Below are 104,462 nucleotides of genomic sequence, written 5' to 3'. Positions count from 1 at the left end.
ATTAGAAAGTGGAATTCAGCCACTGAGCGACCTTCCCCCAACCTGCCCGGAGGCCCTTCCCCCACCTTCCCGGCATCCTGCTTTTTCCGCTTCCCCCTGCAGGGAGAGGGCGGCTGGGGAAGATGGAACCCAGGAAGAGCCCCCCCCCACATGGGACACATCTGGATGTCCCCCCGCCAGACTCTCCCGCACCTCTCCACCTCCTATGGAACACCACGGGTTAAGGAGAACGAGTGCAACCTCCTAGAGAGGCAAGCGTTTGTGATGTCACTTCCTCCACAGCCTTGTGCACAAAGGCAACCGTTCGGCCTCGAGTGGGCCAATGGGGAAGCGCCTTCCCTTTTGTTGGCAGAGGACCGCCCCCTGGTGGATTTGGGGCAAAACGCCAGGATTATAAAAAGGGCGGGAAAGAGGAGCGCATGGGAGGGGGAAGGGAGAGGGCGGGGAGGATGGATTTGGGAGTAGGAGGAAAGGCCCCTCCCGATGGCTCCCTGTCAGACAAAGGCTTTGACGTCTGTGCTTCTTTTCCCCCTTTTATATCAACCCAAATGCATTGAAGGAAGTTTTCACCTTTCTTCTGTTGCGTTTCTAGACCTGTTTGGTTATTTCTTCTATATAGTGCAACTCTATCTACATCTCTTTCATTCGACCTGCTTCTTATTTAGAGAAGAGAAAAGAAGAGAATAAAGAAAATATGGAATGGAATGGAATGGAATGAATAGAATAGAAAAGAAGAATAGAATAGAATAGAATAGAATAGAATAGAATAGAATAGAATAGAATAGAATAGAATAGAATAGAAGAATAGAAAAGAATAGAATAGAATAGGAGGAGAGGAGAGAGAAATATTCTTTCTGGCAGCCCCTGAGATATGGGAAGATGCCATCATGTCTCGTCCTTCTTTTCATCAGACTCGAAAATATCCAGTTCCAGTAACCGTTTTTTAATGTTTTTGCCTCCATCTTTGTTGCTCTTCTCTACACTCTTATTTATTTATTACACAAAACACAAAGAAAAATAGAAATGGGAAATTGAGGGAAGGAGAAAGAGAAAGAGGGGGAAAGAGAGTCTGAGGCGCAAGAGAAAAAAGAAAAAAAGACGTTGATTTCTTTTTAGCGCAGTGCAAGATTTTTTTAAAAAAAAGCCATTCCAGCCTGACAATTCAATCTAATGGACAAAAGCAAAGTCATTTTCTCTCTCTTTCCTTTGAACACTTGAAATGTGAAAGATAATTCAATTTAACAGCTGGAGAAGGAAAGGGCACAATGGTCTCGAAGACCCCCGTTGTGGCTGAGGGGATCTGCGCTCTGATTGGTTGCTGCTGAGGGAAGGGGGCGTTTCCCTGTTTTCCCGCCTTTTCTTTCTGGGCGCCCTTTGAGATTTACCTCAGGATCTTCCTGACTGTCTTCTCTGCTGCAAATATTAAATGTGTTTATAGGGAAATAAAAGTAAAGGTTTGTAGCAATATTTTCAGGATCAGACTCAATAAAGATAATAGAAGTTAGAGATTTAAATATATCTCTCTTTATTCATAATAGGCATTCTATATTCGCTGAATATTCAAGATAGAAGCGAGGAAAATGGGGAGGATGGCTCCTTATATATACAAGGGGTGGAGCCAGGAATGGGAGTGGTAAATTATGAATACATTAAAGTCCAAAGAATAAGTTAACCCCTGATGTTCCATATATACATTATTTACACATTAGAGAATAAGGCATTTACATCTGACAAATCCCCCTCTAAATGCCGGTTCGTTATACAACACCAGTTACATTCAGATTCAGGACAATATAATACATATAATTTAGAAGTTAAATATTTGTGTTGTTTAGAAGGTAAGGGTTTTGTTAATATATCAGCTAATTGTTCAGAAGTATCACAATGTATTGCTTTGATGAATCCGTCTTGAGATAGTTGTCTCACGTGCTTAAATTTTATATCAATATGCCTGGACCTTTGTCCAATTGCATCGGATCTAGATATTTCAATGGCCGCTTTATTGTCTTCATGCATAATAAATGGTAAAGTAGGTTTCTTCCAAACATCTGTGATCAAATCATTGAACCATACAAGGTTATTTGCAGCTTTAGACAAGCAAACATATTCCGCTTCTGTGGTAGAAGTGGCTACCAGTTCTTGTTTACCAGTATACCAGTAAACTGGACAATCGTTCAATAGAAAAACATAACCAGAGGTACTCTTTCTGCATGATGTATCACCAGCCCAATCTGCATCAGCATAACAAGTAATTTTTGGTTCTTTGTCATTATTTGGTTCCAATATTAAACAAAAATCTAATGTACTTTTCAGATATCTTAAAATTCTTTTGACAGCTTCCCAATGATACAAGGTTGGTTTGCTAACATATCTTGACAATAAATTGAGAGGTAATGCAATATCTGGCCTAGTCCAATTAGATATATAAAGGAGTGAACCTATAACTGATCTGTAAAATGTGTTGTCTTTAAACTCAGGGGAAGATTCATCAGTGTTTCTAAGAAAATCAGTTTGCATAGGTGTGTCACATGTTTTGGCATTATTTAAGTTACATTTGTTTAGGAGTTCAATAATTTTATCTTTCTGAGTAAGTTTGAATCCCCTTTTAGTTTTGTTAATTTGTACACCAAGGTATTTATTCACTCTACCTAGTGATTTCAATGAGAAATGTTCGTTTAACTTATTTACAAAGATTTCCCTGCTCTCTTTATGCTTTCCAATATATAAAATATCATCCACATAAATTAATACAAATTCAATATGATCATTACTCTTTTTTACAAAGAAACAGTTATCAGCAGTGGTGGCGTTGAAATCCATGGTCTTAAGTACTTTTACCAAACAATCGTACCATCTTTTGCCAGATTGCTTCAATCCGTACAAACTCTTATTTAATAACCAAATTTCGTTCTTATTAGTGTATTGACTGTGTGGTGCTCTTACATATATTTCCTTATCTAATTTTGCGTGTAAGTATGCAGTCTGTATGTCATATTGAAACACGTCCAGATTGAGTGCAGATGCTACTACAAGAGCTGTTTTGACACTCTCTGTTCTCACTGTTGGTGAATAAGTGTCAGTATAGTCTTCTGGATATTTTTGTGCATAACCTTGTGCAACTAGTCTGGCCTTGTATAAGGTATTACCTCCTTCCAAATTCTTAATTTTATAAATCCACCTGGTACCTATAATTGTTTTATCCTTAGGCGCGATCGCAGGTGTAAATACATTTAATTCTTGTAAACTTTCCATCTCTTTTTCCATAGCTAGTTCCCATTTTTCTCTTTCTTCACGGGGAAGTTTCAATACTTCCTCATATGTATTAGGTGTTATTTGTTCTCCATCCATATGCATTATGTAATCTTTGTATTTATTTGGTATTTGGTTTCTATTGTTTCTAATATTTCTTTCAGGTTTGCTATGGTTGTCATGCAAATATCTGGCTTCCTTTTTTGTTAATGTGTCTGTCTTTATTTTATGCTGACTATTTGTCCAAGTTTTGGTTTTGTTCTTACTTTTGTTAATATTTTGATTTTCTGTTGTTCCTTCCTCGCAAGATATATTATCTTTGCTTTTATTAGGAAATATTTCATTAAGGTGCAATTTAGACCAATTGGCCTGCTCATGGAACACAGCTGTTCTGGATACTATAAATTTGTTATTATTATCAATGAATCTGTACCCTTTGGTTCCAGTTTCGTATCCCATGAATCTTAATCTCCTGGATACGTTTTCTCCCTTTCTTCTCAATTGTTTAGGTATGTGTACGTCTGCAGTAACTCCAAATATGTGCATGTGTGCTAATTTGGGTTTTCTATTGTACATCACCTCATATGGTGTCTTATTCACAATACTGGACCATGTTCTATTTTGAGTGTAATTTGAATAATGTAAGGCTTCTGACCAAAATTGTTTGCCTAAACCAGCATCCTCTAATGTGCATCTAATCATGGTTTGTAGTGTGGAATTCTTTCTCTCTGCAATCCCATTTTGAAATGCAGAAAATGGATTGGACGTGAAATGTAGCATCCCTCTATCCTTTAACCATTGGGAGAATTCTTTAGACATGAATTCACATCCCCTATCTGTCATAATTTGTTTTATTCTGATATTATGCTGTGTTTCTATGCGTTTGTAGAATTCCTTAAATTTCTGAAAGGTTTCATCCTTGTGCTTTAATGTGTAAACAAAACCATAGCGACTGTAATCATCCACTATTGTTAGGAAGTAACGTTTTCTATAGGTAATTGATGGAGTTAATGGACCAACTAAGTCCATATGTACCAAATCAAAAATATTGTTAGTTGATCTGTTAGATTTTTTTGGTCTGGGACTGGTTTTTAGTTTGGTGGATTTACATACTGAGCATTCCAAATAATTTTCACAATTTTTTATTTTGACACCTTCTGCGTGTTCAGTCATTTTTTGTACTACGGGAAAGCTTGCATGTCCTAACTTCCTATGTAAGATGTGAGCACACTCATCATGAATTGGTTTACCTATTTTTGGTTTCTTCTCATTGTGTGTATTTTTGTTATCATGAGTTATTTTACATTCATCATTGTCACTGTTACTGACATTTTCATCATCTGCTTCAATACAATCTTCCATATTTGAATCAATGTTATGTAACCATCTTTCTTTGGTTATCAGATAGGGTAGACCCCCTTTTATCATCACAGTACCTACGTTTGTTTTGTTCTTTTCTATAGTTGCTTTCCCCTTTGAGAAAACTATATTGATGTCAGATTCTCTGCTTAGTTTTATAGCACTCAGTATGTTGTGAGGTATTTCTGGGATTAATAATACCCCCTCTATTTTCCCTAAACCAGGCAAGGTCACATTTCCTCTGCCTAATACTTGAACCTTTTCTTGATTAGCTACCTTTATCACAAACTTATCTTCTGTAAATGAAGTTAATATACTTTTGTTGTTAGTGGTGTGATTTGTTGCACCAGAATCAATAAGCCAATTATTGTTCTCATCTTGTTGTGTTCTGGTGCTGTCTTGTTTATTTAGCCCATTTAGTGACCCAGATTTTCTCTCTTTTGAATTTTCTCTACCCCCTCTACTTTCTCTGTAATTTGGTGGACTTCTATATTTGTGTCTATCTGTGGAAGATTGTCTGTAATTGTATTTGCTCCTATATTCTGGCCTATGTCTCTCCCTTGGGACTTTGGGACAGTCTCTTCTACTGTGTTCCCTGGATCCACAATTGTGGCATCTAAAGGCCTCATTATATTTATCTTGAAAGACTACTTTCCTAAAAGATTTGTGTTCTGTTTGGTTACTGGAACGATTTTTTCTTGAATTGTCTTCTGCTATCAATTTGTTAGATAGACTTTCTATTGATAAATATCCCAAATTAATGGTATCTAAGTGTGACATAAAGCTATCCCATGATGGATCAAGTGAATTGATAATAACACTTTTCATTGTTTGATCTGAAATCACTTCCCCCCTCAATTGCAGCTCAGCTCTTATTTTGTTTAGATTTATCAAATGCTCACTTATAGAAACCCCTGGTTTCACTCTAGAAGAAAAGAAATCCTTAGACATTCTTGTGGTTGTGGCTACGCTATCGCTGTGAAATAGATTAAACATGCATTGAATTATTTCTGATACAGTTAGGTTTGGTTTGATGCTATGATACATTGCAGGAGACACGCTAGAAATTATTATGAAAAATGCTCTATGATGTAAACAATCTATTTTTAAAGTCCAAGGTCTTCTTGGAGGACTAGTTATAAAGAATAGTAAATTTTCTTTCATGAAAATAACCTGAAGCTGTTGGTACCACTCTTGTAAATTAATGCCATCAACTCTAAGTTTTGGGAAGTCACTGGGTAAGTTCCCCACATTATTTTGTCCATTACTTACAACCTGAGGCAGTCCGTGGTCTCTCAAGTGCAGGAAATTACAGAACGGCATTGGGATGCTTGTAACGAGTCTGCGCGGTTCTCTGGCCAGTTCAAGTCTTTCGGGGCCGTCTACGTAGTTTTGCACATGCGCGTTGCTCATTTCTTCTTTGGCGCCGTTGTGGAAGGTTCTCTCCATTTCAGCTCTCTCGATCCGCTCCTCTTCAGATGAGTCGGTCTCTGGCTCGGTTTTTGGGGCTTTGGTGATGGCGACGGTTCTTCTCTTTCTCTTGTGTGCGCTGGCACTCGATTCTGTCTGCGGTGTAGGACGGAATCGGCATGGCTCTCTGGGCTCGGGTGTCGTCGTTTTCGAAGTCAGGATGGGAGCGTGCAGGTCTTGAGTTGTCGGTTTGATTTCTTGCTTCTTCGTTGATGTCTTGGAGATTTTCAATCTTGGCCCAAAAGCAGCAAAAAGCGTTTTCATTGCTGACTTTACTTGAGACTTTGTTAAATCGTCTTCACTTTCTGATTTTGATTCATCTGAAGAGTTTGAGACTTCTTTTTCACTTTCTTCGTCTGATAGCGTTTTTCGCGCCAGAAATTTTGAACTGAGCGTTTTGATTGGCTCTGCTTCACTCTCTTTTGAAGTTCGTTGAAACCAAGATGGCTGCCGTTCAAAATTTCGCGCGAGGTCACATCTTTTCTTTTTTACAACTATTTTCTCAGTAGTCATTTCACTCACAGTTTTTTGATCTTTGGGTTTTTCTTTAATGACGTTTTTCTCTCTCGCTGCTCCGCTGTTCCTCAGCATCTCCTGGAGGTCCGCGATGAGGCTTTCATCATTCTTTTGGCTTTTTAGTATCTTTAATATCTCTGACCTGAGTTCGTTATTTTCTATCTCAATTTTTTCCTGGTCGTTGTTTTCACTCATCAGTTCTTCTTCTTCAGTGGTGTATTCTTCGGATTCTCTCGAAATCGCATTAGTGGATTCGTTGATCATCTCTTGATCAGTTTCTATTTCTTTGCTGTAGGCCCTGGTGTTGGGCCTATCTTTCTTGGACATTTTTAATTACTTATTGAGTCAATTAACCATCCTCTGCTACCAGCTTGTAGCAATATTTTCAGGATCAGACTCAATAAAGATAATAGAAGTTAGAGATTTAAATATATCTCTCTTTATTCATAATAGGCATTCTATATTCGCTGAATATTCAAGATAGAAGCGAGGAAAATGGGGAGGATGGCTCCTTATATATACAAGGGGTGGAGCCAGGAATGGGAGTGGTAAATTATGAATACATTAAAGTCCAAAGAATAAGTTAACCCCTGATGTTCCATATATACATTATTTACACATTAGAGAATAAGGCATTTACATCTGACAAGGTTTTTGTCTCCGTGTCTCCCTCTTCCTTTGGACAGCAGCTGCCTATTTCCTCCACATTAAACCTCTTCAGTTACCGCTTCCAGTCGGGGGTTTCTATTTTATCCCCTAAGAGTGTCGGAAGAAAAATCAGACCCAGTTCCAGGAAGGGAAGAAAATGGAGGCTGCTTAAAAAAGGCTGATTGACGAGCAGAACCAACAACGGCCTGCAGTCAGAAGAGAAGAGAGCTGGAAGGGACCTTGGAGGCCATCTAGTCCAGCCCCTGCTCAGGCAGGAGATCCATCCTATACCATCTCTGACAAGGGGCTGTTCAGTCTCTTCTGAAAACCCTCCAGTGATGAAGCGCCCACGACTTCTGGTGGCAAGGAGTTCCACTGGTTAATTCTCCTCCCTGTCAGGCAGTTTCTCCTTAGTTCCAGGTTGCTTCTCTCGATGAGTTGCCTTCTGGGGCTTTGGGGGATAATTTGGGCCCCTTTCCCTTCTCTGGGCAACCCCCCCAAACGCTGTTCCGGGACAGCCGGGAAAGGAGCCGGATGAGGGGGAGGATTCTGGTGCCGTTTCTGCAGCGCCTGGAGATCCAGAGGCTCCTTTGGTGGGTCTTTTGTCCTCTGAGGCGGTGAGGGCTGAAGCAGCGGCCGCCTTGGACCCCGATCCCGTCAGAGAAGCGCCCTGATTTCCCTCCCCTGATCCCCGGCCCTCCTTTCCCCTCCGGCCAGCCTTCCTCTCGGGGACGCCGCCTCCCGGGTCTCCGCCTCCTGCAACCGCCGCCGCCATCCGGGCTTCCGAGGCACAAATAAGGCAGCCGGGGGGGGGGGGGGAGGGGTTGGTTTCTTTACGTCCAGCGGCTTTTGCGTTTCTCTTCTTGGCTTCTCGGTTTCTTTTGGGGTGCAGAGAAGGGGGGGGGGCTTTTTGTGGGGGACCTGTGTTTTCTTCTTCCAAGTAAAAAGGGATAAAAAGGAGCCTTTTGGTTCATATATATATATATGAACCAAAAGGCTCCTTTTTATCCTTTTTTTTTTTCTAGTCAGGGTTTTTTTCCTATGTAGCTCAAGATGTTTGTGTAGCCATAGTGGGGTGATATCTCAAATCACCACTTTCAGGCTTTATCAGACATTTTGTGTTGTCTGTTCTGAGACTCATGGGAGACTGGGATAGTACTATTTCTGTCTTATGAGACTAGCTGAAGAAGGGGGTAACAGGTGAAGAGACTCCATTCTTTTTTATTATTATTTCAGGTTAAAAAAAACCCACATTTTTTTATCCCAAAGTGCCAAACACAGCATTTCTGGAGCAGTGAAAGAGAGGGAGGGACTTCTGGCTGGGAAGAGGGAGGGAGACGGGAGGTTCCCGAATAGGATAGAAATGAATCGGGGATAGAAAGAAATATATGCATATACAGGTAGTCCTCGACTTAGGACCACAATTGAGCCTAAAATTTCTGTTGCTAAGTGAGATGTTTGTTCAATGAATTTTGCCCCGTGTTATGACCATTCTTGCCACAGTCATTAAGCGAATTATTGCATTTATTAAATGAGTAACCCGGTTGTTAAGTGAATCTGGCTTCACTCCGACTAATGCTGGAAGATGGAATGGGCTGCGAGGGGGAGGAGGAGGAAGTCCGTCAGGTGGGACTCCAGGGCCCATCGCTCCCAGCCGCAGGTAGAGGAGGAGGGATCCACATGGGAAGGGGAAGGGGTGGGAGACCTTCCCGGAGAGACTGATGGAAGACGCCCCCTGGGGTAGAGAGGGGAAACTTTCAAAGTCCCAGCTGGATGCAAACTTGCCGGAGAGGGAGGCGGGGAGGAGTAGAAAGAGGGGGAGGGGATGCGGGACCTCCAACATCCTCCCCACGTATAAAAAGTCAGGCAGAAGTTCAACTGGTCGACCAGATCTCCTCTCTGCAGGGAACGTGGGTTCTAAAGAAACCTCCCGAAACTTTCTGGGCTGGAGGGAAAGTAATTTCCATATCCCTCACTCTCCCTTCCTTTGGGGGGCGAGAAATATGGGGAGGGGGCACAATGAGGACATCTAGACTGACACCCCGGGGTCTCCCAGCCCTTCAACTTTCACCTTCCCTGGGTCCCCCCAGCTTTTCTTCTTCCCCCTAATCTTCAGCCTAACTACCTGCCTGTAGATGACAGAGAGTCACACCTGTTTCCTATCCCCCTCCCAAAAATACCCTTTGCAGCCCCCCCCCCGAAAAGCCTCTCAGAGAGGAGAAAGTTTCAGAGGAGTCCCAATATGGGGGTGGGGGGTTTTTGGTCTCCTCCCCAAATTCAGGGGCTCCCCCAGAAGGGACGGAAGCCCCCCTCTTGCTTGACCTTCAAAGCCCCAAATCTGAGATTCAGAAGAAAAACGGAAGTTTCTGAAGAAGCCAAAAGACTTTCGTTCAAATGCCTCTTTTCCCTTCTGGGGATTCAGGGCTGAAAATAGGGTTTCAGTTTCCCTCTTTCACTTTTCCTCCCCTCCCTCTTTCCATGCAGCCCCCTCCCACCCAGGCACTGGGGAGGGAGATCGAGAGAGGCGCCCGGCTGCGACCCCCACTTCGGCTACAGTCGTGAAACTGGGGGATCCCTCTCCGTCCTCCTGGGGGGGGGGAATATGGGGAGAAAGGGGGAGGAGGAGGCCACGCAGAGATCGAGGTTGTTGAAGGCTCTGGAGACCCAGCAACTTTCTTCCCCCCTCCGGGGGTCCCTCCCTCCCAGTCCCCTCCTCCTCCGCCGAGCCCCCTCCTTACCGGGGGTCTCCTTCCCCCCTTCGCTTCCGGGGATCCGGTCCAGCCCCCCCACCAGCAGCCTCAGGGGGAGCCCAGCAAAAGCCATGGAGGCTCCCCACAAGCGCCCCCAAAGGGGGAGGAGAAAGACGAAGATGCTCCCAGAGTTCCAGCCCCAGAAGCGGAATCGGTGGGTCTGGATTGGGGGAGAGTGGGCGTTTTCCTCGGACTTCGGAATTGGGAGTGCCCAAAAAGAGCAAGAGGACCAATGGGAAGTCTCCCTTCTGCAAGCGTCATCGGTCTCCGGATAGAGTCTCTCTTGACTTCACCTGATGGAAGAGCTAGTTCCGAGCAGACAGAGAAGCGGAGGAAGTGGGAGGGGAATTGAAGGAGTATAAACTATGACATAAGAAAAAAAGGAAATAAAACTGCCCCTCCACCGCTTCCACAGATGAACTGGACTGGCCCCGATCCCTGTGTAACCTCCAAATGTTTCTGCTTCCAGGCTGCCATGGGGGGGGGGGGGAAGAACTGCCAACTCCCCCTTTGGGAAAATGTCCCACAGCCCCAGGGTGGCCCCGAGAGCCATGGGGCGGGTGTGAGTCTGTATAGATCAGGCAGCTGAGGGGGGGGGAGCTTCAATCTGGATCCTTGCTCAGAGTGGGTGGGGGGGACTGGGACCCCTCAGCAGCCAGAGAGAATCCTTGGGATACTCAGCCTAGGAAAAAAAGAGATTTCCCCCAAGGAATCTTGGAGGAAGAGCCTTTCCTGGATTCGGCCTTTCTCAGCCGCAGCCCTTTGGCCTCCCAGCCCCTCCCTGACTGTGGGGCTGCCCCGTTTTCTTTGGGGGATGCCAGGGGATCCTAACAGGCAGTGGAGCTGCGCTTTCTCTCTTATCACCCACGAGCCCCCCCTTCTCCTCCTGACTCAGCTCCCCCGAGTCCACCCATTTCAGAGACCTTCCCCCCCCCACCAAGTGATCTTGAGAGAGCCCAAAGGCCCCTTTCAGGGAAGGACCAGGCGCCCCTTCAAACGCCTGGGGCAGTTTGGGAACCTAAACGGGCATCTAGTCCACCCCTCCATGCACACAGAGGAAAGTCTGGGTCAGAATAGTGAAAAGAGGCAAGTGGAGGGTCCCTTCAGGGCCTGCCGTGAACCGCCACCAATAAGCTACAGACCCCCCAAGACTGAACGGATCCCCCTCCCACTTTCTCCGCTGTCTCTCTGTGGCGAGCTCTCCTCCTTCAGGTGAAGTCACAAAGGACTCTGCCCGGAGACCGATGACGCTCAAGCAGGGAGAATTCCCATTGGTATTTCTTCTCGTTCTGGCCCCGCCCAACTCAAAAGTCCGAGAAAAAGGCTTCTTCCCCCCAATTCAGAGCCCCGATTCCTCCTCTGGGGCTGAAGCATCTGGTTTGATGGTTTGTTTTTGTGGTTTGATATTTTATCTGTAGCCACGCAGGATCTGTGTGCGTGAGAGGGGGGGGTGGGGAGACAGAGAGAGAGTTTCAAACATTTGAGAAATCAATCAATCAATCAATCAATCAATCAATAGGAGCCTTGGTAGTACAGTGGTCTAAAGCACCCTGTTATTAAGACCAGCTGCCTGCAATTACTGCATGTTCGAATCTCACCAGGCTCAAAGTTGACTCAGCCTTCCATCCTTTCTAAGGTAGGTAAATTGAGGACCCAGTTGTGGGGGCAATAAGCTGACTTTGTATAAAATATACAAAAGGATGAAGGCTATTGCTTAACGCATTGTAAGCCGCCCTGAGTCTCCGGAGAAGGGCGGCATATAAATATTTTTTTTTTTAAAAAAAATCATTGAGAAATCCTATTTGGGTGGATTTATGGGAGGAGATCAAAAGGATCCCAGATTCTGGACAGGAAGAGACTTTGGATCTTAGGGGTGGGGGAAAAAAGGAATATTTTCCTCCCTTTTCATGTTTAATTGTCATTATGGTACAATTTTCAAATGTTTACACTGTAATTGAATTTTCAACCTTACTTTTCATTTTTATACATTTGTTTTATTTAGGAGTTGTGTTATATTGAGCCCCCTTCAGAGCCCCTCTTTGAGGGAGGTGGGAGGTGTAGAAGCATCAATAAATATCCGTCAATACAAATGAATAAATTTCGTAGATCTGAGAGGCTAGAATATATATATCACGAGTCAATCTTTATCCGGGAGAATCTTAATACATAAGTAAATGAAAGGGGGTCCCGGCATTTCCCCCGACTCACCTTCCTGCCAATGACAGAATTCCTGTGGAGACCCTCGTGGTTGTATCGGCAGAAGGAGTCCACGGGGTCCTTCGTCTAGTGCAGGAAGACCTGGTCGCTGTTCCACTTGTCCGCATCCGGCTGCCCCAACGGAGTGACGGCCTCGAACTCCCCGCAGTCGCTGTCGAAGCGCACGAACTCCTGCCGGCCGTAGATCTGCCTGTCCAGGAACTGCAGCCGCTGCATCCCATTGAGGAAGCGGCACTCGGTCTTCGTCTGGTGCAGGAAATGGGCTGCGAGGGGGAGGAGGGGAAGGAAGGCCCGTCAGGACGGACTCCAGGGCCCATCGTTCCCAGCCGCTAGTAGAGGAGAAGCAGGGACACAGGCGCAAAGGGGGAGGGGGAGAGCTGCTGCGAGAGACTTTGTACTTTTGTACTTTTTGTACTTTAATTTGATTTGTATACCGCCCTACTCCCGAAGGACTCAGGGCGGTGAACAGCCAACAATAAAATACATAAATATACAAAATTTAAAAACCCGATAAAATCAAATTAAACTTTTTGGCCCAGACAAATTAAAATACCCCAATAATTTAAAAACAGATTAAAATTTACATATTTAAAAAGGGAAGAGATCAGGCCAAGCCCGCTTGATGGAATAAAAAGGTCTTCACAGCACGGCGGCAGTAGCGCAGATCCGGGATCCTCCGTATCTCCGGGGGGAGCTCATTCCAGATGGTAGGTGCCCCCACAGAGAAGGCTCTCCCCCTAGGGGCCGCCAGTCGACACTGTTTGGCTGACGGCACCCGGAGGAGTCCCTCTCTATGAGAGCGTACTGGCCGGTGGTAGGCTATTGGTGGTAGTAGGCGGTCCCGTAAATAACCAGGCCCTAAGCCATGGAGCGCTTTAAAGGTGGTAACCAAAACCTTGAAGCGCACCCGGAAGACCACCGGGAGCCAGTGCAGCTCGCGCAGGAGAGGTGTTACATGGGAGCGCCATGTCGCTCCCATTACCACCCGCGCGGCCGCACTCTGCGCCAGTTGGAGCCTCCGGGTGCTCCTCAAGGGGAGCCCCATGTAGAGAGCATTACAATAGTCCAGGCGGGAGGTAACGAGGGCATGAGTGACCGTGCGTAACGAGTCCCGATCCAGAAAGGGACGCAACTGGCAAATCAGGCGGACCTGATAAAAAATCCTCCCGGTCACGGCCGTCAAGTGCTCTTCTAAAGACAGCCGTGAATCCAGGAGGACGCCCAAGTTGCGAGCCCTCTCCGTGGGGGCCAATGAGTCGCCCCCAATAGTCAGTGATGGCGTCAACTGGCTATATCGGGACGTCGGAAACCACAGCCACTCGGTCTTGGATGGGTTGAGCCTGAGCCTGTTCCTCCCCATCCAGATCCGTACGGCCTCCAGGCACCGGGACATCACTTCAAGGGCATCATTGGGGTGATCCGGGGTGGAGATGTACAGCTGGGTGTCATCAGCGTACTGATGGTACTCCACCCCGAAACCTCGGATGATCTCGCCCAGCAGCTTCACATAAATGTTGAACAGGAGAGGCGAGAGGACCGACCCTTGCGGCACCCCACATATGAGGGGCCTCGGGATCGACCTCTGTCCCCCTGTCTGATGGAAGACGCTCCCTGGAGGGAGGGGGGAATTTTGGGGGTCCCAGGGGGAGGGGAACTTGCTGGGGGTCCGGAGGGGGATGAAAAGAGGGGAAAGTGGGGGGGCTATCCTGCTGTGCCCCCCCCTTCCTCCCAGGGTGGACAAAGGCAGGCAGAAGTTCAACTGGTCCAGCAGAGCTCCTCTCGGCCGAGAACTTTGGATCCTGCTGGGGCGTCTTTGTGCCCCCCCTCAAAGCGGCAGGAAGGATGGGAGAGGGGGTGAAGAGACCACCGCAAACACTCTGGGCTGGAGGTAAAACAAATTTGCACAATTTTGTATTTTATCTACTAAATTTATCTACTAAAATATATGCATTAAAATATTGTAATATATTTTGTTTTCAATTATAATCTGTAAACTGCCCAGAGTCATATCATAGAACAGATTAACGGAAGGGACCTTGGAGGTCTTCTAGTCCGACCCCTTCCTCAAGCAGGAAACCCTTCAGACCATTTCAGACAAGATGGGCACCCTAAAAATATAATATACATAGATAAAAGCAAGTATGCCTCGCTCTCTCTCTTCCTTGGGGGGGGGGATATGGAGAGGGGGAAATGAGGACATCCGGGCTGCTCCTTCTGGGGTCTCCCAGAATCTTCAGCTCTTCTAGGATTTGGGGTAGAATCGGGGCTCTCTCCTCTCCCCCTCCCTAAATAACCCCCCAATACCATCTCAAAGGGAGGGCCTCCACCCCCTTTCACAATAGGGATAAATTTGGGGATCCAATTAAGGGGAGCAACTCAGAACTCCCCCCATTCATCAGTTCCCCCCGTGGCTCCCCCTCCCCCCAGCTGCTGATCGGGCAATGGGGGGTTATGGGGTGGGGGAATCTTGGTCTCCTCCCCAAATTCAGAGGGTCCCCCAGAATGGATCGAGGCTCAAATCTTGTCTGACTTTCACAGCCTCAAGAGAAGAAAAAAACTGATGTTTTTGAAGTTGCAAAAGTTCTTTTTCTTATATTTTGGGGGGCATTTGTGGAGTCAGGTCTGAAAATGCCTCAGTTTCGCTCTTTCGCTCTCCAACGCCTTCCTCTTTAGATGCAACTGACTTTGTGGGCTCTGTATTCGGGCATAATCCGGGGCCGGGAAGCTCCCACCCACTCCTGGGAACGGGAGCGAGGGAGGTTCGACTACATCCCATCTCAGTTTGGCCGCCTTCCCACGACCCCTTCCCCACTATAGTCACAACAGTGACTCCCTCTGGGCGAATTGGAGTGAGGCAGGGAGCAGAGACCACGTGGAGATTGAGGTTTCTGAGGCTCCCGCTGTCAGGTTTCGAGGTTGTCTCAAATAAATTGCATTTAAGCCCCTTCCTTTCCCCTCTTTCCCCAGGAGCATTGACGGTCCCGCCCAGCCCCTCTTCTCCCCACCACGAGCCCCCTCCTTACCGGGGGTCTCCTTCCCCCCTTCGCTTCCAGGCATCCGAGCCAGCGCCCCCAGCAGCAGCAGCAGGGGGTGTCAGGGCATCTATTAATCCCATCTTTGGCTCTGGGAAAAATCACCCTGATTAATTAGAGGATGGATCGTGGCTTTCTCCAAGTTGCAATATTCTGAAAAGAAAACCCGAAGAAATATTTTCTAATAAAACTCATTTATTAGTTATAAAGAAAATAAAACATCTCACTAACTAAGAAAAATAATTGCTACATTTTGAAATAGTTCGGGCCAGCTGCTTTCCAGCAACCGGCACCCGTGGCAAGAGAACAAAGGGAAGTGTGTGAAGGAATGTGGGTGGATGGACATGCGTAGTAGCTTTTGATAACAATTCTTGGCAAGGTACGGAAAGTCTGATAGTCCAGAAATATGAAGCTCAGCTGGTAAATAAAATAACGCAGTGACAGGGGGAGCCCAGGAAAAGCCATGGATGCTGCCCCAGAAGCTCCCCAAAGAGAAAGACGGGAAACCATGGGGCAGATTCAGACTTTGCCACCTCCTTCAGCTGCGGGGGGGGGGGACCCAGCTCTGGCCTGGGGCTGACTGGAGCTCCTCCCCAAAGGCTACGCCCTCCTTCTCCGGCTGCCCATTCTTTAGCCACTGGACCTCAATCTCTACAGGGTAAAAGCCCATCGTGGTGCAAAGGAGGATGGTGTTGGGGGAAGTGGGGTCCACCTTGGTGGGGTAGATGGTGACAGAGGGCTTGGCTGGAGGGACGGGAGAGACACAACAGGACCCAGAAGAGAAGTCCAAGTTGGTTACTTCAGATGCCACATGGAACTGACTTTATCCAGAGCCCTGGCCACTCTCTGATTCCAGGATGTACCAAGGCTTTGGCAGAGCTATGTCAAGATCCTTGCTGAGGGGGAAGATTTGGGGGGTTTCGGAGGGAGCCACCTGCCCAGATCAGGCTACGCTTGCAACTGTCCAGCCTCCTTCCAACCAAAGGAACCGGCGATTTCCAGGGAAAGAGGTGGGAGGGGTCCCAGGCCCAGATACAGCTTGCCCGGGATAGGGGCGGCAGGGAGTGTGGAACGGAAAGTGGGGGTAATTGGAGGCTGACGAGATCAGGCAGATCCCAGGATCACCGCAGAGCCTTGGACGGGATCCCTCTTGATCTCCTCCTTCACCAAATGCTCTAACTGGCACAATTCTTGTAGAGGTAGGTCAAAGGTCACGGTGCCAAGCTTCGAGCAGCACACTGCCTTAGCTCATGCGCTGTAGGTCTTTCCTGCTTCTATGATCTAATTTTTGACTCTGATCTGGATGATCTCATCTTACCTAGAGGGGATGGCATCTTGAGAGGGGGGTGAATATTTTCTAACCAATTAGGATGCTGTTGCTGTCCTGTCTTTTATCTGCTTGTGTAAAACTGTATAAGAATAAAACTCTCAGAGAGACATCAGAGAGACATCTTGGAATAGAGCAAAATCCTGGACCTCTGATTTACAACAAATTCTTAGACGGATTAATGGGGGAGGGGGGGTCTCCTTAAAAGGTCCATTCCAGTTCCAAGTACTTTGCTAACAATGTTTCTCACTGTTGAGGGAAAATGGATGGAGCATTTTTAAATAAGTGGAAATTAAAAGTTTTAATTTGGCATTTTTATTGGAAACCTCTTCAACTCATACAGATTACTTTTAGTAGTTAACAGACTATCAGATGGCATGAATCATTTTTATGGCCCAACCCAAAATTACACCTAATTTTAGACAAAAATGTACTGATAACATTTTTGGCTTCCAATTGGATGAGATGGGAGTTGCTGGAGAGAGATTTTAATTCACTTCTGGATCCACTAGTGAATCGGAAGAATTTTTTTTTCTTTTTAAAGACCCCTCCCCAAAGACACAACTTTCTCCTTCTGTCCATCCACGAAATGACAGAGCCCTGGTGCCTGAAGTCCTAAGCCCAGTACGAGTCGTTGGCGGCTGGTGCCCCTATCTGCACTTTCGGCTCAAGCAGGAGATCCTATACCATTTCAGGATCTACTGATATTCCTATAGGATCTATTTCAGACAAGTGTCTCTTCTTAAAAACGTCCAGAGATGAAGCAACCACAATGTCTCTGAAGGAAAGTTGTTCTACTGGTTAATTGTCTTCGCTGTAAGGAAGATTCTCCTTAATTCGAGGCTGCTTCTCTCCTTGATTAGTTCAAGGCATTGTTTCTTCTCCTGTCCTCTCGTGTTCTGGAAAATAAATTGACCCCCTCCTCTTTGTGGCAGCCTCTCAAGTACTGGAATATTGCTATCATGTCACTTCTAATCCTAGCCATACCCAAATCCTGCAACCGTTCTTCATATGATTTAGTCCTCAGGCCTTTAATCAACTTAGCTGCTCTTCTTTGCACTTTCTCCAAAGCTTAAACATCTTTTTTGTAATGTGATGACCAAAAGTGGATGCAGTATTCTAGGTGTGGTCTTACTAAGGCTTTATAAAACGGTACTAATACTTCATGTGATTGTGATTAAACAGGCATTCTATGCCTCTGTTTATACAGTCAAGGATTATATTAGCTTTTTTGGCTGCTGCCGCGCACACGTGACTTACGTGTAAGTGATCATCGATTCGGACTCCCAAGGCCCCTCTCCCAATTACTGTTTTTGAGCTAGGTTTCAAGTTATGTTTTTCCTGCCCAGGTGTAAAATCTTACTTTTCTCCTAAGTTTCATTTTGTTGAATTCAACCTTGTCTCATTTGGATCAGAAAGGCACAATATGCATACACATATAAATCTATAGAGACAGGGTGGGTCAGTGGTTAGAATGCAGTACTACAGGCTAATTGTCCACAGCCAGAAGTTCGATCCTGACCAGCTCATGATTTCATTCTTCTAAGGTGGGTAAAATGAGGATCCAGATTGCTGGGGACAATATGCTCACTTTGTAAACTGCTCAGAGTGTGGTAAAGCATTGTGGAGTGGTATATAAGTCTAAGTGGAATTGCTACTGCAATATAGTTTCTCCTGAGTGTGGATCCTTTTATGAGAAGATAGATTACCTTTTTGAGCAAAGGTCTTTCCACATTCCATGCATTTATATGGCTTCTTTCCTGTGTGGATTTTCTTATGGGAAGTAAGATTACCTCTTTCAGCAAAGCTCTTTCCACATTCCGGGCATTTATATGGCTTCTCTCCTGTGTGGATTTTCTTATGGGAAGTAAGATTACTTCTTTGAGCAAAAGTCTTTCCACATTCCATGCATTTAAATGGTTTCTCTCCTGTGTGGAGCTTTTTGTGTCTTCTAAGGTCACTACTATAAGCAAAGGTCTTTCCACACTCCATGCATTTATATGGTTTCTCTCCTGTGTGGATCTTTTTGTGTCTTGTAAGTCCAGTCCTCTGAGTAAACGTCTTTCCACACTCCATGCATTTATATGGTTTCTCTCCTGTGTGGATCTTTTTGTGTCTTGTAAGTCCAGTGCTTTGAGTAAACGTCTTTCCACATTCCATGCATTTATACGGCTTCTCCCCTTTGTGGATCATTTTATGGAAAATAAGATTACGATTTTCAGCAAAGGTCTTTCCACACTCCATGCATTTATATGGCTTCTCCCGTGTGTGGATCATCTTATGGGAAGTAAGATTACCTCTTTGAGCAAAGGTCTTCCCACAATCCATGCATTTATATGGCTTCTCTCCTGTGTGGATTTTCTTATGGGAAGTAAGATAACCTCTTTGAGCAAAGGTCTTTCCACATTCCATGCATTTAAATGGTTTCTCTCCTGTGTGGAGCTTTTTGTGTCTTCTAAGGTCACTACTATAAGCAAAGGTCTTTCCACACTCCATGCATTTATATGGTTTCTCTCCTGTGTGGATCCTTTTGTGTCTTGTAAGTCCAGTGCTCTGAGTAAACATCTTTCCACACTCCATGCATTTATATGGCTTCTCTCCTGTGTGGATTTTCTTATGGGAAGTAAGATTACCTCTTTCAGCAAAGCTCTTTCCACATTCCGTGCATTTATATGGCTTCTCTCCTGTGTGGATTTTCTTATGGGAAGTAAGTTTTCCTCTTTGAGCAAAGGTCTTTCCACATTCCATGCATTTAAATGGTTTCTCTCCTATGTGGAGCTTTTTGTGTCTTCTAAGGTCACTACTATAAGCAAAGCTCTTTCCACATTCCGTGCATTTATATGGCTTCTCTCCTGTGTGGATTTTCTTATGGGAAGTAAGATTACCTTGTTCAGCAAAGGTCTTCCCACAGTCCATGCATTTATACGGTTTCTCCCCTGTGTGGAACATCTTATGGGAAACAAGAGTAACTCTTAGAGCAAAGGTCTTTCCACACTCCATGCATTTATATGGTTTCTCTCCTGAGTGGATCCTTTCATGGGAATTAAGTCTACAGCTACTAGCAAAGGTCTTTCCACACTCCATGCATTTATATGGCTTCTCTCCTGTGTGGATCCTTTTATGGATAGTAAGTGTACTGCTATGAGCAAAGTTCTTTCCACATTCCATGCATTTATATGGCTTCTCCCCTGTGTGGATCCTTTTATGGATAGTAAGTTGCCTGCTTGTTCTAAAACATTTTCCACATTCCAAACATAAATGTCTCTCTTTTGTGTCTATCACTTTTTGAGATGTAAGGAATTTATTTCCAAGAGAAAGAATGAATGTCCCATTGTAATTTTGTCCGTTGTGTCTTCTTATAGCATCTTCTCCTTTGTTTTGGGTTAAATCCTGTTCATTTACTTCTACTTTAGCTTTTACTAGCTTCACACTTTTTCCAGTATATTTTTTCCTTATTTTCTCTTTTTGGGCAAGAAAGTCTTGTATCGGAGCATCAGTAGAAGATGAGCTATTCTGATACCAATTCTTTGAGTGGTTTCTCTCATGGCTTTCAAATTCCATTCGAATTCCAAACTTCTCCCTTCCATCTTTAGCATTGATCACTTGCAACAGTTCACAGGAATCTTGGTTCTCCTGCCCATTATTACCTTCAAAGCAAAAGGGAAAAGAAAATGATAACAAGGTTAGAGAAAAAGATCAAAGCGTAGAAAGTAAAGTGAATTTCCTTCTGAATTTCTCCGAAATTCCATTAGGTTTTATATTTCCATGCCTACAGTGGTGTATATAGATATGATGATTTCTATATTCATGAGTCATGAAAGCTTTGAAAATATCTAGAAAACATCTCTTTCTTTACAATTATCTATGGTATATATATGCAAATCTCACTTAGTCAGTTTTGAGTTAAGGAATAGAATAGAATAACAAGAGTTGGAAGGGACCTTGGAGGTCTTCTAGTCCAGGGGTCCCCAGTCTTTTGGACCTCAGGGACCACAAAGTTCATAATTTCAATGTTTTAATAGTTTTAATCAGTAGGAGTGTTTTGGGTTTCACAGCCAGCCAAAGTGGTTAACTGGGGAATGTGATTTATTACATGGCCAGGGAGGAGGGGAGAGACAGGGTCATAGGGGAACGTAAATCTACGTGGGATTAGTTCTAACTGCATCCGAATACTGCCGAAATGGTGCTCATAATAATGACTGTATTTCTTTTGAAGTTTGGCTTGTGGCTCATGAATTAATTAGGGCATCTTTCGGAATCTTCCCATTGAAATCCTGCAGACCACTAATACGAATCCAGCATGCCGCTTGCTGAAGCGCCTGGACTCCCAGTGATGGGATGGGGTCCTTCAGGCACTCTCTCTCCTCTCTCTCTTTCTCATTCTGATTCTCTCTCTCTGATTCTCTCTTTCATTGTGTGTCTCTCTCTCTCATTCTCTCTCTCACTCTGATTCTCTTTCTCCCTCTCCCTCTCATTCTTCCTCTCGTTCTCTCTCTTTCATTCTCTGTCACTTTCTCTCTCTTTCTCTCTCTCTTTCATTCTCTCTCTGATTCTCTCTCTCTCTCTCATCTCATGGGCCAGCCAGTGTCTTGGGGCTGAGAGGAAGTCAAGCATCTCCCTGAGAGACTGAGGTGTGCAGAGCACCAAGGGCCGAAAGAAATGCGGGAGCGAAGCCGAATTTTAACTTGTGCGGCATCAGCATTCCACCTCGGTATATTTGCATCAGCCGGTGGCACAAAACAGCCCCAACCAGATTTTGCTCTCCATTGTGAATGCCAGATTGGCCCCTACAAGCTCTTGTCTCCCGAGGAGCCCAGCCGAAGTTTCCTGCACCACTTCAGTGAGCACTCTTCGAGAGAGGAGAGCTTGCAGGGGCCGATCTGGCATCTGCAATGGAAAGCAAAATCCGGCTTCTTCTCTCTGCTGTAGTGCGGCATCAGGATTTGTGTGGCATCAGCATTCTGCCTCAGCATATTTGCGCCAGCCGGTGGCGCAAAGCAGCCCTCGTCTCCTGCTGCTTGGGACTCATAACAGTAAACAGTATCTGATCCAGGGAGCAGCCGAATTCCTCTGTTTATGCAGCCTAGAACTGTGTTGGCTTTTTTTGGCAGCTGCTGCACATTGCTGGCTCATATTTAAATGGTTGTCCACTAGGACTCCAAGAATCCTCTCATAGTTACTACTATTGAGCAAGGTACCACATATAATATACCTGTGCATTTTGTTTTTCTTGCCTAAATGTAGGACCTTATTTTTTTCAACATTGAATTTCATAATAATCAGGGGAAACATCCAAGGAGGAATTAGGAGAAAACTTAAGATTTATTGGGGTGGGTTAATTTCAGCAGAGACTTGTGAGAAAATGAAACAATTTTGAAACAAGCTCCTTCTTCCCAAATGTACCTTGGAGCAGCTGCTCCACAGTATCCGTCTGGTGGGCAGGAACCCCACTCGGCCTGTTCCTTGATCCCAGCTATGAGACTTCGGAGTGAAATCCCTTGCTGAAGCCTCCCATTGGCTTGTAAATGCTCTTCATGCTGAGACTGGAAAGGTTGGGAGGTTTCAAGAATGGCTATTTCACTGCCTCAAAGTCTCATTGGCTTGCAAGGGCTCTTTGGCCGGATCTGGTACAGGCATCTGTTCGCAGAGAACGGAAGGCCTAAAGTACTTTAGTGGGAGATCACACGAGACCAGTAGTGCAAGAGCTCAGGCTATTAATCTTGCATGATCTCAAACCGCAGTACTTTAGGCCTGCGTTCTTTTAAGAACGGAGGACTGCATGAGATCCAGGGCAAAAGTCTCTGAAAACTAGAGAGGCCGTTCCCTCTCTTTGCAAAGCATTTTGCTCTGGACCTCATGTAGGCCTTGGTTAGCAGTGAACAGAGGCCTAAAGCACTGTAGTGTGAGATCACATGAGCTCAATAGTGCTAGATTTCCCACTACTGATGTCACCTATCTCTCACTACTTTAGGCCTCTTTTTTCTGCAAATGCACTGAGGTAGGCAAAGGAACTGACGGCTCGCTACATTGTCGCAAGGTACTATATTTTTCGGACAATAAGATGCACCAAGGGTTAGAGAAGGAAAAAAAGGGGGGAAAAGTTTTTGTCCTCCCCGGCGTCCAGAAGCACTCTGCAGACCAAAAATGGTCTTATTTTTGGCCCTTCCAAACCCTCTGTGCATCCCGTTCTCAGCTCCCCGACACTGGGGAGGGCAAAAATGGGACCCAAGGAGGCCTCCAAAGGCCAAAAGCGGAGCCATTTTTGGCCTGCAGGGTGCTTCTGGACTTCAGGGAGGGCAAAAACAGGACGCACAGAGGATTTGGGAGGCCAAAAACAGGCTTGTATTCACTCTATAAAATGCAGACATTTCCACCCACTTTTTGGGGGGGGGGGGGAAGTGCCCCTTATACTCTGAAAAATATGGTGAGTCCCGGCGGGATAGGGTGGGGGAATGTTGCAGCGCCTCTGCTGTCATTCGTAAGTGTGAAAGACGTCTGTGATACTGCAAGATTTGTAATTTCAGGACTGAATCTTAAGTACTTTGGGGAGGGCTAGTTGTAACTTGGAATGGTCACTTAGTGAACTGTCATAACTTGGGAATTACCTGTAACCCTAGGATGCTCTGACTGACATTGCATGAGGCCTTTGTTCTTGAATTGGATTGGGAGAATGCTCTTCCATGGGCTGAGTGTGAAAATTCTGTTCTCACAATTTTGGAGGTTTCAGAGGACAAATGACTACACACTCCTCTCACATGACCTCCAGAGGAAACATAAAAGCACACCTCGTTCTTCTCAGCCCCCACAGGTAAGTTCAAAGAGAAATGGAAAAATACAGGTGAGAAATGGCACAGAAAGCATCTAAGCAAAGAGACATTGACTCTTTCCTTCCTTGGAGTACAAGAAGGCCAGATCCTTTCCTTCTCCCTCCCAGGAGACGATATCTGATTAGTGGTTTTTAAATAAAAAAACTAACTATAATCTGTCTTCTTGAACTCTCTGATTGGGGACTAGAGAACTCTTACCCAGAGAGGCCACGTTCCTATGGTTTTCAAGCATGACTTCTGAATGCAGTGCTTTCTGTTCAGGATCCAGCTGAGACCATTCCTCCTCAGAGAAAGACACAGCCACCTCCTCGAAGGACACAAGACTCTCCTGAACACGGAAAAAACAGAGCAGAACAGGAGGATTCGCAAGATCTGTTCATCTTCATCAATGATTTAGACAAGAGGATAGAAAGGGAACTCATCATATTTGCAGACAAGACCAAGTTGACAGGAATAACAACGTTCCAGAAGATAAACTCCAGATATGGAAGGATCGAAAGATTAGGGTTAGGGTTGAAATCAATTGTGAGAAACGTAAGATTCTACATTTAGGAAAGAATGCACTGGCATAGAATAGGTGATACCTGGCTCAACAGTAGTAAGGGCAACAGGGATCTTGGAGTCCTAGTGGACAACCACTTAAACATGAGCCAGCACTATGCTACAGTTGCCATTAAAACCCCCAACAGAATCATAGGCTGCATTAAGAGGGACAGAATCAAGATGACATGTGTTGGTAGGACTTTATAATGCCTTGGTAAGACCAGAGGAAGCTATACTGGCTGACAGGAACTTGAACCTGCTATTCTGGTCTCCATGTTGTGGAAGAACAGAAAAATAATCCAGGCCAAACAAGGGGGGAAAATAGAAGGAGGGAGCCCTCTGCACACCCACTTCACTTCTTTAAAGGAGAATAGAAATCTAATAACTTTTCCCTTTCTTACTTGATTTGGAGGTTCAACCGCTGTTTGATCCCCGTCATAAAAACCAGAAATCTTCATTCTTTTTTTCTCTGTAAGGAATAAATTATTACAAAATGCATAATTAACAAAATAGGAGGAGATATTCTATAGAAAAGAAGAGATAGCGAAGTTAAGACAGATGGGAAATCGGAGGATCTTTCATTACCTCCTGAGATATCCTGACTTGGATCTTCCCAAAGGATCTTCCTGAAAAATAGCTCCTGAGGGGGGTTTGATGGGTTCTTCTTTCCCTCAGGATTTCTGATCTCCACAGTGCAGCACTTCAAACAGGAGGAAGGAAAAAAGAAGCAGAATTAATGTACCTCACATAAAATAAAGTGGATTCTTATATTTGGAACACAACCTCAAAGCCCCCAATATCCTTCTGTGAGGTTGAGTGAGAAAACAAGGGAACAATTGCCACATATGATGAACGCCAGAGAAGTTTGGGAAGGAGGGTGAAGTATTCAACCACTTTCTCTATTCCCTTCTGAGCTCCCTAAAGTCTCTCACCTGCAACTGGACCTGCTCCTTCTGCTCCTCCGCCTGGCTCAGGAGGAGGCCTTCTGCCAGGGCCACCGCCTGGGAGCTGGTCTCTGCTCCACACTCCCGCACCCAGCCCTCCATCTTTGGGGGCAGGAGAGCCAGGAGCTGCTCCAGAACCACCAGGTCCAGCATCTGGGCTTTGGTGTTCTTCTCTGGTCTCAGCCATCGCCTGCAAAAGCCATGGAGTCGGCTGCAAAGTCCTCGGGGACCCTCAGCCTCCCGGTATTGGATGGAGGTCCAGGGCTGAACTTGTGAAGGGAGGATGGTTTCCTCCTCCAGGATCTCCTGCCCGGTTCTTGTCCAGAGCTTCCCCCCCTTCCCAGGCTGAGCAGCTGAAGGGCCTTTTCCGCTTCCCTCCTTTCCAAAAGGTTGTGTCTCCATCCTTTCTCTGTCCTGCAGAGGAACTCCAAATGGCTCCAAGAACTCTGGTGGGTCTCGAGATGCCTTTTCCTTCACGGGACCATTTCTGGGGCTGCAGGACTGATCCCTGCAAGGGATTCCGCTCTTTTTCTTCTTCCCCCAAGAGGAAAGTTTGCCTTGCAAAGACCACAAATGGCTTCCAGTTTCTGTATCTGAGATGCGAAGAAAAACAAATACCAAAAATTAGGAAGTGGATTCAGCCGCAGAGCAACCTTCCCCCAACCTGCCCCAAGCGGCTCATTCCTGCGCAGAGCCCAGGTCCCGAGCAGGGCCGGGAAGGAGGCAGCTGGAGAGGTTGTCCTGCTTCTCTCCCCTCCGGGGACAGGATGGGGCCCTCGGGGAGCCTGGTGCGAATCCTGCCTCCACCTCGCCCGGCTTCTCTCCTCTCCTGCTTGGCCTCCCCTCCCCCCACTCGGCTCTTCCCTGGATCCCCACCGCCTTCCCGGCATACCCGCTTCCCCCTGCAAGGAGAGGGCGGCTGGGAAGGATGGGACCCTCCCCTCACCAGGGGCACGTCTGGATGTCCCCCCGCAAGACTCTCCCGCAGCATCTCCGCCTCCTCCGGGGCCCCAGGGGTTAAAGAGAGCGAGTGCAAAGTTCTAGCGAGGCAAGCGTTTGTGATGTCACTTCCTTCTCAGCCTCCTGCACAAAGCCAGCCGTGACGTTTGCCCTCCAGTGGGCCAATGGGGAAGCGCCTGGCGTTCACTTCCGTTGGCGGAGGGCGCCCCCTGGTGGATTTGGGGCAAAGTGCCAGGATAATAGAAAGCGCAGGAAAAAAGAGCGCATGGGAGGGGGAAGGGAGAGGGCGGGGAGGATGGGCTTGGGAGTACGAGGAAGAAAGGCATGGCTCCCGCCTGCGAAGATCTGCGCTGTGATTGGTTGCTGCTGGTGGAAAGGGGGCGTTTCCCTGTTTTCCCGCCTTTTCCTTCTGGGCGCCGTTTGAGATTTACCTCAGGATCTTCCTGACTGTCTTCTCTGCTGCGAATCTTAAATACGTTTATAGGGAAATAAAAGTAAAAGTTTTTGTGTCCGTGTCTCCCTCTTCCTTTGGACAGCAGCTGCCTATTTCCTCCACGCTAAACCTCTTCGGTTGCCGCTTCCAGTCGGGGGTTCCTATTTTATCCCCAGAGATGGTATAGGATGGATCTCCTGCCTGAGCAGGGGCTGGACTAGATGGCCTCCAAGGTCCTTTCCAGCTCTCTTCTCTTCTCTTCTGACTGCAGGCTGCTGTTGCTTCTGCCCGTCAATCAACCTCCTTTCTTAAGAAGCCTCCATTTTCTTCCCTTCCTGGAACTGGACCTGATTTTTCTTCCGACACTCTCAGGGGATAAAATAGAAACCCCCGACTAGAAGCTGCAACTGAAGAGGTTTAATGTGAAGTAATTGCGCAGCTGCTGTCCAAAGGAAGAGGGAGACACGGACACAAACTTTTACTTTTATTTCCATATAAACGTTGTTGAGTCCTCGCGGCTACGTTTTCAAGCCCCGGAGCTGTTGCTAACCAATGCGGATTGGCTAAAACGCGAGCAAAGAAGTCGCGGGAAATTCCTGCTCGCGTATTGGTCCACCCCGTATGTCAGGCTCCTATTTAAGGAGCTGTCAGTTGTTGTTGTTGCTCTCGTTACGATCGTTCTTGTTGTTCTATTAACTGTTAAATAAAGTTGGTGTTAAACTGCAGCCGAGCCTCCGACAATTATTGCCACGCCAATAAACTAAATAAACGTATTTAAGATTAGTAGCAGAGAAGACAGGCAGGAAGATCCTGAGGTAAATCTCAAAGAGCGCCCAGAAAGAAAAGGCGGGAAAACAGGGAAACGCCCCCTTTCCACCAGCAGCAACCAATCAGAGCGCAGATCCCCTCAGGCGGGAGCCCCCCCCCTCAGCCACAACAGGCTCTTCCAGACCATTTTGCCGTTTCCTTTTCCAGCCGTTAAATTGGTCATTTTCATATTTAAAGTGTTCAAAGGAAAGAGAGAAAATGACTTTGCTTTTGTGTATTAGATAGAATTGTCAGGCTAGAATGGCTTTTTTAAAAAAATCTTGCACTGTGCTAAAAAGAAATCAACGTCTTTTTTTTTTCTCTCTTGCGCCTCAGACTCTCCCCCTCTGTTTCTCTTTCTCCTTCCCTCAATTTCCCATTTCTGTTTTTCTTTGTGTTTTGTATAATAAATAAATAAAGAGTGCAGAGAAGAGCAACAAAGTTGGAGGCAAAAACATATTAAAAAACGGTTACTGGAACTGGATATTTTCGAGTCTAATGAAAAGGACAAGGGGAGACATGATGGCATCTTCCCATATCCCAGGGGCTGCCAGAAAGAACATTTCCCTCTTCTCTTCTCTTCTCTTCTCTTCTCTTCTCTTCTCTTCTCTTCTCTTCTCTTCTCTTCTCTTCCCTTCCCTTCCCTTCCCTTCCCTTCCCTTCCCTTCCCTTCCCTTCCCTTCTCCTCTTCTCTTCTCTAAATAAGAAGCAGGCCGAATGAAAGAGATGGAGGTGGAGTTGCACTATATAGAAGAAATAACCAAACCGCTCTAGAAACGCAACAGAAGAAAGGCGAAAACTTCCTTCAATGCATTTGGGTTGATATAAAAGGGGGAAAAGAAGCACAGACGTGGAAGCCTTTGTCTGACAGGGAGCCATTGGGAAGGGCCTTTCCTCCTACTCCCAAACCCATCCTCCCCGCCCTCTCCCTTCCCCCTCCCATGCGCTCCTCTTTCCCGCCTTTTTTATAATCCTGGCGCTTTGCCCCAAATCCACCAGGGGGTGCCCTCCGCCAAGGGAAGGGAACTCCACGTGCTTCCCCATTGGTCCACTGGAGGGCCAACCTCACAGCTGCCTTTGTACAGGAGGTGTCGAAGGAATTGACAGCACAAACGCCCGTTTACGACTTTGCACTCGCTCTCCTTAACCCCTGGGGCCCCGGAGGAGGTGGAGTAGCTGCAGTAGAGGCTGGAAGGGGGACATCAAGACGTGCCCCGGGTGAGGGGGGAGCTCTTCCCGGGCCCCATCCTCCCCATCCTCCCTCTCCCTGCAGGGGGAAGCGGAAGAAGCAGGATGCCGGGAAGGTGGGGGACGGGGTGGGGGGCCCCCGGGCAGGTTGGGGGAAGGTCGCTCCGTGGCTGAATTCCACTTTCTAATTTTTGGTATTTGTTTTTCTTCCCATCTCAGATACAGAAACTGGAAGCCATTTGTGGTCTTTCCAAGGCAAACCTTCCTCTTGGGGGAAGAAGAAAAAGAGCGGAATCCCTTGCAGGGATCAGTCCTGCAGCACCAGAAATGGTCCTGTGAAGGAAAAGGCATCTGGAGACCCACCAGAATCCTTGGAGCCATTTGCAGTTGCTCTGCAGGACAGAGAAAGGATGGAGACACAATCTTTTGGAAAGGAGGGAGCCGGAAAAGGCCCTTCAGCTGCTCAGCCTGGGAAGTGGGGGAAGCTTTGGACAAGAACCGGGCAGAAGATCCTGGAGGAGGAAACCATCCTCCCTTCAGAAGTTCAGACCTGGACATCCATCCAATACCTGGAGGCTGAGGGTCCCCGAGGACTTTGCAGCCGACTCCATGGCTTTTGCAGGCGATGGCTGAGACCAGAGAAGAACACCAAAGCCCAGATGCTGGACCTGGTGGTTCTGGAGCAGCTCCTGTTCCTTCTGCCCCCAGAGATGGAGGGCTGGGTGCGGGAGTGTGGAGCAGAGACCAGCTCCCAGGCAGTGGCCCTGGCTGAAGGCCTCCTCCTGAGCCAGGTGGAGGAGCAAAAGGAGCAGGTCCAGTTGCAGGTGAGAGACTTTAGGGAGCTCAGAAGGGAATAAAGAAAGTGTTTGAATACTTCACCCTCCTTCCCAAACTTCTCTGGCATTCATCATATGTGGCAATTGTTCCATTGTTTTCTCACTCAACCTCACAGATGGATATTGGGGGCTTTGAGGTTGTATTCCAAATATAAGAATCCACTTTATGTCGTGTGACATTCATTAATTCTGCTTCTTTTTTCCTTCCTCCTGTTTGAAGTGCTGTACTGTAGAGATCAGAGATCCTGAGGGAAAGAAGAACCCATCAAATCCCCCTCAGGAGCTATTTTTCAGGAGGATCCCTTGGGAAGATCCAAGTCAGGATATCTCAGGAGGTAAAGGAAGATCCTCCAATTTCCCATCTGTCTTACCTTCGCTCTCTCTTCTCATCTATGGAATAGCTCCTCCTATTTTGTTAATTATGCATTTTGAAATTATTTATTCCTTACAGAGAAACAAAGAACAAAGATTTCTGGTTTTTATGACGGGGATCAAACAGCGGTTGAACCTCCAAATCAAGTAAGAAAGGGAAAAGTTATTAGATTTCTATTCTCCTTTAAAGAAGTGAAGTGGGTGTGCAGAGGGCTCCCTCCTTCTATTTTCCCCCCTTGTTTGGCCTGGATTATTTTTCTGTTCTTCCACAACATGCAGAGCAGAATAGCAGGTTCAAGTTCCTGTCAGCTAACATAGCTTCCTCTGTTTATCTTGTTCTGCTAGGTACTCCGCCAACTTTGAGTTTATGAAAAGCAATTTTTTAAAAAGTCCTTCAAGAAATAGGAATAAACGTATCACAGTGGCAGGAACTGCTAGAGTCCCATATTTTTTTTTAATTCTTTGAATTGTGCAAGGCTAATGAAAGATAATTAAATACTCACATTGCCACAATACCATTTTTAAAAAGCCATATTTATAACCTGTAGTTCAAAAATAAGCAGATGGAGTAAGAGAAGAATATGGGAGGCGAGCCAAAAAAAAAAGACTAAAAGTTTTTACGGAGATAAGAGATGATGGATAAGGTGGGGAAAAGAGAGTAAAATATATTCTATGAATATATTTCAATAATGTGTATTAATATTAGAATTGTATAGGTTGGATAATTATTTTGTATGTAGTGCAACAGACGTTAGGGTAATATCTTAATATAAATAGGTATGAAGAGTAAAATATAGAAATTATGAATACTTTCTAAGTAAGCAAGTAAGTAACTAAGTAAGAATTAAACATTAATTGGAAAATTACAGTTTGATTGATGATATTATGAAATAATGTATAAAAATATGATTAGTGAAATGCTAGAATTAAACCATGGGTGATTAGAAAATGAAAGAATATATTTTAAGGTAAAGGTTTATCAATAGTAGAATTACACAGATTGGAGGATTGGAAAGAACATGAATTTAAGGCACTGTTCTTTAAATGTATAAATGATTGTGATTGGTATTAGAAGCGTACATTCAGACATTGAATAATGAAAGAATGAAGGATGAAACTTTAACTTAAATAGATGTGAAGAGCTAAATAAGGGAAATATAAATAAAACAGGTGAAAGATGGAAAATAGAAAAGAAACGTCTTTGAATATTATAGTGATATGGGGGGAAAACGTTAAAATAGAGATAGAAATAAGAGGGAAATAATAGTATATATATATTTATTAATTTATTTATTTAATTCAATTTATATGCCACCATTCTCCAAAGACTCAGGGCGGCATATTAGATATTAAGATATATGAAAGAAGAAGGAGGAGGTTTAGGAACTGAAGGGCAGTGGCAAGGGTTATGTTTAAATGATATGAAATAGTGAAAAGGAAATGTAAGAACTATGAGTAACAATACTATGTTTATTGGTATTGAAATGTATGATCCCCAGGTATCACACCATTCACACATTGATATGTGTAAATAACATTTTAAAAAATAAGCAAATTGAATTAAAAAATAGAGCAGACTATTAAAATCCAAAGGGAGTGGCCGTGTTGAGCATGTAATTAAGGTACTTTGGGCTACAAAATAATTTCCAATCCTCTGATTTGCGCCTCAATTAGGAGATCAAACATTCCCGATTTGCAAAGGCTGAGAAATGATTTTCTCAGGGAATTTTCTCTTCTTTCTTTTCTTCCTTTCAGCCAATGGCTCAGACTACTAGATCAATCAATGACAGACAAAGTGATAGATCAGTTGATCCAGAAGTGGGATTACTTTACTGAAAGGCACTGAAGGTTTTGCAGAATCAATGAACTTGATAAAACTTACCCAAATATTTCTTCAGTGAAAGTAGTTTTCAGATTTGCCCATTTTCTCACCTAAAATTAGGATTTTTGTAGCAATTTAAGCTAGTAAATATCTCTGCTTTGGGAATTTGGGAACAATGGAACAGAATAACGGAGTTGGTAGGGATCTTGGAGGTCTTCTAGTCCAGTGGTCACCAACTGGTGGTCCGCGAGTAAATTTTGGTGGTCTGCAGAGAAATTTTCGTATTTTTGCATTTTTTATATTGCACTCATCCTCAAGCTATGGCCCCTGGGCCTGATATGGCCGGAGAGCAATTAATCTGGCCTGCACAGAGAACACACGGCTGCACTGCCCACATCACCCCACCCACACATCAGTCCCCACTCTTAAGGCCGAGAGACCGAAAGAGAGAATGACAGAGAGAGAGAAAGAGTGGTAGAGAGGGGGAGGAGGAAAGAGAAAGAGAGAATGAGAGAGAAAGAGGGGGAGAGCGAGGGGGGGAAGAGAAAGAGAGAAAGAGTGGGAGAGAGAGGGGAGAGAGAGAGAGAGTGCCTGAAGGACCCCATCCCATCACTGGGAATCCAGGTGCTTCAGCAAGCGGCACGCTGGATTCATATTAGTGGTCCACGAAATTTAAAATTATGAACTTGGTGGTCCCTGAGGTCCAAAAGGTTGGGGACCCCTGTTCTAGTCCAACCCCCTGCTCAGACAGGAAGCCCTATAACATTTCAGATGAATGGCTGTCCAATTTCTTCATAAACACCTCCAGTGTTGGAGCACCCACAATTTCTGGAGACAAGTCATTCCACTGATTAATTTTTCTCACTGTCAGGAAATTTCTCTTTACTTGTAGGCTGGTTCTCTCCTTGAATCGTTTCCATCCATTGCTTCTTGGAACACTGATATTATGTCACCCCATCTAGTCCTTCTTTTCATGAAACTAGACATACCCAATTCCAGCAACCGTTCTTTATATGTTTTAGCCTCCAGTCCACTCTTCTCTGCACTCTTTCTAGAGTCTCAACATCTTTTTTACATCTGGCAACCAAAACTGGATGCAATATTCCAAGTGTGGTCTTCCCAAGGCCTTATAAAGTGGTACTAACACTTCATGTCATCTTTATTCTATCCCTCTTAATGCAGCCTATGATTCTGTTGGGGTTTTTTTCGGCAACTGTAGCCTACTGCTGACTCATGTTTTAGTGGATGTCCAGTAGGACTCCAAGACCGCTGTTGGCCTTGCTACTGTTGAGCCAGGTATCACCTATTCTATGCCAGTGCATTTGGCTTTTCTTTCCTAAATTTAGGACCTAACATTTCTCACTGTTGATTTTGTTTTGTTAGATGGGGCCCAATCTGTCAGTCCTTCTATATCTGGAGCTTATCTTCTGGAGCAGGGGTCTCCAACTTTTTGGACCTCAGGGACCACCAAACTCATAATTTTAAATCCCATGGACCACTGGGGTGTGGAGGCTCAGCTGTCTTTCGGGTCTACCTATCTGCTTCTGCGAGGCCTTCAGGTGGGAGGCCCGAGAGAAAGTGCCTGGTCCAGGCACACAGCCTGGAAACCTCTTTTGCCCTTGTCTCCTGCCGTTTGGGGCTCAGAGTGGTAAACCGCATCCAGGAAGCACTACAACTTTTTTCCATTTTATCATTTCTTCCCGACATTACAGTACACTGTTCATAACTGTCCTGTTTTAAATTTAATCAGCATCAACTTAGAATCTTAACCTGTGCACCATTATTATTTTTTCCACAACATAAGCAAGGCAATGCAGCAAAGAAAGTAAAGCTAACAAATCTCAGTTCCCCTGCTTCATGCTAAATTTCTTTTAAGAATTTCTGCTCATTCCCATTTTAAATACATAGGCATATTCATGCCTGGGATTTATCCACCAATCTAATACAAAGAGAAGTCTTTAATGCCTGGTGATATCCGGAAAGGGACGGCCGATATAAATAATAATTTTAAAAAATCACAATCAAAGGGGATTTGGGCAGCTAATGCTGGAAAAGCCAGGTTTGGAAAGCGCCAGCTGGATACAAAAAGAAGAAGGGGTCTTCCCCCCCCCCCAGAAAGAGCCACAAGGAAAGAAGGGGAAAGAGCCAGTTGGTTTTGTACAGAAAAGGCACTCAAAGATACCTCAAAGATATCTCCAGGAGGAAGAGGGGAAGGTTTCCTCCTCCTCCTGGAACCGCTGCTGTTCTTCTTCCTTTTCTTCGCGGCCGTGGCCACCCAACCTCTGAAGATCCAGGATTTCCACCTCACCCAAAAGGCTGGGGGCAGAAGGATGGAAGGGGTGGTGAAGGCTTTGTGGGGTCCCTCTAATGGGGGATGGCTTGAAGTAGACGAAGGGCTCGACTTGGCATACGAGAGCTGGCGCTGGGCTCGATCTGCCAGCTGGAGGAGAGCTGCTGCGGGGGACTGATGAGGGGGCGCTTGGGGCTCAGAGCGGTAAACCACGTCCAGGAAGCACTACAGCAGAGGGAAGGAGCCGGAGTCAACCCTGGCTTTGCTGTCCATTGCAGATGCTAGATCAGTTCCCTTCAAACTCTTGCCTCTCGAGGAGCCCGGGCCGAAGTTTGCCGTGCCTCTTCAGCGAGTGCTCCTTGAGAAACGAAAGTTTGCCGGGGGCTGATCTAGCATCTGCAATGGACAGCGAAGCCAGGGTTGACTCCAGCTGCTTCTCTCTGCTAACAGGCGGCCAAGCTAACTGCCTGAAGGACCCCATTCTGTCTCTGGGAGTCAAAGTCCTGAAGGGCAAGCGGCGCAGGAAACCTTGGCTGAGCTCCCCAAGAGAAATGCAACAATTTCTCTGCGGACTACCAAAATTTTCTCCCGGACCACTGCGGTTGGTGACCGCAGTTCTGGAGTGTTTTCATTCCTGTCAATTTGGTTTAGTCTGCAAATTCGATGAGTTCTCCTTCTATCCTCTTGTCTAAATCATTGATGAAGATGAACAAATCTTGTGAATCCTCCTGTTCTGTTCTATTTTTTCCATGTTCAGGAGAGTCTTGAGTCCTTCGAGGAGGTGGCTGTGTCTTTCTCTGAGGAGGAATGGTCTCAGCTGGATCCTGACCAGAAAGCCCTGCATTCGGAAGTCATGCTTGAAAACCATAGGAACGTGGCCTCTCTCGGTAAGAGTTTTCTTGTCCCCAATCAGAGAGTTCAAGAAGACAGATTTTAATTAGGGTTTTTATTAAAAAACCACTAATCAGATATTGTCTCCTGGGAGGGAGAAGGAAAGGATCTTCTCATGCTCCAAGGAAGGAAAGAGTCAATATCTCTTTGCTTAGATGCTTTCTGTGCCATTTCTCATCTCTATTTTTCCATTTCTATTTGAACTTACCTGTGGGGGCTGAGAAGAACAAGGTGTGCTTTTGTGTCCTCTGGAGGTCATGTGAGAGGAGCGTGTTGTCATTTGTCCTCTGAAACATCCAAAATTGTCTGATAACAGAACTTTCACACTCAGCCCATGGAAGAGCATTCTCCCAATCCAGTTCAAGAATAAAGGCCTCATGCAATGTCACTCAGAGCATCCTAAGGTACAGATAATCCACGAGTTACTACAGTTCACTTAGCGACCGTTCTAAGTTACGACCAGCCCACTCCCAAGTACTTAAGACTCAGTCCTGAAATTACGAATGTTGCACCACCACAGCCGTCATTCACACTTATGAATGACAGCAGAGGCGCTGCAACAACATTCGCCCTACCTGTTGCCCCACCCCATCCTGCCGGGATTTACCTTGAGAGGATGTGGTGAGCCATCAGTTTCTTTACCTACTTTGGTGAATTTGCAGAAAAAAGAGGCCTAAAGTGGTGAGAGATACGTGAGATCAGTAGTGGGAAATCTTGCACAAAAGATCTCACGTGATCTCGCACTACACTGCTTTAGGCGTCTTTTCTCTGCTAACCAAGGCCGGCATGAGATCCAGGGAAAAATGGTTTGCAAAGAGAGGGAAGGCCTCTTCGTTTTCAGTGAATTTTGTCCTGGATCTCGTGCAGTCCTCAGTTCTTAAAAGAACGCAGGCCTAAAGTACTGCGGTGTGAGATCACGTGAGATTAGTAGCCTGAGATCTTGCACTACTGGTCTCGTGTGATCTCGTACTAAAGTAGTTTAGGCCTCTGTCCTCTGCAAACTAAAGCCTGTACCAGATCCGGCCAAAGAGCCCTTGCAAGCCAATGAGACTTTGGGGAAGCGAAATAGCCATTCTTGAAGCCTCCCAACCTTTCCAGTCTCAGCACAAAGAGTGTTTACAAGCCAATGGGAGACTTCAGGGAAGGGACTTCGCTCCAAAGTCTCATCGTTGGGATCAAGGAATGGGCTGAGCAGGGGTCCCGCCCGCCAAACAGACACCGTGGAGCAACTGCTTGAAGGTACACCGGGGAAGAAAGAGTTTGTTTCAAAATTGTTTCATTTCTCAAAGGTCTCTGCTGAAATTAACCCACTCCAATAATTCTAAAGTTTTCTCCTAATTCCTCCTTGGATGTTTCTCCTGATTATTCCTTAACTCAAAACTGATTCTGAGTGAGATTTGCTTATATATAGATAATTATAAAGAAAGAGATGTTTTCTAGATATTTCCAAAGCTTTCTGGACTCATGAGTCCTCGGAGAGGGGTGGCATGTAAATTGAAACAAATAAAATAAATGAATATAGAAATCATACTGTCCATATCACACCCCTGTAGGCATGCAAACATACAACCTAATGGAATTTTGGAGAAATTCAGAAGGAAATTCAGTTGACTTTCTACACTTTGATCATTTTCTCTAACCTTGTTATCATTTTCATTTCCCTTTTGCTTCGAAGGTAATAATGGGCAGGAGAATCAAGATTCCTGTGAACTGTTCCAAGTGATCAATGCTAAAGAAGGAAGGGAGAAGTTTGGAATTCAAATGGAATTAGAAAGCCATGAGAAAAACCAGTCAAAGAATTGGAATTGGGAAAGCTCATCTTACACCGATGCTCCGATGCAAGACTTTCTTGCCCAACAACAGAAAATAAGGGGAAAATATACTAGAAAAAGTGTGAACCCAATCAAAGCTAAAGTACAAGTAAATGAACAGGATTTAACCCAAAACAAAGGAGAAGATGCTATAAGAAGACACAATGGACAAAATTACAATGGGACATTCATTCTTTCTCTTGGAAATAACTTCCTTACATCTCAAAAAGCTATTGACACAAAAGAGAAGCCTAATAAATGTTTGGAATGTGGAAAATGCTTTAGAACAAGCAGGCAACTTACTTCCCATGAAAGGGTTCACACTGGGGAGATGCTCTACAAATGCATGGAGTGTGGAAAGACCTTTGCTCAGAGCAATACACTTACGATCCATAAAAGGATCCATACAGGGGAGAAACCATATAAATGCATGGAGTGTGGAAAGACCTTTGCTCATAACAGTAATCTTATTTCCCATAAAAGGATCCACTCGGGAGAGAAGCCATTTAAATGCATGGAGTGTGGAAAGACCTTTGTTCATAATAGTAATCTTATTTCCCATAAAAGGATCCACTCGGGAGCAAAACCATATATATGCATGGAGTGTGGAAAGACCTTTGTTCATAACAGTAATCTTATTTCCCATAAAAGGATCCACACAGGGGAGAAACCATATAAATGCATGGAATGTGGAAAGACCTTTGCTCAAAGAGCTTATCTTATTTCCCATAAGATGATCCACACAGGAGAAAAGCCATTTAAATGCATGGAGTGTGGAAAGACCTTTACTCAAAGTACTTATCTTGTTTCCCATAAAATGATCCACACAGGGGAGAAGCCGTATATGTGCATGGATTGTGGAAAGACGTTTACTCAGAGCAGTGGTCTTAGAAGCCACAAAAAGATCCACTCAGGAGAGAAGCCGTATAACTGCATGGAGTGTGGAAAGACCTTTGCTCGAAGAGGTAATCTTGTTTCCCATAAAATGATCCACACGAGAGAAACCATATAAAAGCATGGAATGTAGAAAGAGTTTTGCTCAGAATGGTCTTCTTCTCATAAAAGGATCCACGCTCAGGAGAAACTATATAGCAATAGCAATTCCACTTGGACTTATATACTCCACAATGCTTTACCACACTCTCTGAGCAGGTTACAAGGTTGGTATATTGTCCCCAGCAATCTGGTTCCTCATTTTAACGACCTCAGAAAGATGAAAGACTGAATCAACCATGAGCCGGTCAGGATTGAACTCCTGGCTGTGGGCAATTAGCCTGTAGTACTGCATTCTAACCACTGACCCACCCTGTCTCTATAGATTTGTATGTGTGTGCATATTGTGCCTTTCTGATCCAAATGAGACAAGGTTGAATCCAACAAAATAAAACTTAATGTGGAGAAAAGTAAGATTTTACACCTGGGCAGGAAAAACAGAATACTTGAAACCTGGCTCAAAAACAGCAATTGTGAGGTGGACCTTGGGAGTCTGAATGGATGATCACTTAAACATGAGTCACGTGTGTGCAGCAGCAGCCAAAAAAGCTAATATAATCCATGATTATATAAACAGAGGCATAGAATCAGAATCATGTACCGTTTTATAAAGCCTTAGTAAGACTACACCTTGAATACTGCATCCAGTTTTGGTCATCATGTCAGTGTATAAGAGTTCATTAATTGGAATAGACATGGTAACACGTCAGTCAATGGGGACTGTTTGGTGACCCAGATAGCTCAGAGCCTGGGCGTGGCTTAGCTTGACTTTGTATATAAGAGTTACTTCGTCCTTGCAATATTGCCTCTGTATGATATTGCTTCTATGATTATGACTTCTGGATTCTGAGTTCTGGTTCTGACTTCTGCTGCATGGGAATTGTATACATGCATCATACTGTATGTTATTGCATATAAAGAAGTTTCTTGTATAAATGAATCCTGCTGAATTATTTACTTGTGTGCTGGTTGGATTGCTGCTAAGTCTAACACATCACATTACAAAAAAGATCTTTAAGACTTTGGAGAAAGTGCAAAGAAGAGCAGCTAAAATGATTAAGGGCCTGAAGACTAAAACGATGAAGAATGGTTGCAGGATCTGGGTGTGGCTAGTCTACAGAAAAGAAGGATTAGGAGTGTCAACTGGATCTCCAGCATGGGTTTTCCCTTTGATGCTTGCCTGCTATTGGCTGCCATAGTAACGGGGAGGGGGGGCATGGCATTGGGGTTTGGGAAGAGAGCTGGTGTGAAGATGGCCTATGTGAATAAAGGAGGTTTACTCTCACGAATTACTGAGCTGTTGAGTGGAATTGTTTACAGCCAGTCAAGGCCAACCGTCCTGGAACTCCAGATGGATGAAAAGATCTGAAGATTTGCCCCACATGACACTATGTGGGGTAGGGATTGGACATTCAATCTGGGGGGAGGGATTTAGGGAAATTTTGAATAACAAAAAAGAACAACAAAGAATGTGTTGTAAATCAGAGATCCAGGCTTTTGCTCTGTTCCAAGATGTTTCTCCTGCTTTCGCAGAGAGCTTTATTTTTTTACACTTTTATAGAAGCAGATAAAAGACTGGACAGTAACAGCATCCTAATTGGTTAGAAAATATTCACCCCCCTCTCAAGATGCCATCCTCTGAAGGTGAGATAATGCAGATCAAAGACAAGAATTAGATCATAGAAGCAGGAAAGACCTACAGCGCATTTACTTATTTATTTATTTATTTAATTTAATTTATATACCGTCCTACTCCCGAAGGACTCAGGGCGATGAACAGCCAAAAGGTAAAAAACACATAGTACAAACATTAAAAAACCATTTAAAAATACATTAAATACTTTGGCCCAAAACAAATTTAAAACACCCCAATTTATAAGACAAATTTAAAAGCAATTAAAAGGGCGGTTAGGCCAGGCCAGCCTGCTGGAATAAGAATGTTTTGAGGGCACGGCGGAAAGTGCGCAAATCCGGGATCCTCCGTATCTCTGGGGGGGAGCTCATTCCAGATGGCAGGTGCCCCCACAGAGAAGGCTCTCCCCCTGGGGGCTGCCAGTCGACATTGTTTGCCTGACGGCACCCTGAAAAGACCCTCTCTATGGGAGCATACTGGTCAGTGAGAGGCTACTGGTGGCAGAAGGCGATCTCGTAGGTACCCCGGTCCTAAAGGTGGTAACCAAAACCTTGAAGCACACCTGGAAGACCACCGGGAGCCGGTGCAGCTCACGCAGGAGGGGAGTCACATGGGAGCGCCATGTCGCTCCCGTAACCACCCGCGCGGCCGCATTCTGGACCAGCTGGAGCCTCCGAGTGCTCCTCAAGGGGAGCCCCATGTAGAGAGCATTGCAGTAGTCCAGGCGGGAAGTCCATGAGTTAAGGCAGTGTGCTGCTCGAAGCCTGGCACCGTGACCTTTGACCTACCTCTACATTCCACTCTTTTTTGTTTTGTTTGTCACGAGGGACCAGAAAAGGGGTTATTATCAGGAGAGGAATATCCCTGCAGTTGCTTATACAAGGCATAAACCTGACCCTGAGGCAGCGCGAGAGACGGTTTGGGGCGAAATGCAGTAATACATGTTACAAAAATTAGAAATACGCTGAACAAAACAGCATCCTCCAATTAAATTAACACAAATGATAGGCCAAATTATACAAAATTTTAAGTTGATGCTGAATGTTTCTTGACTCATCTAAAATGTTAAAGCAACAAAGTTACATTTTCAGGAACTGATACAAAATCAATTGCATTAAAGGGTGAATAATCTACAGCTTTCCCCCAACGAGCTATATTCTTCTAATCAAAGTTCCCTTTGAACAAATACTCAAATTAGTAAAGTTTTGAATTACTACAGCAGGGGTACATACAGGGATTAAACATGTAGAAAGCAAATTTTCCATATCATAAACTTCAGACAAACAAAAGGCATCCATTTTTGTGATGCTTGCAAGCTGCACCCATAAGTTTTGTTTCATGTGTTGTTTAGGTGAGATGACAGCTGTTGCCAAAGTACAATTATTAACAATCAAACAGAAACAAATTATGACTAAGGAATTGGCAGTTATAATGCAAAAATGGCAGCACACAAATTCTCGGGTGTTTGTTCTACTTGTTGCTGCTGCAGTACTGCCTGTGCTTTGGTGGTCAAACAGGCTGGCCTGGCCTAACTTCCTCTTAATTGTTAATTTTAAATTTGTTTTAAAACAATAGGGGTGTTTTAATCTGTATGGGCCAAATTATTTAATGTGTTTTTATATGGTTTTTAAAATTTTGTATTGTGTATGTTTTATCTTTTGGCTGTTCACTGCCCTGAGTCCTCCGGGAGTAGGGCGGTATATAAATCCCCCCCCCCAAAAAAAATTATTGAATTTATTTGCCAAAGTTGCACAAGTAACCCAAAGTTGTGCATTTCTAGCTGTGAATTGCAAGACTTTCTCTCTTAGGATGTGGCTGTTTTTTACTCTTCTGGAAGAAACATCTTATCTCATTCTGTGGCAACACATTATTTCTGGAGAACCTCCTGGGCTCCCAATGGGAACCTCTGACTTAAACAATTCTTAAGTGAGGATGCTTGAAAGATTTTTCAGTTTCCATCAAAGGAGTAAAACTTCCCTGAAAAGGCCGAATTGCAAAAGGTGCAGCTGAAATCCTAGATTTGAACAGTGCTTGGCCTCTGAAACCCTGTCAGTTGATAGAAATGAATGTTTAATATTAGACAAAGAAATAAAATTACAGACACAAATCTAGGCAATTTGCAAGGAATCAGAAAAGAGAATTAAACAATTCCTGGCTTCTGGGCTGAAGTGTGTTTCTTATGACTCAAAATTCACTATTAATGTTTGTGGGTGTTTTTGGACTCTTCCCCCCAAAATCAAGAACCTCCCCAGGTACGAAGACAGAAGCGATTTGGCTGCAGGTGAAGCTGAGTCTGTGACCAAAAAGGGGTCTTCAAGGGGGGCTTTTCTCCCAGACCCCCAAAATTGGCTGAACTAAATTTCTCAGCCTCTGAATCAGCTTCTGCTCAAGGCAGAGGAAACGCCAGACCAGGATTCCGCCTGATGGGGGGGGGTTTACATATTGGTTTAAGCACTGAATTGTGATTATAAATTCCATCTGCCTTCTTTTATTTGTTTGTTGGATTTAAAGCTACAGATGACTCTGAATAAACAAGAAGAACTAAAGGCTGGATAGAAAGGGCACAGCAGGCAAAGAGCCTTCATGGATGCCCCTTTCCAGACCTTTGGAAGTTTGTTTTTTATCCTGAAATCCCAAAGGCACCAGAGGTAGAAGGAGCAGCCCCTCCTGGCCTTCAGGAAAGGGGTCCAAATGGGGCTCGGGGGCCTTGCTTGCGGGGCACAGAGGAGGAGGCAGCCATGGGGATGGTCAGTGCCCTGAAAGCCCCCATGCTTTCATTAAGTTTTTATCACTCAACTGTAATCATCGCTTTTTAAATCTTAAATTGTATAGACTGTTTTTGTGGTTTGATATTTTATCTGTACACCACCCAGGATCTGTGTGTGTGTGAGGGGAGCGGGGAGACAGAGACAGAGAGAGTTTCAAACACTTGACAAATAAATCATTGAGAAATCCTATTTGAGTGGATTTATGAGAGATCAAAAGGATCCCAGATTCTGGACAGGAGGGGGGAAGGAATATTTTCCTCCATTTTCATGTTTAATTGTCGTTATGGTACAATTTTCAAATGTTTACACTGTAATTTAATTTTCAACCTTATAAGGCAGGCAGAAGTTCAACTGGTCCAGCAGACCTCTTTTCGGCCAGGAACTTTGGATCCTGCTGGGGCGTTTTTGTGCCCCCCCCTCAAAGGAGGAAAAGGAGGGACGGAAGAGACACAACAGGACCCAGAAGAGAAGTCCAAGTTGGCTACTTCAGATGCCACATGGAACTGACCCTGTCCAGAGCCCTGGCCACCCTCTGATTCCAGGATGTACCAAGGCTTTGACAGGGCTACAGTCAGGTCCAGAAATATTGGGACATCGACACAATTCTAACATCTTTGGCTCTATACACCACCACAATGGAGTTGGAATGAAACAAACACAATGTGCGTTAACTGCAGACTGTCAGCTTTAATTTGAGGGTATGTACATCCAACTCAGGTGAACAGTGTAGGACTTACAGCAGTTTGTATATGTGCCTCCCACTTGTTAAGGGACCAAAAGTAATGGGACAATTGGCTTCTCAGCTGTTCCATGGCCAGGTGTGTGATATTCCCTCATTACCCCAATTACAATGTGCAGATAAAAGGCCCAGAGTTCATTTCAAGTGTGCTATTTGCATTTGGAATCTGTTGCTGTCAATTCTCAAGATGAGATCCAAAGAGCTGTCACTATCAGTGAAGCAAGACATCATTAGGCTGAAGAAACAAAACAAACCCATCAGAGAGATAGCAAGAACATTAGGCATGGCCAAAACAACTGTTTGAAACATTCTCAAAAAGAAGGAATGCACCGGTGAGCTCAGCAACACCAAAAGACCTGGGAGACCATGGAAAACAAGTGTGGTGGATGACCGAAGAATTCTTTCCCTGGTGAAGAAAACACCCTTCACAACAGTCGGCCAGATCAAGAACACTCTCCAGGAGGTAGGTGTATGTGTGTCAAATTCAACAATCAAGAGAAGACTTCACCAGAGTGAATACACAGGGTTCACCACAAGATGTAAACCATTGGTGAGCTTCAAAAACAGGAAGGCCAGATTAGAATTTGCCAAACAACATCTAACAAAGCCTTCACAGTTCTGGAACAAGATCCTATGAACAGATGAGATCAAGATCAACTTGTACCAGAGTGATGGGAAGAGTATGGAGAAGGAAAGGAACTGCTCATGATCCTAAGCATACCACCTCATCAGTGAAGCATGGTGGTGGTAGTGTCATGGCGTGGGCATGTATGGCTGCCAATGGAACTGGTTCTCTTGTATTTATTGATGATGTGACTGCTGACAAAAGCAGCAGGACGAATTCTGAAATGTTTCGGGCAATATTATCTGCTCACATTCAGCCAAATGCTGCAGATGGACAATGACCCAAAGCATACTGCAAAAGCAACCAAAGAGGTTTTGAAGGGACAGAAGTGGAATGTTATGCAATGGCCAAGTCAATCACCTGACCTGAATCCCATTGAGCATGCATTTCACTTGCTGAAGACAAAACTGAAGGGAAAATGCCCCAAGAACAAGCAGGAACTGAAGACAGTTGCAGTAGAGGCCTGGCAGAGCATCACCAGGGATGAAACCCAGCGTCTGGTGATGTCTATGTGTTCCAGACTTCAGGCTGTGATTGACTGCAAAGGATTTGCAACCAAGTATTAAGAAGGGAAAGTTTGATTTATGATTATTATTCTGTCCCATTACTTTTGGTCCCTTAACAAGTGGGAGGCACATATGCAAACTGCTGTAAGTCCTACACCGTTCACCTGAGTTGGATGTACATACCCTCAAATTAAAGCTGACGGTCTGCAGTTAACGCACATTGTGTTTGTTTCATTCCAACTCCATTGTGGTGGTGTATAGAGCCAAAGATGCTAGAATTGTGTCGATGTCCCAATATTTCTGGACCTGACTGTATGTCAAGATCCTTGCTGAGGGGGAACATTTGGGGGAATCAGAGGGAGACACCCGCCCAGATCAAGCTACGCCTGCAACTGTCTGGCCTACTTCCTGCTGAAGGAACCGGCGATTTCCAGGGAAGGTGGGGAGGGGTTCCAGTCCTAGATACAACTTGCCCGGGATAGGGGCGGCAGGGAGTGTAGAAGGGAAAGTGGGGGCAATTGGAGGCTGACGAGATCAGGCAGATCCCAGGATTACCGCAGAGCCTTGGACGGGATCCCTCTCGATCTCCTCCTTCACCAAATGCTCTAACTGGCACAATTCTTAAATGGATTAATGGGTGTGTGTGTGTGTGAGTGAGCCTTCCCCAAGAGGGTCCTTAAAACGTCCATTCCAGCTCCGAGTACTTTGCTAACAACGTTTCTCACTGTTGAGGGAAAATGGATGGAGCAATTTTAAATAAGTGGAAATTGAAAAGTTTTAATTTGGCATTTTTATTGGAAAACTCATATAGATTACTTTTAGTAGGTAAACAGACTATCAGATGACATGAATCATTTTTGTGGCCCAACCCAAAATTAACATAATTTTAGACAAAAATGTACTGATAACATTTTGGGGTTCCAATTTGATGAGATGGGAGTTGATGGAGAGAGATTTTAATTCACTTCTGGATCCACTAGTGAATTGAAAGATTTTTTTTTCTTTTTAAAGACCCCCCCGAGACACAACTTTCTCCTTCTGTCCATCCACAAAATGACAGAGTCCTGGTACCTGAAGTCCTAAGCCCAGTACAAGTCTTTGGCGGCTGGTGCCCCTATCCGCACTTTCGGCTCAAGGAGATCCTATACCATTTCAGGATCTATTGATATTCCTATAGGATCTATTTCAGACAAGTGTCTCTTCTTAAAAATGTCCAGAGATGAAGCAACCACAATGTCTGAAGCAAAGCTGTTCCATTGGTTAATTGTCTTTACTGTAAGGAAGATTCTCATTAATTCAAGATTGCTTCTCTCCTTGATTATTTTACAGGCATTGTTTCTTGTCCTGCCCTCTGGTGTTTTGGAAAATAAATTGATATAATAAATAAATGTCGTTTGGCATCGTGGTGATACAGCCAGGGAAATAGCGGGCTCTGAGGAGCCCAGCGAAACCCCCAACTGCTGAACCGCCGCTGATGGGTCTCCGGACCAGAACTGTCCTGCAGAGATGGGGTAAAGAGGCACATTGGACGACCAAGAGGAACAGGCAAGTTCCTCAGAGGTCGGAGGGAACTCTCTGTAAGTCAGCAGTGGGGGGCGGCAGCCATGGCGGCTGCTACGAAGCTGGGACAAACCGGACTAAGTGATGTGCAGAAGGAAAGTGGAAAGGAACGATGCTCTTTGAAACCGGATGAGTGACAACCAACCCAGGCTAGAAACAATGTTTGGAGTAATGGCTTTTTATTTGTAAGACCCCTAGCCTTAAAACAGGGGCTGAGGAACTATGGGGCATAGAAGATTTTAGGATGAAATTTTTAAAAGAAAAGAAAAAGACCCAACTGAAAATTGATGTTTGAATATACCAAATTGGAAAAATAAACATTGAGACCTGGTTCAAAATTGATCAAGCTTTAAATTTGAATTGGATTCTTAAAGAAAAGAAGGGAAAAATATTATTTTTAAAACACAGGAGAGAATCAAGCAGGAACGTTATATAATTGAAATAAAATGGCAATTTGCATGACTAATGGAAATTGTGGATTGTAGAGAGACACCTTCTGGTTCAAAAGAAACATTGTAACTTGCTCTTTGCTTGGGAACATTGTGAATATTACAGATTACAATCTTGGGATTTTGGCGGTGGAGCTGTTTTTTCTTTGTCTACAGGCGGCTGACTTTGGTGAAAAGAAAGGGAAAATATAATGGAACTCCTATAATTGGACTAATTGGCGCAGGAACAAAAGAAGTCAAATGGCGCAGGAACAAAAGAAGAAAATTGATTTGATTTCCTTGAAATAAAAGTAAGAAAAATAACTAAATTGATATATGGAGAATTTAATTGAGAACATTGAAATTGAAATGAAATATACGCTAACAGACAAGGAAATGAGGAATAAGATACACATGGCTGGAAAAAAGAAGATAAAAACAATTTGATTAAAAATGAAAAAGCAATGTACAGATGGATAGTAATAATAAAAAGGAGATTTTTATAGAGGAATAAGAATGAATATGAATATGAGAAGAATTTGTTATAGATACATAAAAATTGAAATAGAGAAGTTAGAATATAAGAGGAACAGAATACGTGATTTTGATTCTATGCTTCTGTTTATACAATCAAGGATTATATTAGTTTTTTGGTGTAAGTGATCATCGATTGGGACTCCCAAGGTCCCTCTCCCAATTACTGTTTTTGAGCTAGGTTTCATGTAATCTGTTTTTCCTGCCCAGGTGTAAAATCTTACTTTTCTCCACATTAAGTTTCATTTTGTTGGCTTCAACCTTGTCTCATTTGGATCAGAAAGGCACAATATGCATACACACAAAAATCTACAGAGACAGGGTAGGTCAGTGGTTAGAATGCAGTACTACAGGCTAATTGCCCACAGCCAGGAGTCTGATCCTGACCAGCTCATGGTTTCATCCTTCTGAAGGGGGTAAAATGAGGATCTGGATTGCTGGGGACAATATGCTGACTTTGTAAACTGCTCAGAGAGTGTGATAAAGCATTGTGGACTGGTATATAAGTCTAAGTGGAATTGCTATTGCTATGTAGTTTCTCCCGAGCGTGAATCCTTTTATGAGAAGTAAGATGACCATTCTGAGCAAAGCTCTTTCCACAATCCATGCATTTATATGGCTTCTCCCCTGTGTGGATTTTCTTATGGGAAGTAAGATTACCTCTTTGAGCAAAGGTCTTTCCACATTCCATGCATTTAAATGGCTTCTCTCCTGTGTGGATTTTCTTATGGGAAGTAAGATTACCTCTTTGAGCAAAGGTCTTTCCACATTCCATGCATTTAAATGGCTTCTCTCCTGTGTGGATTTTCTTATGGGAAGTAAGATTACCTCTTTGAGCAAAGGTCTTTCCACATTCCATGCATTTAAATGGTTTCTCTCCTGTGTGGATGTTTTTGTGTCTTCTAAGGCCACTACTATAAGCAAAAGTCTTTCCACACTCCATGCATTTATATGGTTTCTCTCCTGTGTGGATCTTTTTGTGTCTTGTAAGTCCAGTACTCTGAGTAAACGTCTTTCCACACTCCATGCATTTATACGGCTTCTCCCCTTTGTGGATCATCTTATGGAAAATAAGATTACGTTTTTCAGCAAAGGTCTTTCCACACTCCATGCATTTATATGGCTTCTCCCGTGAGTGGATCATCTTATGGGAAATAAGATTACCTCTTTGAGCAAAGGTCTTTCCACACTCCATGCATTTATAAGGTTTCTCCCCTGTGTGGATCATCTTATGGGAAATAAGATGACCTCTTTGAGCAAAGGTCTTTCCACATTCCATGCATTTAAATGGTTTCTCTCCTGTGTGGATCCTTTTATGGATAGTAAGTTGCCTGCTTGTTCTAAAACATTTTCCACATTCCATGCATTTATATGGCTTTTCTCCTGTGTGGATCTTTTTGTGTCTTCTAAGTCCAGTGCTCTGAGTAAACGTCTTTCCACACTCCATGCATTTATACGGCTTCTCCCCTTTGTGGAACATCTTATGGGAAATAAGAGTAACTCTTAGAGCAAAGGTCTTTCCACACTCTGTGCATTTATATGGCTTCTCCCCTGAGTGGATCCTTTCATGGAAATTAAGTCTACAGCTTCGAGCAAAGGTCTTTCCACAGTCTATGCATTTATATGGTTTCTCCCCTGTGTGGATCCTTTTATGGATAGTAAGTGTACTGCTATGAGCAAAGGTCCTTCCACACTCCATGCATTTATATGGCTTCTCCCCTGTGTGGATTCTTTTATGGGAAATAAGGTTACATCTATGAGCAAAGGTCTTTCCACATTCCATGCATTTATATGGTTTCTCCCCTGTGTGGATCCTTTTATGGATAGTAAGTTGCCTGCTTGTTCTAAAACATTTTCCACATTCCAAACATAAATGTCTCTCTTTTGTGTCAATCACTTTTTGAGATGTAAGGCACTTATTTCCAAGAGAAAGAATGAATGTCCCATTGTAATTTTGTCCGTTGTGTCTTCTTATAGCATCTTCTCCTTTGTTTTGGGCTAAGTCCTGTTCATTTATTTGTACTTTAGCTTTTATTAGCTTCACACTTTTTCCAGTATATTTTTTCCTTATTTTCTCTTGTTGGGCAAGAAAGTCTTGCTTCGGAGCATCAGTGGAAGATGAGCTTTTGTGATTCCAATTCTTTGACTGGCTTCTCTCATGGCTTTCGAATTCCATTTGAATTCCAAACTCCTCTGTTCCATCTTTAGCAATGATCACTTGCAACAGTTCACAGGAATCTTGATTCTCCTGCCCATTATTACCTTCAAAGCAAAAGGGAAATGAAAATGATAACAAAGTTAGAGAAAACGACCAAAGTGTAGAAAATCAAGTGAAATTCCTTCTGAATTTCTCCAAAATTCCATTTGGTTGTATGTTTGCATGCTTATAGTGGTCTGATATAGATATGATGATTTCTATATTCATGAGTCATGAAAGTTTTGGAAATATCTAGAAAACATCTCTTTCTTTACAATTATCTATGGTATATATATGCAAATCTCACTCAGTCAGTTTTGAGTTAAGGAATAGAATAGAATAACAGAGTTGGAAGGGACCTTTGAAGTCTTCTAGTCCAGGGGTCCCCAATCTTTTGGACCTTAGGGACCACAAAGTTCAAAATTTCAATGTTTTAATAGTTTTAATCAGTAGGAGTGTTTTGAGTTTCACAGCCAGCCAAAGTGGTTAACTGGAGAATGTGATTTATGACATGGCCAGGGAGGAGGGTAGAGACAGGGTCATAGGGGAACGTAAATCTACGTGAGATTGGTTCTAACTGCATCCAAATATTGCCGAAATGGTGCTCCTAACAAATGATTGTATTTCTTTTGAAGTTTGGCTGAGGACTGCATGAGATCCAGGGCAAAAGTCCCTGAAAACTAGAGAGGCCTTCCCTCTCTTTGCAAAGCATTTTGCTCTGGACCTCATGTAGGCCTTGGTTCGCATTGAACAGAGGCCTAAAGCACTGTAGTGCGAGATAACGTGAGCTCAATAATGCTAGATTTCCCACTGCTGATCTTGCGTATCTCTCACTACTTTAGGCCTCTTCTTCTACAAATGCACCAAGGTAGGCAAAGGAACTGACAGCTCGCCACATTGTTGCAAGGTATCGTATTTTTCGGACAGTAAGATACACCAAAGGTTAGAGAAGGAAAACAAGAAAAAAAAAGTTTTTGCTCTCTCCGGTGTCCAGAAGCGCTCTGCAAGCCAAATCCTCCATGCGTCCCAATTTTGCCCTCTCTGGCGTCTGGAAGCACTCTGCCTCCCAAACCCTCTGCGCATCCCGTTTTCAGCCTCCCCGATGCCAGGGAGGGCAAAAACGGGACCCAAGGAGGTCTCCAGAGGCCAAAAGCGGGGCCGTTTTTAGCCTGCAGGGTGTTTCTGGACTCCAGGGAAGGCAAAACCGGATGCACAGAGGATTTGGGAGGCCAAACACAGGCCCGTATTCGCTCTATAAAGTGCACAGACATTTCCACCCACTTTTATTTGTGGGGGGGGGGAAGTGTGCCTTATTTTTAAGAGGCCTTATTTTAAAATTTTTAAATTCTTTTAATTAGTCTGTGATTCTTAACTTTCGGGCCAAAATTTATATATATTTTTAAATGTTTTAATATTTGTATTCTATGTTTTTTATCTTGGCTGTACACCACCCTGAGTCCTCAGGGAGAAGGGTGGTATATAAATTGGAAATTAAATTAAATTAAATTATATTCTGAAAAATATGGTGAGTCCTGGGGGGGTGGAGTGGGGGAATAAGTAGGACGAATGTTGCAGTGCCTCTGCTGTCATTCGTAAATGTGAATGACAGCCGTGGTGCTGCAACACTTCTAATTTTGGGACTGAGTCTTAAGTACTTGGGGGAGGGCAATAAACTGAAATAGAAATGGAAAAATAGAGATAAGAAATGGTACAGAAAGCATCTAAGCAAAGAGACATTGACTCTTTCCTTCCTTGGAGGACGAGAAGATCCTTTCCTTCTCCCTCCCAGGAGATGTATTAAAAAAGGATAGTTTTTTTTAATACTAGAGTTTTACTAGACTCATATGTCTTCTTGAACTCTCTGACTGGGGACTAGAGAACTCTTACCCAGAGAGGCCACATTCCTATGGTTTTCAAGCATGACTTCCGAATGCAGGGATTTCTGTTCAGGATCCAGCTGAGACCATTCCTCCTCAGAGAAAGACACAGCCACCTCCTCGAAGGACACAAGACTCTCCTGAACACAGAAAAAAGAACAGAACAGGAGGATTCACAAGATCTGTTCATCTTCATCAATGATTTAGACAAGAGGATAGAAGGGGAACTCATCAAATTTGCAGACAGGACCAAATTGACAGGAATAGCAACACTCCACAAGATAGGCTCGAGATATAGAAGGATTGACAAATTGGCACCTTCTAACAAAATGAAATCAATTGTGAGAAACGTAAGGTTCTACATTTAGGAAAGAAAAACCAGATGCACTGGCATAGAATAGGCGATACCTGGCTCAACAGTAGTAAGGGCAACATGGATCTTGGAGTCCTAGTGGACAACCACTTAAACATGGGTCAGCACTATGCTACAGTTGCCATTAAAACCCCCAACAGAATCATAGGCTGCATTAAGAGGGACAGAATCAAGATAACATGTGCTGGTAGGACTTTATAATGCCTTGATAAGACCGGAGGAAGCTATACTGGCTGACAGGAACTTGAACCTGCTATTCTGGTCTCCATGTTGTGGAAGAACACAAAAATAATCCAGGCCAAACAAGGGAGTGGGGGGGGGGAATAGAAGGAGGGAACCCTCTGCACATCCGCTTCAATTCTTTATGGGGGAGAATAGAAATCTAATAACTTTTCCCTTTCTTACTTGATTTGGAGGTTCAACTGCTGTTTGATCCCCGTCATAAAAACCAGAAAGCTTCATTCTTTTTTTCTCTGTAAGGAATAAATTATTACAAAATGCATAATTAACAAAATAGGAGGAGATATTACATAGATGAGGAGAGTGAAGGTAAGACAGATAGGAAATCGGAGGATCTTCCATTACCTCCTGAGATGTCCTGACTTAGATCTTCCCAAGGGATCCTCCTGAAAAATAGCTCCTGAGGGGGATTTGATGGGTTCTTCTTTCCCTCAGGCTTTCTGATCTCCACAGTGCAGCCCTTCAAACAGGAGGAAGGAAAAAAGAAGCAGAATTAATGTGCATCACACAACACAAAGTGGATTCTTAGTTTGGGAAGGAGGGTGAAGTATTCAAACAGATTCTCTATTCCCTTCTGAACTACCTAAAGTTTCTCACCTGCAACAGGACTTGCTCCTTCTGCTCCTCCGCCTGGCTGAGGAGGAGGCCTTCCGCCAGAGCCACCGCCTGGGAGCTGGTCTCTGCTCCACACTCCCGCACCCAGCCCTCCATCTCTGGGGGCAGAAAAGCCAGGAGCTGCTGCAGAACCACCAGGTCCAGCATCTGGGCTTTGGTGACCTTTTCCGGTATCAGCCATCGCCTGCAAAATCCATGGAGTCGGCTGCAAAGTCCTCGGGGACCCTCAGCCTCCAGGTATTGGATGAAATTCCAGGGATGAACTTGTGAAGGGAGGATGGTTTCCTCCTCCAGGATCTTCTGCCCGGTTCTTGTCCAGAGCTTCGCCCCCTTCCCAGGCTGAGCAGCTGAAGGGCCTTTTCCGGATCCCTCCTTTCCAAAAGGTTGTGTCTCCATCCTTTCTCTGTCCTGCAGAGCAACTCCAAATGGCTCCAAGGACTCTGGTGGGTCTCCAGATGCCTTTTCCTTCACGGGACCATTTCTGGGGCTGCAGGACTGATCCCTGCAAGGGATTCCGCTCTTTTTCTTTTCCCCCAAGAGAAAAGTTTGCCTTGCAAAGACCACAAATGGCTTCCAGTTTTTGTATCTGAGATGGGAAGAAAAAGAAACGCCAAGAATTAGAAAGTGGAATTCAGCCACTGAGCGACCTTCACCCAAATTGCCCGGAGCCCCAAGCGGCTCATCCCAGCGGAGGGCCTAGGTTCCCCCCCCCCCCGATCAGGGCCGGGAAGAAGGCAGCTGGAGAGGTCGCCCTGCTTCTCTCCCTTCCGGGGACAGGATGGGGCCCTCGGGGAGCCTGATGCGAATCCTGCCTCCTCCTCGCCCGGCTTCTCTCCTCTCCTGCTGGGCCTCCCTCCCCCCACTCGGCTCTTCCCTGGATCCCCACCGCCTTCCCGGCATCCCCGCTTCCCCCTGCAGGGAGAGGGCGGCTGGGGAGCATGGGACCCAGGAAGAGACCTCTCCGCTCACCCGGGGTGTGTCCCCCCCGCCAGACTCTCCCGCAGCATCTCCGCCTTCTATGGAGCACCAGGGGTTAAGGCGAGCGAGTGCAAAGTCCTAGAGAGGCAAGCGTTTTTGATGTCACTTCCTTCCCAGCTTCCTGCACAAAGCCAGCCGTGACGTTTGCACTCCAGTGGCCCAATGGGGAAGCGCCTGGGATTCCCTTCCCTTGGCGGAGGGCGCCCCCTGGTGGATTTGGCGCGAAGTACCAGGATGGTAGAAAGCGCAGGAAAAAAGAGCGCATGGGAGGGGGAAGGGAGAGGGCGGGGAGGATGGGTTTGGGAGTAGGAGGAAGAAAGGCTCCTGTCCATGGTTCTCGCCTGAGGGGATCTGCGCTCTGATTGGTTGCTGCGGGTGGAAAGGGGGCGTTTCCCATTTTCCCGCCTTTTCCTTCTGGGCGCCGTTTGAGATTTACCTCAGGATCTTCCCAACTGTCTTCTCTGCTGCGAATCTTTAAATACCTTTATAGGGAAGTAAAAGTAAAAGTTTGTGTCCGTGTCTTCCTCTTCCTTTGGACAGAAGCTGCCTATTTCCTCCACGTTAAACCTCTTCGGTTGCCGCTTCCAGTTGGGGGTTTCTTTTTTATCCCCTGAGAGTGTCGGAAGAAAAATCAGATCCAGTTCCAGGAAGGGAAGAAAATGGAGGCTGCTTAAGAAAGGCTGATTGACGAGCAGAACCAACAACGGCCTGCAGTCAGAAGAGAAGAGAGCTGGAAGGGATCCCCCTCCCACTTTCAGTTTCGCTCTCTGCGCCGAACTCTCCCACCTCCTTCAGGTGACGTCAGAAAGGAGTCTGCCCGGAGACTGATGACGGCTAAGCAGAGAGACTTCCCATTGGTGCTTCAGCTCCTTCTGGCCCCTCCCAACTCAAAAGTCCGAGAAAGAGGCGATTTCCCTCCTTGAAATCCGCGTCTCTTTCTCGAAACGTCTGGGCCATCCGGCCCATTCAGGATTCCCTCCTCGACCCCAAATGTGTAGGAACCCTCTTTCTTTCTTTCTTTCTTTCTTTCTTTCTTTCTTTCTTTCTTTCTTTCTTTCTTTCTTTCTTTCTTTCTTTCTTTCTTTCTTTCTTTCTTTCTTCCTTCTTTCTCTTCTTTCTTTCTTTCTCTTCCTTCCTTCGTTCCTTCCTTCCTTCTTTCTGAGGGTCAGGATCCCCCTGGATCAGATTGAAGAAACTCTTATTTGTGCCTCGGAAGCCCGAATGGCGGCGGCGGTTGCAGGAGGCGGAGACCCGGGAGGCGGCGTCCCCGAGAGGAAGGCTGGCCGGAGGGGAAAGGAGGGCCGGGGATCCGGGGAGGGAAATCAGGGCGCTTCTCTGACGGGATCGGGGTCCAAGGCGGCCGGTGCTTCAGCCCTCACCGCCTCAGAGGACATGTCAGATGTAAATGCCTTATTCCCTAATGTGTAAATAGTGTATAAATGGGATGTCAGGGGTTAACTTATTCTTTGATTCTTAATGTATTCATAATTCACCACTCCCACTCTTGGCTCCACCCTTTGTATATATAAGGAGCCACCTTCACCATTTTCTTCGCTTCTATCTGTGAATATTCAGTGAATATAGAATGCCTGTTATAATTAAAGAGAAATATATTTAAACCTTTAACTCTTATTATTATTATTGAGTCTGATCCTGAAAATATTGCAACAAGCTGGTAGCAGAGGATGGTTAATTGACTCAATAAATACTTAAACATGTCTAAGAAAGATAGGCCCAACACCAGGGCCTACAGCAAAGAAATAGAAACTGAACAAGAAATAATCAACGAATCCACAAACGCGATTTCGAGAGAATCCGAAGAATACACCACTGAAGAAGAAGAATTAATAAATGAAAATGATGACCAGGAGGAAATCGAAATAGAAAATAACGAACTCAGGTCAGAGATATTAAAACTATTAAAAAGCCAGAAGAATGATGAAAGCCTCATCGCGAACCTCCAAGAAATGCTGAAGAACAGCGGAGCAGCGAGAGAGAAAAACATCGCTAAAGAGAAACCCAAAGACCAAAAAATTGTGAGTGATATGACTACAGAGAAAGTCATTATGAAAAAGAAAAAATGTAATCCCGCGCGAAATTTTGAATGGCAGCCATCTTGGTTTCAACAAGCCTCCAAAGTGAGCGAAGCAGAGCCAATCAAAATGCTCAGTTCAAAATTTCTGGCGCGAAAAACGTTATCAGACAACGAAAGTGAAAAGGAAGATTCAAACTCTTCGGAAGAGCCAGAATCAGAAAGTGAAGACGACTCAACGAAATCTCAAGTAAAGTCAGCAATGAAGACGCTTTTTGCTGCATTTGGGCCAAAATTAAAAATTTCCAAAGCGCCAACGAAGAAGCAAGCGAACAAGCCGATACCTCAAGACCTGCACGCTCCCATCCTGACTTCGAGAGCGACGACGCCCGAACCCAGAGAGCCATGTCGATTCCGTCCTACACCACAGACCGAAGCAAGTGCCAACGCACCCAAAAGAAAAAGAAGAGCAATCGCCGCCATCAAAACTCCTAAGACCGAACCAGAGACCGACTCGTCTGAAGAAGAGCAGAGCGAGCGAGCCGCAATGGAGAGAACCTTCCACGACGACGCCAAAGAAGAAATGAACAACGCGCATGTGCGAAACTACGCAGATGGTCCGGAAAGACTTGAACTAGCCAGAGAACCGCGCAGACTCGTTGCGAGCATCCCCATGCCGTTTTGCAATTTCCTACACTTGCGAGACCACGGACTACCTCAGGTTGTAAGTAATGGACAAAATAATGTGGGAAACTTACCCAGTGACTTCCCAAAACTAAGGGTTGATGGCATTAATTTGCAAGAATGGTATCAACAGCTCCAGGTTGTCTTTATGAAAGAAAATTTACTATTTTTTATCACTAGTCCCCCAAGAAGACCTTGGACTTTAAAAATAGATTGTTTACACCATAGAGCATTTTTCCTAATAATATCTAGTGTGTCTCCTGCAATGTATCATAGCATCAAACCAAATCTAACTGTTTCAGAAATAATTCAATGCATGTTTAATTTGTTTCACAGCGATAGTGTAGCTACCACCACAAGAATGTCTAAAGATTTCTTTTCTTCTAGAGTAAAACCAGGGGTTTCCATAAGTGAGCATTTAATATCTCTAAACAAAATAAGAGCTGAGCTGCATTTGAGGGGGGAAGTGATTTCAGATCAAACAATGAAAAGTGTTATTATCAATTCACTTGATTCATCATGGGATAGTTTTATGTCACATTTAGACACCATCAATCTAGGATATTTATCCATAGAAAGTCTATCAAACAAATTGATAGCAGAAGACAATTCAAGAAAAAATCGTTATAGCAATCACACAGAGCACAAATCTTTTAGGAAAGTAGCTTTCCAAGAAAAATATAATGAAACTTTTAAATGCCACAATTGTGGGTCTAGGGAACACAATAGAAGAGATTGTCCCAAAATTTCAAAGGAAAGACACAGGTCAGAATATAGGAATAAATACAATTATAGACAGTCTTCCATAGATAGACATAGATATAGAAGCCCACCACATTACAGAGAAAATAGAGGGGGCAGAGAAAATTCAAAAGAGAGAAAATCTGGTTCACTGAATGGACTAAATAAACAAGACAGCACAAAAACACAACAAAATGAGAACAATAATTGGCTTATTGATTCTGGGGCAACTAATCACACCACTAATAACAAAAATATATTGTCTTCATTTACAGAAGATAAATTTGTAATAAAGGTAGCTAATCAAGAAAAGGTTCAAGTATTAGGCAGAGGGAATGTGACCTTGCCTGGTCTAGGAAAAATAGAGGGGGTATTGTTAATACCAGAAATACCTCATAACATACTAAGTGCCATAAAACTAAGTAGAGATTCTGACATTAATATAGTTTTCTCAAAGGGAAAAGCAACTTTAGAGAAGAATAAAACAAATATAGGCACTGTGATGATTAAAGGAGGCCTACCCTATCTGGTAACAAAAGAAAGATGGTTACATAACATTGATTCAAATATGGAAGATTGTATTGAGGCAAATGATGAAAATATTAGTAACAGTGACAATGATGAATGTAAAATATCTCATGATCACGCAGATACACACAATGAAAAGAAACCAAAAATAGGTAAACCAATTCATGATGAGTGTGCTCACATCTTACATAGGAAGTTAGGACATGCAAGTTTTCCTGTAGTTCAAAAAATGACTGAACACGCAGAAGGTGTCAAAATAAAAAATTGTGAAAACTATTTGGAATGCTCAGTATGTAAATCTACAAAACTAAAAACTAGTCCCAGGCCAAGAAAATCCACCAGATCAACTAACAAAATTTTTGACTTAGTACACATGGACCTAGTTGGCCCTTTAACTCCATCAATCACTTATAGAAAACGTTACTTCCTAACAATAGTAGACGATTACAGTCGCTATGGTTTTGTTTACACATTAAAACACAAGGATGAAACCTTTCAAAAATTTAAGGAATTTTACAAACGCATAGAAACACAACATAATATCAGAATAAAACAAATTATGACAGATAGGGGATGTGAATTCATGTCTAAAGAATTCTCCCAATGGTTAAAGGATAGAGGAATGCTACATTACACGTCTAGTCCATTTTCTGCGTTCCAGAACGGGATTGCAGAGAGAAAAAATTCCACATTACAAACCATGATTAGGTGCACATTAGAGGATGCTGGCTTAAGCAAACAATTTTGGTCAGAAGCCTTACATTATTCAAATTACACTCAAAATAGAACCTGGTCCAGTATTGTGAATAAGACACCATATGAAGTGATGTATAATAGGAAACCAAAATTAACACACATGCACATATTTGGAGTCACTGCAGACGTACACATACCTAAACAGTTGAGAAGAAAGGGAGAAAACGTATCCAGAAGACTAAGATTTATGGGATATGAAACTGGCACCAAAGGGTACAGATTCATTGATAATAATAACAAATTTATAGTTTCCAGAACAGCTGTGTTCCATGAACAGGCCAACTGGTCTAAATTACATCTTAATGAAATATTTCCAAATAAATGCAAAGATACAAAATCTCGTGAGGAAGGGACCATAGAAAATCAAAATATCAACAAATATAAAAACAAAACCAAAACTTGGACAAATAGTCAACACAAAATAAAGACAGACACACTAACAAAAAAAGAAGCAAGATATTTGCATGACAACCATAGCAAACCTGAAAGAGCCATTAGAAACAACAGAAATCAAATACCAAATAAATACAGAGATTACATAATGCATATGGATGGTGAACAAATAACACCTAATACATATGAGGAAGTATTAAAACTCCCTCGTGAAGAAAAAGAAAAATGGGAACTAGCTATGAAAAAGGAGATGGAAAGTTTGCAAGGATTAAATGTATTTACACCTGCAATTGCACCTAAAGATAAAACAATTATTGGTACCAGGTGGATTTATAAAATTAAGAACCTAGAAGGAGGCAATACTTTATACAAAGCTAGATTAGTTGCACAAGGTTATGCACAAAAATATCCGGAGGACTATACTGACACGTACTCCCCCACAGTAAGAACAGAGAGTGTCAAAACAGCTCTAGTAGTAGCATCTGCACTCAATCTTGATGTATTTCAATATGACATACAGACTGCGTATCTACACGCAAAACTAGATAAGGAAATATATGTAAGAGCACCTCACAGTCAATACACTAATAAAAATGAAATTTGGCTATTGAACAAGAGTTTATACGGATTAAAGCAATCTGGTAAAAGATGGTACGATTGCTTGGTAAAAGTACTTAAGACCATGGATTTCAACGCTACCACCGCTGATAACTGTTTCTTTGTCAAAAAGGGTGATGATTACATTGAATTTGTATTGATTTATGTAGATGATATTTTATATATAGGAAAACACAAAGAGAGAAGAGAAACCTTTGTAAATAAGCTAAATGAACATTTCTCATTGAAATCTCTAGGTAAAGTAAACAAATACCTTGGTGTACAAATTAATAAAACTAGAAGGGGATTCAAACTTACTCAGAGGGATAAGATTATTGAACTTCTAAACAAATGCAATTTAAACAATGCCAAACCCTGTGACACTCCTATGCAAACTGATTTCCTTAGAAATACTGATGAATCTTCTCCTGAATTCAAGGATAACACATTTTATAGATCAATAATAGGTTCACTTCTTTATATATCTAATTGGACTAGGCCAGATATCGCATTACCACTCAATTTATTATCAAGACACGTCAGCAAACCAACAATGTATCACTGGGAAGCTGTCAAAAGAATTTTAAGATATCTGAAAAGTACATTAGATTTTTGCTTAGTATTAGAACCTAATGACAATAAAGAACCAAAGCTTACATGTTACGCAGATGCGGATTGGGCTGGAGACATATCATGCAGAAAAAGTACTTCTGGTTATATTTTTCTTTTAAATGACTGTCCAGTTTACTGGTACACTGGTAAACAAGAGCTAGTAGCCACTTCAACCACAGAAGCGGAATATGTTTGTTTATCCAAAGCTGCAAATAACCTTGTATGGTTTAATGATTTAATTTCAGATGTTTGGAAAAAACCTGCTTTGCCTTTTGTTATGCATGAAGACAATAAAGCAGCCATTGAAATATCTAGATCCGATGCCATTGGACAAAGGTCCAGGCATATAGATATAAAATTTAAGCATGTGAGACAATTGTCTCAAGATGGATTTATCAAAGCAGTACATTGTGATACTTCTGAACAATTAGCTGACATATTGACGAAGCCTTTACCTTCTAAACAGCACAAATATTTAACTTCTAAATTGTATGTCTTATATTGTCCTGAATCTGAATGTAATTGGTGTTGTATAGCGAATCGGCATTTAGAGGGGGATTTGTCAGATGTAAATGCCTTATTCCCTAATGTGTAAATAGTGTATAAATGGGATGTCAGGGGTTAACTTATTCTTTGATTCTTAATGTATTCATAATTCACCACTCCCACTCTTGGCTCCACCCTTTGTATATATAAGGAGCCACCTTCACCATTTTCTTCGCTTCTATCTATGAATATTCAGTGAATATAGAATGCCTGTTATAATTAAAGAGAAATATATTTAAACCTTTAACTCTTATTATTATTATTGAGTCTGATCCTGAAAATATTGCAACAGGACAAAAGACCCACCAAAGGAGCCTCTGGATCTCCAGGCGCTGCAGAAACGGCACCAGAATCCTCCCCCTCATCCGGCTCCTTTCCCGGCTGTCCCGGAACAGCGTTTGGGGGGCTGCCCCAGAGAAGGGAAAGGGGCCCAAATTATCCCCCAAAGCCCCAGAAGGTAAATGGGTGGAAAGGAACCAAGGAGAGAAGCAACCTGGAACTAAGGAGAAACTGCATGACAGGGAGGAGAATTAACCGGTGGAACTCCTTGCCACCAGAAGTCGTGGGCGCTTCATCACTGGAGCGTTTTCAGAAGAGACTGAACAGCCCCTTGTCAGAGATGGTATAGGATGGATCTCCTGCCTGAGCAGGGGTTGGACTAGATGGCCTCCAAGGTCCCTTCCAGCTCTCTTCTGTTCTGACTGCAGGCCGTTGTTGGTTCTGCCCGTCAATCAACCTCCTTTCTTAAGCAGCCTCCATTTTCTTCCCTTCCTGGAACTGGACCTGAATTTTCTTCCGACACTCTCAGGGGATAAAATAGAAACCCCCGACTGGAAGCGGCAACCGAAGAGGCTTAACGTGGAGGAAATAGGCAGCTGCTGTCCAAAGGAAGAGGGAGACAAGAAGACAAACTTTTACTTTTATTTCCCTATAAACGTATTTAAGATTCGCAGCAGAGAAGACAGTCAGGATCCTGAGGTAAATCTCAAAGGGCGCCCAGAAGGAAAAGGCGGGAAAACAGGGAAACGCCCCCTTTCCACCCGCAGCAACCAATCAGAGCGCAGATCCCCTCAGGCGAGCACCATGGACGGGCCTTTCTTCCTCCTACTCCCAAGCCCATCCTCCCCGCCCTCTCCCTTCCCCCTCCCATGCGCTCTTTTTTCCTGCGCTTTCTATAATCCTGGCACTTTGTCCCAAATCCACTAGGGGGCGGCCTCCACCAACGGAAGGGAACTCCAGGCGCTCCCTCATTGGTCCATCGGAAGGCAAACATTCCAGCTAGCTTTCCAGAGGAAGTTGCGAAGGATTTGACATCACAAACGCTTGCCTCTCTAGAACTTTGCACTCCCTCTCTTTAACCCTTGGGGCCCTGGAGGAGGCGGAGAGGCTGCGAGAGAGTCTGGCGGGGGGACATCGAGACGTGCCCCTGGTGAGGGGAGGGTCCAATCCTCCCCAGCCGCCCTCTCCTTGCAGGAGGAAGTGGGGATGCCGGGAAGGCGGTGGGGATCCAGGGAAGAGCCGAGTGGGGTGAGGGGAGGCCCAGCAGGAGAGGAGAGAAGCCGGGCGAGGTGGAGGCAGGATTCGCACCAGGCTCCCCGAGGGCCCCATCCTGTCCCCGGAGGGGAGAGAAGCAGGGCGACCTCTCCAGCTGCCTCCTTCCCGGCCCTGCTCGTGGGGACCTGGCCCCTGCGCTGGGATGAGCCGCTTGGGGCAGGTTGGGGGAAGGTTGCTCTGCGGCTGAATTCCACTTTCTAATTCTTGGCGTTTCTTTTTCTTCCCATCTCAGATACAGAAACTGGAAGCCATTTGTGGTCTTTGCAAGGCAAACGTTTCTCTTGGGGGAAGAAGAAAAAGAGCGGAATCCCTTGCAGGGATCAATCCTGCAGCACCAGAAATGGTCCCGTGAAGGAAAAGGCATCTGGAGACCCATCAGAGTCCTTGGAGCCATTTGCAGTTGCTCTGCAGGACAGAGAAAGGATGGAGACACAAGCTTTTGGAAAGGAGGGATCCGGAAAAGGCCCTTCAGCTGCTCAGCCTGGGAAGGGGGCGAAGCTCTGGACAAGAACCGGGCAGAAGATCCTGGAGGAGGAATCCATCCTCCCTTCAGAAGTTCAGTCCTGGACCTCCATCCAGTACCAGGAGGCTGAGGGTCCCCGAGGACTTTGCAGCCGACTCCATGGTTTTTTCAGGCGATGGCTGAGACCAGAAAAGCACACCAAAGCCCAGATGCTGGACCTGGTGGTTCTGGAGCAGCTCCTGTTCCTTTTGCCCCCAGAGATGGAGGGCTGGGTGCGGGAGTGTGGAGCAGAAACCAGCTTCCAGGCAGTGGCCCTGGCGGAAGGCCTCCTCCTGAGCCAGGCGGAGGAGCAGAAGGAGCAGGTCCAGTTGCAGGTGAGAGACTTTAGGGAGCTCAGAAGGGAATAGAGAAAGTGGTTGAATACTTCACCCTCCTTCCCAAACTTCTCTGGCATTCATCATATGTGGCAATTGTTCCCTTGTTTTCTCACTCAACCTCACAGATGGATATTGGGGGTTTTGAGATTGTGTTCCGAATATAAGAATCCACTTTATCTCATGTGATGTATATTAATTCTGCTTCTTTTTTCCTTCTTCCTGTTTGAAGTGCTGCACTGTGGAGATCAGAGATCCTGAGGGAAAGAAGAACCCATCAAATCCCCCTCAGGAGCTATTTTTCAGGAGGATCCCTTTGGAAGATCTAAGTCGGGACATCTCAGGAGGTAATAGAAGATCCTCCGATTTCCTATCTGTCTTAACTTCGCTATCTCTTCTTTTCTATAGAATATCTCCTTCTATTTTGTTAATGATGCATTTTGAAATTATTTATTCCTTACAGAGGAACAAAGAACAAGGATTTCTGGTTTTTATGACGGGGATCAAACAGCGGTTAAACCTCCAAATCAAATAAGAAAGCGAAAAGTTATTAGATTTCTATTCTCCCTTCAGGAAATGACGCGGGTGTGCAGAGGGCTCCCTCCTTCTATTTCCCCCACCTCCCTTGTTTGGCCTGGATTATTTTTGTCTTCTTCCACAACATGGAGAGCAGAGTAGCCGGTTCAAGTTTCTGTCAGCCAGCATAGCTTCCTCTGGTCTTACCAAGGCATTATAAAGTCCTACCAACACATGTCATCTTGATTCTATCCCTCTTAATGCAGCCTATGATTCTTTTGGGGGTTTTAATGGCAACTGTAGCATACTGTTGACCCATGTTTAAGTGGTTGTCCACTAGGACTCCAAGATCCCTGTTGCCCTTACTACTGTTGAGCCAGGTATCACCTATTCTAGTGCATTTGGTTTTTCTTTCCTAAATGTAGAATCTTATGTTTCTCACAGTTGATTTCAACCCTAACCCTAATCTTTCGATCCTTCCATATCTGGAGCTTATCTTCTGGAACGTTGTTATTCCTGTCAACTTGGTCTTGTCTGCAAATATGATGAGTTCCCCTTCTATCCTCTTGTCTAAATCATTGATGAAGATGAACAGATCTTGTGAATCCTCCTGTTCTTTTTTTTCCCCCTGGGTTCAGGAGAGTCTTGTGTCCTTCGAGGAGGTGGCTGTGTCTTTCTCGGAGGAGGAATGGTGTCAGCTGGATCCTGACCAGAAAGCGCTGCATTCGGAAGTCATGCTTGAAAACCATAGGAACGTGGCCTCTCTGGGTAAGAGTTCTCTAGTCCCCAATCAGAGAGTTCAAGAATGCAGATTTTAATTAGGGTTTTTATTAAAAAAACCACTAATCAGATATCGTCTCCTGGGAGGGAGAAGGAAAGGATCTGGCCTTTTTGTACTCCAAGGAAGGAAGGAGTCAATTAAAATTATGAACTTTGTGGTCCCTGAGGTCAAAAGATTGGGGACCCCTGGACTAGAAGACCTCCAAGGTCCCTTCCAACTCTGTTATTCTATTCTATTCCTTAACTCAAAACTGACTGAGTGAGATTTGCATATATATATACCATAGATAATTGTAAAGAAAGAGATGTTTTCTAGATATTTTCAAAACTTTCATGACTCATGAATATAGAAATCATCATATCTATATACACCAGAAGGAAATTCACTTGACTTTCTACAGTTTGATCTTTTTCTCTTGTAACCCTTGTTATCATTTTCATTTCCCTTTTGCTTCGAAGGTAATAATGGGCAGGAGAATCAAGATTCCTGTGAACTGTTCCAAGTGATCAATGCTAAAGATGGAACGGAGAAGTTTGGAATTCGAATGGAATTCAATAGCCATGAGAGGAACCACTCAAAGAATTGTTATCAGGAAAGCTCATCTTCCACTGATGCTCCGATGCAAGACTTCAATGCCCAAGAAGAGAAAATAAGGAAAAAATATACTGGAAAAAGTGTGAAGCTATTAAAAGATAAAGTAGAAGTAAATGAACATTATTTAACCCAAAACAAAGGAGAAGATGCTATAGGAAGACACAACGGACAAAATTACAATGGGACATTCATTCTTTCTCTTGGAAATAATTTCCTTACATCTGAAAAAGCGATTGACACAAAAGAGAAGCCTTATAAATGTTTGGAATGTGGAAAATGTTTTAGAACAAGCTGGCAATGTACTATCCATAACAGGATCCACACAGGGGAGAAGCCGTATAAATGCATGGAGTGTGGAAAGACATTTACTCAGAGCACTGAACTTACAAGACACAAAAAGATCCACACAGGGGAAAAGCCATTTAAATGTTTGGAATGTGAAAAATGTTTTAGAACAAGCAGGCAACTTACTATCCATAAAAGGATCCACACAGGGGAGAAGCCATATAAATGCATGGAGTGTGGGAAGACCTTTGCTCAAAGAGGTAATCTTATTTCCCATAAAAGAATCCACACAGGGGAGAAGCCATATAAATGTATGCAGTGTGGAAGGACCTTTGCTGAAAAACGTACTTTTATTTTCCATAAGATGATCCACAAAGGGGAGAAGCCATATAAATGCATGGAATGTGGAAAGACGTTTGCTCAGAGCACTGGACTTGCAAGACACAAAAAGATCCACACAGGAGAGAAACCATATAAATGCATGGAATGTGGAAAGACCTTTGCTTATAGTAGTGACCTTAGAAGACACAAAAAGCTCCACACTGGAGAGAAACCACATAAATGCATGGAATGTGGAAAGACCTTTGCTCAAAGAGGTAACCTTACTTCCCATAAGAAAATCCACACAGGAGAAAAACCATTTAAATGCATGGAATGTGGAAAGACCTTTACTCGAAGAGGTAGTCTTACTTCCCATAAGAAAATCCACACAGGAGAGAAGCCATATAAATGCATGGAATGTGGAAAGACCTTTGCTCAAAGAAGTAATCTTACTTCCCATAAGAAAATCCACACAGGAGAGAAGCCATATAAATGCATGGAGTGTGGAAAGACCTTTGCTTATAGTAGTGACCTTAGAAGACACAAAAAGCTCCACACAGGAGAGAAACCATTTAAATGCATGGAATGTGGAAAGACCTTTGCTCAAAAAGGTAATCTTACTTCTCATAAAAGGATCCACGCTCAGGAGAAACTATATTGCAATAGCAATTCCACTTAGACTTATATACCACTCCACAATGTTTTACCACAGTCTCTGAACAGTTTACAAAGTCAGCATATTGTCCCCAGCAATCTGGATCCTCATTTTACCCACCCCAGAAGAATGAAACCATGAGCTGGTCAGGATTGAACTCCTGGCTGTGGACAATTAGCCTGTAGTACTGCATTCTAACCACTGACCCACCCTATCTCTCTAGATTTGTATGTGTGTGCATATTGTGCCTTTCTGATCCAAATGAGACAAGGTTGAATTCAACAAAATGAAACTTAGGAGAAAAGTAAGATTTTACACCTGGGCAGGAAAAACAGATTACTTGAAACCTGGCTCAAAAACAGTAATTGGGAGAGGGACCTTGGGAGTCTGAATCAATGATCACTTAAACATGAGTCACGTGTGTGCAGCAGCAGCCAAAAAAGCTAATATAATCCTTGATTGTATAAACAGAGGCATAGAATGCCTGTTTAATCACAATCACGTGAAGTATTAGTACCGTTTTATAAAGCCTTAGTAAGACCACACCTGGAATACTGCATCCACTTTTGGTCATCACATTACAAAAAAGATGTTTAAGTTTTGGAGAAAATGCAAAGAAGAGCAGCTAAGTTGATTAAAGACCTGAAGACTAAAACATATGAAGAACGGTCGCAGGATTTGGGTGTGGCTAGTCTACAGAAAAGAAGGATTAGGAGTGACAGGATAGCAGTATTCCAGTACTTGAGAGGCTGCCACAAAGAGAAGGAAAGTCAATTTATTTTCCAGAGCACGAGAGGGCAGAACAAGAAACAATGCCTGTGAACTAATCAAGGAGAGAATCAGCCTCGAATTAAGGAGAATCTTCCTTACAGCGAAGACAATTAACCAGTGGAACAGCTTTCCTTCAGACATTGTGGTTGCTTCATCTCTGGACATTTTAAAGAAGAGACTGGATAGTCACTTGTCTGAAATAGATCCTGTAGGAATATCAATAGATCCTGAAATGGTATAGGATCTCCTGCTTGACCCGAAAGTGCGGATAGGGGCACCAGCTGCCAAATACTCGTACTGGGCTTAGGACTTCAGGCACCAGGGCTCTGTCATTTCGTGGATGGACAGAAGGAGAAAGTTGTGTCTCTGGAGGGTCTTTAAAAAGAAAAAAAAATTCTACCGATTAGAATGGGAAAAAATTTTTTTGGTTTATTAAACAGAATGACTACAAAATTTATTTGGCAAGGGAAGAAAGCCAGAATCAGATTAAAAGTAATACAAGACACAAGAGACAGAGGAGGAATAGCTTTCCCGGACTGGGAGACCTATTACCAAGCAGCTGGCTTAGTCTGGATAAAGGAGTGGATAGAATTAGAAAATAAAAGACTCTTTATATTAGAAGGACACAATCTTCATGTAGTGTGGCACACATTTCTATGGGGGGTGTGTGTGGAAACAAAGCACTCATGGATACTTCAAAAGACATGTAATTAGGAATTCACTCTTAACAATTTGGAACAAAATTAAGAAACATCACTATATAGGAGTACCATCCTGGATCTCCCCAGAAGAAATATTAACACACCCAAATTTAGTAGACTGGTCCAAAATTATTAGATATAGGGATATTGTTAATGAAGGGGGAACTCTAAAAGCAAAACACGAATTGAAACAGGACTTAGGTAGGGAAATACAATGGTGGTCATACCTATGAATAAGATCAAAATATATTGAGGAGAGGAAAACTGATCAAATTAGAGTAGAACTAACCGACCTTGATAAAATTCTGTTAAAGAATGAACAAAAACTAATTAGTAAAATATACAAATTTCTATTACGGTATAAACTGGAAGAGGAAACCGTGAAAGAAACGATCAAATGGGCCCAAAATTTTAATTATCTGATAGAGTTGGAGAAGTGGGAGAAGATGTAGAAAACAAATATGAAATTAACAATCTCAACTGCATACAAGGAAAACCAGATGAAAATGTTTCACAGATGGCATCTTCCACCAGCAAGAATAGCGAAAATGTTCCCCAGCAACTCTCCGAAATGCTGGAAGTGTAAGATTAGTTATGGAATATTCTATCATCAATGGTGGACATGCCCAGTGGCGAAAAAATTTCGGAAGAAAATAAAAAATTGGATCGAAGAAATAATCCAGCATTCAATAGAGGGAAAACCTGAATAATTACTTTAAAAAAAATATATCTTTATTTACATTTCAGTTAAAAAGAAAAAACAACACAACATAAAGTGACACACAAAACACAATACAACAATAAACATACATACTTCCATATAGTACCTTAATGAACAGGTATTTGGTACTATAGCTCTAAATTATATTCCGGAGAAGACAGAACATCTTATATTTCTTAGTACATCACTTAGGTCTATCCGACCACACTTATCTTATATAATATAAATTTCTCCTTAAATACCATTCCTCATCTGATGTGGGTTATAATTTCCTCTTTTCTAACCATTTATAGAATTTGTCCCAAGCCAGACCTACTTGTGTTTGCTCTCTATCCTGTAGTTTTTTAGTTAGCGTATCTGCTTCCGCACATTCTAAATTTTTTTTTTATAATAGCCTCCTCTGTTGGCAAGAAAGGTGAGTCTGGGGGGCTGGAGGAGAGGTGGGGAGGGGACCATCTAGGGGAGGCCTCATTCGGCTCCTTTCCCAGCTGTCCCCGAACAGTGTTTGGGGTGCTGCCCCAGAGAAGGGAAAGGGGCCCAAATTATCCCCCAAAGCCCCAGAAGGTAAATGGGTGGAAAGGAACCAAGGAGAGAAGCAACCTGGAACTAAGGAGAAACTGCATGACAGGGAGGAGAATTAACCGGTGGAACTCCTTGCCACCAGAAGTCGTGGGCGCTTCATCACTGGAGGGTTTTAAGAAGAGACTGAACAGCCCCTTGTCAGAGATGGTATAGGATGGATCTCCTGCCTGAGCAGGGGCTGGACTAGATGGCCTCCAAGGTCCCTTCCAGCTCTCTTCTCTTCTGACTGCAGGCCGTTGTTGGTTCTGCTCGTCAATCAGCCTTTCTTAAGCAGCCTCCATTTTCTTCCCTTCCTGGAACTGGGTCTGATTTTTCTTCCGACACTCTTAGGGGATAAAATAGAAACCCCTGACTGGAAGCGGTAACTGAAGAGGTTTAATGTGGAGGAAATAGGCAGCTGCTGTCCAAAGGAAGAGGGAGACACGGACACAAACTTTTACTTTTATTTCCCTATAAACGTATTTAAGATTCGCAGCAGAGAAGACAGGAAGATCCTGAGGTAAATCTCAAACGGCGCCCAGAAGGAAAAGGCGGGAAAATGGGAAACGCCCCCTTTCCACCCGCAGCAACCAATCAGAGCGCAGATCCCCTCAGGTGTGAGCCCTCCCTCCCTCCCTCCCTCCGCCACAATGGGATGTTCTGAACCATTCTAGACTTTCCTCCTCCAGCTGCTAAATTGGATATTTTAACTTTTAACGTGTTCAAAGGAAACATAGATAAAATGACTTTCCTTTTGTCCATTTGATTTAATTGTCAGGTTGGAATGATTTTTTTTCCTTGCACTGTGCTAAAAAGGAGTCAACGTCTTTTTTCCTTTTTTTCTTCTACCTCAGACTTTCTTTTCCCCTCTCTCTCTCCTTCCCTCAATTTCCCATTTCTATTTTTGTGTTTTGTATAATAAATAAGATCTTGAGACTCTAGAAAGAGTGCAGAGAAGAGCAACAAAGATGGAGGCTAAAACATTAAAAAAAAACAGTTGTTGGAACTGGGTATTTTCTAGTCTGATGAAAAGAAGGACAAGGGGAGACATGATGGCATCTTCCCATATCTCAGGGGCTGCCAGAAAGAGTTTTTCTTTCTCCTTTCCTTTCCTTTCCTTTCCTTTCCTTTCCTTTCCTTTCCTTTCCTTTTCTCTTTTTTTCTTTTCTATTCTTTTTTACTCTATTCTTTATTCTCTTCTCTAAATAAGAAGCAGACCAAATTAAAGAGATGGAGGTGGAGTTGCACTATATAGAAGAAATAACCAAACTGCTAGAAACGCAACAGAAGAAAGGCAAAAACTTCCTTCAATGCATTTGGGTTGATATAAAAGGGGGAAAAGAAGCACAGAGGTCGAAGCCTTTGTCTGGCAGGGAGCCATTGGGAGGGGCCTTTCCTCCTACTCCCAAGCCCATCCTCCCCGCCCTCTCCCTTCCCCCTCCCATGCGCTCCTTCTTCCCGCCCTTTCTATAATCCTGGCGCTTTGCCCCAAATCCACCAGGGGGCGTCCTCTTCCAAGAGAACGTCATGGTTGCCTTTGTACAGGAGGCTGTGGAGGAAGTGACAACACAAACTTCTCAAGGTGGGAGTCCCTTCCCGGCAAAAAGGGGAGGGGCCTCCAGGCAGGTTGGGGGAAGGTCTGGAAGTGGCTGAATTCCACTTTCTAATTCTTGGCGTTTCTTTTTCTTCCCATCTCAGATACAGAAACTGGAAGCCATATATAAATTGGAAATTAAATTAAATTAAATTAAATTTGTGGTCTTTGCAAGGCAAACTTTCCTCTTGGGGGAAGAAGAAAAAGAGCGGAATCCCTTGCAGGGATCAGTCCTGCAGCCCCAGAAATGGTCCCGTGAAGGAAAAGGCATCTGGAGACCCACCAGAGTCCTTGGAGCCATTTGCAGTTGCTCTGCAGGACAGAGAAAGGATGGAGACACAACCTTTTGGAAGGGAGGGAGCCGGAAAAGGCCCTTCAGCTGCTCAGCCTGGGAAGGGGGGGAAGCTTTGGACAAGAACCGGGCAGAAGATCCTGGAGGAGGAAACCATCCTCCCTTCAGAAGTTCCACCCTGGACCTCCATCCAATACCGGGAGGCTGAGGGTCCCCGAAGACTTTGCAGCCGACTCCATGGCTTTTGCAGGCGATGGCTGAGACCAGAAAAGCACACCAAAGCCCAGATGCTGGACCTGGTGGTTCTGCAGCAGCTCCTGTTCCTTCTGCCCCCAGAGATGGAGGGCTGGGTGCGGGAGTGTGGAGCAGAGACCAGCTCCCAGGCAGTGGCCCTGGCGGAAGGCCTCCTCCTGAGCCAGGCGGAGGAGCAGAAGGAGCAGATCCAGTTGCAGGTGAGAGACTTCAGGGAGCTCAGAAGGGAATAGAGAAAGTGGTTGAATACTTCATCCTCCTTCCCAAACTTCTCTGGCGTTCATCATATGTGGCAATTGTTCCCTTGTTTTCTCACTCACTCAATATCCTCACAGAAGGATATTGGGGGCTTTGAGGTTGTGTTCCAAATATAAGAATTTACTTTATCTCATGTGAGGTGCATTAATTCTGCTTCTTTTTTCCTTCCTCCTGTTTGAAGGGCTGCACTGTGGAGATCAGAGATCCTGAGGGAAAGAAGAACCCATCAAATCCCCCTCAGGAGGTAATTTTCAGGAGGATCCCTTGGGAAGATCCAAGTCCGGACACCTCAGGAGGTAATGGAAGATCCTCCGATTTCCTATCTGTCTTAACTTCGCTATCTCTTCTTTTCTATGGAATATCTCCTCCTATTTTGTTAATGATGCATTTTGAAATTATTTATTCCTTACAGAGGAACAAAGAACAAGGATTTCTGGTTTTTATGACGGAGATCAAACAGCGGTTGAACCTCCAAATCAGGTAAGAAAGGGAAAAGTTATTAGATTTCTATTCTCCCTTCAGGAAGTGAGGTGGGTGTGCAGAGGGCTCCCTCCTTCTATTTCCCCCACCCCCTCACCTTGTTTGGCCTGGATTATTTTTCTCTTCTTCCACAACATGCAGAGCAGAATAGCAGGTTCAAGTTCCTGTCAGCCAGCATAGCTTCCTCTGGTTATCTTGCTCTGCTAGGTACTCCGCCAACTTTGAATTTACAAGAAGCAATTTTTAAAAAGTCCTTCAAGAAATAGGAATAAACGTATCGTAGTGGCAAGAACTGCTAGAGACCATTTTTGGGGGGCAATTCTTTGACTCAGAATTCTGCAAGGCTAATGAAAGATAAATAAATACTCACATTGCCACATTACCATTTTTAAAAAGCCTTATTCATAACCTGTAGTTCAAAAATAAGCAAATCATATTAAAAGATAAAGTAGACTGTTAAAATCCAAGAAGTGAGCATGTTGAGCATGTAATCAAGGTACTTTGGGCTATAAAATAATTTCCAACCCTCTGATTTATGCCTCGATTAGGAGATCAAACATTCCCGCTTTGCAAAGGCTGAGAAATGAATTTCCCAGGGAATTTTCTCTTCCTTGTTTTCCTCCTTTCAGCCAATGGCTCAGACTACTAGATCAATCAATGATAGACAGAGTGATAGATCAGTTGATCCAGAAGTGGGATTACTTTACTGAAAAGCACTGAAACTTCTGCAGAATCAATGATCTTGATAAAACTTCCCCAAATATTTCTTCAGTGAAAGCAATTTTCAGATTTGCCCATTTTCTCACCTAATATTAAGACTTGGTAATTTGGGAACAATGGAACAGAATAACAGAGTTCTTAGGGATCTTGGAGGTCTTCTAGTCCAACCCCCTGCTCAGACAGGAAGCCCTATAAAATTTCAGATAAATGGCTGTCCAATTTCTTCATAAACACCTCCAGTGTTGGAGCACCCACAATTTCTGGAGGCAAGTCATTCCACTGATTAATTGTTCTCAATGTCAGGAAATTTCTCTTTACTTGTAGGTTGGTTCTCTCCTTGAATCGTTTCCATCCATTGCTTCTTGGAACACTTCTATCATGTCACCCCATCTAGTCCTTCTTTTCATGAAACCAGACTCACCCAATTCCAGCAACCGTTCTTTATATGTCTTAGACTCATGTCCACTAATAATTTTTGTTGCTCTTCTCTGCACTCTTTCTAGAGTCTCAAGATCCTTTTTACATCTGGCAACCAAAAGTGGATGTAATATTCCAAGTGTGCTCTTAGCAAGGCATTATAAAGTAGTATTAACACTTCATGTCATCTTGATTCTATCCCTCTTAATGCAGCCTATGATTGGGTTATTGGTTATTTTGGCAAATGTAGCCTACTGCTGGCTCATGTTTAAGTGGTTATCCACTAGGACCAAGATTTATTTTATTTTATTTTATTTTATTTTATTTTATTTTATTTTATTTTATTTTATTATTTTATTTTATTTTATTTTATTTTATTTTATTTTATTTTATTTTATTTTATTTTATTTTATTTTATTTTATTTATTTTTCAATTTATATACCGCCCTTCTCCCTAAGGACTCAGGGCGGTGCACAGCCAGAATTAAGAACATGAAATACAAATATTAAGAACAATTAAAATATATATAAATTTGGCCCAAAAATTTAAAAATCACAAACCAATTAAACATTTAAAAAATTTAAAAATTTCTTCTTAAGCCAGCCCGGCTTGCTGGAAAAAGTGGGTTTTAACGGCACGGCGGATCCCAACAAGATCCCTGTTGCCTTACTACTGCCTTCCTACTGTTGAGCCAGGTATCACTTATTCTATGCCAGCGCATTTGATTTTTCTTTCCCAAATTTAGGACCTAACATTTCTCACTGTTGATTTCATTTTGTTAGATGGGGCTCAATCTGTTGATCCTTCTGTATCTCGAGCTTATCTTCTGGAGTGTTTTTATTCCTGTCAATTTGGTCTTGTCTGCAAATTTGATGAGTTCCCCTTCTCTCCTCTTGTCTAAATCATTGATGAAGATGAACAGATCTTGCGAATCCTCCTGTTCTGTTCTTGTTTTTTCCGTGTTCAGGAGAGTCTTGTGTCCTTCGAGGAGGTGGCTGTGTCTTTCTCTGAGGAGGAATGGTCTCAGCTGGATCCTGACCAGAAAGCGCTGCATTCGGAAGTCATGCTTGAAAACCATAGGAACGTGGTCTCTCTGGGTAAGAGTTTTCTAGTCCCCAATAAGAGAGGTCAAGAAGACAGATTATGGTTAGCTTTTTTATTAAAAAACCACTAATCAGATATCGTCTCCTGGGAGGGAGAAGGAAAGGATCTTCTCGTACTCCCAAGGAAGGAAAGAGTCAATGTCTCTGCTTAGATGTTTTCTGTGCCATTTCTCACCTGTATTTTTCCATTTCTATTTGGATTTACCTGTGGAGGCTGAAAAGAACGAGGTGTGCTTTTATGTGTCCTCTGGAGGTCATGTGAGAGGAGTGTGTTGTCATTTGTCCTCTGAAACCTCCAAAATTGTGTGAGAACAGAATTTTCACACTCAGCCCATGGAAGAGCATTCTCCCAATCCACTTCAAGAACAAAGTTTGCCTCATGCAATGTCACTCAGAGCATCCTAGGGTTACAGGTGATCCCCGAGTTACTACAGTTCACTTAACGACCGTTCCAAGTTGCGACCAGCCCACTCCCAAGTACTTAAGACTCAGTCCCAAAATTATGAGAGTTGCAGCACCACAGCCATTGTTCATACTTACGAATGACAGCAGAGGCGCTGCAACATTCACCGTACCTATTCCCCCACCCCGCAGGGACTTACCGTATTTTTCAGACTGTAAGATGCACTTTGCCGACCCAGGAACTATACTATACAACCATTTAAATATGAGCCAGCTGTGTGCAGCAGATACCAAAAAAGCCAACAAACATAGTTCTAGGCTGCAAAAACAGAGGGAGAGAATCAAGATCACGTGAAGTGTTAAGACCATTTTATAAGGCCTTGGTAAGGCCACACTTGGAATACGGCATCCAGTTTTGGTCATCACAATGCAAAAAAGATGTTGAGACACTAGAAAGAGTGCAGAGAAGAGCAATGAAGATGATTAGGGGACTGGAGGCTAAAACAAAGAACATTTGCAGGAACTAGGTATGTCTAGTTTAATGAAAAGAAGGACTAGGGCTGACATGATAGCTGTGTTCCAATATCTCAGGGGCTGCCCCAAAGAAGAGGGAGTCAAGCTATTCTCCAAAGCACCTGAGGGCAGGACAAGAAGCAACGGATGGAAACTAATCAAGGAGAGAAGCAACTTAGAACTAAGGAGAAATTTCCTGACAGTGAGAACAATTAACCAGTGGAACAACCTGCCTCCAGAAGTTGTGAATGCTCCAACACTGGAAGTTTTTAAGAAGATGTTGGATAACCCTTTGTCTGAAGTGGTGTAGGGTTTCCTGCCTAAGCAGGGGGTTGGACTGGAAGACCTCCAAGGTCCCTTCCAACTCTGTTATTCCATTCTATTCCTTAACTCAAAACTGACTATTAGTATTAGTGGTCCGCAGGATTTCAATGGGAAGTTTCCGAAAGATGCCCTAATTAATTAATTCATGAGCCACAAGCCAAACTTCAAAAGAAATACAGTCATTTATTATGAGCACCATTTCGGCAATATTCGGATGCAGTTAGAACTAATCCCATGTAGATTTACGTTTCCCTGTGACCCTGTCTCTCCCCTCCTCCCTGGCCATGTCATAAATCACATTCTCCAATTAACCACTTTGGCTGGCTGTGAAACCCAAAACTCTCCTACTGATTAAAACTATTAAAACATTGAAATTTTGAACTTTGTGGTCCCTGAGGTCCAAAAGATTGGGGACCCCTGGACTAGAAGAGCTCCAAGGTCCCTTCCAACTCTGTTATTCTATTCTATTCCTTAACTCAAAACTGACTGAGTGAGATTTGCATATATATACCATAGATAATTGTAAAGAAAGAGATGTTTTCTAGATATTTTCAAAGCTTTCATGACTCATGAATATAGAAATCATCATGTCTATATCAGACCACTATAAGCATGCAAATATACAACCTAATGGAATTTTGGAGAAATTCAGAAGGAAATTCACTTGACTTTCTACAGTTTGATCTTTTTCTCTTGTAACCCTTGTTATCATTTTCTTTTCCCTTTTGCTTTGAAGGTAATAATGGGCAGGAGAATCAAGATTCCTGTGAACTGTTCCAAGTGATCAATGCTAAAGATGGAAGGGATAAGTTTGGAATTCGAATGGAATTTGAAAGCCATGAGAGAAACCAGTCAAAGAATTGGAATCAGGAAAGCTCATCTTCCACTGATGCTCCGATGCAAGACTTTCTTGCCCAAGAAGACAAAATAAGGAAAAAATATGTTGGGAAAAGTGTGAATCTAATCAAAGCTAAAGTACAGGTAAATGAACATTATTTAACCCAAAACAAAGGAGAAGATGCTATAAGAAGACACAATGGACAAAATTACAATGTGACATTCATTCTTTCTCCTGGAAATAATTTCCTTACATCTGAAAAAGCGATTGACACAAAAGAGAAGCCTTATAAATGTTTGGAATGTGGAAAATGTTTTAGAACAAGCTGGCAACGTACTATCCATAACAGGATCCACACAGGGGAGAAACCATATAAATGCATAGAGTGTGGAAAGACCTTTGCTCATAGTAGTACACTTACTTACCATAGGATGACCCACACAGGGCAGAAACCATATAAATGCACGGAGTGTGGAAAGACCTTTGCTCATGGCAGTACACTTATTTCCCATAAGATGATCCACGCAGAGGAGAAGCTGTATAAATGCATGGAGTGTGGAAAGACCTTTGCTCAAAGAAATCATCTTATTTCCCATAAGATGATTCACACAGGGGAGAAGCCGTATAAATGCATGGAGTGTGGAAAGACCTTTTCTTATAGTGGTGGACTTACTACCCACAAAAAGATCCACTCAGGAGAAAAGCCATATAAATGCATGGAGTGTGAAAAGAGCTTTGCTCAAAAACGTTATCTTATTTCCCATAAGATGATCCACACAGGGGAGAAGCCGTATAAATGCATGGAGTGTGGAAAGACGTTTACTCAGAGGAGTGGACTTAGAAGCCACAAAATGATCCACTCAGGAGAGAAGCCATATAAATGCATGGAGTGTGGAAAGACCTTTGCTCAAAGAAATAATCTTATTTCCCATAAAATGATCCACACAGGGGAGAAGCCGTATAAATGCATGGAGTGTGGAAAGACGTTTGCTCATGGCAGTGGACTTACTACCCACAAAAAGATCCACTCAGGAGAGAAGCCATATAAATGCATGGAATGTGAAAAGAGCTTTGCTCAAAAACGTTATCTTATTTCCCATAAGATGATCCACACAGGGGAGAAGCCGTATATAAATGCATGGAGTGTGGGAAGACATTTACTCAGAGCAGTGGACTTAGAAGATGTTGTGGCCCATCAGCGGCCTGTGCAGCTAGTAGCTGATTCCGACAGTGAGGAAGCTGGTGTGGTGATGTGCCAGCAGCCTGTGCAGCTGGCACTCGAGTCAGACAATGAGGAGGCTGGAGAAGATTTGGTGCCAGAGGCAGGGATTCAGCCAGGGCCTTCAGAACCTCCAGAAGCTCCCATAAGTGAAGAGGAAGAAGAGGAGGAGTCTCTTCTCGATGCATGAGCGCGCAGAGGTGCAAAAAGGCAGGAGTGGCTCCTCAGGAGGAGGTCTCCTTGAGAGTAAGGCTTGGGGCTAATTGGCCACTCCCCTAGCCTATTTAAGGAAGGACGACGACTGAGGCAATTTGCAGGAAACAACTTTGTTCATACTTCTTCGCGTCTTGATTCCAGAAACGTCTAATCGGCTCTTGTCAGTTTTCCTGCAGATTGCTTCTGGGCATTCTGCCAACCACAGTAAGAGTACGGTTATCTGAAATACTGTGCCTCAGTATTGAGTTATTATTCTTTGGATTCTTGTCGGCTGTTAATGAAGTTAACAGTTAATGTTAATGAAGTTAATGAAGCCCTAATACCAAGAGAAGGGGCAGATGCCACATTAATAAAAAATTATAGGCCAATTTCTTTGTTGAATACCAACTACAAGATTTTTATGAATATAATTGCTAATAGAATGAAAAAAATATTACGTAACAAAATACATCAGGATCAAAACAGTTTCTTGCCCACAAGACAAATAAAAAATAATTTAAGGATGGTAATGGATGTTTTAGAGTATTATGAAGTCCATTCAGAAAGACAGATAGCCCTGATCTTTCTGGATGCACAAAAAGCATTCGACCAAGTAAACTGGCAATTTATGAAAGAACAAATTAAAAGTATGAATTTCGGTGATAAATTTACAAAAATGATATCATCAATATACCAGGACCAAAAAGCATGTATATTGGTAAATGGGGATCCAACAAAATTTTTTGGAATAAGTAAAGGAGTAAGGCAGGGATGCCCGCTGTCCCCTCTACTTTTTATCTTAACACTAGAAAACTTGTTAATTAGAATTAGGGCAAATAAAGAAATACAAGGACTAAAGATTAAGAGAGAGGAGTACAAGGTCCAAGCTTTTGCGGACGACTTTGTCTTCTTCATAGAAGATCCAATAGAAACAACCCCCAAATTAATAAAAGAAATTGAAAAATTTGGAAAAGTAGCAGGCCTAAAAATTAATAAAGAAAAAACAAATCTGATAACAAAAAATATGACAACAAAACAAGTAGAGCAATTAGTAAATGACTCACAATTACAGGCAGTTAAAAAAGTGAAATATCTAGGGATACATTTGACGGCTAGAACAGCAACAATAAAACAGGACAATTATGAACCTTTAGTCCAAAAAATCAAAGAAGACTTAGATAAATGGAGGAAACTAAGGTTGTCTTTGCTGGGGAGGATAGCAGCAATAAAATCAAATATACTTCCAAGGCTCCTTTATTTATTCCAAACGATTCCAATAAAATTGGATAAGAAATTTTTTGACAATTTGGATAAAATAACTACAAAATTTGTGTGGGAGGGGAAAAAATTGAGAATAAAATTAAATATATTACAAGATGATAAAATTAGAGGCGGTTTCAGTTTTCCGGCTGAAAAGGCTGCATAGCTTACTATGGATCAAGGAATGGATAACTCTGGATAATCAAAGACTGTTAAATCTGGAAGGACATGACCTAATGAAGGGATGGCATGCCTTTATTTGGAACTCCGGAAATAAGACATATAAACATTTTAACAATCACACCATTAGGAAATCTTTAATTAATACATGGCAACAAATCCAACGCAAACATTACATGAAAGTCACCGGTTGGTTGTCAACAATAGAAGCAATCACCCACCCCAATATATTATCAAAACAAAAAATATTACAATACAGAGAAATATTAGATATACAGGGTAAATTAAAAACTAGGGAAGAATTAAAAGAACAAGGAATAGTAATAGACTGGTGGCCCTACTCACAAATAAAAATAAGATACAGGAAAGATCAGGAGGAGGGGGGAATAGATTTGAAACAAAACAGACTGGATAAACTATTAGAATCTAAAGAAGGGAAATTAATTTTGAAAATTTATAAATACTTACTTGAATATGATTTGGCAGAAGAATTGGTTAAAGGGCAGATGATAGCGTGGGCGAGAAACATTGGGCACAGTATACAGCTAGAAGAATGGGAAAGAGTGTGGGAAAACAACTACAGTATGACAAAATCGGTAGCCTACAAAGAAAATCATTATAAGATGTGGTATCGATGGCATCTGGCCCCCGCAAGATTAGCAAAACTGTACCCAAATGTAAATCCGACCTGTTGGAAGTGCAGGAAAACACAGGGAACTTTTTACCATGCTTGGTGGCTCTGCCCGGTAATTAAGAAATATTGGAATAAGGTAAGAACATGGATAAGAGAAATAACAGATTATGAAATTGAATTAGAACCTGAGATTTTTCTATTAGGCATGATTAAAAAGAGCATCCGAAATGACATAAAATACCTAATGCTTCATATAATCACGGCGGCTAGATTAGCGCTAGCACAATTTTGGAAAAGAGACCGACTGCCAACTGACCAGGAACTAATACAAAAAATATACACATGCGCAGAAATGGACAAACTAACTTTAGAGTTACAGGATAAGGAGGACTCTAAATATTATGAAACATGGAATAGATGGTACCAATGGATAAACCAGAGGAAAGGAAATGGGTAGAGATGAAATTTAGAAGAAATTAATATAATTAAAAACAGCACTGTTAGAGGGATAGAATATGAAATATGTTACTGTATGTTTGTATATATGTATATATAATATATATAATATATGTATATAGAATAGCAGAAATCAGTCAATAGGTGAAGTTTACTGTATATGTAAATATACTGTACTGTATATGTAAATTTGTTTCTTGATTGAGAGAAACTTGTATGTTTTAAATGTTTTTTAACAATAAAGTTTTGTTTTAAAAATAAAAAAAATAAAAATAAATTAACAGCCCTTGTTCAGAAAAGACTGATTTAAAATGTACTTGTGTTTGAACAACTACTAAGAAAGCTCATTAGTAGTCCTTAATTAGTAAACTAAGGTTTGTACGGACTGTGTTCTTTGGAGAAGTAAAAGGATCCACGCTCAGGAGAAACCATATTGCAATAGCAATTCCACTTAGATTTATATACCACTCCACAATGCTTTACCACTTTATCTCTGAGCAGTTTACAAAGTCAGCATATTGTCCCCAGCAATCTGGGTCCTCATTTTAGCGACCTCAGAAGGATGAAAGGATGAATCAGCTACTAAGAGTAATCTATACGAGTTGAAGATGTTTTCAATACAATGCCAAATTGAAAGTTTTCAATTTCCAGTTATTTAAAAATGCTCCATCCATTTTCTTGCTGAAATATTTATTCTCATCCGGAATTTGCATTTTTTGTTCAAAAAAATAGTCACAATTTTCACTTCGTAAAGACGCTGCCTTTTTTTTTTTTTTTTAGATATTCCACAAAGATCTTTAATGTTCCAAGATGCAAATGGGCTTATTATGGGGGGGGGGGGGGGGAAACAACAACAACCCACACCGGAAATGTTGTTCTTTGTCTGGGTGGCATCCAGTTTAAAGCCCGGCTTTAAATTACCAATAACAAATTGAATGTTCTTCAGCATCATAAAATTAACTGTTATTAAACAAAAACCCTCAACAGAGAGAAACATTATTAGCAAAGTACTCTGAGCTGAACATTTAAAGGATCCTCTTGGGAGGGGTCACCCAGACCCCCCAACCCAGTGGTGAAATGTAAAATTTGTTACTAATGGCTCTGTGGGCGTGGCTTGGTGGTGGTGGGGTGTAATATGACTGAGTGGGTGTGGCCAACTTTTTTTTTTAACTTTTAAAACCATTTTTTTTAGGGGAAAAAATTAGAGGATTTGGTGAAGGAGGAGATCAAGATACCGTCCAATGTTCTACAGTGATCCAGGGATCTGCCTGATCTCCTCAGCCTCTATCTAACCCCTCCTTCCCTTTCCTCAAGATCCTCCCCCATCCCTTCCACATTCCCTACCACCCCCTTCCCTGTTCTGTCCCCAACCACATGCACACACACCAACAGACGTTCAGGAGTTAAAGACCAAACCAGCCGGCAAAATCCTTTTCCTTATGATAACGGAACTTGGCAACAACCTAGTGGCTGCCTGCCAAGAGTTTATTATTTACAAAGAGGAGAGATAACTTCTCCCCACTTCTGATACATCAAAAGAAACAGCTCAATAATTATGGAGTTAATCAAGTCTAGAGATAATCCAGCAAAGTCTATAACAAAAGTCCGGCAATGCAGAATGGCGTGGAAGCTTTCAGCTTTGTTCGTCACAAGGTTTGACTGGCCACCATGCTCCCTTTTATATCCTGTGGGGTGTGGTCCAGTGACTCAGCCTAATCTCGGGCACGCCTTTTCTTCTGTTGCGCGCGCTTATCTCTGCGACGCTGGCGTGGATCCAGCCAAGACTCATTACCCTCATCACTGTCCATCTGTGGCTGCGTGGACGTGCTTGGCCCCGGTCCTATCTCTTGCCCTTCGGCGGACACCGAAGGCATTACCAGAAAGGAGGGTCCTGGAGAGGGAGGCCTTGCCAACTCCTCTCCTTTACTCTCGGAATCCTCTCCTGCCGATAACACAGGCTCAGGTAACGGAGCCACAACAATCCCAGGCAAGCTGCCACTTGGGACTCTGACCCCTCCCCACTTCCTTCCCTGGGAACGGCCAGTTCCTTCCGTTGGAAGGAGGCCAGGCAGGGGCAGGCAGACCGTGGTCAGGGAGAGGTCTCCCTCAGAATCCCCCCAAATCCCCCCCTCAGAAAGGATCTTGGCATGGCCCTGCCAAAGCCTTGGTGCATCCTGGAATCAGAGGGTGGCCAGGGCTCTGGACACCGTCAGTCCCATGTGGCATCTGAAGCAACCAAGTTGGTGTTCTCTTCTGGGTCCTTATGTGCCTCTCATGTGCCTCCTCCTCCTCCTCCTTCTGCACTGTGGCCTTCGGGGAGGAGCTCCAAAACGGAAACTGGACCTACCCAACCCCACAGGGGGACCTCTACGGTTGCCAGCCAGGTGGGGTACGCCAGCCTGGAGGCCCCCATCACCATCCAGTGGGGTAAGCCCCCTACTTCTCTTGGGACCCCACCCTGCCCTGTGAAGGGGGAGAGACCCTCCCTGTGGGGGGAGCTGGAATGGACCCTCCTGGGGGAAGGTGGGCCTGATCCTCCTGCTCAGGTGAGGCTCCTTCTCCTTCCCCAGAGCCCCGTTCCTCCAGCTCTGCCAGAGCAAACTCTGGATGGGGATCATGGGGGCCGTGACATCATCAAAAACGCAGAAGGTTCTGTGCATGCACAGAAGTGATGCGTGCATGCAAAGTGTGCACACATTAATGAGAGAAAACTGGTAGCCAAGGTAAGTGGAACCCACCCCTGCCCATTTATCTGTATTTACTTCCTGTGGTTATGTTTATGTTATACGTATACCTGCTATCTTGTACATGTTTGACTAAATAAATAAATACATAAATACATAAATACATAAAGTCCTGGCTGGCTGTGGGGCTGCCCCTCCCCCCTTGTCATCCAGCGCAGCTGCTGGGGGTCCCTCCTCCCATTCTGAGCCCCGAAGGACCCCTCGAGCTCTGGATCCACTTTGCCCTTCTAGACTCTCGGCTGATCCAGCTTAGGCTCCTTCTGGGCACGGTGGGAACTCAGAGGGCATCTAGTCCAACCCTCCAGTCCAGGCGCCCAAAGAAAGGGAGATTGGAGGAGAATTGGGGCGGGGGGGGGGCAAAAGGAAGAGGACATTCTCCTCCGGAGCTGGCATGAAAGACCCCCAAGACTGAAGGGATTCCCCTCCCCCACTTTCTCCGCTTCTCTCTCTGCGCAGAACTATCTCCTGTATGGGGCGAAGTCAAGGGAGGCTCTGCCCGGAGACCGATGACGCTGCAGAAGGGAGGATTCCCATTGGTCCTCCTGCTCTTTGTGGACTCTCCTTCTTCCGAAGTCCGAGGAAACCTCCTCCCCCCCTCCAGACCCTCCGATTCCTCCTCTGGGGCTGGGAGCGTCTTTCTCCCCCCTTTGGGGCGCTTGTGGGGAGCCTCCATGGCTTTGGCTGGGCTCCCTCTGATGCTGCTGCTGGGGGCGCTGGCCCGGATCCCCGGGAGCGAAGGGGGGAAGGAGACCCCCGGTAAGGAGGGGGCTGGGCGGGGGAGGAGGGGGCTGGGAATGGGGAAGGAAGCCTCCAGCAGCCTCGATCTCTGCGTGGTCTCCTCCCCCTTCCTCCCCACAGCCCCCCCCTAATCCTAACCCTTCCCCCATGTAGCCTCTCTGCCCCCTCCCCCAGGGTCTGGGTGGGAGGGGGCTGCAGGGAAAGAGGGAGGGGGGGAAAAGCGAAAGAGGGAAACTGAGGCATTTTCAACCCTGAATCCCCAGAAGGGAAAAGAGGCATTTGAGCAAAAGTCTTTGGGCTTCTTCAGAAACTTCACTTTTTCTTCTCAATCTCAGATTGGAGGCTCTGAAGGTCTGGGGGAGACCCTGAATTGGGCTAGGAGACCAAGAACCCCCCCAGCCCCATAATCCCCCTGGGGGGGAGGGGGAAGGGAGGGAGGAGGATGTTGGGGTTCTGAGTTGCTCCTGGGAGACTGGCTCCCTTTTGTGAAGGGGGCGGGAGACCCTCCCTTTGACGTGACCCTGGGGACTGCAGGGGGTCTTTTTGGGGAGGGGGAGAGGAAACAGGGGTGATCCCCGAGAATCCTCCAAAGGGAGGGAGTTGGGCTGAAGATTCGGGGGAAGAAGAAAAGCTGGGGAGACCCAGGGAAGGTGGGGGTTCGAATGGCTGGGAGAGCCCGGGAGAGTCGGTCTAGATGCCCTCATTGTGGGGGGGTATGGACATTACTTTCCCTCCAGCCCTCACCCCCCTCCCCAATTCCTTTCCCTTGAGATCCAACGTTTCTTGCAGAGAGGAGATCTGCCCGACCAGTTGAGCTTCTGCCTGCCTTTTTCCTCCGTGGGAGGCTGGAGGAGGTCCCCCCCCTTTCTTCCCCCCCTCCAGACCCCTCCCCAGGAAGCCTCCCTTCCTCTCTGGGACTGAGAGAGTTCCCTTTCCCTCCTTCAGGGGGCATCTTCCCCCAGTCTCTCTCAGAGGGTCCCCCGCCCCGCCCTCCTCCTCTTCTACCAGTGGCTGGGAGCGATGGGCCCTGGAGTCCCTCCTGACGGCTTTATTCCTCTTCCTCCCCCTCGCAGCCCATTTCCTGTACCAGGAGAAGGGCGAGTGCCGCTTCCTCAACGGGACGCAGCGGGTGAGGCTCCTGTTCAGGAGCTTCTACGACCGGCAGGAGACCGACCGCTTCGACAGCGACCTCGGGAAGTTCGTGGCCGTCACTCCGTTGGCGCAACCCGATGTGGACAGGTGGAACAGGGATGAGCAGTTCATGCAGATGAGGAAGGCCCAAGTGGATTCCGTCTGCCGGTACAACTACGGGGTGTACAACTACCAGGCGCCCAAGGCGGAGAAGCGCCTGATTGGCCGGAGAGGTGAGTCTGGGGGGGAGGGACGGAGGGAGGGGGGGCTCTTCCCTGGGAGGGGGATCCCGGGACCCCCCTTTCATTTCATTCCTTGGAATCCTCCCGGATGGAGGTTTTACTCCTCATTGATTTATTTATTCTGCACTCTCAGATGTGCAAAATCTCCCTTTTCTTCCCAGGCTCCAAACTCTCCTCCTGTCTGGAATCTGGGATCCCTTCGATCCATTTCCCCCCCCCAAGAAAATCCATCCAAATATGTTTTTTTGGGGTCTCTCTCTCTCTCTCTCTCTCTCTCTCTCTCTCTCTCTTTCTCCTGCTCAATCCTGCTTGTCCCCTTAATATGGATCTTCTCCTTCTTTTTCTTCCTTTTTCATTTCCTTCTTTTTTGCTCTTTATTCATTCAGAGTCATTTCCAGTCCAGCAGCTTTTCAATCCAATAAAGAAACAGATGAGTAACGGAAGCAGCCTAGAATTTGTAATCATGATTCAATGCTTAAACCGAGATGTAAAAACCCCAATAATAGGAACCCTGATCGCTTCCGTTCTTCCTTCCTGGGGAGGCTCCTGATTTGGGGGGAGAATCCAAAAACACCCACAGACCTTAAAACTGAATTTGGGGTCCTAAGAAAGAAATTGGGCCTCCATTCAGCCCTGAAGCCTCAGATTCTTTCATTCTCTCTTCCAGATTCCTTCAATGTTGCCTACATTTCTTTTTCTCCTTTTATTTCTTTGTCTAATAAAAATTTCTATTTCTATCGGCTGATGGGGTTTCAGAGGCCAATCAAGGATTTTAGCTGCCCTTGTTGCCATTCGGCCTAAAAGGAAATTATATTCCTTTTATTAGATGTCTTGAAAGCATCATTACTTAAGAACTGGTTAAGTTTAACTCCAGAGATTCTCCAAAAATAACATCTCACCATAGAATCCAACAAGATCTTTCTTCCATAAGAGGAAAACCTCCAGATCCTAAAAGAGAAAAGCCTCTTGGAGCATTTGCTTCTTCTGGAAATTATTGAATATTTTAGGGGAACCCACAGAGATTTTGCTCTCCACAGATTCAGTCTGGAGGCAAAACTCATTTTCACTCCTAAATTCTTCCCTGCAAATCTAGGAGGATTTTCACCTGCCACATAAGATGCATTTGGAAATGTTTTTCCTACCCAAACAGGATATTTTCATGGAGATAATAATATCCAGCTATATAATTTGTTTCTGGATGATATATAAGGTTTATTTTCCCCCTACAAACAGCCCAACATTCTTGTCATCTGGCACAGGACTTGTATTAATTCTCATTCCAATAATATTTAACATAGAGGCGGGGCGGGCGAGTAGCGGTTATTATTAGAGAAGGCCTTAGGCCGAGGGAGACCACTGTACCTCAGACAGCTGGTTGTGAGTCCCTCCTTGTGAAGTGGGGCCATGGGGTTCAGATGGGCTTGCTGATCACGTACCTGGCTCCCTGCCACGTGGCAGCAACCCTGCCTGAGCTACTCAACGTTATCGCCGCGGTGGCGGTTGATACCCCCAGACTTATGGTCATGGGGGATTTCAACCTGCCGTCCGTGGGTGAGACGTCTGAGGTGGCTCGGGAGTTCATGGCTTCCATGACGGCCATGGACCTGACCCAGCTAATTCATGACCCTACGCACATAGGGGGAAACACACTGGGATAGGGCGGCCGCTGGGGCTCTGGATCAAGTCGTGCCTTTGCGGCCTCTGACCCGGCGCAGATCTCGCCTGGCTCCTTGGTTTACCGAGGAGCTGAGGGAGATGAAGCGCCAGAAAAGACGCCTAGAGAGTAGTTGGAGAGCTAGTCTTTCTGAATCGGACCGGACACTGGTAAGATCCCATATTAGGACTTACCTAGTGGCGATAAAAGCAGCAAAATGTACGCATTTTGCTGCTCTTATTGCGTCATCAGATAATCGCCCGGCCGCCCTGTTTAGGGTGACCCGCTCCCTGCTCCACCAGGAAGCGCGGGAGGACCCCTTGGAGGGAAGAGCCGAGGATTTTGTTCAGTATCTGTATGACAAAATCACTCAGATTCGGGAAGGTCTGGACTCTGACTGGGTAGATCCAGCGAGAGTGACGGAGGCAGGTCTTGAGATTGTTATCTGGGATGAGTTTGATCCTGTGACCCCAGATGACGTGGACAGGATTCTGGGTAGATTGAATGCGACCACATGTTTGTTGGACCCGTGTCCCTCCTGGTTAGTGCTGGCTTCCCGGGAGGTGACGCGAGGCTGGTTCCAGGGGATTATAAATGCTTCATTGGGTGAGGGTGTCTTCCCCGCCGCCCTTAAGGAGGCGGTGGTGAGGCCCCTCCTCAAGAAGCCTTCCCTGGACCCGGCAATATTGGCTAATTATCATCCAGTCTCCAACCTTCATTTTGTGGCGAAGGTTGTTGAGAGTGTGGTTGCGGGACAGCTTCCCCAGTACCTGGATGAAGCGTCGTATCTGGATCCGTTCCAGTCGGGTTTCAGGCCTGGGTACAGCACGGAAACGGCATTGGTCGCGTTGGTTGATGATCTCTGGAGGGCTCGGGACAGGGGTTGCTCCTCTGTCCTGGTCCTGTTAGATCTCTCAGCGGCTTTTGATACCATCGACCATGGTATCATGCTGCACCGGTTGGAAGAGTTGGAGGTGGGGGGCACCGTACTAAGGTGGTTCTCCTCCTTTCTCTCTGACCGGTCGCAGTCTGTGTTGACAGGGGGGCAGAGGTTGACCCCGAGGCCCCTCATATGTGGGGTGCCGCAGGGATCGGTCCTCTCGCCCCTTTTGTTCAACATTTATGTAAAGCCGCTGGGCGAGATCATCCGTGGTTTTGGGGTGAAGTACCATCAGTATGCGGATGACACCCAGCTGTACATCTCCACCCCGGACCACCCCAACGATGCCCTTGAAGTGATGTCCCAGTGCCTGGAGGCTGTACGGATCTGGATGGGGAGGAACAGGCTCAGGCTCAACCCATCCAAGACCAAGTGGCTGTGGTTTCCGACGTCCCGATATAGTCAGCTAGTGCCATCGCTGACTATTGGGGGCGAATCATTGGCCCCCACGGATAGGGCTCGCAACTTGGGTGTCCTCCTGGATTCATGGCTGTCTTTAGAAGAGCATGTGACGGCCGTGACCGGGAGGATTTTTCATCAGGTTCGCCTGATCCGCCAGTTGCGTCCCTATCTAGATCGGGACTCCCTACACATGCCCTCGTTACCTCTCGTCTGGACTACTGCAACACTCTCTACATGGGGCTCCCCTTGAGGTGCACTCGGAGGCTCCAACTGGCGCAGAGTGCGGCCACGCGGGTGGTGATGGGAGCGACATGGAGTTCCCATGTAACACCTCTCCTGCGCGAGCTGCACTGGCTCCCGGTGGTCTTCCGAGTGCGCTTCAAGGTTCTGGTTATCACCTTTAAAGCGCTCCATGGCTTAGGACCTGGTTATTTACAGGACCGCCTGCTACCACCAATAGCCTCCCACCGGCCAGTACGCTCCCATAGAGAGGGGCTCCTCCGGGTGCCATCGGCCAAACAATGTCGGCTGTCGGCCCCTAGGGGGAGAGCCTTCTCTGTGGGGGCACCTACGATTTGGAACGAGCTCCCCCCGGAGATACGTAGGATCCCGGATCTGCGCACCTTCCGCCGCGCGGTTAAGACTTTTCTATTTTATCAAGCTGGCCTGGCCTAAATCTTCCCCCTTTTTAAATGTGGAAATTTTAAATTTTAAATTCATCTTATTTATAGGGTCATGGGTAAGGCGTTTTAAATTGGGGAGCCATTTTGGATTTAATTCTGTTTTAAACATATTTTAATGTTTATATTGTATGTTTTTTAATTTTGGCTGTTCACCGCCCCGAGTCCTTCGGGAGAGGGGGCGGTATAAAAATCTAATAAATAAATAAATAAATAAATAAATAAATAAATAAATAAATAAATAAATAAATAGAGATTTCACCACTTTTATTAATTTATCTAGTGATTTTTCATAACCTCCGAAAGTGCCCCAAGTGCCAATTGTGTTGGTGTTGTGAGTGTGTCTCTTTTGTGGGCCTCTCAGGGCCTCCCTCCCTCCTCCCTCCTTTTGGGGGTCTCTGGGGGGATTTTCCCTTCAGGGAAAGGAGCTTCATCAGCTGCCCAAACACCCCAAAGCCCATCCTCCCCTCCTCTTTTCCTCCCTCCCCTCCTTCCTTCCTTCCTTCCTTCCTTCCTCTGGTTCAGGGACAGGACCAAAATCTCTGGATGGTTTGTGAAAAACCTTTAGCTGCTCACAAGCTTCATCCACATAAATAGAATGAATTTTTATTATAAATCCAAAATGGTGATCCTGAATTTCATTGTGATTCATATAATTTCTTCTTCATCAAATGTATTATTTTTACTTCCATGAAAATACTTCAGACAAGAGGCCAATAATTCTCCAGGGGTTCCTGTTCTTTATTAAAGGAAGAGGAATATTTATTAAATCTCATATATTTAAAGCCAATTGTTGGTGCGGCTCCAGTTTAGGAGACCTGAAAGTTGTGTCTCTCGGTAGATATTTAAAAAGGAAAAAAAATCGGATCCAATTAAAATCTCCAGCGACTCCTATCTGGCCAAATTGGAACCCCAAAATCTTCACACGGCAGTCTTGTAAATAAGGAGGTTTGGGATGGGCTATAAAAATAAACATGGAAAAATACCAAATTGCAGCTTTAGAATCTGATCCTTCCATTTTCTTGCTAAAAGACTTTTTTTCTCATCCAAAATTTGCATTTCCTGTTTTTTAAAAAAAAGCCATTCTCAGTTTGTAAAGCCTCTGCCTTCTTTTAGCAATTCCACAAAGGCCTTTAATGTCCCAAGAGGCAAATGGGATTTTCCTGAGAAAATAAAAACAACTCACACCTGAAATGCTGCTATTTGTCTGCATGGAAACCTGACCAGATCCCAGGTTGGAATTACAAAGAACCATTTAAAAATGGGTTCTTCTTAAGCATTATAGAATTTACTGTTAATAAGAGAATTTACTGTTAATAATACTGTTCAACAGAAAAAAAAAATGGTTAGCAAAGGACTCTGGGCTGGAATGGGTCTATTGTTCACTCTCTTGGGGGGCTCATCCAGACTAACCCCCCCCCCCAGGAAGGATCCTCAAGACAGACCATGAGATCCCCCAAAAGCTCTTCTGCCCTTCCTGCTCTGAAGGGGGGATTCAGGGTCTCTCATCTTCAATGGGAGGAGAAACTTTTCCTTCAGGGGATTCTGGCAGTTATGGGGAGCAAAGGGCTGCCCCCATTGGGCTCCTTTGCCCTTTCCTTCAAAATGCCTCTTTCTGTTGAGGCTGCCTGAAATTGGGGGGTTTTGCAGCCATATCACATTTTGCACTTTTTCCCCCTGAAATCTTCTGCTGATTTTTTTGTTTATTTCTGCATTTTGTGGCTCCCAAAGGGAGAAAAGGGAAAGTGGAAGGAGAAATTTCCTCTCTCCAAATAAAACTTTTTGAAAAGTGATTGAAACACCGAAGAAAATTGGGACAAAGATCTTCTCTTCTCTTCTCTTCTCTTCTCTTCTCTTCTCTTCTCTTCTCTTCTCTTCTCTTCTCTTCTCTTCTCTTCTCTTCTCTTCTCTCATCTCTTTTCTTCTCCTCTCCTCTCCTCTCCCCTCCTCTCCTCTCCACTCCTCTCCTCTCTTTTCTCCTCTCTCTCTCTCTCTCTCTCTCTCTTTCTCTTTCTCTTTCTCTTTCTCTTTCTCTTTCTTTCTTTCTTTCTCTTGGCAAACTTGCTTGATCACCTTCAGGGCTGCCCAGAGGCGTTTGGCTCCGTCCTCTCTCCTCTCCTCTATAACCTCCGCATGAAGCCGCTGGGTAAGGCCATCCGTCACCAGGGCTGGAGGTCTCCTCCGTCTGCTGATGTTATAAGGTTTCATCTCCACCTCTGGGGACCCAGGAGATGCTGAGGCTGCCCCCTCGAGGGTCCCGGAGGCTGTGGGGGGAGGGGCTGAATGGGGGGTTAGGGGCTTCGGCTGAACCCTGGAAAGGCCAAAGGGCTTTGGGTGTTGGGAGCCCCAAGATGGGGGACTTTAGCCAACTTCCTTCTGGGTGGAGCTGCATTGTCCCAGAGACCCAGTTGGCAATTCTGGAGATTCTCCTGGACTCCCGGAGAGCAGGTGGCAGTCACGGCTAGGAGAGTGTCTGTAAGACTTTGGGTTAGTTGTGGCCACTTTGGCAAATAAATTTAATAAATAACTAAGTTTACTAAACAAACAAACAAACAAATGTTGTGGTATTAGACCTAATTAAAAATCTGGTTTCATTTTCAACAAGATCCCAAGAATCATCCGACTTGTGCTGCGTCTGTCCTTCCCGTCTTCTGCGTCGTTTCTTTCCTGTCGTGTCTCTCATGTGGCTCCTTCTCCTCCTTCCCTCCAGCCAAGCCCACCGTCTCCATCTCCCCCACCAAGATGGAGCCCTCTTCCCCCAACACCATCCTCCTCTGCACCGCGACCGGCTTTTACCCCGTGGAGATCGAGGTCCAGTGGCTGAAGAACGGGCGGCTGGAGGAGGAGGGCGTGGCCTTTGGGGAGGAGCTCCAGAACGGAGACTGGACCTACCAGCTCCAGGTGATGCTGGAGACCCAGCCCCAACGGGGGGATGTCTATACTTGCAAGGTGGGGCATGCCAGCCTGGAGGCCCCCATCACTGTCCAGTGGGGTAAGCCCCTCCCATCGCTCCCCTCCCGGTCTGTGGACCGCATCTTGCCCTGAGAAGGGAGAGAAACCCTCTCCATGGGGGGAACCATAATGGACCCTCCTGGGGGAAGGTGGGCCTGATCCTCCTGCTCAGGTGAGGCTCCTTCTCCTTCCCCAGAGCCCCGTTCCTCCAGCTCTGCCAGGAGCAAACTCTGGACGGGGATCATGGGGGCCGTGATAGGAGTGGCCTTCCTGGCTGTGGGGCTCTTCTCCTACCTGAAGAGCAAGAAAGGTGAGTCTGGGGGGCTGGAGGAGAGGTGGTGGGGAGGGGACCCTCTAGGGGAGGCCTCTCATCAAGCTTAGCAGGTGGCCAAGAGGGGCCCCTTGAGGAATATTTTTGGCAGCTTCACTTATTTGAGGGGCTATAAGTGAAGATAATGCAACCTATTATGGGCTATCAATGGGGAGGGGGTTGTGCCGAGTCCTCCAGCCCATTAAGGGTCCTGATTGGGTCTTTTTCTCCTTCTAGCAACTCCCATCCAACCTCCTGCAGGTGAGTTTCTCCTCTTCCCCTTCATCTCAACCCCTCCTAAGAGTTTTAGGTGGCTTTTAAAATTCCTTAATTGTTTCTCTTTTAAAAAAAAAACTTGCCTGAACAATATCTCCTTGTTGTGAATAGAGCAGTTTTTTGGATTTTGGGCAACGTTTCTTTACAGAGACCTGAAAAAGTATTGCAATCAAAAACAAAAGCATACACAAACGCTAAAATCTTGCCCAGAATTTTTCCACATTTTGGGAAATTGCAAAAGGGAAGGGAAGGGAAGGGGGGGCCATTCCTTCCCATTCCTCCCTTGGGGAGGGAGCACCCCATGTTTAAATTCCCCCACACATTTTGTAAGCAACCCACCCATTCTGTTAGGCTCACTGTGGAGGGGTATTCAGGCATGAGGAAAATTCCACCCTGTGGCTATTATGAAAGGGGTGACACCAGGGGTGAAATGCTCCCAGTTCAGACCAGATCGTCCAATCCAGTAGCGATGGGAGCAGGTGGTCCGGAGAACCGCTAGCAAAAATCCCTGCCCTCCCCCCAATGCCCAGCTGAGCTGCACGATCATCAGAGGCTTTTTTTTTACTTTTAAAAGCATTTTTTTCTACAACTTCTTCCGCCAAAAAAATGCTTTTAAAAGTAAAAAAAAAGCCTCTGATGATCGCGCGGCTCAGCTGGGATGAAAGGGAAGAAAAATATATTATTTACAGGAAAAGTGTCTCTTTATATTCTGATTTTCTTCCCCATCTCTTTTTCTACAGCACTCATGAATTAATCCTGCTCTCCGATGCAAAAGCATATTTTTTATTTAACAGCTGATGACTCTTTGTCCTGTTTGCAACCTGTGAGAAATGGAGGCGGAAGGTGGCAGTTTGGGGGGAGGAGGAGAATGGCAGCCTGGACCTTCTCCTGCTGAGACACACATATACACCCCAGCTTCCTTTCAGGGCTGCTCTTCCTTGTGAGGGAGGGGTGGAGACCATCTAGACTGTCCCCAGGGATGCTAGGTGGACCTATCACTCCAGACCCCTCAACTCTCCTGGCTTTGAACCCACAGCAGCTTCATCTACATTATTCTTCCTCCCACTCACTTCCCTTCCCTTCGCTTTGCTATAAAAGAATAAACTTCAGATGTAAGAAAACCCTGGAATCCTCCCTTCCTCTTCCTCCTCTTCCTCTTTGCTGCCCCCGCAGGAGGCTCCTCCCTCCGCTGCCTCTGGATCCACCATCCCGGCTACTTTTGGTCCAAAGCCAGAACTGGTTCAGGAGGAGGGTGGGCAGATCCAGGGAGGCGAAGGGGCAGGACCCCCCTTTCTGCTCAGAGGCCCCCTTGCTCTGCTTCCCCTCAAGCCCCCTTTGGAGGAGCAGAAGGGCAGCAGGCATGGACCTCCCTGAGCATTTGTGGGGAGCCATTGGGGGGCACCTGAGACTCCCCTACATTCACCCAGCCATTTCAGGCATTTCCCTCCTTCACAACTGGAGGGTCCTGCCCCATTTTGGCACCCAATGGCTCCCTCCCTCTTTGGGGCTCAGATTCAAATGATATAGAGTCTCCTGCTCGATGGTATAAATGGTGTAGGCTTATTTATTTATTTATTTATTAAATTTTTATACCGCCCCCTCTCCCAAAGGACTCAGGGCGGTGAACAGCCAAAATTAAAAAACATATAATATAAATGTTAAAATACATTAAAACAAAATTAAATCCATGGCTTTTCCCCATTTAAGACCCTTTACCCATAAAATCTACCAATTAAAATTTTAAGCCAGCCCGGCTTGCCGAAATAGAAACGTCTTCAGGGCCCGACGAAAGGTTCGGAGGTCCGGGATCAGTCGTATCCCTGGGGGTAGCTCATTCCAGAGGGCGGGTGCCCCCACAGAGAAGGCTCTTCCCCGGGGGGCCACCAGTCGACATTGCCTGACCGACGGCACCCTGAGGAGACCCTCTCTGTGGGAGCGTACTGGCCGATGGGAGGTTATCGGTGGCAGAAGGTGGTCTCGTAAATAACTGGGCCCTAAGCCATGGAGCGCTTTGAAGATGAGAACCAGTACCTTGAAGCGCACCCGGAAGACCACTGGAAGCCAATGCAGCTCACGCAGGAGAGGTGTTACATGGGAGCGCCATATTGCCCCATAAGTACCCGCGCGGCCGCATTCTGCACCAGTTGGAGCCTCCGGGTGCTCCTCAAGGGGAGCCCCAGGTAGAGAGCATTGCATTAGTCCAGGCGGGAAGTAATGAGGGCATGAGTGACCGTGGCTAAGGAGTCCCGATCCAGAAAGGGGCGCAACTGGCGTATCAGGCGAACCTGATAGAAAGCCCCCCTGGCCACGGCCATCATATGCTCTTCTAAAGACAGCCGTGCATCCAGGAGGACACCCAAGTTACGCGCCGTCTCCGTGGGGGCCAATGTGTCACCCCCAATAGCCAGCGATGGCGCCAGCTGGCTATATCGGGATGCCGGCAACCACAGCCACTCAGTCTTGGAGGGGTTGAGTCGGAGCCTGTTCCTCCCCATCCAGACCCTCACGGCCTCCAGCCACTGGGACATCACTTCAAGGACATCGTTGGGGTGGTCTGGGGTGGAGATGTACAGCTGAGTATCATCAGCATACAGATGGCACCGCACCCCAAAACCACGGATGATCTCACCCAGCGGCTTTACATAAATGTTGAACAGGAGAGGCGAGAGGACCGACCCTTGTGGCACCCCACAAACCAAGTGCCTTGAGGTCGACCTCTGCCCTCCAGCCAACACAGACTGCGACCGGTCGGAGAGATAGGAGGAGAACCACCGTAAAACGGTGCCTCCCACTCCCAGCCCCCCCAACCGGCGCAGCATGATACCATGGTCGATGGTATCAAAAGCCGCTGAGAGATCTAATAGGACCGGAACAGAGGAACAACCCCTGTCCCGAGCCCTCCAGAGATCATCAACCAACGTGACCAATGCCGTTTCTGTGCTATACCCGGGCCTGAAGCCGGACTGGAACGAATCTAGATAGACAGTTTCATCCAGGTACTGTGGGAGCTGTCGTGCTACCACACTCTCAACAACCTTCGCCAAGAAGCGAAGGTTGGAAACTGGACGGTAGTTTGCCGAAACAGCTGGGTCCAGAGAGGGCTTCTTGAGGAGGGGCCTCACCACCGCCTCTCTCAAGGAAGCGTTTATAATCCTCTGGAGCCAGCCTTGTGTAACCTCCCGGCTAGCCAGCACCAACCAGGAGGGACACGGGTCCAATAAACATGTGGTTGCGTTCAACCTCCCCAGCATCCTGTCCACGTCCTCAGGGGTCACAGGGTCAAACTCATCCCAGGTAACATTCTCAAGACACACCTCGGACAACCCGCCTGAATCCACCCAGTCAGAGTCCAGGCCTTCCCGAATTTGAGCGACTTTATCATGCAGATAATGCACAAAATCCTCAGCACGTCCTTGCTTGAGCAGGAGGTTGGACTAGATGACCTCCAAGGAATCAATCTGAAGCCGTTCCTGGTGACATTGCCATGGAGGGGAAGACCTGCTCTCTGGGAAAAGGGGGAATTCAATGGGGCAGCCCTAAGTGGAAGACCCTTCCCTTCTCCCCATCACCTCTAGATGCCCCTAGACAGCCCTCCAACTGAGCCTCGCCCTCTCCAGAGGTCATCCAGACTGACTCTGCAGGACTCCAGTGGCCTCCATCACCGAGGCAGAATTTCCCCCTCCCCTTCCTCATCTGGGGTCTTGGGGCTACTACAGGATAAATAGGTCGGAGTGTGATTGTAGGAATTGTCTGAAATTACCTGAGAAGATTTGGGCTCCTTTGAGCAATGCCTCCCCTTGCGAGACAGTGTGCAAGAACCTGGAGAAGGGACCACACCAAATGTACCAATGGCAGGAGAGGAAAAAATTAGACCGGACCTCCTTAAGAAAGAAAGAAAGTCTTGTGTTGATTCATTGTTTAGGGGAACTGAAACAGCCGTTTCTAAGACGGACAATCAAACTAAGGGGGTTGGTTGTTTCCCAGGAGCAGCTTTCAAAGACGTGACTGAGGGGCTTACAGAAATAATGAAGCCCACAGATTCTTATCCCTTTTTCCTCTTTCATGCTGGGAGGAATGAAAAAGTCCCTGGAAACGATGCCAAGAGACTCGGAGCAGGTGGGCAAGGGAGCCAAAGAGTTGGGGGCACAGGGGGATTTCTCTTCCACTCTCCCAATAAAGGGAACCATCCAAGGAGGGAAGTCAAGCCTGGCTTAGGGGATGGTTCTCTCGAGGGAAATTGGGATTCTTGGACCATGGTCCACAACACCCACATGGGGGGCTTCTGGCAGGGGATGAGCTGCCCTCACAAGAACGCAGAAGGTCAGCTTTGGACATCAACCGGCTCGCCTCATCCGAAGGGCTTGAAAGTGAGACCGAAGTGAGAGGGAGACAAAGTTTTAGAAGCAAATTCCAAGCTCAAATCTCAGGGGAATCAACCGAATGGAAAGAAAGAAGGGAAACTCGGAGACAGAGCAGGAGATGTAGAAAGCAAATATGGGGTCAGTCAAAGAGGGACTCAGATGCCTCTGCACAGATGCTCATAGTACGAGGAATAAACGGGGTGAAGGTGGAGCCCAAAGGCAGGTGTGACATTGTTGCAATCACCAAAACTTCATGGGATGAAACCCAAAATTGGAAGGTGCAACTAAAGAGATTTAATGCGGAGGAATCAGGCAGCAGCTGTCCAAAGGAAGTGGGAGACACGGACACAAACTTGTAGTTTTATGTAAATAAATGTATTTCACATCTACATTCACAGCAGACAAGATAGTCGGGAATGCCGGGAGATTGTGAGGTAAAACTCAAACAGCATTCTGAGCACATGGAAGAAAAAGGCGGGAAAAAGGGAAACTCCCCCTTTCCACCCGCAGCAACCAATCAGAGTGCAGATCACCTCAGATCGCCTGCACACACTCAGCCACAACGGGGTGTTCTGGACCATTGTGCATTTTCCTCTTCCAGCTATTCCATTTAATATCTTCACATTTAAAGTGCTCCAAAGAAACAGACCCAATAAAAGAAGAGAGGGAGTTGCACTATGTATATAAAAAATAAACAAACTGATCTAGAAACACAACAGAAGAAAGACGAAAACCTCCTTCAATGCATTTGGGTTGAGATAAATGTGGGAGAAAAGAGGGATGGGGGAATATTCTGAGCCTCCCAACCAACCAGAGGAAATGGATGAACTTTCTGTTAATTAGCTGAGGCCCGGAGGAAGCTCCCCCACTTTTTTTAGTGCCATTGTAACTTCGAAAAGTCACTAAATGAGCCATTATAAGTCAGGGACTCCTTTCTTCAATGGGCTTTAACTGAGGGAGAAAAGGACCAGAGAACTATAATGAGGTTGTGGGGGGAAGGGCCCCTTCAGCCACCTCCAATGGGGCAGAGGACCAAGGGGCTGCCCCACCTGCAGACTCAGCCATGGGGCGGAGGAGGAGAGTCCCTGAGCTGCCCTGAGGGAGAATGGAGGCTTGTTGCCTGCTGGATCCTGGCCAGGTCCTCAGTTCCGCTTCGGAGGAGCCCAAAGCTTCAGGCTGGGGAAGCGAAGCCCAAGCGCCTCTGCAGCTCTTGGGGGCTGGAGGAAGAAACTCTGTGTGTCCGTGTGTTTATGTGATGTCAGGAAGAACTCAATCAAACTTTTGTGGGGGAGGGGAAACCTGAAAAGAGCCTAGAAGTTCTGTTTTGATCAGGAGAGCGATGGGATCCCACCAGAGTCTCTCTCTCGGCTTGTCGTTCGTTCAGAACTGCGATAGGAAATAATCACCAGTAACACACAGAGAATCAGGGTTTACTTTGGCAATGATAAGCTTGCAGTCAAAAGTAAAGTACAAGTCGGTGTTTTGGTTCAAAGTCAGCGCTGGGTGTAATCACACCACAGCGCTATTTAACAAAAACTCAGCCCCTTAAACATACATCCGGTGATTATCAATCAAGCACCCCCCACTCCCTTAACAGTAACAGCTGCGAGCAGCGAGGACAGCAGAATCGGAGAGGCCCGGCAACGTCATCAATCATCGCCCTGAATGCTGCTATCCAGGAACTGTTTGTGTGTTCGCTGCGGCTGCTTATCTCCACTCCTTCGTCTCCCACACCCCCCATCGATGGCGAGCTCCGGCAGGACTCGACAGGCGGCCCCCCCCTACCAGGAGCTCACCTATAAATAGAAAGCATACAGATGTTAGTCACTGTTACGATCCTGCATTAGGTTTGTCTGGGTATTTCCGATGGAACCGTTGTATCAATCGGGCAGCGTGAACATCGGGTGCTGCCACCCACGATGCCTGTGTTACAGGGTATCCTTTCCACCGCACAAGATATTGTAACATCCCCCTACGAACCCTGGAGTCCAATATTCGGTCTATCTCATATTGGTTGGTATGCACGGGACCCGGTGGAGTAGTTGAGGTACCTGGCCTTTCTATCGTCACCGGTTTCACCAAACTGCTATGGAATACGGGATGTATCCTACTGAACAGAGGGGGAAGTTTAAGAGCTACGGTTACAGGATTGATGACTTGTGTTATGGGAAATGGTCCTATATATTTAGGTCCTAATTTTTTACTGGGCAGTCGGAGTTTAAGGTATTTCGTAGATAAGTATACTTTGTCTCCTATCCGGAATGGTTTTGGATCAGCTCTTTTCTTGTCTGCATATTTTTTGTACTTGTCTGCTGCCTTTTGTAATGCTGTTTTTACACTTGGCCATACATTACTAATTTTATCGGCCCAACTGCGTGGCGTGTCACCGTCTGTCATAGGGGGATCTAACTCTGGAATGGCTGAAAACTCTCGGCCATATATTACTTGGAAAGGGGAGAACCCAGTACTGCGGTGGGGTATGTTGTTATATGCCACTTCGGCGAAAGGCAGGAGTCCTGACCAATTCGTCTGCTGGTATGAAACATAGCATCTGATATATCTTTCGACCATGGCATTGGCCCATTCAGCCGCCCCGTTAGTGCTCGGGTGGAATGCTGGACTTAACCCTTGAGAGGACCCAATTAAACGGACAAATCGTCTCCAAAACTTAGAGGTGAATTGAACACCGCGGTCGGATATAATCCTCTTAGGTGCTCCATGGAGACGATAGATATGTTGCAAAAAGAGTTCGGTTAATTGTCGCGCGGATGGTATGCTTTTACATGGCACAAAGTGGGCCTGTTTCGAAAACAGATCTACCACCGTCCAAATTACAGTGTGGCCATGGCTAGGGGGGAGATCGACTATGAAATCCATAGCGATCTCTTCCCAAGGCCTGCTAGGATTCGCGACTGTCTGTAATAGTCCTAACGGTCGTCCAGACCAGGGTTTGGCGGTTGCACAGGTTGTGCAAACTTTTACGTATGTTTCTATGTCCTTACGCATTCGTGGCCACCAGAATTGCCTCCTCACAAGGTGTAGAGTTTTTAAATACCCAAAATGGCCTGCTGATTTGGCATCATGGCACCTGCATAACACTACGTTCCGTAAACGTTCTGGAACATATATTCTATTCTCCCTCCATGCTATTCCATCATTATAGCTAACCATAGAGGGGTTTTGGATTACCCATTGATCCTGTTGAAAAGCTGTTTTAAACTCGGTACGTAAGTGACCATCTACTTCTGTAAGTCTTAATAGGGTTTGGGAAGGTGCAATTAGAGGTTCTATCACTTCCTCTCGCTTGCTATTATACTGTGGCATCCGGGACAGCGCATCAGCCAGGAAGTTTTTCCCAGCAGGAACATACCGCAACCGGAAAGAGAAACGCTGAAAATATTGTGCCCACCTTATCTGTTTGGGAGATAGTCGCCTGGGCGTTTGTAAGGCTTCTAAGTTTTTATGGTCCGTCCATACCTCAAAAGGATGAGACGCCCCCTCCAAGAGATGTCGCCATGTCATCAACGCCCAACGGACCGCGAATGCCTCTTTTTCCCAGATCGCCCATGCCCGCTCTGTCGTGGTTAACTTTTTAGACGTATAGGCACAAGGTTGTAACCCTCCCTGCTGTGTTCTTTGTAGGAGTACTGCTCCTACAGCCACGTCGCTAGCATCTGCTTGGACTACGAATGCCTGCGTTGGGTCTGGATGCTTGAGTACTGGTTCTTGAGCAAAGAGTGTTTTTAACTGCTCGAAAGCCATTTGACACGCTGACGACCACGTCAACGCTTGTCCCGGCTTTGGTTTAGCCGTGGCCGGTTTGGTCCGTAACAGATCCGTTAGTGGTAGGGCTATTTCAGCAAATCTGGGAATGAACTGCCGATAGAAGTTTGCAAAGCCTAGAAAGCTCTGTAATTGCTTTCTGGTTCTAGGGGCCTGCCATTCAAGCACTGCCTGGACTTTTCTGGGATCCATCTCTACCCCGCTCTCTGATATTCTATAGCCTAGATAATCTATCCTCTTTTTGTGAAACTCACATTTGGATAGTTTCACGTACAGCTTAGCAGCTAATAATTTGTCTAAGACCTGTCGGACCAGGGATATGTGTTCCTCTTCAGTTTGCGTGTAAATTAAGATGTCATCCAAATATACAAGGACACCCCTGTACAGATGTTCATGCAGCACTTCATTGATGAACTGCATGAACACCGCAGGGGCGCCCTGTAGTCCGAACGGCATGACCTGGAACTGATAGCTTCCCAAGGGACAATTGAATGTTGTTTTCCACTCATCCCCTGGTTTGATTCATATCCTATAATACGCTTCGCGTAGGTCGAGTTTCGTAAAGATACGACCGGTGGCTAGGGCAGCTAACAGGTCCTTCATTAAGGGAAGTGGATAGAGGGGCTCCACACACACTGCATTGAGACCTCTGAAGTCAACGCATAAGCGTAAACCCCCGTCTTTCTTCCCACGAAACAGGACAGGGGCAGCCATCTTTGATCGACTAGGTGTGATAAAACCCCGGGCCAAGTTCTTGTCTATATATTTTCGTAATTCTTTTAGTTCGGGTTGTGTCATTGAATACATCCGGGGCTTGGGTAGCTTCGCCCCGGGTATTAACTCAATACTGCAATCCGTAGGCCGGTGAGGGGGCAGGGTCTCACATTCCTCCTCACTAAAGACTCTGGCGAGATCCCTATACACATTAGGATACATCGTGTCTACTGGTGGGCTCTCTGCTTCTATTCCCCCTGCTGGCTCCTTTTCCTCCTTGGTAGGGGGAGGTCCCAACGGTAATCGAAGTTTGCGAAAACCCCCTTCCCACCATATCGTAGGAGCCCACTTGTCCAACCATGCTAATCCTAAAATCACTGGTTCTAACATTTTCTCCACTATAATAAACCGAATAGTTTCGGTGTGCTCCCCAATATCGAGAAGCACCTTTTCTGTTATATGAGTCACTGGTGCCCCTCCCAGCAATGAACCATCCATTTGTTCAAAGGTAATAAGGGTTCTCAACCGCACCACCCGCAGCCCAAGTTCGTCAACTATTGCCCTACGAATTAAACAACGAGTACACCCTGAATCAATCAATGCCTCATATCGGCGTCCAGTGGTGGCCCATGGGTTTCGGAGTACGACTGGTACCACAAAAGGTCGGATGGGGTCGCTCACCATTGGGTCATGTGGGTCCTCATCGTCGTCATCACTATCCCCAGCCACAATCGGGAACTTTTCCGCCACCACTTTCTTAGTATCTGTAGCCAGGGGATCCCTCTCCATACAGGATGTTCGAGTCATTTGGGACCGTTCGGATGTTGGTCGGCCTCTGCCTCTCAACACAGCTCTAGGAGGGGGGGTTTGGTCCAAGTTGCAGGGCATGGGATGAGGACAGTCGGCTGCTCGATGACCAAGGCGATTACATCTGAAGCAACGAAACGCAGGCCGCTGGATCCTTTCCCCCAAGCCGGAGCCAGCATTCGGTTTAGTCTCCTTGGGTGTTTGTGTGCGTTCTGCTGGTCGTTTTCCTTGACTTGCAACCCCTTCACCCCGTATACGGAATTCTCGGAGACCGACGTCCAATTCGATGGCTGCCTTGTACCACACACTCAACTTGGGGGGCAAGCCCCGGTACACGCAGGCTTGCCGTAAATCACGGTCTAGTCCTTTATGGAATTGGTGCACCAGAAGACGTTCTGGCCACCCCACCAACCGAGCCGCAATCTTTCGGAACTCCTGTACATATTCCTCTGCTGGTACGCCCCAGCGCAAACAAATCCCCCTCTGCAACCTGGGCGCTTGTTTCGTCTTCAAATCCGGCACGAAGAGCCTCCAGAAATCATCCCAGGTCCACGAGTTCCCTTGCATGTTTAGCATGGAGGCCTGCCACCCACTCAGCTGCTTCTCCCGTCAGGACCCCCGTAACAGCAACCACCATAGCCCACTGGGAGGGATACCACTGTCCATATTGGTCCATATGGCTTATCACCTGGCTTAAGAAAATAGCCACTTGTTCAGGGTTTCCGTCAAAGGAAGTCTGCAGGGCAGGTGGTCCCCAAACGGCCTGCGGGACCCACAGCCCCGGCGGGGCCCCCGGAGGCCAAGGCATGGGGCCTGGGGTCCTCGCTGCTCCAGTCGCTCTCCTGTCCTGCCTAGGTCGGTCCCTCGTTGCCCCGCGACCCCCAACAGGTAAGCCCCCTGCCAATTGCGTTGGTTGGGGCTCAGGACCGGCTCCAAGGTCTCCCGACGAGGCACCTTGGTCTTGTTCTGGAGGGGGTTGGTCCATGGATCGTCTAGAGGTCCACTCCATCCTCAATTTAGGACTTGTGAGCCGGAATTGGGTCTCCGAAGCGGTCACCCCTGTATCCTGCCAAGAAGAACCTGGAGGCTCCAGCCCTGCAACCCAGGGCTGCCAGGATGGGGCGTCACGAAATCCAGATTCCCCAAAACGCTCACGTAGCGTATCCATGGTGCTGGGACCGGATGAGGCAGGATACCCCCAATCCCCTTCATCCTCCTCAGTCCATCGTCTTTCCCTCCAGCCCTGGAAAGACGCTCCCAAGCGAGGGGGCGTTGGCATCCGTGGCCCGAGGAGAACAGAGCTGTGCCACCAATCCCCCGTCCGAGCCCGTTGTCCTGGAAAACTCTCCTCCTCTGGTCGGGGCGGGGCGCTCTTGGGTTGCTTGACTTTTGGTTTCACTGCCAACTGTTCCACACTCTCCTTCACCTCCTCTATCAGTGGTTCCTCCCCCTCCACATCTCCACCACACTCCTGCTCTTCCAAGGCCGTCCCTTCTGCCATACCCCCCTTTGCTGCAAAGCCACAGGGACTCCTCACCTCTTGCGAAAAGGAACCAAGCGCTGACTTTCTCTCGGCTTGTCGTTCGTTCAGAACTGCGATAGGAAATAATCACCAGTAACACACAGAGAATCAGGGTTTACTTTGGCAATGATAAGCTTGCAGTCAAAAGTAAAGTACAAGTCGGTGTTTTGGTTCAAAGTCAGCGCTGGGTGTAATCACACCACAGCGCTATTTAACAAAAACTCAGCCCCTTAAACATACATCCGGTGATTATCAATCAAGCACCCCCCACTCCCTTAACAGTAACAGCTGCGAGCAGCGAGGACAGCAGAATCGGAGAGGCCCGGCAACGTCATCAATCATCGCCCTGAATGCTGCTATCCAGGAACTGTTTGTGTGTTCGCTGCGGCTGCTTATCTCCACTCCTTCGTCTCCCACACCCCCCATCGATGGCGAGCTCCGGCAGGACTCGACACTCTCTGGATCTGGGGCCAATTTTGTGTGACTGGCTGTGTCCAAACACACAATTGTGGGGCAGGTTCGGACTCTGCCGCCTCCTTCAGCTGCAGGAGGGGACCCAGTTCTGGCCGGCTGAGGCTGGTGCTGGGCCAGGGGGGAGTTTGACCCCTCCAGCCCTTCCCCCCATCCCAGGAGAGGATCCAGGCCACCTCAGGATAGGCGCCCTGTGGGATGTCTGCCTGCTGCAGCTGGGAGAGGGTGGGGGCTCTGAGCCCTGGTCTGATCTGGCATCACCAACCATTAGCTGGTATTTGATCCTCAGCCCTCAACAGCTGGCAGCTGCCCAGCCTCCGATGCCCTCACCCAGCTGAGAGAGATCGGCCTGGTTAGCCTGAGGATGGGAGACCACCAGGAAGCCTCTGGGCTGCTGTATAGGCTGAAACTGCTCCAAGACAAGGAGGGAGAAGCTTCAGGCCCTCCTCGAACTCCCCTCCCTCAAAAGATTCATTTCCCGTTCCTCTTTCAGCCTTGCCTGATCTCCCTGGATCTCTCCTCCCCCTCCCCCCTTTCTCAGTTCCTGCCGTTTGGAAGACCTCATGGGAACCCAATTCCCCTTGTCCAGAGAGAGGGGACAAGGTTAAAATGAGTGGGGGGTCTCACCTTCCTTGGTCCTTGCCCCCACCTCTAAATACAGTAGCCTTTTAGTCTTTCCCACCTTCCCGAGGCTTAGGGCCCAAGGGAGGAAATTGGGGGTCTCCAAGCCCCTCTTTACGCTCCTCCCCCAGAGCCATCCCCCTTTCCTGCCGGTCTCAGGTGCAGGGTTAGGGTTAGGGTTAGGGAAGCCCGACCCCCAGTCTTTCGTCAGGAGGGAGGAAAGGCTGCCCATGCAGAGAAGAATGGAAAACTGGGGGTGGGAGGGAGTGGGGAGGGAGAGGGGGAGGGAGAGGGGGGAGGAGAAAGCAAGACGAGGGAGCGGCAGCGCTGCGGAATTCTATTTCTGACTTCCAGAAAGTCAAACATCGGACTCACCCAATGAAAAATGGAGCTTTGGGAGCGTCATCCGTCTCCAGGCAGAGGAGCCTCCGAGGGGTCCTTTGGAGGAGATGGTTCTCGGAGGGGCCGGGGGATGTTCAGCTGTTCAGCCTGGATTTGGCCCTTTTGTCCGCCCATCGAGCCCTTCCGAGGACCCGGGAGAGGCGGAGGTGGGAGTTTGATGGCGCCAAAGGTCTCCTCCTGGCGGGATTTCAGCAGTTGCAAGCAGAGCTGCCTTCCGCAATTGACTGAGGGGGATTTGGTCAATGCCTGACCCTCACCCTGAAGGGCAGGAAAGGGGAGTCTGGGGCTGGAGAGGAAGGGGGTCCTCTGGTGGAGGAAGGTCTTGTTGGGCCAGGAAGTCTGACCCCTGGGAGATCCACCCTGCCTAGGTAGGTCGAGGTCAGGGTGGAGAAATGTATTGGGGGATTTTTCTGACACCTGGAAATGCAACACACGGGATCCAGAATAACAGAGTTGGGAGGGACCCTGGAGGTCATCCAGTCCAACCCCCTGTTCAAGCAGGAGAGCTTATGCCCCTCTGGTCAAAGGGCCGCCCAGTTTCTCCCTCAAAGCCTCCAGGGATGGAGCAGCCACAACCTCTGGAGGGGAGCCGCTCTCTAACACCTGCAGGGCAAAGTCTGATCTTGAAGGGCTGAGTGTGATCTGGATGATCCCTTCTTCACATGACGGAGGGATCCAGCCTATCTGGATAGGTAGGAAGCAGTGGGGGGAAATCTATTTGGAGAGCTTCCTCCCATCAGGAAACGTCATGGGGTCTATCGATGGGGAGGGGGCTCCTCTGACTCCCCCAGCCCAATGAAGGCTCCTGATTGGCTCTTTTTTCTCCTTCCAGCAACTCCCATCCGACCTCCTGCAGGTGAGTTTCTCCTCTTCCTCCCTCACCTGAACCCCTCCCCCCCACCCCCAGTGTTTAAAAACCCTTTAATTCTTCCATTTTCCTTACAAAAAAAATGGTTTCTAAACAGATCGAACCGCCCTCAAACTCTCCCTGCAGGGCCTCCGTGCTCCAGACGAAGGAAAGCCTTGAAAT

General features: G+C 45.4%; 5 protein-coding genes across 5 annotated transcripts; 3 read left to right on the top strand and 2 right to left on the bottom strand.

Moving 5' to 3' along the window:
* Positions 1 to 8,075: 8,075 nt before the first annotated feature.
* On the bottom strand, positions 8,076 to 16,297 carry LOC139309263 (H-2 class II histocompatibility antigen, A-Q beta chain-like). Its single transcript, XM_070933316.1, is given in 4 exon segments — positions 8,076 to 8,120; positions 12,201 to 12,472; positions 15,233 to 15,300; positions 15,690 to 16,297. Coding segments are annotated over 4 exon segments (447 nt in total). The 5' UTR covers positions 15,752 to 16,297.
* Positions 16,298 to 16,949: 652 nt separating this feature from the next.
* On the bottom strand, positions 16,950 to 51,858 carry LOC139311654 (zinc finger protein 721-like). Its single transcript, XM_070936140.1, has 6 exons — positions 51,363 to 51,858; positions 51,111 to 51,225; positions 50,931 to 50,998; positions 50,163 to 50,292; positions 46,610 to 48,340; positions 16,950 to 19,828 (listed from the first exon to the last, which is right to left on the bottom strand). The coding sequence occupies exons 1-6, from the start codon at positions 51,774 to 51,776 to the stop codon at positions 18,210 to 18,212; spliced, it is 4,077 nt and encodes a 1,358-aa protein (XP_070792241.1). The 5' UTR covers positions 51,777 to 51,858; the 3' UTR covers positions 16,950 to 18,209.
* Positions 28,681 to 38,157, top strand: LOC139311625 (zinc finger protein 773-like). Its single transcript, XM_070936107.1, has 6 exons — positions 28,681 to 29,094; positions 29,327 to 29,441; positions 29,558 to 29,625; positions 34,348 to 34,477; positions 36,157 to 37,265; positions 37,326 to 38,157. The coding sequence occupies exons 1-6, from the start codon at positions 28,681 to 28,683 to the stop codon at positions 37,515 to 37,517; spliced, it is 2,028 nt and encodes a 675-aa protein (XP_070792208.1). The 3' UTR covers positions 37,518 to 38,157.
* A 9,366-nt stretch (positions 51,859 to 61,224) lies between the features above and the next one.
* LOC139311613 (zinc finger protein 708-like) lies at positions 61,225 to 75,903 on the top strand. Its single transcript, XM_070936082.1, is given in 10 exon segments — positions 61,225 to 61,638; positions 61,871 to 61,985; positions 62,102 to 62,184; positions 62,793 to 62,922; positions 63,394 to 64,125; positions 64,192 to 64,326; positions 64,411 to 64,771; positions 75,175 to 75,387; positions 75,472 to 75,772; positions 75,774 to 75,903. Coding segments are annotated over 10 exon segments (2,556 nt in total). The 3' UTR covers positions 75,846 to 75,903.
* Positions 75,904 to 81,932: 6,029 nt separating this feature from the next.
* On the top strand, positions 81,933 to 91,872 carry LOC139311638 (H-2 class II histocompatibility antigen, E-S beta chain-like). Its single transcript, XM_070936122.1, has 6 exons — positions 81,933 to 82,182; positions 83,238 to 83,528; positions 89,924 to 90,205; positions 90,362 to 90,475; positions 90,713 to 90,736; positions 91,492 to 91,872. The coding sequence occupies exons 1-6, from the start codon at positions 81,933 to 81,935 to the stop codon at positions 91,503 to 91,505; spliced, it is 975 nt and encodes a 324-aa protein (XP_070792223.1). The 3' UTR covers positions 91,506 to 91,872.
* Positions 91,873 to 104,462: the final 12,590 nt, after the last annotated feature.

This window comes from Pituophis catenifer, unplaced genomic scaffold (genome assembly GCF_029215685.1).
Source record: "Pituophis catenifer annectens isolate HBS135680 unplaced genomic scaffold, rPitCat1.0.hap2 SCAF_2, whole genome shotgun sequence".
Lineage (NCBI taxonomy): Eukaryota > Metazoa > Chordata > Lepidosauria > Squamata > Colubridae > Pituophis > Pituophis catenifer.
The sequence above is the reverse complement of the archived record's forward strand: the minus strand, read 5'-3'. Positions and strand labels throughout refer to the sequence as shown.

Coding starts and splice junctions, on each gene's coding strand:
- LOC139311625 (XM_070936107.1), top strand. CDS start 28,681: ATGGAGACACAATCTTTTGGAAAGGAGGGAGCCGGAAAAGGCCCTTCA. Junction 29,442..29,557: donor AAGTCAGGATATCTCAGGAG/GTAAAGGAAGAT, acceptor TATTCCTTACAG/AGAAACAAAGAACAAAGATT. Junction 29,626..34,347: donor CGGTTGAACCTCCAAATCAA/GTAAGAAAGGGA, acceptor TTCCATGTTCAG/GAGAGTCTTGAGTCCTTCGA.
- LOC139311654 (XM_070936140.1), bottom strand. CDS start 51,776: ATGGAGACACAACCTTTTGGAAAGGAGGGATCCGGAAAAGGCCCTTCA. Junction 50,999..51,110: donor AAGTCAGGACATCTCAGGAG/GTAATGGAAGAT, acceptor TATTCCTTACAG/AGAAAAAAAGAATGAAGCTT. Junction 48,341..50,162: donor TAGGAATGTGGCCTCTCTGG/GTAAGAGTTCTC, acceptor TTTGCTTTGAAG/GTAATAATGGGCAGGAGAAT.
- LOC139311638 (XM_070936122.1), top strand. CDS start 81,933: ATGACGCTGCAGAAGGGAGGATTCCCATTGGTCCTCCTGCTCTTTGTG. Junction 83,529..89,923: donor GCGCCTGATTGGCCGGAGAG/GTGAGTCTGGGG, acceptor CCTTCCCTCCAG/CCAAGCCCACCGTCTCCATC. Junction 90,206..90,361: donor CCCCATCACTGTCCAGTGGG/GTAAGCCCCTCC, acceptor CTCCTTCCCCAG/AGCCCCGTTCCTCCAGCTCT.